Raw genomic sequence first — 144,179 nt, 5'->3', positions numbered from 1 at the left:
TCCCTTAGTTTGATCAGTGAAAAACTGGATGAAGAGCTGGTGAAGCTTTGTCGTCATGTGCTGACGTCCACGTACTTTTTATTTAACAGTAACAGTAACATGACGGAGTGGCTATGGGTAGTCCTTTGTCGCCCATAGTCGCCAATTTATTTATGGAGGACTTCGAGGATATGGCACTGAGGACTTCAGCTTTGCAACCAACGTGCTTCTGGAGATACGTGGATGATACCTTTTTTCGTCTGGCCGCATGGACGTGATGCTCTCAACAGATTTTTGGACCACTTCAACTGTCTTCATCCCCGTATCAAATTTACTATGGAGGTTGAAAATGATGGGATGCTTCCATTTTTAGACGTTATGGTTTATAAAAACACCAGATGGTACTTTGGGACACAGTGTTCACCGAAAGCCGACCCTCACGGATTGGTATCTGCATCCTAGGAGTTGTCATCCACCACACCAACACAGTGGCGTCCTTAGGACATTGGTACGGAGAGCATATGTCATTTCCGACGCGGACAGCTTAACCCAAGAACTTGTGCATTTGATGGCTGTTTTTAAGGAAAATGGATATTCCGAGAAGCAGATTCGTCGGGCTATGGAGTTTGGACCATCTCCGGAGGTGTATGAGGAGGAACATAGATCGGTGGCCTTTCTTCCTTATGCTGGAGGCTTATCGTTTAAGACTGGACGAATTTTAATGAATTTTAACATTAAGAGTGTGTTCTGTCCACCTTCTAAGATTAGGGCACTGCTCGGCTCCGTGAAAGATGATTTGGGGCTAAGGAAACCCGGGGTGTTCAAAAATCCGTGTCGATGTGGGAAAGCTTACGTTGGCCGTTCGATTAGCACAGTGCGTGACGGGTGTGTTGGACATCGCCGTCATACGAGGCTACAGCAGTCGGAAAAATCAGCAGTAGCAGAACACTGATTAAATGAGGGACACAGTATGAAATTGGATGAAACTGCGGTAGTAGCCAACATTTCCGGTTTTTGGAACAATGTTTATAAAGAGACGATTGAAATTAGGTTGGCTGATAATTTAATCAACAGAGACAATGGGTTTCCTCTTAGCAAGACGTGGAATCCTGTATTATCTCGCATCAAAATTGGACGTTCTTCGGTGCGGCCCTGAGTGCGATATATCGTTACCAGCAGTGTTTCACTAAGGGCGGCGCCACCTTACAGGGCAGCAACCGTGATGGGCGACGCATGCGCCGTGTACTGAACGGTGGCCTATATAGGACGTCGATTTGCAGCCTGGCGTCAGTTCTCAGCGGGACTCATCAGCAGAGGCAGCATTTTCCTGAAGATGGCGACGAGTTGGATCGCCGAAATATTGAGTCAAGTTGATTTTAGGATCCGGTAGCAAACCCGAAGAGACTTTCAAGGGAATGGAATTATCTGCGTTATAGTAGCCACCGTTTGGGCCCTCCCGCGTGTGTGTCTATCGCAAGGGCGCCGTCATGAAGGTCAAAACAGCCCAGTATCTTAATTACAGATCACGTTACTAAATACCAGAAATCAGGGACCGGATATCTGTCTCCTTTGATTTCGTGGCTCGCAGACAAAGCATATCAATCGCCTTATAAATTTTTATAAAGTGCCCTTAGCTAAAGAGCGTTGTATTACCAGCTGGGGTGACTGCAGTATACAGTTACAGAATGGATACCGTGTTTGACCCTCTGCAGGACAATTAAGGTGTTTTAAACCGTAACAAACAGTATTTACGATGTACTTCTCTGTACTCTCTGCCATTCACAGTTTCTTTATGGCAACATTCTACTGTATGTCTATTGAGGTAATAGTGATACATGAAAGTCGATTGCTGTTTTTGATGCTTTCCTGTAAAAGAGAACCATCTGCCTCTAAACGTACACGGATCTGTATTAAAGGACGACAGGAAGCAGATGTGTGATAGGGAGAGAGGGAGATTTTCCTGCAGGTCATTTATCAAGCATTTAACCATTTTTTCCGATGTTGTCTCGGGGTGCATCAGTTGTGTTGTATAACCAGCGATCGACGCGTATACGTGTGTTCTGTGTGCGATTTAGAGCACTATCTACGTGCGATCGTTAACAGCAAACCTCTCCAAACCAGTCATCAGAGGATTTCTAAAGCATGTGTGATGAAACATTTCTATCGATGGAAGACTTGTTTTGGTACCCTCCTCTAGACGAACGAAGACGTAAGCGAAATAGCCCATTTCTCTGCCACATCTTGGACATAAACCGAATCTCCAGTTTCATATATGTACGAAACGACTGTTACTGTACTTCTGATGTTCGTCCTATCCTAAATGCATGCAAGTGGATCACTGGGGAGAGGCCAAGTCATGCACCTCTGGAAACCTATGTAGCTTTGGTGCTACAAAGAATCAATGTTTTCTTTTGCGTGCAAGGAAGCAGTTTTATCACTCTGCAGTTTGTCGCCATGCGTGGAGAATGTATGTAATGCACTAGGGATATATATATATACAGGGTTATTACAAATGATTGAAGCGATTTCACAGCTCTACAATAACTTTATTATTTGAGATATTTACACAATGCTTTGCACACACATACAAAAACTCAAAAAGTTTATTTAGGCATTCACAAATGTTCGATATGTGCCCCTTTAGTGATTCGGCAGACATCAAGCCGACAATCAAGTTTCTCCCACACTCGGCGCAGCATGTCCCCATCAATGAGTTCGAAAGCATCGTTGATGCGAGCTCGCAGTTCTGGCACGTTTCTTGGTAGAGGAGGTTTAAACACTGAATCTTTCACATAACCCCACAGAAAGAAATCGCATGGGGTTAAGTCGGGAGAGCGTGGAGGCCATGACATGAATTGCTGATCATGATCTCCACCACGACCGATCCATCGGTTTTCCAATCTCCTGTTTAAGAAATGCCGAACATCATGATGGAAGTGCGGTGGAGCACCATCCTGTTGAAAGATGAAGTCAGCGCTGTCGGTCTCCAGTTGTGACATGAGCCAGTTTTCCAGCATGTACAGATACATGTGTCCTGTAACGTTTTTTTCGCAGAAGGAAAAGGGGCCGTAAACTTTAAACCGTGAGATTGCACAAAACACGTTAACTTTTGGTGAACTGCGAATTTGCTGCACGAATGCGTGAGGATTCTCTACCGCCCAGATTCGCACATTGTGTCTGTTCACTTCACCATTAAGAAAAAATGTTGCTTCATCACTGAAAACAGGTTTCGCACTGAACGCATCCTCTTCCATGAGCTGTTGCAACCGCGCCGAAAATTCAAAGCGTTTGACTTTGTCATCAGGTGTCAGGGCTTGTAGCAATTGTAAACGGTAAGGCTTCTGCTTTAGCCTTTTCTGTAAGATTTTCCAAACCGTCGGCTGTGGTACGTTTAGCTCCCTGCTTGCTTTATTCGTCGACTTCCGCGGGCTACGCGTGAAACTTGCCCGCACGTGTTCAACCCTTTTCTTCGCTCACTGCAGGCCGACCCGTTGATTTCCCGGCTCCTGTCGCCATTTTGTCTCACTGCGCTCTCGAGCGCTCTGGCGGCAGAAACCTGAAGTGTGGCTTCAGCCGAACAAAACTTTATGAGTTTTTCTACGTATCTGTAGTGTGTCGTGACCATATGTCAATGAATGGAGCTACAGTGAATTTATGAAATCGCTTCAATCATTTGTAATAGCCCTGTACATTGTGGTATTAACAGCACTAGAATCCGCACGACTAATAGGTGGAAAACTGCAACCATCTATCATTATCCTTAGGAATTCATATGTTTATGTTCTCTCTTACCAATAACTTCTTGGTGCTGACTTCGGACAGTAGAACACTACTTCTGAATTGATAGAGCAGTAGATTTACGCAAAATGCTTCAAAATATGTTGCTCTGGAGCTCCATCACGCAAAAACCACACATTTCTTTTTCATAACCATCTGTTATATCGTCACAACACTTTCATATCTACTACACATCGATAGGGGATGCTAACCTCATCGACAGGCGCGCATCTGGAGAGAAATTATGCTCTTGGTTGGGTGCCATGAGTAAGACTAGTGCGAAACAGCAGTTACGGACTTGACACGCTCTGCTCCTTCGCGAGACTTGGAATGTAGCAATCTGCTTCTGATCAGTTGTAAATTAAATTGGTGATTACCCTAAGAATGCAAGAATGCTCTGTGACTTCTATCCTTAAAAGGAAAGATAGGCAACTGTAATCGTAAATTATGCACTATGATCAAAGTGCTAGAAATATGTAGATCGTTGTCTGGTACACTTTAGTGTACGATCGAAGTGCTAGAAAAATGTAGATCGCTGTCTGGTATGCTTTGGTGAATATGTTCGAGAATTAACATTGAATGGACGTACTACACAGTCATCTATCTACATTCGCAAGACCTAAGTCGAAACAAGGCCCCGGGAGTACACAATATTCCATTAGAACTTCTGACAGCTTTGGGAGAACCAGTCCTGACAAAACTCTACCATCTAGTGAGCAAAACGTATGAGACGGGCGAAATACCACCAGACTTCAAGAAGAATAGAATAATTCCAATCCCAAAGAAAGCAGGTGTTGACAGATGTGAAAATTACCGAACTATCAGTTTAATAAGTCACGGCTGCAAAATACTAACGCGAATTCTTTACAGACGAATTGAAAAACTGATAGAAGCCGACATCGGGAAAGAGTAGTTTGGATTCCGTAGGAATATTGGAACACGTGAGGCAATACTGGCCCTACGGCTTATCTTAGAAGCTAGATTAAGAAAAGGCAAACCTACGTTTCTAGCATTTGTAGACTTAGAGAAAGCTTTCAACATCGTTGACTGGAATACTCTCTTTCAAATTCTGAAGGTGGCAGGGGTAAAATACGGGGAGCGGAAGTCTATTTACAATTTGTACAGAAACCAGATGGCAGTTATAAGAGTCGAGGGACATGAAAGGGAAGCAGTGGTTGGGAAGGTAGTGAGACAGGGTTATAGCTTATCCCCGATGTTATTCAATCTGTATATTGAGCAAGCAGTAAAGGAAACAAAAGTAAAATTCGGAGTAGGTATTAAAATCCATGGAGAAGAAATAAAAACTTTAAGGTTCGCCGATGACATTGTAATTCTGTCAGATACAGCAAAGGACGTGGAAGAGCAGCTGAACGGAATGGACAGTGTCTTGAAAGGAGGATATTAGATGAACATCAACAAAAGCAAAACGGGGATAATGGAATGTAGTCGAGTTAACTCGGGTGATGCTGAGGGAATTAGATTAGGAAATGAGACACTTAAAGTAGTAAAGGAGTTTTGCTATTTGGGGAGCAAAATGACTGATGATGGTCGAAGCAGAGAGGATATAAAATGGCAATGGCAAGGAAAGCGTTTCTGAAGAAGAGAAATTTGTTAACATCGAGTATAGATTTAAGTGTGAGGAAGTCGTTTCTGAAAGTATTTGTATGGAGTGTAGCCATGTATGGAAGTGAACCATGGACGATAAGTAGTCTGGACAAGAAGGGAATAGAAGCTTTCGAAATGTGGTGCTACAGAAGAATGCTGAAGATTAGATGGGTAGATCACATAACTAATGAGGAGGTATTGGATAGAATTGGGGAGAAGAGGAGTCTGTGGCACAAGTTGACTAGAAGAAGGGATCGGTTGGTAGGACATGTTCTGAGGCATCAAGGGATCACCAATTTAGTATTGGAGGGCAGCGTGGAGGGTAAAAATCGTAGAGGGAGACCAAGAGATGAATACACTAAGCAGATTCAGAAGGATGTAGGCTGCAGTACGTACTGGGAGATGAAGCAGCTTGCACAGGATAGATTAGCATGGAGAGCTGCATCAAACCAGTCTCAGGATTGAAGACCACAACAACAACAAAATCGGAAGACAAAGGCGCGGTAAAATCTTTTCGAGTTCTCTGTCGGATGACGTTAGTGGAGATTTTATAGTCCGTAGTTTTCTTTTTCTCTCTGATCGATGTGACACAATAATTATGATAGGATGTTGGGGTGACAGATGTGAATGCACCCTGAGGGACACAAGACCTCCTTCGGTGTGCAGTACTTGTATAGAGTTTGGAGATGCGCTGCAGTGCTGTAGCAAAATACTCGTCCTTTTTCTGCTACTTCATGTTGCAGCAGAAAGCTTCGTTTGGCATTGGCCTTACACATCATACACTGTTGGCAGAGCTACGACAACATGTTCCCATTTCTACCGAATAGTCAAAGCACGGTCCTGTTGCATTCACTCAGCTCAACCTGTCTGTACATGGGATGCAGAAGGTGGTAGATATAGTGCTCTCCGACTTCAGTTCCGGCTTAAATTGGAACGATCACATGCACAAAAGTGCAGGGAGGGTGGGGCAGAGACTGAGGAACAGTTAAAAGATGCATAGGGGCTGCCTTAAAGACCATGTTGGAGTTTTACTGTAGCAGATAGGTTTGAAAAGGGAGACTCATTTCGAAGTATGAGTGCATAGGGGCTGCCTAAAAGACCATGTTGGAGTTTTACTGTAGCAGATAGGTTCGAAAAGGGAGACTCATTTCGAGGTATGAGTGCATAGGGGCTGCCTAAAAGACCACGTTGGAGTTTTACTGTAGCAGATAGGTTCGAAAAGGGAGACTCATTTCGAAGTATGAGTGCATAGGGGCTGCCTAAAAGACCATGTTGGAGTTTTACTGTAGCAGATAGGTTTGAAAAGGGAGACTCATTTCGAAGTATGAGTGCATAGGGGCTGCCTAAAAGACCATGTTGGAGTTTTACTGTAGCAGATAGGTTCGAAAAGGGAGACTCATTTCGAGGTATGAGTGCATAGGGGCTGCCTAAAAGACCATGTTGGAGTTTTACTGTAGCAGATAGGTTCGAAAAGGGATACTCATTTCGTGGTATGAGTGTGGCAGAAATATGATCTACTAGTGGGTGTAGTCATTAAAAGACAGCAAAGGTACGTGGTCGAATGGAGAGACTTGAATTCAAATTGCAGACAGCATTTCTACCAGAAAGCATAAAGCTATCACCAACTCTTGTGTGTGTCTGTTGAACCAAGACGGCTTTTTATGCAGGGTGACGGTAACATAGTAGATGCGATCGTGTTATTAATAGCGCGGTCCTTACGCAAAATGTATGTTGCTGGCAGTAGGTTTCTTTTGTGGTTAGTTTCAAATGTCAGTTCTCAGAAGCGTTCATGAAAAATAACATCGTCTTCCCTTCATGGATTCCCATTTCAAGTACCTGATGAGTGTAATTCAACTCCTGAAAAAGTAAAATTCCCCGCCATGCGATTTGACTCTCATGATCAGTTTAATTACAGGTATGATTCTTGACATGGCGTTTTTTTCGTTGGGGCGATATCTGAACCTCTCGCCTGCACAAGGAGAGACAATCATCGTAATAAAATCAAATCTATTACCAAATTTATAAAGTGATACGTAGAATAAACCTTATACTGTATTTACAACTCCTCTGTATTGTCACCTTAAGAGAGAGTTTGAAAGTGGAGAGCCGTCCTGTGACAGTAGTAGCTCTTAGCATTCCATCGTGAGACAAAAATGGGTTTAACATTCCAATCCGGTGATGCAGGACATGACAGAAAAGAAAAGATATTACTCTATCTGATGAGAGAATACTTAGAGGAAATGTAGGCAATGCCATAGTCCTGTGAAGGATTTTCACAACAAGAAACGGTACTTTAGCGATATGAAAACGCATGTATGATCCGATTATTTCTATTTTGGAAAATAACCCGTATAAATGGGAGAAATCTACATTTCGAGTGAGAAATTCGATGTGTATGGTCAACAACATCGCTGCCTCGGAGTGGGTAAAGTAGGTTTTTTTTTAAGCTGGTGGGCCTATGTCAGGGTGGAATTCTTTAGAACTGCTGTATATGTCCAAGCTGCAGCTTCTTGTTTTGCAGTGCACCGCGGCTGGCTGCAGCGGTAATCACGAGGAGATGGGAACCGATAGTAGCAGATTAGCTCAGCCTGGACCGAGAACAAAGAATGCGCCGACCTGTCTGCTTTTGCCCCGGGCAGCAAGGGCTGGCGAAGTGACCAGTGTGTTGGGTGAGCGCGAAGAGGGGAATGTGTGTGTGTTGCGTGAGAGAAGATTCAAAATGATGAATGTTTGCACTGAACGTATTGATAACATCTGAATTTCTACCACTCCAATCATCCCCATGTCCTCCATGGCCAGGGAGGAGGGGGGGGGGATGCACTCTGGAATAGACGCGCATCCACGACTGCAACTGTGGCTGAGGCTGTAGTTTCCTCTGGTCCTTGAATGTCGGCGCTGGTGGTGTACGGGCGCGCTATTTGTGGACATCTGGGAGGTGAGTGCGTGGAATGTACGAGAGTTTCAGCGATCTCTAACATCTACCCAAGACGGCTACTGCTATGGGTTGGATCGTGGTTTAAGTGTAATTTGTTTAGTGCTTCTCAGTTCATCGCAGTCGACTGTTGTCTCCATCCTATCACGCAGCAGAACCTTCCTCCTTCTCCTTCTTACGAATGTAGCGGAGAGAACCACATTAGGAATCCTATAGTACTTGAAAAATCCAATCGTGACATCAGATTCCCAATTGATGGTGATCTCTGACGTCTAGCCATGATGGCTTACTGCTACGGACTGGTTTATGATTTACGTGTGTTTATGATTTAAGTGTGTCCGTTTAGTGCTTCTCTATACATCGCAGTAGACTCTGTCTTGCCGTAGTATTTGCTGTTACCTCTAGTCTATCACGCAGTATAACCTTCCTCCTCCTTCCGACTGCAGTGAAGAGAACCACTATTACTTTTAAAAACCCAATTGCGACGCCAAATTCCCGACTGAGCAGTTTGCTGTTTCCAATAGTTGTATGGGCAGATGGAGATGTTGGTTCACACAGACAAGCACCTCTTGAGAAAGACAGATACAGGAAGTGACTGGAATTTGCCGATCAACAGAATGCCGCCACTTGATGCTGTTTTTTGAGGGCCACAAGATCAAAGGAGGCCGATATCCTGTCCGTGGTCTGTGGTATTTAGTCACATGCTCTGTAGTTAGGACATTGGGCTGTTTTAACCTTCATAGTGGCGCCCTTACCATAGCCTCCAAATGGTGCTTACTATACTGCACGTGGGGGAGGGGGGGCGGGGGGAGTGCAGTCATGGTGTCTACTGAAGCGAGGGAATGGAATGCTGTCTCCCACAGATTGATTAAATAAAAAATATGAACCATATATTATTGATTCTGATTGGAATTTCGTGTCATGAGATTCTTTCTCTCCAGCATAGAATGAGTCTTTTTCCTACCAATTTTTTTGGGATAGGTGGGGTGAGAGAGGATGAGTGGTAGGAGGTGGGACAGCCTCTGGTGGTGGCACTGTGCAGTAGCTCAGTCGATCCCTGCATGTGAAGGTGAGCGCACACATGATAATCTACCAACAATATGACACCTCCAATCTGCAGGTGTAATTACATAATTAAGACATGCAGTTGCTGGATGTGAGCTTTTCCCACCAAATAAAGGTGAGATCCAGCCCCTACAAATTGAATTTAATAAATAAACCGTACATCCAATGCTATATAATTGAATTTCCTGTTGTGAGATCCTTCCTCTCCAATACAGACAGAGACTTGGAGCCCACAGCAGAATCCATTTTCAGTCAGGCATTTGCTCTGGAAGGAGTACTCACATGTGTTGGTATTCCAGAGTGGTTTGCCAGGTAAACACTGATTTTTTTGAGGTTCTGTCTGACGATGACTGAGGTGAAAGAGAGAGAGAGAGAGAGAGAGAGAGAGAGAGAGAGAGCATGTGTTTATAGGGCTTTCTCAGGTATCAAAAGGTTGCCACCATCTGAAGCTTTTATACATGGATTAGCATGACATCCAGCTTGTCAGTCCCGGGCCTTAGCAGACACCTCTTTGACCCTAGCACGTGGCACTGCCGCTGATGGAGACATCACCTTTGCAGCCCTTCCCTCCCCCCCCCCCCCCCCAGTGCATCCCATCTCCAGGTAGCCTGCATGCGTGGTGCGAGACGGCACTGGGTGCAAGATGGTGGGTGGACAGTGTGTGCTTCACAACCGAAAGATTTTGAACAGTGTAATTACGTGTTATGACTGTTTCATGATGGTATTCCTTGTGCAATCAGGATAAAGAAAAAATGCGATCGATTTAATTACTTCTGTTCAATGTATTTTCAAGAACTGCGTATTCCTAAACAGCAGAGCATGAAGAGCAAGAGAGATCCAACCCCTGCAAACTGAACTTTTTATAAATAAACATTATACTACCTGCTTCATAATTGAATTTCCTGTTTGAGATATTTCCTCTGCTGCAAACTTACATATTGGGGAGGGGGAGAGCAGAGGAGAGGGTTGGGGTTAATAAGAGTGGGTGAGGTTAATTAATTGATCAATGTAATTAAGAAGTCAAACAAACTGATAGAGTGAGGGGGGCTATTCAAATAAGTCAGGCCTGAAATGGTACTTGTATTAGCGAGGGGGTGGGGGGAGGGTTGGAGGTTTCCTGAGTGGTTGAGAGGAGGAGGGGAAGGGGGAGGGGCGGGGAAACAACAGTTTAAGGACCAGTCAATCAAAAGGAAGGATTATCCGCAGGGGGTCATAATCTACTTAGCAGAACAATATATTAAAGACTGGTCAATCGAAAGAGAACAACAGGGTTGCCCCTGACTGTATACTTGCCCCTAAATGTAGGCAACCAGCACTAATAAAATGCCCTTATGCCCCACTACGACCGGCTGCCCCTGTTGCGCCACTACTACTGGTTATTTTGAGCGGTTTTAATACACATTTGTAACTGGAGAAGAAAAGAACCAGTGTAACTGGAATGCCAAATGGATATTATCAACGACGAAAGAAACCCATTTATAAACAAATAACAGCGCAGCTGGAAATGTCACAACATATACACATGCGTTCCTAATCGATGTCAGGTTAATTGTCTGACCTTTTTTGTCAATGATGCACTTTATTTAGATTGTTTAACTATTAGTAAAAACTCTTTCATTGGCTCGAGCAGTAGCTAACAGAGCTACCTAATTGTAGCTTAAGGTTGTTGTCACGGCTGGATGTAGCTTGAGCATTTAATAAGTCACAGTGTATGGTGTGGCAGCGGTTTGGTGGTGTCAAGTGCGGCTCACAACGTGAAAAACTACAAATTTCGAATGTTGTTAAATAAATGTCAAGGACGAAGTCTTCCAAGAACATACGAAGAATTACAAAACAGTGGATTATTGTGTAATAAATTTTGAAGCATACGAAGTTAGTCGGTTAGCGCTAAAGCTGTTATTACACGACACCGATCACATACAAGTTTGCATCCGCACCACAACCGTACAAGCCTGGAATTACCAACTTTGCCAGATCAAATTATGCAGTTAACGTGTGGGTCTGCTGCAGTGCCCCAAATGTAATTTACTTATTCGGAACAGCAGGCTTGTTTACATCGTAGAGTGAGAAAAAAATGGTTCAAATGGCTCTGAGCACTATGGGACTTAACATCTGAGGTCATCAGTCCCCTAGAACTTAGAACTACTTAAACCTAACTAACCTAAGGACATCACACACATCCATGCCCGAGGTAGGATTCGAACCTGCGACCGTAGCGGTCGCGCGGTTCCAGACTGAAGCACCTAGAACCGCTCGGCCACAACGGCCGGCGTTGAGTGAGAAAGATGATGCTTTTGTAGAGCTGCTGTTTACTCATACTGAGACTTCTGAGAGGTCTAGGTTCGTATTTATTAAGCAGTTATTGTTATCTTGTGCAGCTAGAATGAAATTACTTTATGATTATGCAGAACTGTGGACGAAAGTTCATTTTATCTCATGCTGGTATAAGCAAATGATTACCTATATATGTTTACGTTTCATAGCATTTTAGGCATGGATGGTGCAATTATCTATGCAGCGTTTGCCTTGACAGTGTCCGCCTTAGTCTTTAGGAGAAGGGCAGAACGACGACATACTGCCAGGATTAGGTACTGGGTTCGACCTTGGGTGGGAGGACGAGGTGAAGGCAGCGATATTATGTTTCCTGTTAACAATTTACCTGCGGCTGTCGCTTATAAGCGTCACAACAAGCCATGAGCCAGTGCGGTTGACGCTTATAAGCGTCCGCGCTCACTGTCGGATTACTCAGTCTAGCTGCAGCGTCTAAGCTAGCAGCAAAGCGTGTAAACTTTTGTTTCGTGTGGTCAGTTATCGAACGTATATTGTTCGTAATGGCGGCTAATGAACCGACACCTGGATCTTCCAATGTGAGAAGGAGCAGGAAAAGTGTTAAAATTGGCAGAGGAACAGTTACTTAGTGTACTAGACGACAGTGATTTTCTGTGTAGTGAGGATGAGGCATACCACGGAGATTGCCATTTAGAGGCTGCAGAAGAACTGCAGAATGATGATAGTGTGGAAGCACAGCTTTCGAATCTGTTTCGTGACTGTTCCAAATCTGACAATACGGATCACGACGATTGTGTGGAAATCGACGACGACGACCTGTCACACGGAGATAATCCAGGTGAGTCCTGGTATAAAGAACCACATAATATGCAGTATCACCCATTTACGAAAAAAATGGTTCAAATGGCTCTGAGCACTATGGGACTCAACATCTTAGGTCATCAGTCCCCTAGAACTTATAACTACTTACACCTAACTAACCTAAGGATATCACACACACCCATGCCCGAGGCAGGATTCGAACCTGCGACCGTAGCAGTCCCGCGGTTCCGGACTGCAGCGCCAGAACCGCACGGCCACCGCGGCCAGCCCCATTTACGAAGGAAGAAGTTTTGCAAATTCATCCTGCTGTCAATTCTCCTATGGATTTCTTCAGATTATTGGTAACAGACGAATTGTTGCAACTTTTAGTTGACGAAACGAACGATAACGCAGTCAACATATTGCTGAGCGAAACTAGAGAAGAGGGATCTAGGATCCGTAAATGGAAACCTCTAAGTATAGGCAAATTACTAGTTTTCCTGAGTGTTTCGTCACATATGGTCAACGTTAAATATCCGCGATTACCAGACTACTGGAAGAAAGAATCGCTATTTAAGAATAGAAGAATAGCGATGAGTGTAATCACAGACCGGTATTGGGTTATATTACGCTCTCTGCATTTTGCAAAATATCCACTTCCAGGAAACCCGAAACCAGACGATCGTTTATATAAGATACGACGTATATGGGATTATTTTAACACGAGAATGTCTCAAGTGTATTACCCGGGAAGAGATTTATTAATAGATGAATCAGTGATTCTTTGGAGGGGAAGATTGTCATTTAGACAATACATAAAAAGCAAACGTAATAAATATGGCATTAAGATATGCATGCTCAACAACCCAGACAGTTTCATAAATAAGTGCGCTGTGTACACGGGAAGTAGTGGAGATAGGGGGGGAAAAGGTCACGCTGAAAAGGTCGTTTTACATTTGATGGCAGAAAAGGTGCATGTTGGTCATCACATTTACTTGGAAAATTATTATAACGGTTTTCATTTAGCTACTACTCTGTCGAACCTAAAAACACTTTCCACAGGTACTCTGAAATTAAATAGGAAATATACCCCCGAAGACGTTGTATCGGAGAGGAGAGACAATTGCGCGGTATTCTGATGGAGTTATGATTGGAAAATGGAAGTATCGACGAAAGGTTTCCTACATTTCCACAGAACATCTAAATGTTATGGAGCAAGTGACGAAAGCGCGCCAGCAAATAGTCACGAAACCTTTCCCTATTATTAGGTACAATGCGTGTATGTCTGGGACTGATAAACAAAAAATGGCTCTGAGCACTATGGGACTTAACATCTGTGGTCATCAGTCCCCTAGAACTTAGAACTACTGAAACCTAACTAACCTAAGGACATCACACACATCCATGCCCAAGGCAGGATTCGAACCTGCCACCGTAGCAGTCGCGCGGTTCCGGACTGAGCGCCTAGAACCGCGAGACCACCGCGGCCGGCGACTGATAAACAAGATAAGATGTTATAGTGTTATTTATGTGAACGAAAGACTATCCGCTTGCCGAAAAAACTATTCTTTCATGTCACTGACATGCAAGTTTTCAATTCTCTATATCTGTGCAACAAATACTCAGGAAATAAAATGATGTTGTACGATTACAGAATGAACATTATAAAGGGCATTCTTCGACCAATGGACGTCCCACGAAATGTGAGCAAGAAAGATCACAAACAAACACACGTTGTGCAAAAGCGGGAAGCTACTGCAGGGAAGATGCAAGTTATGAGGAAGCGGTGTAAGAAGTGCACGGAACAAGGCGAGCGCACTGATACACCATACGAGTGTACAACCTGCCCAGACAAACCTGGATACTCCTTGAACTGCTGTATAATTTCTTTTATCGTCTTTCATAATCGGAATTTCCCCGATATTATCGCGTTTTTGCTACCTATGGGAAATTTTCTGAGTACTCGTGAAAAAAGTTCTAACCTTTCGCGTCATAAAAAGAAACGACGCGTTTGAGGTTTTCTTTTGTGTTAAGTCGACTTATTTCTTATTGCGCTGTAAAGCGTTCACTTCAGTCTTTTGCGAAATAATTTGTTGTGCTAAATTTGTTTTAATAGCACCACAATTGAAGTGATGGGGGACACGAGAGAAGCCTCCACGTAGGGTGTGTTTCGCTTACTAATACAGGGTGTTTCAAAAATGACCGGTATATTTGAAACGGCAATAAAAACTAAACGAGTAGCGATAGAAATACACCGTTTGTTGCAATATGCTTGGGACAACAGTACATTTTCAGGCGGACAAACTTTCGAAATTACAGTAGTTACAATTTTCAACAACAGATGGCGCTGCGAGTGATGTGAAAGATATAGAAGACAACGCAGTCTGTGGGCGCGCCATTCTGTACGTCGTCTTTCTGCTGTAAGCGTGTGCTGTTCACAACGTGCAAGTGTGCTGTAGACAACATGGTTTATTCCTTAGAACAGAGGATTTTTCTGGTGTTGGAATTCCACCGCCTACAACACAGTGTTGTTGCAACAAGACGAAGTTTTCAACGAAGGTTTAATGTAACCAAAAGACCGAAAAGCGATACAATAAAGGATCTGTTTGAAAAATTTCAACGGACTGGGAACGTGACGGATGAACGTGCTGGAAAGGTAGGGCGACCGCGTACGGCAACTACAGAGGGCAACGCGCAGCTAGTGCAGCAGGTGATCCAACAGCGGCCTCGGGTTTCCGTTCGCCGTGTTGCAGCTGCGGTCCAAATGACGCCAACGTCCACGTATCGTCTCATGCACCAGAGTTTACACCTCTATCCATACAAAATTCAAACGTGGGAACCCCTCAGCGCTGCTACCATTGCTGCACGAGAGACATTCGCTAACGATATAGTGCACAGGATTGATGACGGCGATATGCATGTGGGCAGCATTTGGTTTACTGACGAAGCTTATTTTTACCTGGACGGCTTCGTCAATAAACAGAACTGGCGCATATGGGGAACCGAAAAGCCCCATGTTGCAGTCCCATCGTCCCTGCATCCTCAAAAAGTACTGGTCTGGGCCGCCATTTCTTCCAAAGGAATCATTGGCCCATTTTTCAGATCCGAAACGATTACTGCATCACGCTATCTGGACATTCTTTGTGAATTTGTGGCGGTACAAACTGCCTTAGACGACACTGCGAACACCTCGTGGTTTATGCAAGATGGTGCCCGGCCACATCGCACGGCCGACGTCTTTAATTTCCTGAATGAATATTTCGATGATCGTGTGATTGCTTTGGGCTATCCGAAACATACAGGAGGCGGCGTGGATTGGCCTCCTTATTCGCCAGACATGAACCCCTGTGACTTCTTTCTGTGGGGACACTAGAAAGACCAGGTGTACCGCCAGAATCCAGAAACAATTGAACAGCTGAAGCAGTACATCTCATCTGCATGTGAAGCCATTCCGCCAGACACGTTGTTGAAGGTTTCGGGTAATTTCATTCAGCGACTACGCCATATTATTGCTACGCATGGTGGATATGTGGAAAATATCGTACTATAGAGTTTCCCAGACCGCAGCGCCATCTGTTGTTGAAAATTTTAACTACTGTAATTTCGAAAGTTTGTCTGCCTGAAAATGTACTGTTGTCCCAAGCATATTGCAACAAACGGTGTATTTCTATCGCTGTTCGTTTAGTTTTTATTGCCGTTTCAAATATACCGGTCATTTTTGAAACACCCTGTATCTACACATCCTGGCGTCTCCTGGGCGTCTATGATAAATGTAGACGGCTAATTCTCTCATACCAGGAGCAAACATGCTGCTAAATTGACGACCTCTATGAGAGTTAATCTTAAAAACGCGCATTTGAAGTAAATATAATTTCAAATGAATCCAGTTTCCTTTTTTTTCCTTCTTAAGAATTTGCGTTTTGGAATCCAAAATTTTCCTGAATGCAGTGGATTTGTTGCTTGTTTGAACTGTATTTTTTGTTACATTATCAACAAATCACGAATATTTAAATGACGCCTGTGACACCTATAGGTGTCAGACAGCAAACAGACTCTAAAACATGACCACAATACAGTCGAATCTTATTTGAAGTGATGCATCTAAGGTGTCATCATTAAGTCAGTATAGCACGTGATCCTACAGATCTTACGAGGTCTTGACGTCAGCCTGTAGCTCAGGTGTGCTTAGGAGCGTCGGCTCCGAGCGGTACCTGCCGTTTCAGAGTGTCACCGACCCGCACTGGAGAGTTGCTCGCCTGCACCGATGCCGCAGGGAAAGTGTTAATGAAGCAGTTGAGGCCCGAATGTCCAAGGAATTTAGGAACTTTGTCAGAATGTATGTGGCTTGTTTTGACAAGATGCTGTCGATCGTACAAAATGGGATTCCCGCCAAGTGACAGATAATGAGGGAAGCTGTTTCGCAATAGTGCGACCGCAAAGATGCATAAAGGCTTTTACAATTCTAACATTCTGCGTGGTGTCTGTTTGTTCTAAGTCGTGTCTCCCTACCACTTTCGCGCAACGACGCTCTGAGCATGTTTTTTAGGGAATTGAATAGTTTGAACCTGGGACCTGTTACTGGTAAGGAGACGCCAGACCACACATGACATGCAGAGTTCAGAAGAGTTCAGTGAGACTAGCGATAATATAACCAAATACTTAATGATTTCAGCGTCAGCTCCACTGCACTCCCTGTAAAAGAATCGTAATACTAACTAAATTTAGTGGAAGGGGTTCAAGGCTTTCCAATTTTTAGTTAGCAGGTAAAATAACGTCGAAAAAGCCGTTAAGTTTACCATTGGAAATTTTATATTACTCACAAAACATTGTTTATAAATTGCACTATTGATAAAAGGAAATATTTTAATACAGGATGATAAAAACCAACTGCATTCGACAAAAATGTGAACGAATATTCCCTGAGTGGGTTTCCAGGTTCTACAATGGATCGAAGGGTGACCTATGCCATATCACATCTATAATCTAAGTTTAAATTAAGTTTCACAAAAGAGAAAACTATCAAAATGGTCTACAGTGACCGTCAATTATCTTTAATTACTTATCTAACTTGTCGTAAATTACAGTGGCTGACGTGGCTACTCAATAATTATATAACAGAAAAATCATCGCGTTTCAGATTTTTACTTATGTAGCAAATGTGAATACCATGAGCTTCAATTGACGATCGACACTAGTATTACGTAAAAAGGGGATGTAACAGATGAGACTTCTGAGTGAAGCCTTATGCGCTCAAAAATGCGGCGTCGCGTGCGTTCATTACCTTGTCGGTGTTCGTCAGGGGGCGGCGGACGGTACAGCTCCACGCACCTCGCTGTCTCGGAAGCAACTCCCTCCTAACTTCTCCTTTCTACAATTTACCGAAGTTGGTTTTAAAAAAAACTATCTGGCTGTGTTTTCATCTGACCAATCAGGGTATCAACGTTAACCTATAGCTCCGCCTACAAAAATTCTGTCTATCCAATGAGAAACGTTATACTTTTCGTGGTGGGGCAGTGTTTTTAACGTTTGCAACGTAACAGAGACGCGAAAAAGTCTCACGCTAAAACTTGCAGCTGGTGTGGCCCTTTTAGAGTTATCGTAAGATCTATACTGTTCTTCTGGAGGGCTCTATCTTTTAACATGGGCTGGGCGTGGTCCTGGTGGTTGGCTGGCGACGTAGGTGTCTGTCCCTCATCGTAGGGCCTTCTAGCTTAACACGGTTCTGCTCTCGGCTTCTGTTCTCGTTTTTTCCCTCGGAACTGCGTCTGTTTCACGGTGGGAAGGTATGACATGCATTTAGACGTTCTTGTGTTAGTCTGTGGTATTCCATTTGCTCACTCGTTGATCGTATTAATTTGGTTAATTTAATGTCAGGATTTATTCGGAGCGATGTGACATACTGCCGGATTTGCTTATCATGTCAGGATTTTCATGGAAGGTGTTGGATTTGCCTGACACCTTACACAGTCCTCGCTGATCGTGGTTAGCACATCTGCTCTGACTTTTGTGGCTATTCTCTCAGCCCTATGCTTCCTGGTATGCTGAAATTGAACAAAAGACGCAATCAACGCGTACTGTACTTTAACCAATTAAGGTGATAAGCACGTATATCAAAAGTAAAATTATATGCACATTTATGTAAAAAATATGAACTTAGAATTAAACATTTGTAGAAGTACCTTGTATGCTGCAGCGTATCTAGAGGATTATATAGACACGTTTCCTTGCTGTATGTCTCAATAAACACGCTTACGCCTTCTTTGTTTCGTTCCATTTCTACATAATAGGCCATTATTGAATGTAGAGCTTTGGTCATGGGCAACACAAGAAAGAGAATTGTCGTTTGTTTTATTACAGTATTTATAGAGAAAATAACTCACTGAAAAATGTGTAGATTATACCGTGCAATAGCCATAAGAGTCCTCACAAATACCTCGTTTGCTGACGACAAATGAAAATAACAAGCAGAAAGCCCGCTCGGAATGCTGCGTTCTACACATGCGCATACAGCTCTTGTCTGCTATTGCACCCATTTGTCTTCAACACAGAAGTATTCACCTTTCTTTAGCTTTTTTCATATTTATGAATGCATTCATCTGTAAAGTAACATACACTGAAGTGACGAAAATCATGGGATACCTCCTAATGTTGTATTGGACATACTTCTGTCAGGAATAGTGCAGAAAGTCGAGGAGTCAGGGACTCAAGTCGTTGCGAGTCCCCTGCAGAAATATTGAGCCATTCTGCCTCTATAGCCATCCAGAATTGCGATAGAGTTGACAGTGAAGGATTTTGTGCATGAACTGACCTCTCGATTGCCCGTAAATGCTCGATGGGATTCATGTCGGGCGACCTGGGTGGCCAAATCATTCACTCGAACTGTCCGTGATATTCAAGCAGGGAAAGCATTGCTAATTACGCATATAAAATTTTTTTCGTGATTTTCTTTAGATTTCTATTCTTTTTCTTTTGTTCATATGGGCATTTCTAGCTGTGATTATGTAATATTCTACTGTGGTATTTAAATGTAAAGATGTAATTGCAATTATTTCCTTTGCCAATGGATAAATATGTTTCTTGCTTTGTACCTGTGGTAAAGTTTGTAAAGTTCTCTTTTGGAATATTATTAATTGTGAAAAATGCAGTCAATAACATTTATAAAGGTTTATGTAATTTACGATAACGATATAACATCTATAGACAGGGGACAACGATAGTGATATCGAGAGTCGAAAGGTTGCTGCGCAATAGAGAGGATGGTGGATGCAGTGTCTGTGAAGCGTGCGCGGGAAAAAATAGTACTGTGTTTCGTGAAAAGCATACGTAATTGTATGGACAGTGATACCGAACTATCAGATTGTTAATTCTCTTTACCACTGCGGTATGTAATGCCATCGCCAGCGAACTTTAAGAGCAAATAAACCGGACTGTGAAAGTGCCGCTAACATTACTTTGTTTTGGCCGACACGAACTGTGCCTTTATGCGAATGAACTTTGCTGGTATTGGTTTTGGGTGGTGGAACTGTTGTATATCACATTCTATCAAGCCGTGAAAGTGAAGGCTAATTAACTGTGCAATATAAATGGCTTTCAGTGACGTTGTCGAAGTTTGAAATGCAAGAACAGAGTGGACAGTGTTTACGGTGTGCTTCACACACAAGAACAATTCTATGAACTGTGTATTTGTTGTTAAGACTATATGAATGTGACGAACCGTGTAATTATGGACGATAGCGTTACGGACAGTGCATAAAGTGTAAAAACGGGCGATGTCTACGTCATGTACTTTGAAAGAGAGGACATGTCAACAACGTTCGTATACTGGCGTCTAGTGGTTTGTTCATCACCACGGGGTTAATGATACAGCTGTGCCGGAACTTTATTTGCGTTTCGCCGGAGATTAACCAGCAGAGCTGTGCCGGAACTTTACTTGCGTTTCGCCGGAGAAGATTAACCAGCGGAACTTTCTGTATCCTGCTCTCATCATCGTAACCCGCCGACATCGTGCTGCCTAACGCAACGCTTCGTATGCAACAAAAAGTTAAGGGATTTCGCCGAACGCTATCCCCTGACCTAGAAACTTTCTCTCTCTATTAAAAGTATAAGAATTACAGACTCTATTTAATTAAATTCTTTGTTTAATTTGTTTGCTTCCTGCTAACGAAAATAAAATTACAATCAGTGAATTAAAAGTTGCCTGGTAGTCATTGTTGAAACACCAGTAAATATAAACTTCTTCCTCTCATTAGGACTAATTCTCCTTGCATGTCAAAATTATTGTAGTTATTTTATGTAGTTTTATGTATTGTTATGAGACTAGATATATGACAGTGACTAATAAGAGTATTTTGTCGCAAAATATGGCTTCGCGCGAAAATTACGGCGACCGCCATAATTGCTTGCGTTCTGACCAATAAAGTAAAAACTGCTATTCCCGTATTGGTGCTTTTCCTGCCGTGCGCGGGAATTATAAATGTCAGCTGTCAAACCACGTAGTGACTGTTTACCCAGTAATAAAAGTTTTTGATATTGTATTGCTACGAGTCGTAGTATTAAGAGACACTGGTTATACTCAAAAGTGGGTAGATGTATGGTGAAACCCCTCAGTGTTCATGCGATTGTTAACAGTATTGTGTGTGATTCACGAAATTTTGTCACTTTTTCTAATTCCTTTCGGATATTGTCTTAGATGTCTTTGAAGTTTCAGAGAATATATACACAATTTTGTCGATTCAGGTTAATTTCAGAGCAGTTTCTCGTGAATATTAGAGTTTTCAGCTCATAAACAAAGTGGGATCGTGACCAATTGAGAAGTATAACAAAGAGTGTGGTTTTCCAACTAGAATTTTGGATGACTTCACAGTTCAGATTTTGATAATTATTTTTCCTGTGGTTTGAGGTCATCACAAAGCCCATCGCGAGCAGTTGTGGCTGGGTGCAAGGTGCATAGTCATTCATAATAATTGCATCATTGTTTGCCTACAAATGGCTCCCAGTAGTCGAAAATAACCATTTCCAGTGTATGATCGGTTCAGTTGGACCAGAGGGTTCAGTCCATTCCATGTATACACAGTACTCACCTTTATGGAGCCACTACCAGCTTTGACAGTGTCTTACTGACAACTCGGGTCCATGGGGCCTGTGCCACACTCTTAACCTACCATTGGCTCTTACCAACTGAAATTGGGACTCATGTGACCAGGCAACGGTTTTCCAATCTAGCGTTCAACAAATGTGGTGAGAGGAGCCTTAAATATGGCATTCTCAGTACATTCTTGACACTGGATATCGGAATATTCAGTTCCCTAACGATTTCTGAAATGGAATGTCCCATGGATCTGTCTACAACTACGATTCTGCATTCAAAAACTGTTTATTCCCGTTGTGTGGCCATAATCACGTCTGAAATCTTTCCACATGAATCACCCGAGTATAAATAACAGCCCCACCAATGCACTGCCTTTTTTTACCTTGTGTACGCAATTCATTCGCCATCCGTGTATGTGCCTATCCCTGGCTCATGACTTGTCACCTCAGGTTATGTATCTTGTGCAACTCTTAAGTGTTTTTACGAAACTTCAGTGCTATGTAGAATTCAGTCCCAAGCTTAAAAAGGCAAGGAATATTTTATTGAATTTTTGTGAAGTATTCTCGTTACTACTTCAATGTTGCCACATGAATTCTTCAAAATTAAAGAAAGAAGTTATTAAACTCCTTAGTCGGAAAATGAAACGTTAACAGAAAATAGAGTTGCTGGTTCCAAAATGCCTATTCTGGTGTATCGTGTTATTACTGAGCTATATGTTGTTGTTATTAACCATTTCACACTGACACCCCACGTATGAAGGATCAATGAAAACTAGCCTCTGAGACGAAACAAGTACTTTAACCTGCTTAGTATTGTCAACGTAAGTTACAAAATGTGACCCAGTCACTCGAAGGTTAAATTCCTTCTTTTTTACTTTTGACAATACTTTTTTCTAGTTAAATGATGTTTAAACTCACGTGTATTGAAATGATCAGTTCTGGCCACATTTGTTACTTTTCTTCTGCTTCTGGACTACAGATTGAAATTAGATGAAAATATAGTTACAGCTATTATGCATTGTAAAATAGCGCAACGAGCAGGAAAAGTGACTGAACTACCCACCATATACTGTCGGAAGGCATTTATTGAGTGTACATGGATGTTCCTCTGCAGAATGTCGATGCTGTAGCATGTACTCGCCTTTATTTTGTCAAATTTTTTATTTCGTGCTAAACGATTTAGAAGTTAGTCTGGAACAAAAGAGATGAGTAGGTAATTTATTCGGTCGCTCCTGGTTGATTCCGTACCAAGTGAAGACACACCGTTCCGTTATAGCAAACGTCAAAAAGACAGACACCCATTCGTAGGGGGTGGGGAGCAGGAGTGAAATACCCTCTCGGCCATCTACAGTTAAGATTCCAATTGGATCTTTCAAAAGGCATAACGCAAAAGGATATTGTCCCTTAGAAAGCGTCGTGTCCGATTGTTCTCCAGTTTGACCTATTACTTCGTCTACTGTCTTGTATCGTTAATCAGCACTTAAACTTTTTTAAATAAAAAATTTTTCTTTCCACAAATTTGTAATTATGTTATAGACCGCTTTAAATGTCTAAATTCTGATGAAGGCACTCTTAGAAGTGTTGAAAGCTGGTTAATAAAACAAAAAATTGTGACCAAGGGGTCATTTCTTTCAATTTTAACTATGAATACACTTTGCACAAATTCATGAAGCCATGAAGTCGAAACGCCCAGGAATGCTGTCTGATGGACTAATCCTGTTGCACAATAACGTCCATCACCCGCAATGCCAATCAGACAAAGGATACACTACAACAATTTGGTTGGGATACGTTAACATCCTCCACACAGACAGGATCTTTCACCGTCTGATTTTCACGCCTTTGGCATTCTGAAGAAAGGCATCTGTGGATGTGAATTTCAGTAACATGAACTGCAAGAGTGGGCGCAGTTTTTGAGTCATCATCAGCCAACTGAGCTCTACAGAACAGGAATTTATCATCTCATCTCCTATGGAAAAAATGTCATAAGCAAATTATCTCAATTTATAACATATTAGAAAACTAAAAACCCCGCCTCGATCGTGAAAAAAGCACCTGGAGTTGAGTGTTAACCCATGTTTCGGCGTAGATAACTACACCTTCTTCAGAACAACAATAAAACCCACACGTGCCTAAGAAGACCTTTGTCAATGATTGAAAGAACACCATAGCTATACATTTATAAACGAAAAAGATAAGTAAAACACAAACAGTACATATGTACAAAGTCAAAACCACTACTTAACTTAATGGTGTACGCTCCACCTCACACCTATGTTCGATGGGCCATGTCCCGCCACAAACTGCAGCTACAAACGGTCGCTCACTTACAAGCCTGACTCGCTATCTGTGCACATGCACAAGACAAGGGAAGTTTCTTGAATGTGCATGCGCATGCGCATACGAATACGAGAAAGTTTATACATGGGTTGGGGCTAAATAGCCCATATATTCCTAACTGTGGATCAACGTATATCAAAAAATGAAATGGATAGAACATGAGACGACCTAAATAGGAGATGAAACCTAAAAATAACCGCACGCGGTTGCTTATGATAGTAAAGAAACTTATATAAGCTACCTATGACAACAAGATGAACTCTCAAAAACTATACCTGAAGGGGGACCTGGGGGGATGGGGGGCTGAGGGGACGTAATCTATAGACGTCGTGGTAATGAAGATATAGGGGGGATTCCATTGTCATGGGTGGGACAGTTGCACTACGTTTTTCAACAGTCAGATGCTGATATAACAAAGTATAAATAGAAATAAAGTAAAAATTGACTGGTTGCCTTACAAATAATTGTTTTACCTTCCCTTTAAATCTGAATGTCAGAAGTTTACAAACTGAGCTGTTATTCATCTTTAAAACTTTGTCACGGGTGGGACAGCAAATAGACATAGCATTGAATAACCACCAACATTTTAGAAGAATTCTGTGATTTATGCACTTATTTTCTTTTTAAAATATTGAATTCACATTAATAAAACAATTCTCTACATAACATAATATCAATAAATATTAGATTAGTAATACTTACTTACAATAATTGCAATCAAAGACTGTCATGGGTGGGACAAGGAATTGTCACGGGTGGGACTCATGTGAAGTACAATCTTTTTCTTAATTTAAACTGATTTTATTATGTCAGTTAGCTATGAATCGGTAGGTAACATATACTTAGAGGGAACTTTAAGTTTTAATAACTTTGTAGAACATTTTTGTTGCTTATAAATAATATAAATTTTGGTATAGTATTGGTTTACAGTTCTGAGTACTTAATTATTTCACTTGAAGAATGTACCACTTTGAAAAAATACACTTGACCTCTCACCCACTTTCGAAAATGTCTAAATTGCCGGGAAACTCATAATATAAGGTGTCCCTAACATGTTTGACATTTGGATTCGGGAGAATAGCAAGAACTTGTTTAAACTCTACGTAGGATACATTCTGCTTGTCAGCTTTAAATACCTTTGCTGGGTCCCCAACAAATCGCATACACATAATCTGTATTTCCCCATTGTCTTCTACACTTCTCTGTGCAATTGCATCATATCTGTATGTAGTGGATTTCTTTCTTGCAGTTTGGAACTCAACTAAAATAAATGTTCCTGGCATGATTTGTTCCACAGCTGGTTCTGAACCTGTAACTTCTTGGGAATTGGGTGTCAACAGGACATCAGGATATGATTCCTCATCACTCGTCTCAGAATCTGTGTAGATTAGTGAATGTATGTTGGGCGAAAGTGGGAAAACCTCCACTTTCTCTAAATCTGATTTTAGGAAAGTTCTACCACATACTAGGTTACAGGTATTGTAACCGTTGAAGTAATGCTTGCTGCAAATATCTTTTATTTTTTTAACAGCTTTCCAGCGACCATCCAGAAGGTCTCTGTTTTCATCAATATGATCTTTTCTCAGAAGAAGAAAGTTTATTCCAGAAACAGATGATTTATCACAGTCTAAAAAGTCCTGTGCATTGCTGATGACTTTTCTTTGCTTAACTTTATTCCAAACAGCCCTTTTTGTTACAGCTCCAATGCCATTCACTGCCTTTTGGGAAGCTCTTGTTTCAGCTTACTTATTATACTCTTCAAACATGCATAAAGTGAGTACTTATCGTGGCACAGTTCATCGCTCACAATTGCAAATGACTGTAGCCCTGTTTTCTTCCAAACACAAATAGTGACCACTGTAATCTGTGTATGACTCCAGTGGGCACTTTGTATCTCATCTTGTGCCAGTGCTACATAGTTTTCTGCAAAATCTATTTGCAATATCACTTCATCATCACTAACTGATGCTTTCACAGTCTTGAAAGCTCCACATTGCATACTTTTGACAAAGAAGTGCTCCTTGAATGTTTTTAGTTGAGACTGAAGTTCAGAGAGAGCTTCACAGTGTTCCACTGGTAGTAGTCTGCTTAGGGTGACACTCATGTTTGGTCCATTTTCTCCAAGATATTATGTCACACAAATCAAACTTTCCATCTATTAATGTGTGTAAATTCATGATGCATTTCTTGCATTGACTTGTCATGCATATTTCACTTTCTACATCACAGCAAACAAGATTCATAAGGTGAGTGAGTAGCAGGGAAACTAGCTATTTCCTTGTGAATGGCTTCAATGATGAAGTTGAAGCTAGCATGATATCTGCACACACATACATTGTGAGACGTTAGAACAACATTTTTAGGCCACAACTCGTAGAATTTTGAAATCTTGATATCAATATCTGGATTGTCTTGCTTAAAAAGAAAAAAATGCTTCCTTAGCTGTCATATTCATGTGACTTTTCTGCAAGCTAACTCTTTTCCCAGTTTCATGGTCTACAATAGACTTTACATCCTTTATACCAGGTGTCTGCCTGCTGATTTCATCATTCGTGAAAACATTTTGTATTTTGAGCAGATTATCACCTGTAAGTTTACGAGATGTTTTCTTCACTACTGGGAAAATCTGCTTTACTACCTTTTTAGGTAAGCTTTCACTTACAAGCTTTTTTACTACTGCTGATTTTTTTGAGGGGCTTCAAGGAAGCACCTTCTTTACCCGAGAAACAGCTTTGCCAAAAAACTGAGGACATTTATATGATCCTAACTGGGAAATACAGGTCTCAGACTGATCTTTAATTAATACGGATTTTAGTTTAAGTCTGTACTTCCTTTTTCTTTCAGCTTCCTTCTTTCGATATTCCAATAAAGATTTTTCACCGGAGGATACCTTCATCTTCATATTTTCCCTTTTATCCCGCTCTTTCTTTTTCTTTATGGACATTGTACTTGCTGGTATCTTTCTTCAGTTTTTCGCGAAGTTTTCTCATACACTCTGCTGATGTTTTCCCCATTTTCTGAATAAACAGTAAGTTTTTATTTAGTGTAAACCATCAAAGCACTTGTTATATCAACCAATTTAACTTAACAATAACAAGAAGTGTCAAATGGTTTAGATTTGAGTATCAAAAGCCTGTCACAGGTGGGACACAATTTCTTTTAACATTTATAAATGATCATTTACAACTTAGAAGGTGCCTTATGGTTCATTGGATGTTTTTATTTGTTTTTCTTACTTCTAACCTAAAATACATAGAATTACCATAATTGCTGAGTTAGAAGGTAAACTTTTTCATGTTTTTTGTCACAGATGGGACACTAAATACATAGTAACTTTTGTGAATTAGCTGCATACTTAATAACTTACCTTTCTTTAAAAACTGAAGTTTGTCAGAAAGATAAGATTCTGATCTTGAAATTTAACAATTAAGACATCAACAATCACTGCAACCCAAATTTAAACAGCTGCCAACACAAAAAGCAAACCTTTTCTTTTCCATCCTCATCTGTAGAATCGCCAACTTTGTTTAACTATATTTCCTCAGCTAATTATGTAATTTTTATAATTTTTTCAGGACAGTAAAATTCAACTTCTGTAGATTCAAAAACTATAACATTGTTAAATTTGGCATTTTTTCAACAAATAAGCCTCAGGTTCAGTTTGGCATGGAATGACCCATAGGGACAAAACGTCAGGTGCTCAATAGGCTAAAATCACCATCGTAAAAGGAAAATGAGGATAAAAAGAAAGAAGATGAACAGCTTGACCAACCGCACTCACCAATCAGCGCGCGCTTGTGATGATCGCCTGATCATCAGATTTACAAGTATGAAGAACAAAGTAAACGCACGAAACCTTCAAAAAATTTTCTATTTCTTAGTAGGAGTTGGTCATTGAGGATATTGTCTTTAACATGTTGCAGATGCTTAAAGTGCATTTCTTCCAAAACATCCAGTTTTAAGCCCTTAACCTCGGCTAACTACTGGCTTTAGGTATAGTTTTTAAGAGTTCCTCTTGTTATGGGTAGCTTCATACGGAAGTTTCCTTACTATCATAAGCAACCGTGAGCAGTCATTTTTAGGTTTCATCTCCTATTGAGTTCGTCTCTTGTGCTATCCATTTCATTTTTTCATATACATTGATCCACAGTTGGGAATATATGGGCTATTTAGCTCCAACCCATGTATAAACTTTCTCGTATTCGTATGCGCATGCACATTCAAGTAACTTCCCTTGTCTTGCGCATGTGCATAGATAGCAGGTCAGGTCTGTAAGTGAGCGACCGTTTGTAGCTGCAGTCATGGCCCATCGAACATAGGCTGGTGTGAGGTGGAGTGTACACCATTAAGTTAAGTAGTGGTTTTGACTTTGTACATATGTACTGTTTGTGTTTTCCTTTTCTTTTTCGTTTGTAAATGTATAGCTATGGTGTTCTTTTAATCATTGACAAAGGTCTTCTTAGGCACTTTTAGGTTTTATTGTTGTTCTGAAGGTGGTGTAGTTATCTATGCCGAAACCTGGGTTAACACTTAACACTAGGTGCTTTTTTCGCAATTAAGGTGGGGCTTTTAGTTTAATATATTAACCAACGATTGCTGACGTGCTGCGATGTTGAAGGTTCTTTATTCAATTTATAATGCTTTGTTGTAAGTATGTTCCTATGCTCCAAGAATGTGTGTACAAAATGTTTCTTTCTGATGCACTAGGCATTCCACCTGTGTAGGATATTTTTTCTCTCACAACTTAATTCTTTGCTTACCTTTTGTTATCCCTGTTCAACAATATCCCCCTCCTCAAGACTTGAAATAAAAATTGCCTGTAAATTATATAATTTTTTTTATGATACAAAAGAGAGAAAGATACATTACTGTCATTAGTTTCTACTGTATCATACACTCCTGGAAATTGAAATAAGAACACCGTGAATTGATTGTCCCAGGAAGGGGAAACTTTATTGACACTTTCCTGGGGTCAGATACATCACATGATCACACTGACAGAACCACAGGCACATAGACACAGGCAACAGAGCATGCACGATGTCGGCACTAGTACAGTGTATATTCACCTTTCGCGGCAATGCAGGCTGCTATTCTCCCATGGAGACGATCGTAGAGATGCTGGATGTAGTCCTGTGGAACGGCTTGCCATGCCACTTCCACCTGGCGCCTCAGTTGGACCAGCGTTTTGTGCTGGACGTGCAGACCGCGTGAGACGACGCTTCATCCAGTCCCAAACATGCTCAATGGGGGACAGATCCGGAGATCTTGCTGGCCAGGGTGGTTGACTTACACCTTCTAGAGCACGTTGGGTGGCACGGGATACATGCGGACGTGCATTGTCCTGTTGGAAGAGCAAGTTCCCTTGCCGGTCTAGGAATGGTAGAACGATGGGTTCGATGACGGTTTGGATGTACCGTGCACTATTCAGTGTCCCCTCGACGATCACCAGTGGTGTACGGCCAGTGTAGGAGATCGCTCCCCACACCATGATGCCGGGTGTTGGCCCTGTGTGCCTCGGTCGTATGCAGTCCTGATTGTGGCGCTCACCTGCACGGCGCCAAACACGCATACGACCATCATTGGCACCAAGGCAGAAGCGACTCTCATCGCTGAAGACGACACGTCTCCATTCGTCCCTCCATTCACGCCTGTCGCGACACCACTGGAGGCGGGCTGCACGATGTTGGGGCGTGAGCGGAAGACGGCCTAACGGTGTGCGGGACCGTAGCCCAGCTTCATGGAGACGGTTGCGAATGGTCCTCGCCGATACCCCAGGAGCAACAGTGTCCCTAATTTGCTGGGAAGTGGCGGTGCGGTCCCCTACGGCACTGCGTAGGATCCTACGGTCTTGGCGTGCATCCGTGCGTCGCTGCTGTCCGGTTCCAGGTCGACGGGCACGTGCAACTTCCACCGACCACTGGCGACAACATCGATGTACTGTGGAGACCTCACGCCCCACGTGTTGAGCAATACGGCGGTACGTCCACCCGGCTTTCCGCATGCCCACTATACGCCCTCGCTCAAAGTCCGTCAACTGCACATACGGTTCACGTCCACGCTGTCGCGGCATGCTACCAGTGTTAAAGACTGCGATGGAGCTCCGTATGCCACGGCAAACTGGCTGACACTGACGGCGGCGGTGCACAAATGCTGCGCAGCTAGCGCCATTCGACGGCCAACACTGCGGTTCCTGGTGTGTCCGCTGTGTTGTGCGTGTGATCATTGCTTGTACAGCCCTCTCGCAGTGTCCGGAGCAAGTATGGTGGGTCTGACACACCGGTGTCAATGTGTTCTTTTTTCCATTTCCAGGAGTGTAGTTCAAAGTATCTGTATTTGCTCTTTCCTGCCACTTCTTTTTAAGAAACTCTTGATTTTTAGACTATTTTTAACAATTTTCTGTTGTTGCATAAATTTGTGTCCACACAAATTTCATGCTTCTTGTGTTTGGCTTCTCCCACGCTCAGAAATAATATTGTGGCAAGAATTAACAGTGTGTAAAAATGATTAACAGCAGAAAACAATGTTACATAACCAGTAAAAGTTTCTTGGGTACAAACAATAAAATGACAATTCTTTCAATTAAATAATTTTATTAAGAAAGGACACATGTAGAGCTAACACTTTAACACAACCACGAGTAAACAATTTCAGTGTGGAGGATTGAGTGCACACATCGTCTGGGAAGTGCCACTCATGAAGTGATCCTGGCAGGAACCTCGAAGCACTTGAGTGTCTTCTCATTCTGGTCCTGCAGCTCCCAGTGCACAAGCACACGGATCTGAAACCAAAAGGTTTCCTCTTAGCTCATCCCAAAACACCATTAGAATAAAGCAATCCTACTGTAGAAGTAATTTAAGTGGTTTATGCATACTACAGGTGACAGACCCAACAATAAAAAGTTTTATTACAGTGGTTTTTCTTGCAGTTTAGTGCACTGAAATTAATGTGATAAAGCCATGGCACCACCCACTTTTCACATTTAAACCAGAATACTGAAAAGTTTGGTTTTTAGAGACTTTAATGACATAGTTCACGTTATTTTAGTTAATAATCTGGAATTCCAGTAGCAGTGGTTGCACTGGTTACAATATTTCCTGCTTAGTACACAAGATGTTTGTTTTAACTTGGGACAGCTGAATATCCCAAAAATGACACATTGTATGAAAAAAGGTTCTAGTTGAAGAGGTTAATACTAGTAAAGGGGCATCTGTCTCAGCTATGAACGGCCACCTCCTAATCACACCACCTGCATGGGTGGGGTCAACTTTGTATTTTTCAGATGTGAACCCCTACTTTGATGGCATATTCGGATTCAACACACAAAAAAAACCTACATTTTACTAAAACCATTGTTTCTGTATTCGTGATAGATGGCGCTGTAATCAACGAATATCAAGTGTGTGTTTTTTTGCAATAAAGAACCAATGCATTTGATTCATCATACCATTTATGATGTAAATGTTAACCTTTCTTTTCTGTCATTTGATATTTATGCTCAAATATTACTTGAATGTTGCCCGTGTAATTTTGGGCCCTATAGTACAGATAATATGGGTAGACAATGCTGGCAAATAAGCTACTTGTATGATAACTTAGTTTTCTGTTCCCTACACAGTTGACTGTAGCGAGTCCTCAAACCATATGAATGCTCGATTTCAGTGTGCGTTTCCATCCAACTGCCGGAACTCTCACACTGGCTGCTATATGGCTACCAGCGGAATACAAACCACAACAGTGATAAGAAGGTAAAATGTTCATGGAGTGATAGTGACATACGCAACTGCCATGGATACTCAACAAAATCAAGTGCCTCAATTGTTAGTGGTAAGGGACTCACCAATATCAAGCATACCAACTGGAACAGAGTACTATTACATTCACGTCATTGTTCCTGGATCTCACTAAATTTCTAAGCAGACACTGAACCAGCTAACTGTATTGTTCTGCACAATCAAATTTGCAACACTAATTTCGAACATAGAAATGAACCCTTAGAACGCAAAGGTTTACATCTACATCATAAATGAAATGCAGAATCAGATGTGTCAGTTCTTAAATGAAAATACAGTCTCACTTGATATTTGTCTGTTACAGTGCCACAAATGGAAAATGATGCTTTGAGTATACTATACGTATTTCTAGGTGCAAAATTCGAATATGCAAGAAAAATTGATGAGTGGGTGGGGGCATTTGAAAATACAAAGGTGACCTCACCCACGCAGGAGGGGTGGCTAGGAAGTAACCAGTTGTAGAACAAACATGTCCCCTTAACTAATATTAACTTTTCACCCAGAACGTTTTTTTTGTACAATGCATTGTTTTCAAGATAATTAGTTGTCTCAAGTTAAAACAACATTCTGTATATCTGAGCTTATACAGTAAGTGCTTTGGATTCTCTTTTTTTTTGCACAAGAACCTCTACAAATCTGAGCCTAATGGAACATTAACACATAATAGGTACAAGAACAAAGGGGGGACAAATTAAGTAGGAAAATCAAGAACGAAGTGCTTGGACTAAAGATAGTGTAAGACTGGGATGCAGTGTTTCACCCTTACTGTTCAGCAACCTACACACTGAAGTATGACTGAATGGAAATTAAATGTTTCAAGAGTGGACTTCAAATTGAGGATGGAAGGATATGAATGATGAGATTTACTGATAACATTGCCATCCTCAATAAAACTGAAGACTTATAGGACTTCTTGAATGGAATGAGTAGTTTAACGAGTACGAAATACAGATTGAGAGTAACCCAAAGAAAGAGTAAAGTAACGAAGAATACCAGAAATAATATTAGCTACAAACTTTTCAAAATTAGGGACCACAAAACAGGGAAAGTTAAGGAATTCTGATACCTTGGAAACAGAATGCCACACAATGGATGAAGTAAGGACGACAGAGACAAGCTAACGCAAATAAGGCATTCCTGGCCAGAAGTAGTCAGCTTTTATCAAACATAGGCCTTTATCCAAGGAAGACATTTCTGAGAATCTACGTTTGAAGCACGCCATTGTATGGTAGTTTATCATGGACTGCATGAAAACAGTAAAGGAAGAGAAGTAAAGGATTTTGAAATGTGGTGCAACAGAAAGATGTTGGAAAATAGGTAGATTAATAAGATAAGGAATAGGGTGGTTATTCGCCAAACTGATAAACGAACATGGGAAACATTGACAAAAAGAAAGGACTGGGTGATAGGACAAGCGTTAAGACATCTGGTAATAACTTACATGGTAGTAAAGAGAACTGTAGAGGGTAACAACAGTAGAGAAAGACAGTTTGGAACACATCCAAGAAAAAACTGAGTACGCTGAATGCAAGTACCACTACGAAATTAAAGTGGCATAGGAGAGGAATTTGCTACCCTTCTCTCACTTTTCTGAATATCTGCCATTTCAGTGTTCGTGCAACGATTACGAGGGGACCGAGCAACTCCGATGGTCGCTAAGGAAGGGAGCTGCATGAGCTGTCTTACCTTGGGGTAGATGTCGAGCACCTTGAGCTTGTTCTTGTAGACGTACTCCTGGCCGGCCTTCAGCGGGCAGCCCGCCTTCTGGCCGCTAGCGTCGAACACCTGGTCGCATGCGCTGGTGCCGTCCACGCCGGCGAACGGGAAGGGCAGAGTCAGCAGCTCGGCGTACACCCTGTTCTTCAGCTGCTTGATGTCCTCACCTGCGGGCACACCACCAATACCTCTGATCACGTGTGGGCAACAACGCAACTATCAGACATGAGCTTTCGGTCAGTCTGTGTAAATGACCTGCAATTGTCACAGATGTTCACTTTCCGCATATTGCTGTGGGAGCAGTCTGAGATAAGCAGGAGTATTTCCCCAATGAAAAGTATTTATTTAAGAATAAATATTGTTCATTTTGTTTTGAGCAATGTGTTCTTGTCACACAAGTGAATATTTAGCTTTCCAGTTGTACTTTCTCTTAAAAAGTCTCGTTATTTGGAATCCTTACGGGCGCTTTATTAGACGGAAATTTTTCTTGACAAACAGTAAAAACCGTATTTACGTTTTTTAATGGCAATAAATTTCGTTAAAACAAAGCAGCTATTAGATTCAGTAGTGTATTGTTGCCATGAAAGTATTGATTAATTATTTCTAAACTAGTTTCGTATTATTTACTCGTTATTTAGACGCGATCTAGATGTAGTTTTTCCGACTTATAAACGTTGAAAAACCTAACCATACAATTTTGATCACGCAGATTCTCTAAAAATGCACTTACTAATTCATTCTTGTCAGTAGAAAAATAGCGCCAACAGTAAAACAACTTTTTGTTTACATATAGCCAATCTAGCGTCCTTGACATATTTGACGCGTTATTTAAATTAATTCTATCGAAACTGACCATGAGCGAGAAATGCTGGAGCTGTTTTAGGAAATCAGAACAGGGATTTTTACGAACGTTTCATCAAATATGTTCACAAGGAGAGGGGAGGGGATGCAGTGGGGAGAACGTTGGCAAAACGGAAGACACACTCTCCTTCAAAAGCAGAGAATGCAGTAGGAACTTTTTCACTGACGAACAGGAAAGGGGGACAGGAAACTCTGACACAGTTGGAGGAAGAAAGTAAGGAAATGATCAGGGTACAGGGAGAGACAGGGGAGGATTGTGGCCAGAATGAATTTTAACTCTGCAGCGGAGTGTGGGGTGCTATCAAACTTCCTGGCAGATTAAAACTGCGTGCTGGACCGAGACTCGTACTTGGACCTTTTCCTATTGCGGGCAAGTGCTCTACCAATTGAGCTATGCAAGCACGAAACGCGACCCCTCCCTTCACAGGTTGCAAGGTTCGCAGGAGAGCTTCTGTCAAATTTGGAAGGTAGGAGATGAGGTACTGGTGGATGTGAAGCTGTGAGGACGGGTCGTGAGTGTCCTTGGGTAGCTCAGTTGGTAAGAGTACTTGCCCGCGAAAGGCAAAGATCCCGAGTTCGAGTCTCCGTTCCGCACACGGTTTTAATCTGCCAGGAAGTGTCGGAGAAGTGTGGGTTGAAAGTGGCAGCTGATAAGAAGATAGAAAGAACGCGATCAGATAGTTTAATTTCCAACACTAAGAACAGGTATCCGCGACTGCCCGAGTTAAGTGGCGAAGAGCCTGAGATACGACTAGAAGGAAATGGTCAGCATATTTCAGCTGATATGAAGGCCAGTAATGTCAGGCCCTCTGTTAGGAAGAAAAGAGGTGGTGGTGGTGGTGGTGATGATGGTGATGATGGTGATGATGGTGATGATGGTGATGATGGTGATGATGGTGATGATGGTGATGATGGTGATGATGGTGATGATGGTGATGATGGTGATGATGGTGATGATGGTGATGATGGTGATGATGGTGATGATGGTGATGATGGTGATGATGGTGATGATGGTGATGATGGTGGTGGTGGTGGTGATGATGGTGGTGATGGTGATGGTGCTGCTGCTTTTAGGTAGTAGCTACAGGCAAGGTTCAGGCCCTGTTACAGGAAAGCTTACGGGCAGTGTACCCAGCCAGCTTCAAACCACAAGCAGAGCTAAGTCAAGTGATAGGGACATACGATCTTTACGCATGGACTTTTCAGACGACGACGACGACCATATAATGATAGTTGGGTTTGGTGGGAAACAGTTTGGACAGGAATAGGGCATACGACGTAGGTTGTGACAGTTGCAAGTCGGCTTCCATGACTGATGGCACCAATGTACACTTTGTTGAGCCATTACAGCATCATGACTGATCACACCTTAATGGAGGTGTGAGGCGGATTAATTTGGGGTTTGAGACATTTATTTGCTCGAGAAAATATGTACTTGCGAACACATCGAACAAAATCTAGAACGCAGGAAATAGGTAATTTTTGTTTTATTCTTTCATCTTTTACTTGCTGAATGCCAAACATCAGAAATTATTGTTCTCGTCAAATAATTGATTTTTTCGCTGTTGAAATAACTTTCATTAAAGTACGTTTATCTATTTACGTTCGTATTTATGCATAGTGTAGGCATTTTCCCTGTAGAACGTAAATACCGTTCCCCTTTCAGATAGTTCGACTCCCTTGCAGCAGAACAATAGCAGGAAAAATACCAGAACCTCATGCAACCTTATCAGTGTCATGGAAACAAAGGAAGAATGAACAGTAACATAAGAGTGTACGAAAGCACAAAATCTGTTTCCAGAGCAGGAATGAGTTCGGTCGAAATAGGCTTACTTCTGATCCTAGCATCGCCACCGCAGTCCTGTTTATGCGCAGTGTATAGAATACTCACAATTTTGTAACTCGAAAAAATTTTTACGACACACACACACACACACACACACACACACACACACACACACACACACACACACACTTGATGTGACTGATTGCTGATTTACACACTGGGGCGAAAAGCGTACGCACTTCGAATAATCAATTTTCAACAGAAAATAGCTTGCTTAAAACGAACTCAGCTCGCGAAGCTAACAGCGCTGCACATTACGCTATTCAAGATTGTCTGTTGCTACCAAACATACATCAATATTTCCATACCTCTGGTGTGTGTTGATCAAAATTTTATGCTTCCACTATTTTCGGCATTTCCAAAGAAAAAAGTCCGACCTGTGACTGATTTCAATCCGGCCCTTGAGACTCTTGAATCAAAATGAAATGAATGTACGAGTATTTTGAGGCATAATTTGTGACCGTGGTGAGTCGGCAAAGGCGTGCCATTCATATCGGAGCGTTACGCCATAATCATTCATGTCGCAGGTGCTGGAGTATCAATATGCGCTAGGAGCGCTGCTGTCGCGTCACGTGATGAGGCGACCCACGAGCTAAGTATGTGAATCAGGCCCACGAGTCACCAAAGGTTGCATATGCCCGCTGTGGAGGAAGAATAATATGAATGAATGATGACTATTAGGTGCGTCTAGCAGGGAACTACTCAGGTGGAGACCGCAACAAAACATGTCGAAAAGATGCGCACGTTCAGCTTATCACTATCTTCCCAACCCTGATGGTCTAGTTATTGGCATGAGGGACATGGCACCACCACACAGATCGTATAGACTAATGGCTGTAGTGCAACGGGTGCAGAGCGATTGGTGACAAATGGACTCAAAACTGGTAAGTCATCCAGAAGGACTACATGAGAAGACCGTAGAATTGTTCGACTGACTCTTCCAGGCGAATGGCTGGAAGACTGGATTCAATCAGGATGTTACAGCCACTGAGTAACTACAAACGGTTGGGAACAGATTACTGGAAACAAAATTGAGATCTCCAATTGTGGTACGCCATTTACTGCTGCCATCACACCACATACAACAAAGAAATATCGTATGGTACCAGTGTAAAGTGGGACGTGAGAGGCATTCTGTTGTGTTTAGCGATGAGTCTCATCTGTTTGTGGTGGTGGCCACATCGATTCCAACACCACCGTAGACTACGTGGTGAAAAGGCAAAGGAAGGTGCTATTCTGACACACGCACACCACAACTGGAATCGTAGAACCGGCAGGTACTGATTTAGTAATTCTTTAAGAAAGACTGAATGTTCGCCATTATGCAACAAGAATGGGAAATCCTGTGAGCCCCACACTGCGGTTCATATCATAAAGCGCCGGCCTGAGTGGCCGTGCGGTTCTAGGCGCTACAGTCTGACCGCTACGGTAGCAGGTTCGAATCCTGCCTCAGGCATGGATGTATGTGATGTCTTTAAGTTAGTTAGGTTTAAGTAGTTCTACGTTCTAGGTGACTGATGACCACAACAGTTAAGTCCCATAGTGCCTAGAGCCATTTTAACCACACCATAAACGCCTTGAATGTATGGATTATTGACTGGCTTACCTGCTCCCCTGATCTGTCGCCCATTGAGTTTGTCTAGGATGCAATGAGAAGACGTATTCTTTGATACCGGTGTCCCAAAAGGAATGTGTATGAAGTGACGATGTGTTTCAGGTACAGCTATAAATTCATCAAGATAAGGCTGTTTCCCATGGCACCACGTATACGAGAGTATTGGTGCTCAAGAGGGATCACACTTCATACTTGTGAAGGACATCGGTTCCCAATATAAGGAAAGTTTACTTCTAATACTTGTTATGGGGTGAAGATCTTCACCACTACGTTTGGTGAAGTAATGAATGGTGCAATTTTCCATTTTGATCTGCACAGTTCATCAGAAATGTAGGCAGTCTTCACAGAGCCTCCAGCTAATGGGTACAATGAGTCCACAAATTTCAGGAGAGTTTACCTAAGATCGAGGAGTAGGGCAGGAGTGAGGAAGATATGTCAGGTTTGAACTTTGTCATGAGATAGTGGACCAAGCCCAATGGCTGCTCCTCCTCCATCACTCTAAGTAGAGCCATTTCTCGGCGACACCTATGATCATAGCCCTCCAGCTCTGCCGTGGACAGACAGTTGACAGATGTGTTTTGTACGGCGTCAGTTTACGACACAGCCATCACCAGAATGCATTATTTACATTAAAATCCACGCACAATCAATACCTGTATCACGTAAGAATTTTTAACCTTGGACTACTTTTCCGACTTCAGTGTATCTGCCTCCGCTGCCCACCGTGTCTACACTTTGTTTCGGCTCACCCGTCAGTATAAAGAAGAAGCTTGTGTGAGAGTTTGGACCTCTCAAAGATAATTTTGTGTGTGTCCTAGCACCATCCACCACATGTGTTTATCGTTTCACAGCTAATAAGATATATTACCTAGAATTGTGTGGAACATTAAAATCTGGGTAGAATGACTAATTGCTGCAAGAATTACTTTTCGGTAACTTTTTTTTAATTATTTAAGTCTTTGGCAATGTGCATGTGTGTGTATATATGAGCTTCCTCCATCATCCAGTATATTTGCCCTTTGCTTAGCTTGCTTTTAGCAGTCAGCACTTAATTTTGCTGCCTGCTGTTTGTCTCCCCCCCCCCCCCCCCCCTCTCTCTCTCATTAGCAATTCCCATTCTTCGCCACACCTTGTGTACGTAGATAATTCTATGAAGTCTATTTCAGTCTTATTTAAACCATGTGTTTGCATCTAATGTATTACGTGTTTTCCTGATCGTTGCTGCCAATTCTTGGGCTTTAAGTGAATATATATCTATCATTATCGCGAAAGGAATCTTTTTAGTTGGTAAAAGATTTACAGTTACTCAAGTCATCGCCCACTGTATCGCAATCCTTTTACCTCAAGCGCTACATATGTTTGTAATGGCGAAAAAGAGAAAAACATCAAATCGCTTTATCTGTTGTGCTGAGGACTACTGTACTAATGTAATTTCGTTATGCGCCAGATTAATCTTTAGATCAAAACAACTTACAGTCAGGGAATGTTAAATGTTCAGAAGTGCACTTGCAGTCTTTACAAAAGACATTAAACACACTTGTTTAGAATCTGTACTCAGGAGCTTTGTGAGCTATACAAGAACAGGAAGAAACAAGCACTTTTTCTACACCCCCTTTCATACTTACGATTTTTTTCAGTATAAACATTAAGACGTAGGAAACTGGATAAGAAAAAATTAAAAAGGCAGCTCAGAAGATAATCTGTGTACTCACTGGGAGTGAACTTGAACTCGAGGCCCACTTCGGTCTTCTTCTTGAGTTTGCAGGTCCCCTGCTGGCATCCAGATATCAAAACTTCGTTGACATCTTCGTACGGCGAATCTGCAACAGAGTTGAATTCAGTCTTTAAAGAATGCGACTACTACATATATTCTAAGAATTTATATGTATGCTTTAAGGTAATGATAGACGAAATAAGGTAATTAAACATTTATCTTTTGCAATTGTACATAACTAAGTGCTAGTACCGAACTTTGACACAATTAGGCCGCTTCGGGTGTCCGCGTGGTCTAAGGCGCTTTGCCACGGTCCGTGCGGCTCCCCACGTCGGAGGTTCGAGTCCTCCCTCTGGCATGGGCGTGTGTGTTGTCCACAGCGTAAGTTAGTTAGGTTAAGTAGTGTGTAGACTTCGGGGCCGATGACCTCAGCAGTCCCATAAGACGTTACCACAAATTTCCAATTTGACACCGTTACATCGTTTAACTACGTAGAGGAAAATCTGAAGAGATTTGAAATGGGGCGAAAAAGTAAAATCAATTTTTAGGGATCAATGACACACTTTTGAATTTAAGAGTATGGAATGGTTCTGGAAAAGCACCGCACATCTAAAGCAAATCTCATTTAGTCTTTCACGAGTATGCAAAACAGCGCACGGAATAAATTTAAGAAACGCACTGTTGGGGTCGCAGCAGATCTGTTTGCCTTATGTAGCAGAGATGCTCAGAGAAAGAGACGAGCTATGAGAGAAGTCGCGATATTTCATAAAATCGGTATTTCACACACACACACACACACACACACACACACACACACACACACACACACACACACAGTTTCTTCCCTCGTTTATTATGCACCTGGAGGACAGAAAATAGCTAAAACGGACGCGAAGTATCCTCCAAACATAGTGCAGTGTTTTCTATAAAATGAGATTGCTTACATAATACTCGTGCGACCCATTCTAGAATACTGGTGGGGTGTGAGAAATACCGAATAGGAAAAACGGGGGGTATAGAACGTATAATGGGGCTGCAAGATTAGCCATAGGTTTGTCTGAGCCAAGGGAGAGTGCCACTGAAATGATAAAAAAACCTGGACTCTCATTCTTGACGACAGATGTCAGCTATCCAACGAAAACCTATGTAAAATGTTTCTAGGTCCAGTATCAAGCCTGGAATCTTGTTTAATCTTAGACTTATAGGTTTGGCCACATGCGCTCAATTCTGTAGTAAGTTTTTTCTAGAGAGATTTACGGTTTTCACGTGGTCACTCATACATTTATTCCTTACACATTTCCGAGAACAATTCACAAAATGTATCCTAGTAAGGAGCGAGAGAAATACATCACGCACAAATTTCAAGACTGTGAATTTAGGGTCAGTACTAAGAAACTATACACGTTTCGAAAACGCAAATTAACTCAATAATTCGGAATAGTACTGATATAATTGATGGAATTGAAATGGTAGCGTGTAAGACTGACAAAAGTTCAGTTGCTTCCTTTTTGTTTCTTACAGACGCCAGCTCCTAAGTTTTGACACCAGGATCGTACTTTATGCTCAACTAATGGCAGGTGAATAGATGTAGACTGGTGGGACAAGAAATACTAGGTGCAGGGACAGGAATTACCTGCTAACGAGTAGTGTGTGTGTGTGTGTGTGTGTGTGTGTGTGTGTGTGTGGCAGAGGGGCAAGCAAAGAGAAAAGAACGGAGCGCTAATTATGACGTCAGATCCGCGCAGTTACGTAAAGAGGCCAGCAAAGGAAGCTGAAATTACATTCGTCGGGTCGGAGCGAAGGTGACTTCTACAGCGCTCTGACTGTATAACAGGTTCCGAAAGCCAGCTGAGAGTCGTGGTAAGACAGAAGGTAACATTCTGCAGATAAAATAGAAAAAGTCAAGCCGTTGGCATGCGGTAGCTCTGTTTTAACGTGGTCATTTCTATTCGCAGCTTTCTCTAACATTTGTTACACAACTGAAATTTATTACTTTCCGCGTGTTTTTCTCGTTATCCCTAGTCACGCTCTCTACCTCACCAAGGCGATTGCCCCTATTCCTCAACACCGATTACTTGCAAATTTCTAATATATGCATAGCTTGGCCAGGAATAGAAGTGGCAGCTCCAGATGGCCAAACGCCGTTTAGAAAAAAATACTTTTGGCGCGGGTGCAGTGTGGCTTGAGCCGCTAACGTTAGCGTAGTTTCCAGGCAGCGGTTGGCGCAGTGACAACATTACAGAACGATAATTCGCGGATAGTGGGATTCATTTGCTGTGTGAAAACTTTACTTTCAATTTTTACGTTACTTACACTGAAAATACACCTAAATCATTCTCAATAAATTGTACTTATATTTTCATCACACTCATGAAAACGTGAAATAATTTGGGATGGAAAATACATTTCCAATAAAGAATACGGCGTCCACGAGGACTACACAATTTTCCAAGAAAGCATTGTAACAGAAGCGTACAGGACTTCGCATCAGTTTCATTTCGACCTAGCAGCTAATGGCATCTCTAGAAGGCTACATCAAAATACATTAAACTGTGCATCACCAGCTATGCACGCCAGGATTTGGCGAAATGATACGTTACGCATGGGTTGCTCCCAAACTGTACGATGAATGTAAACGTTCTTTCTAGAGAAACTATAAAACAACCATGTAGTTTTAAAATGCGACGTTGATTATGTGTACAAGACGCCGTGACAATTACTACTACCCGTTTTTACTATGAATATCACAACACACAAATAATCAAGTGTAAAGCAATAAAAGTACGTAATTTGATAAACAACGTTCCCCTGTAGACCTTGCAATCCCTTTGTGGCAGTTTTCATGTCTTTTACGTAAATATTAATAAATACAATATAGTTGGCACTATTTCCGCAAATTTGCAGTGTAAGAAACGTAAAAAGTTTCCGTATGGAGACTCGATCCACCTTTGGTTTTCCGTTCTGTCTCCGTGGCGCCAACGGCTGCCTGGGATGTACGCCAGCTAATGGTTGATGCCTAAAATACATCTTTTGCCCTGAACGTTTGTCCGTCTGAAGCTCCCACTTCTATCACTTTCATTTCTGGCCAGACTTGCATATACCATAAATCTGGACGTAATCTGTATTGACTGGTAGGCGCGGTCCCCTATTAGATATGCTACATACAATTTCTAATATTCTAATCTTCCGAGGAGAACACGGTATGTGTCATAGCCGGATTCCCCAGAAATTCGCTTAGTGGAAGGGTGCCCAAAGTAAGAGAACGTGCGCCTCGGCTTCTCCGTAGATGTTCGACCGTTTGAGAAAACGACGGTCAAAGTTTTCAACGTAGTTTGCGTGTCTTTTGAGCGAGTAAGCAGTTCAACGTAACTAACGTCGCAGCATCTCACTTTTGCGCTCCATGTCTGAAACCCAATTATTATTTTCATTTTTGTTTATTTATGAATGTCAGTAGAAGATTATTAGACGAATGTTTGATGTTGAAATAACGTTGGCTTTATGCGTGTACTAATTATATGTCTGTTAAATGAATTGAAGAAATGAATGTAAAAAAATTTGAAACTTTTCGGTGAAATTCCTGGAGTTCATTCAGTCAGCAGTATTAACGGCGTTTATTCCCAGAGATTCATACGAAAAAATGTCGCTGTTGCAAACTTGCCTTCGCGCGAGGTTTGTGGTTTCCGAAATTTCTACGTTTCGAATGTTTCTAAGATTGGTAACATCCAAGAGAATGCACCAAATTTTCCTGAAGAATAAACAAAATATAAGAATTAAGAACTGATATAGGAATGAAATGTAAGAATGAGAATTTGAAAGGACTGTAACCGTTCAAAATACTATACATGGATATTTAATAGATGTACATTTATTGTGAAACTCAGTTGGAATTTTACAATTAATAGAACGTGCAATAACATTCCACGGACATGGGTAGATAAACAAAAAAAATCAGTCAGACAAAATACAAACAGTAATCGGGTTTCGAACATGGGACGCAAAGAGGAGGCCTCGACGCTAGTCCCTACGCCACCAGTCGGGGTGAGCTTATTCAGCGCTAAAAGGCATTTCAATTATGTCGAAAACTTTGGCGATCGTTTTCTCACAAACGGTCGACAAACAGAGACACGTGTTTGCTTACTTTGGCTCCTGTTCCACTGAGCCAAATTTCTGGGAAATCGCATTGTGCCACTTGCAGTTTTCTCCTCGTTAGTGATTTTTTGTTTAGCTGATTAGTCTCGTTATAATAGTTTCGCATTATCTTCTCTTATATTTTCTTCATTCTGGACCTAAGTTCACCTGTTGAGACCCTTAATGATTTTTTTCCCCGAAAGCTCCTAGACTTCACCCAGTGAGCAACTCCATTTGCTAGCCTTACTTATCTATCCAGCATTTACGTTCAATATTTATAGCTACGAGTACCCCCTTGCCCTAAAGCTCAGTTTCCCCGAAACGAACGACCTCCGTGAAATAAAGGGACAAAGTTAATTTCATGCCTACTTAGGATAATTATCCACTTTTCCCTAACGCCCCTGGAGACTTACCGCTTCAAATTGCCAAAGGGGTAAACGCTACATCATTCCTTTATTTTCTTTTAACACCATACATTTTAGTGCTGTCTGTTACTCTACTATTCCTACCCTTGCAGGGATCACATTCTGAAGTTGAAGTCGAAACCAGTAATAGTAAACATCATTACGATCTAGCAATATTTTAATCCAATTGCTACAAGCCCTGACTGCCAGTGTTTAAATCAGACGCTTTGAAATTTCGGCATAGTTGCAATTGCTTATGGAAGAAAACGGGTTTTGTGAGAAACTCGTTTTCGGTGATGTCGCGAGGTTTTTTATTAATGGCATTGTGAATAAGCATTATCTGTGCAGTCTCACGGTTTTAAGTTTATGGTTCATTTTTCTTCTGCGAAAACGCCGTTACAGGACTTTTGTATGTGATCATGCTGGAAAATTGGTTCAAGCCACAACCCGCAGACTGACAGTGTGGACTTCACATACCAACAGGATGGTTCAAATGGTTCTGAGCACTATGGGACTTAACATCTGTGGTCATCAGTCCCCTAGAACTACTTAAACCTAACTAACCTAAGGACATCACACACATACATGCCCGAGGCATGCGGTTCCAGACGGTAGCGCCTTTAACCGCTCGGCCACTCCGGCCGGCACTGAAAGTGGAAATCGGGAAGCTGTCACATGAAGTACCCTCCACCACACACCTTTCATTCCGAAGATTCGTCACCGCCTCCTACACAGTGAGAACATGACCAGTGAGGCACAAGATAAATCAGAGATCGCACGTAAATATTTAGGGGTTTGTTTAGGCACGAGTGTACATAGACAGTGGAGCGATAGAGGAATAGAGTGGTTCCATTCAGCATCTGCCGAACACTTTGTAAATTACAGAGTAATCGTGTGGGGGTCACTGTTAGCAATGAAAACTAAGAATGGTCGTAGATTTGCTTGTATACGCAGTAATTCAGGATAAAAATAGAACAATATTTTGTCCACAGCGTCTCAGCGTTGCGGTTACGTGCTTGCGTCACTAGCAGCCGAGGCTCAAAGCGAAATCACTGACCGACACTTCCGAGTTGTACGCCTAGCAGGCTTTTGTGCTGCGGCGGAAATGCATCGACACCCCACCCAGTGTTACAACAACGCGTGGCATTCCTCTGCCACCTGCCACACATTACGTGCACCGCCTCCCGGATATCCGCCGCTTTGTGTTCCCTTTCACTCCAGCCGTCGGCATTCCTAGTTGAAGCTGCACCGTCGGTGCAGTTTCTGATCACGTAGTCCGATGATATGCGTTACCTCCACTCCGAAGACAAACATTCCTCAGCTGCTGCACACGTAACCGCTCAAAAGGCCTTCACCACTCACCTGGAATCATTGCGTCACAATCAGCGGCTCGACTTTGAAAGCTTCTAGGAAGTTTGGGCCACACCAGCTCTTTACGTTTCCGCTAAATGTTAGCATCACTTCTCGTCAACACGGACCAGAACGCAATTTTTTTAAAAAAGTTTGTTGAAATATTATCCTGAAACGTCTTTGTTATTATTGTTGCTTACACTCTGAAGATTCATTTGATGCAGGTCTCCAAGCCAGTTTATCCTGTAGAAGCCTCATCTCTACACAACTACTACAGTCTACATCCATTTGAACTTTATTTTAAGTATTTACAACATTTACGGCCATTACCAAGTTTACGATTCCACGATTCTTCAATACATCATCAGGATGTGTACTACCCGCCGATAATTTTGCCCATAAATTTCTTTTTCCTCAGTTCTCTTCAGTAGGTTACCTCCGTTATTTACCCACGTACGCCTTATCTTCAGCATTGTCCTGTAGCACCACATTTCAAAATCTTCCATTTTCTTCTCGTCTGAACTCTTTACTACATTTCAGTACAACGCCCCCCCCCCCCCCCCCCACACACACACACACACACACACACACACACACACACACACACACACACACACACACACACACACACACACACTCACTTTCAACTTTCAGAAAAGACGTCCCAACACTTAAAATTAGTCTTCTACAGAAATGATTTTCTTGCTGCTAAACAGCGTATATTTCTTCACTAATTCGGCCATCAGTTATTTTTCCGCGCAAACAACAAAACTCCTTTTTGTCTCATTTTCTAATCGAATTCCCTCTGCATCGCCTAATTTAATTTGACTACATTCCGTTATCCCTGGTTTACTTGTGTGTTTTCAAGACAGTATATATTCCATTCAATTGCTCGTCGTCGTCCAGTTACTTTGCCTGATTATGTCATCGACAAATCTCAAAGTTTCTTTCTTCTTCCTCTCTCTTTCCCTTTCCAAATTTCTGTTTGGTTTCACTGAAGGCTTACCCTATGCACAAATGGTATAACAGCGGGATAGGCTTGTTTTTCTGACAAATTACAGGAATACTGTTTTTAATTTTGTGTAACGTCGTTCTCATAATTAGATAATCAGTGCCAATTTTATTCAGAGAGAGTGAAAAGAGAAAGAAAGAGAGAGAGAACTTTGTATTTTACAGTCTTAGTGACACTGTGTTCCTTAAACCCCATCAATTTCTAATTCTAACTCATTTGTTCATATGAATTAGATTAGTGTGGCTAAGTTCGGAATGGACGTTCCATACATGGGTTTCTCTTGGAAGAATACTGTCCCCAAACAGAAATCTTCAACCAGTGCGGCACTAAACACTGAACTGTGTCTTGTCTGCGAAGGCTGTCCAGACATGCACGCATTGCTTTTCGACGTAACACGCCAATCTTCTCGAAATTGATGGCATACTTAGAACTTCTATGTAAAAAGGACGTTACTAATGTGTCAGATACATCAACTACTTGCATGGAGTTTGCCATACTGGCCTCTGTTGTCGTAAGTTACCATAAACATGTGTAAATAAACTGGTCATCTTGCAATACACATCCAGTGCATGTTCTGAATGCCACTGAAAATTGATGCTACTGACGTATTAATCATTTCAACTGTTACTGTGGCGCAAACACCACAATTAGGCATGCTAAAGGATTGCAAGTCTTAAGTGTTTTTGCTAATTGCTGTGCTAAATATAAATAACGGAATTCTTGTTTCTAATCTCACTGGACAAGCTTTTCCTGTTTCGTCAGTCGTGTCCATGTAAGCTATACTGGCGTGCGTTGTAAAATTGTTTGGAAACGGTTAAAGCAGCCACAAATATGCGTTTAACGTTCTGGCTAAGCTTTTAGAGAAGAATCTGTTGCTACTGAAACGGTAGGAGACACAAATAACATCCCACTGTACTGCGTGCTTGAGTGTTCAGTGCATTAGGTCAGCAGGAAGAAAGTATTGTTCGACCGTTAAAGAATGCGCGTAAAATATCGTGACCGGTAAACGCGTGGGGAGACCGTTAGTTGAGGGGTTACGGGCAGGTGCTGTACGGGAAACGCCCGAGCGCTGGAGGGCAAACGCCGAACTAAACCGTAGCCTACGCTCGCATTTTATGTAAATATTAAGGGAATCCCTCCACGCCCATACTTTGCATGATAATCATTTAAATATGATCTGTCACCTCTACTTTGATTAGTATCTAAACAAAATTCCGCTAAAAAGGGAGCTTTTTATCTTCGCTTGGCTTGTTAATCATTTGTAACTTTCAGCCGGCCAGCGTGGCCGAGCGGTTCTAGGAACCGCGGGACCGCTACGGGACGCAGGTTCGAAACCTGCCTCGGGCATGGATGTGTGTGATGTCCTTAGGTTGGTTAGGTTTAACTAGTAGTAGGTTCTAGGGGACTAATGAGCTCAGATGTCAAGTCCCATAGTGCTCTGAGCCATTTGAACCATTTGTAACTTTCAGAGAAGCGCTATGAATGGCTAATTTTCAGTAAAACCTACATATTTCTCTTGATGCTATGTTAAAATTTACTTCTTTCGCCAGAACATAGCGGAGTTTACACAGCGTCACCTCTAACATGTTGTGCAGGCGCAATTGTGAGACTTCAAAACGGTAGTTTATCAAGTTTATTGGATGAGGAACTGAAAAAAGGTAAGGTCAGTAGCTTATTAAAGATGAATCAAAATAAAAGTGTAATGTCTTATGTTGTTCCGAGACTCATAGCATTTCTCATTTCATCAGCCATCGATGGCTCCTAAAAATTACATTTCATAGGAAAAGTGTGTAGTTAGTGGAATAACACGGTGGGTAATGAAGTTTTGCATAATACCCGTATGGCAAAATAACTCTCCGCTTTGTATGCTATCGTATGCCAAAATTTCGTTTCGATATCTCGAAACGTTTATAAGATATAAGGAATGTTGAGAATATTTCATTCCGGCTTTATCACTGGCGCGGTGCGACCAAGGATTAGTGCGCTACATCAGACCAATTTTCCGAGACTGGTGACTTACATACATACATCCAAGTCTAAAGAAAAATTCGATATGTCAGCTAAATTTCATATGCAGAAACGTATCATCTAATTTGCACCAAACGCAAAAATCACAGCAACTCCCATTTTTCATTGCAAACGTTTTCGAATTTCGCGCATTGTGTTACTTCCATGTAAATATCACAATAGCAATGACCATTTCCGAAATGAAAAGCACATTATGAACCCGGCATATAAAGCTATAAGAAATGAAACATTTTTTTTTTTGTTTTTTTGTTTTTTGTTTTGCCGAGTAGTTTCCGTAAAATCGTTTGAGATAGATTGCAGGGCGTGCGCCTCGACTCTTATCGCCGACGGGCTGAAACGCGGCAAAAACTGTCGGCATCTCCTGAATATACGAATGAACGTGCCCAGCAGTTTGGAAGAAAATTGGTCTCTCCGCGTCAGTCACGTTATCCTGTGCGGACACACTGTAGCTGCAGATCCCTGCTGCATGTAAGGAAGGGAGCGAAGCTGCATGCCAAATGCGCCAACTGGGCTAGGTGCAGAAATGGAGAAATGACCTGTCACGTTTGCCCCCGTTGTTTCCCCCCAAACATACTGAAGACTGCCGGCCGGGGTGGCCGAGCGGCTCTAGGCGCTACAGTCTGGAACCGCACGACCGCTACGGTCGCAGGTTCGAATCCTGCTTCCGGCATGGATGTGTGTGATGTCCTTAGGTTAGTTAGGTTTAAGTAGTTCTAGGTTCTAGGGGGCTGATGACCTCAGCAGTTGAGTCCCATAGAGCTCAGAGCCATTTGAACCATACTGAAGACTCTACAAGCCCTAAACTTGCATTTCTTGCTCTGCTGGCAGATCAAGGCAGAAGCTAGCGCTAGATATGTGCAGAAAGTTTTTCAGATTCTTTGGAAATCTAGTTCAATTCGTGCTAACTTGTTCCCCCTATGCCTAGTGTAACCTAGTGGTTAGCACTGAGATGGACGAATAGACGGTTGTGTGTTCTCATCAGAGGAGAAGCAAAGTTGGACTTCAGAGTGTCATTGGCACTAGTGTTATTACAGGTAGAGGGCGAGATCATTTGGATCTATATGAGAAAGGACTCCATTCGAGGCATTGTTAAAGATTCTTTCGTCGGAAGCGCTGTAAAGATGTCACGCAAATCCGAGATTTAGTAGGCCTTGAGAGGTTTGAAGCAGTGCTGTTGATTATATATATGCGCGATATTTTCCCCCGATATATAGGTATCAGAATGGAACTATCTACTGCCGATATTTTTATTATATATTTTTTCGCAAATTTCGGTAAATGTATGTTCTGAAATTGTAGTGGAACATACCTTTACTTTTTTGAGCTTTCATGACGTCCAGTCTCTCTCTTTCACTGTGTGAAGCAAGTATAGGTGGCACAAGGAAGTCCGATTGCGCTGGGAGTATGGCAGTGTGAATGGAATAACAAGATTTTCGATGTGATGAAATAGCACACCACACAATTTTTAACGCAACTAGTGTGCAATTTCTGCACATCGGTTTTTTTCATAGACTGCTGCTATTAAAAAATATCAGCGTCCTAGTTTTAAGCCCTTCCGAACACGAGACGTCAGTTGTCAGAGGGCGAATGGCGCGAAATCAAGAAAGTGACGAAAGGCACGAGGAGGGGGCAAACAGCGGAAAAACGCTTCTACCGCAGCACAAAAAAGACGACTTACGTTTTATTTAAAAGAGACTGAAAAGTGGGATATCAGCTTCGTCATTCCGTCTTCCTCACCACATTTAAAAGTTTTTCCAAACATTTTGGCATGCGCACATATTTGTTTGCGTTTTTTGTTTACATGCACCTTACTTCAAACTCCCACAAGCTCCTATGGGGCCTGTAGCGGCCGTCCCCATACAGTTGCGTAATTTTAATTATCCCTTTATAACGAGCAATCCAGTTATTAGCTGGCGCTTTTCTTGTTGCTGCACTACTCTGCGTCGGCTGTAAAAATAAGAAAATGAGCGCAACGTTTTTTTGCAGCCTTGAAGCAGTCTCCTAGCTGTCTTTTTAACTGAAGTTACCGAGGTCCTTAAAGACGTGTTCCGCTGGTGCTGCCAACTCATCATTTTTGATGCCACATGAGGCGGGCAGCGAGCGTTTTTCGTTCGCGGCAAGGGCGGCAGTTTACGTCAATAATATCACTTCCGCGCTTAACATATCCGCGAATTTGCCTCTGTTTGATAGAACTTGTATAGGATGCGCTATTTCCGCTACTAGTAATGGCACGAGTCTACAGTTCGACTGTGCGAAGACAAGGGAAACAAAATGTTAACGCCCATTGTCAGACAGAGCTCATACTCGCCAAAACAGTCGGGGAGTGGGAGGTGGGGGTGCAGCTATACTTCTATTAACGTGGCCAGGCAGCATGCGCATGCACACGCGCGTGAATTCTCTAGAATTATCTGGCATGATAATCTAGAACAGTTGTGGATGACACGTAGCCATAAACTAAAAAACTAAACTCCGCACGAACAGGCCATGAAGGCCCATAGGCGTCACTGGATGCGGATATGGAGGGGCATGTGGTCAGCACACCGCTCTCCCGACCATGTCAGTTTACGAGATCAAAGCCGCTACTTCTCAATTAAGTTGCTTCTGAGTTTACTTCACAAGGGCTGAGTGCACCCCGCCTACCAACAGCGCTAGGTAGACCGGATAGTCGTCCATCTAAGTGCTAGCCCAGCCCGACAGCGCTTAACTTCCGTGATCTGACGGGAAGCGTGTTACCATTACGGCAAGGCCGTTGGCAGCCGTAAACTATTTCGACTGTTTTAATTCGGGATCTGAACTTTGTCGCAAGTTTCCCTCATAGATCTATGATATGCTTTGATTCTAAGATAGCGTCATACTAAAGGGTTTTGCATCAAAATTTGTATACAAAATTACGTGTTCCTTGTCACGATGTCAAATAACTGACAGCATCCTCAGAAACTCAAAAAGGGCTATTCTGAAGTGCAAGAACAAAAACGCTTTGCAGTATATTTATCAGGTGGACTTTGTAGATTCCTTCTCTGGATATCGATCCTAATTCATAAGTAATTTATCTTGTTTCCTGCGCAGAGTGCGAAGAGCACTATGCTTATTTCCTTATCATATGCTCACTACAATATTTTTCCCTAAAGGAAATTAACATCCTTTTTTATCTCAACCGATTCCTAAACTCTCGCCGAAGTTGGATTGGTTGTGTTGTTTGGGGAAGGAGACCAGACAGCGAGGTCATCTGTCTCATCGGATTAGGGAAGGATGGGGAAGGAAGTCGGCCGTGCCCTTTCAAAGGAACCATTCCAGCATTTGCCTGGAGCGATTTAGGGAAATCATGGAAAACCTAAATCGAATGGCCGGACGCGGGATTGAACCGTCGTCCTCCCGAATCTCGCAGAAGTGTACAATTTTCCACAACAGGATAATTTTCACTACAAAGATGGAAATATTTCCAATTACAGAGTCCTGTCATTTTATTCCGTTTTTAAGCATTCTATTTCACTTTATTCTGTGGCGATAAGTTAACTGCTTAACATCGTTGTCTCTCTTCATTTAGCTACTCTTGCGAGGGCGCCAGCGATAACAGCCTAGTGCTTTGTAAGCCCAAGATTCAAAACAACGCACGTATTTTCAGTCTTCCACGGGCTGGTCTCCTCCTTAGCATCTCATACTGTTGGGACAATATGTCTAACATCGAGGCTCTTAGTATTACACCCTCGAAACACATTGCTGTTTAGGTAAATACGACACTCACTGTAGAAGCAAACCTTGTGCAATCAGGTATTCCAAACATCACTCTCTCCGTCTCGCATACATTTTATTTCCTTCTAAGACCGCGACCATGAATTGCTATTCATGTATCAGAAACTAATTCTTCCTACAGTTTATACATTTCAAACCTGAGCTCTTCCAGACATCCGACATCAGCAATTGCTCTTACGACCGGTTTCACAACCAGCTTGTAAACTTGTCTCCGTCTCATCACCTTTTTTGTAACGTAAAGCCTTTTTAAGAACGCCCTCAGCGTTCTGTCCTTCACGTTACATTCACGTTGCAACAACTGTAACGTCATCAGCGGAATTTCCTTTCCCTTGCAGTAATTGGATATGTACACTAGCTAAAAATTTGAACATAGATATGTGTGTGTGTGTGTGTGTGTGTGTGTGTGTGTGTGTGTGTGTGTGTGTGTGTGTGTGTGTGTGTGTAGGTATAAACAGTTTCTCCTGTGCGTAAGGAGTTACCTGTTAGTATTTCTGATCAGTTTTCCAACATAAACAGAACTATGCTACATTTATGGATCTCTTCCCGAATTGAAACCAGCAATTGTTGGAAAGGAATTTAAATTTTGACACTGAATCATGGCTTTTTTCCATATTCTATCATAGAAACAGCTGTTTTAACTGAAAACATTGCACTAGAAGGAGAAAGAAGGAGCAGAGTACACCGAACTGCCTAATTTTCGGAGTAAAATCAAACATTAGCAGATTTCAATAATTACGATTTTGTGTGCACATCAGTGCAGTTATTTTGAAGCACTGGAAATAATGGAGCATTGACATAAAACTGTGTCTCTTCGAAAATCTGAAGAATACATTAGTCACATTTTTGTTTAATTAAACAACATTTTACGTAGTAGAAACGGACAAGAGCTTTATTTAAATAGTTTATTGCGTTATGTCCTAGCACCAACCGACGGTGGCCGCTTCGTGAAACAAAGGGACGGACAGCGTACTCCTGAAGTCTGGCAGCTACTTGTTAGAATTAAGGTTGGTGGTGATATAGCTCGGAAAATGCTGTTTTTGGTAGCTTGGTTTATATTCTTTTCACTGGTTTTGAGTTCAGGTAGAGTGGTTTTACTGTATGCTTCTTTACCACTGATCTCGATAAAGTTCTTACAATGTTTTAATATTTAGGCCATTTAGATACGGCAGAGTTCTCTATCTCTCACGCTGAACGTTTTAGTCCTAAGCTTCCAGTTTCCACCACCAAGCACAACGTAAATTCCGTTTTCCCAACGGGTATGTCACCTGTAAATATGGAATTGGTGCGAATTTTTTTCTATCCAGAGATCAGAAAGTCTACGATCTTATGAATTTTACTTTTTAACGTAAGCTGTAATAATTTGGTAACTATTTTCTGAATAGTCCGGCCAAGAAGTGTGGTGCATCGGTGGGCACCTGTCGCTTGTTCTTGTCGGTAATTCGAGAGATGATTAAAACCTGGTGGTTACCTCACTGTTCCTTGTTACTAGAAAAAGACCAAGACCAGCCTGGTCACTCTTTTCCAATGCAAATATCACTCCTGTAGGCTGATGACAAAAATTTTGTTTCACGTTTATGATTGAGACACTTTTACTCGCAAGTAGTGAGTTTTCCTATGTGAACGTAACTGATGAATTTTGGTCTTAAGCAATGATAATTATGCTGCTCAAATGATCGAAAATCAAAGTTCATAGCATCTGTTAGTGCCGTTAACACTTAAAATTTTATTAGGCGTTACCTCTAAATATATGAAACTAAAACGTATTAAAAAATGAGTAATTTACAAACAGAGATATTGCTCGCATAGTATTACAGAGGAAGGAGATAGAACGATAGTGTGCGCACACTCAGCAATGGATAGACGGAAGTAATACACACATTGTTCACGCCGATCAATCTACGATTATGGATTTCGAAACCTTTTCAAAAGTAAAAGAACGTGAGTCACTGTCTAAACATGAGAAGTGGGGTTTCACATCATACAAAACAGTTCAGTATCGCAGCAATGACATGACTTAGCACATCAGCCAGTGGGCTACTGACACACATTTCAGTTTGAAGAAAAATGTCTTTCGAATACGCCAGCCGACAGAATGTCTTTCGAATACGCCAGCCGACAGAATGTCTTTCGAATACGCCAGCCGACAGAATGTCTTTCGAATACGCCAGCCGACAGAATGTCTTTCGAATACGCCAGCCGACAGAATGTCTTTCGAATACGCCAGCCGACAGAATGTCTTTCGAATACGCCAGCCGACAGAATGTCTTTCGAATACGCCAGCCGACAGAATGTCTTTCGAATACGCCAGCCGACAGAATGTCTTTCGAATACGCCAGCCGACAGAATGTCTTTCGAATACGCCAGCCGACAGAATGTCTTTCGAATACGCCAGCCGACAGAATGTCTTTCGAATACGCCAGCCGACAGAATGTCTTTCGAATACGCCAGCCGACAGAATGTCTTTCGAATACGCCAGCCGACAGAATGTCTTTCGAATACGGCAGTTGACAGAATGATAAAATTCCAAATATCTTGCTGGGCCACAAGTTTAAAGATGGTGCACACTGTCTCAGGTGCAGATGCAGACCATGGGATGCTCCATTTTCTTGTGGCTCCTCTAGCGACGTGCTATGGTACTTTGGCGCCAAGATTTCAATGTGAGCTAAGACTGCAGACATGCACCGCCAAACAATAATTACCCTATATTTTGCGCGGCTGCAATTAAAAAAATATGAATACCCTTGTACTAAAGACGAGAAAAGCTCGTGTACATTAACTGCTCAGTTGTTCCCAGGGTCACCCTCCTATGGAACATCTGCTGTGCTCTCGTTTTCGTAACGCCACCTATGTAGCTGTGTTAACTGCCCTGCTACAACACGTTCCTTTTACTTTTTCGTCTATAACATGCCATACGAAGGTGCCAGACTTTCCTTATTTTTCAGAATGCACTGCCGGCTGAAACGAAATTGTGGTTTCCAGTTTCACGCCATAATGAGACAGGCCGCACGTTGTCCCTGACACCGAAAACCTGTTTTTGTTGCTACGGGAGGCTGACAGCGGTCTGGGTGGAGAGAGAGACGTGGGACTTTACCTTGGCTCTTCCCGGATGGCGCCGGCCACAAAAACGGGCGATTTATTTCCCAGTTGACGGGCAGTCCGCGCTTGCAGGCGGTCACGTCACACTGGGAGAACAGCCGAGCTGGAGTGCTCGAGGCCAAAGTGTTCCGCTTCGCAAGTTGCTCTGCGGCCGCTGACGCCTGTGGCTGTTTCCCCGCACGTGTCCTCGCTTACTTCGAGTGGAGTACAAAGTAATTTTTCAGATTACCCCAAAACACTCTACGTCGTCCTCGCATACAATGCCACCTTTCGAGAGTGGGGCACATCCCGCATTATTTCTTGGCAATATTCCAGTGAAGTTTGTTAGCTCCCTCCTTTATCCTAGTAATGCAGCTTGCAAATTTGAAGTCTGGATGTGACTACTGGAGCGCCACTTACAACGTCTAACGCCGTCACTTAGAGAAACTGCAGATTTGCTTTAACTCTGCACACAACGCTGGTGCAAAATCCGATGTTCATAAACTATGTTTTTATACACCTTTCGTCGGTCAATTTGACTGTTTCTGACACAAAGTACACTACTTGCCATTAAAAATGCTACACCAAGAAGAAATGCAGATGATAAACGGGTATTCATTGGACAAATATATTATACTAGAACTGACATGTGATTACATTTTCTAGCAATATGGGTGCATAGATCCTGAGAAATCAGTACCCAGAACAACCACCTCTGGCAGTAATAACGGCCTTGATACGCCTGGGCATTGAGTCAAACAGAGCTTGGATGGCGTGTACAAGTACAGCTGTCCATGCAGCTTCAACACGATACCACAGTTCATCAAGAGTAGTGACTGGCGCATTGTGACGAGCCAGTTGCTCGGCCACCATTGACCAGACGTTTTCAATTGCTGAAGAATGTGCTGGCCAGGGCAGCAGTCGAACATTTCCTGTATCCAGAAAGGCCCGTACAGGACCTGCAACATGCGGTCGTGCATTATCCTGCTGAAATGTAGGTTTTCGCAGGGATTTAATGATGGGTAGAGCCACGGGTCGTAACATCTGAAATGTAACGTCCACTGTTCAAAGTGTCGTCAATGCGAACAAGAGGTGACCGAGACGTGTAACCAATGGCACCCCATACGGACATACCATCACGCCGGGTGATATGCCAGTATGGCGATGACGATTACACGCTTCCAATGCGGGTTCACCGTGATGTCGTCAAACACGGATGCGACCAGCATGATGCTGTAAACAGAACCTGGATTCATACGAAAAATGACGTTTTGGCATTCGTGCACCCAGGTTCGTCGTTGATTACACCATTGCAGGCGCTCCTGTCTGTGATGCAGCGTCAAGGATAACCGCAGCCATGGTCTCCGAGCTGATAGTCCATGCTGCTGCAAACGTCGAACTGTTCGTGCAGATGGTTGTTGCTTTGCAAACGCCCCCATCTGTTGACTCAGGGATCGAGACGTGGCTACACGATCCATAACAGCCATGCGGATAAGATGCCTTTCATCTCGACTGCTAGTGATACGAGGCCGTTGGGATCCAGCACGGCGATCCGTATTACCTTCCTGCACCCACCGATTTCCATATTCTGCTAACAGCCATTGGATCACGACCAACGCGTGCAGCAATTTCGCGCTACGATAAACCGCAATCGCTACAGGCTACAACCCGATCTTTATCAAAGTCGGAAACGTGATGGTACGCACTTCTCCTTACACGAGGCATCATAACGTTTCACAAGGCAACGCCGGACAGCTGCTGTTTGTGTATGAGAAATCGGTTGGAAACTTTCCGCATGTCAGCACGTTGTGGGTGTCGACATCGGCACCAACCTTGTGTGAATGGTCTGAAAAGCTAATCATTTGCATGTCACAGCATCTTCTTCCTGTCGGTTAAATTTCGCCTCTGTAGCACGTCATCTTCGTGGTGTAGCAATTTTAATGGGCAGTAGTGTACGTTCTAACTGGTTAGCTTTTGCTTTAACACTACCACATGTTAAAATTAAACTTTCTCTACTTGAGCAAGTGTAGACGGAAAACTATTTACCCAACTTTATAGGGATGATAAGGTTCCGCTGCAGGACTTGTTTTGTTAGTAGCATTAGTGTCTATGACTTGCCATTAGGCGCCGGTACTGATACGGCGACATAGGTTTGAAACATTAGTTGCAGACACTCAACATGGGCTAGAATAAGGCGAACACGGCTTTCATTACTCGTAAAGCCGCTGCAATACGCTGCTGATCTTCTTGAGTATCGATGCATTAAAGGAAATATGTAGAGGCTCTCTTCCTGCACCGGGGCTGAAAAACATGGTTCGGAAGTTCGAATTAACTGGCGATTTGGGAATTGCTCCTGGGTGAAGCCGACGGCGAATTGAACCACAAATTGTTGAAGTTCCTGCTGTCGTAGCTGAGAATGCTGAACGCTATGTGCGATCTTCAAACAGCGCGCGAAGTGACACGATAGCTGACCATTCCATGGTCCACAGCTGGAAAAGTACGGCGAACAAATTTGAAATGCTACCTCTAGGGCGGAAGGGGACGGTTCCAGGCTATCGTGGATGCAGATGGTGTCACAGTGAGCAACGTTTGTAACCTGGAACGTAAACACGGCACGTAATTGACAAATGTTAATCAAAGGTTTGTTATCTCTCTTCCGCACGTCCTTACAAATGTTTCTACGGAGTTTCATTGTCCTACGACCACTCTTTCATGGGGAGCCATCCAGTAGTGAAAGTTTAAATATAACCACCCTGTACATAAGCTCTTCCCTCGCCAGAAACATGGTAAAGAGTACCATTCTACTGGCTACCAGGGGATGTTGCTCTACTGAAACGAGGCACGGAAGGCTCAGTTCTGCGAAGGAAGTAATGCAATTTGTTATACCTCTTAAGGGGATACGGAATCACCTATCCCCGCAATGTTAATATATGCCTACTATAGGGAACATTTTCTCACAAACTACTGGAGACAGAGAGGTAAAAATTTTACTGTATGTGCATTCATATGTTACAACAATACTGAAACAACAGTTTATTGTCAAAGTATTTTCTTACAGAGATATTGTACATTTATTTTTAAGTAAATTTTTTCCATCGCTTTTTACTAGACTATTACCCCTAAGTCTTTTGTAAATCAAGTAATTAAAAAATCGTTGTTTCAGTATGTAATAGGGACCTATGTCACTACGTCATAAAAATTTCAGACTTCTAGGTTGACCAGTACCTGAGATAATGTTCCTAGATGAAGTAAAAAGTAAACTTACGGGAAACGGAGAAAGAAGATTAAAACATTCCTGATCCGTAGCTAATACCCCCTTCACAGTCTTCATAATCATCTTCAAGTCTTCTTTTGGCACCCCTCTGCACCTGTCTTGCTTTTTTCACTAATGTCTTGATTATATTATCAGCATGCCTTAGTCTGTGCTGATCTAAAAAGAACATAGCACGTACCGTACGGGAACCAACACACATACCCAACTTTTGAAGGACCTGGCATTTAGTTATATTTCCAAGATTGAAGGTTGCCACAGCATCATACACACCAAAATGTAGTGTATTAATTCCGACAAACACTGTTTTTGGGAGACGATGCCATATCACACTATTCAAGCACTCGTTGGGGTTCTGCGTTTTTCCGTGAAGACATTTCATCAGAAGACTTCTGTCAGCCAGATCTCTGAAAATGGGCTTTATTTCTGCCATGATGGCTGATGGTAGACTGTGGTGGTGAATGTATTTCTCTCCTGTTGTTAGTCCCCTATTGTATTTACACCAGCTGTTTTCACCTTTGGGGCAAAAACCATGTTGTGGATGCTCATCCGTGGATGCGGTGTGGAAACATAAAGCCCATATAGCTCTCCTCATTTCTTCAAGATTGCCTGTATTTTGCCTGATTGCAAGGCCATAGCAGTTCTGAATGTGGTCTATTATGGAATCAGTCAATCTTCCTCTGCCATCCAAGGTTTTCCATCATCTAGTTTTTTCCCTTTCATAACTGATTTAAACCTTCTCAGCTTGGCACCCATTCTCTTCTGCACATGTCCTATACATTCAAGTTTGCTTATATTTACACTGTTCCCATATGGTTTGCTTTCCAAAACTTCTTTGAATGCTTTAGAGTCACCATCTCCCTGATATTTGACACAGCGAACATTATACCACTGTGAAGAGCGATGAAAAATTTTCTTCACCCCAGCAACCTCCATGCCACCACTACTACCATAATAATTAGCAATACAGTCATCACTGTGTTCATTTTTCAGCCTGCCTGTGCACCTACAGTATTTAGACATTATTGCAACATCAATAACCTTGCCAGTATCAACACTAGTTGCTGTTACAACACCATTGTTGGAGGTGTGGCCCCTTTTCTGCCACGTGCCATCAAACGCCACTGTGAGGTCACGACTGCCGTCATTTTCTTCCACTGCTTCTTCCACAGCAACCTGCATTGACTTCTGTGCTACATCTTCAACTGCAGATCCTAGTACCTAATTGTAAGCTTCAAACTTTGAAGGTGCACTTGGAAGATTTAGAACACCACATAGCATATCACCAGCTGCTTTGCCCTTACCAATTGCTCGCAATCCATATACTAACCTAATATTTACACTATAAAGTTCAGTTTTCTTGTATCCATTATTTACAGTTACTGAAACCGAACTTGGAAACTTACAGCTGTATTTACAAACACTGCATATTAAATTAAACTGGGCAGCCAGGCCAACATGGGATTCTACTTTCAGAGAAACGTTTCCATGACATTTTTTGCAGCACAAACTGTTTTCAAGAGCTTCACACAATATATTCGTATCAATGAGTTCAAAAACTTCATTCCCTCTATCAAGTAAATTATATTTCTCTTCCAAATCTCTTAGTTTTTTATGAGAAGCACTGTTTTCATTTGGTGTAAGTTCGTTCGGCAAATCAGTAATAAGTGGATTCACATTTTCCAACAGTGATGATGATGAACTGCTTTGCTTTGCTAATGAATCATTATTTCTTTTCTTTTGCCAGTTCACACGCTTTTTAAATACTTTTGCTTTAGCTCTAGGCATTTTCACTGCGAAAAATGAAGCACTAAATACGAAATAACTCAACAACAACTACTTTCTTATATCACACTGTTTACAAAACAGTCCCGCCACAAAGTCAAAGAGTAACTTGAGGAAACCAGAGAGAAACATTTTCGGGCAACTAGTGTATAAATAGTCGCTGGAAACCGGGATATTTGAATTCATGTCACTTTAAAGGTACTGCCAAAAAGTTCATGGTCAGCCACGAGAGACGTGTATAACTAAAGCGCAATACCCGATCTCACAAATATATAAAAATAAAATAGTTATAATTGTAGTAGAGCTATGTATGATACGTCATTTTAAAGAGGAAACATGGCAGAATATAATACGCCAATAAAAAAAAATTCGATTTTTTAACCCAAAATCCGATTCCGTATCCCCTTAAGTGTCCAGTGAAGAATTTTTGGAAAACGGTCATGGGAAAGTGTGGGTGGAAATGAATAGTACGTTTGCGTTCGACTATCCGACTCTGACTTACCACTTCCTAGCAAACAGTACTCCTTTCGCAGGAAGTGCGACCGCAATACTAATGCACAATCCTAACATTGACAGGTGGATGCCGCGCCGCGCCACCCCACGCCACGACGATATCCATACGCTCAACTGAATATATAACAACGTTCAATGGTTCGAATGGCTCTGAGCACTATGGGACTTAACATCTGAGGTCATCAGTCCCCTAGAACTTAACTAATTAAACCTAACTAACCGAAGGGTATCACACACATCCATGCCCGAGGCAGGATTCGAACCTGCGACCGTAGCGGTCGCGCGGTTCCAGACTGTAGCGCCTAGAACCGCTCGGCCACACAGGCCGGCAACAACTTACGTCTTTGTATGGGGTAAGTAGTGTCATTCTGACGTCTGAATTGCCTAAGTGTCTAATATTTTGGACATCTGTAGGGTATTAAAAAGTATTTCATATTTTGAGAGGTGGTATTACGGACCAAAGCAAGGCAAAAAGTCTAGTAAACATGGGCTCTGAAATGCAAGATGATGTGTGAGCGTTTGTTTATCTTCGCTACACCAAACCTTTTCTATTGCAAACCCTTTGGTATTACGAAAGCATTGCAGAACGCTATATGCCGATGAAGACAGTCTTCTGTTATTCTGTATGGATATAGCGTGCGCTGTATTTCAGTTACTACTGTCACTGTAAAGCGATCCACAATTCTCGGTAAGTGCTCGTAGCTCATAAGCCTATAAGGTATGCCTTTTGAGTCCATGATTGCTGGACTTCCTTATTCCTGTAATCCTTTTCGCATGTTTTGTTCTTTAAAGCTTTAATCGTATGAAGTTTCTGCGATTCAGTAATAGTTTTGAGTTACCTGACTGGAAAATTATTAGAGACTATCGGGAAGGTGCTAAGGACTGTGCCATCAGAATCTTCTTGTGAATTCCACGCTCAAATATAAATTACGTCTAATTTTCGGGTGTCCAAACGTTTTGACGGATTCTCTTCGCCACCAACTTGTTGCACTGCTTATAAAAATAAATCTATGAAGACACTTCGTTACGTATTTGCCGACGTGTATGGAATTCGACTGACTGTACAGCACAAAGACTTGCACGTAATACATTTTCCACTAAGCGACTGTTAACTTCGTAGGACTTGAACGTGAGATTTATGGTACGGTGACTGTTGGAAATATTGTAGGAAAATCAGCGCCATTACTCTCCCGGCGTAATACAGTCTTTACGAACCCAAGGCCTACGAATTTCTGAGGTCTCTAGACGCACATACGAGTATATTACGTGATTAAATATTCATGTAGTTGAGTCAACATTTTATTTCGACTATCAGAACTTCATATCTGTGACTATATAGTCACCGTAGTTTCGTAAACAAAGTAGTTTCCTGTATCTGCGGCGTATTGGACTGAACCGCCTAGATCTACAAACGTTTATTTCTCGAAAATAATGAACGTAAGCTTATTTTCTGGATTCCACATCAATTCAGTAGTTTTTGTGAATATAAAGGGTTTCGATAGCTGGCAAGCAACATCCTTCCCTTATCAAATAAACACAATCAGATGCGTTGAACTTAACGCTGATACTGCCTCAATGCGGTTTTTGAATTCTTTGGGCACTATAACGAAATACTTTCTTTGCGATCTACACCGCGATGGGGCGTAGTTACATAAGAGACGGTGAAGAGGGTGTTTTCCAACACAGAAACAGCTTGTGGAATGACGTTGATATCACTTAGTCTTTGCGGCAATCTTAGTACACGAATGTTCATCTGTAACGTAGTAAATCCTTGGACGATCTCAAATCGAATTAACGTTGTACTTTCATTCTTCTACTCTTAAAGCTGTACCAGAAGACTTTTCCCTGTAACAGAAACTGCTACATACGCTTTAAAAATAGTGGACGACAATTTTTCTCTAAGAACACAATGAGCAGAGTATCTAGAGACATATCAAGACGGGGATGTTCCACACTACTCAGCTGAAGTGGTATCTGACGACCCCATGTCGAGTGAACTCCACAGAAATGCATTGTTCGCCTGCAATGACAAACACATGTACCACTGATCCCGGTTCCTTCCCTCGCAGGCATTCCCCAACAAGGACACCACTTCGGCCGGCTGCAGTTGACAGCCGAAGTGGCCGAGCAGTTCTAGGCACTTCAGTCTGGAAACGCGCGACCGCTACAGTCGCAGGTTCGAATCCTGCCTCGGGTATGGATGTGTGTGATGTCCTTAGGTTAGTTAGGTTTAAGTAGCTCTAAGTTCTGGGGGACTGGTTACCTCAGATGTTAAGTCTCATAGTGCTCAGAGTCATTTGACCATTTTTTGTGAACTGCACTCAGCTTTTCCGCGCACTTATAACCTGGCATCCCTATGTTCCACATGTATTTGTGCTCCTCAGATCTGGCCACTTATTGTTGCGAACATCAAGTGCTTGTGTTCCAGCACTGACAATGTATATTACATGTACCTACCCACCCTCACTGCAGAACATTAAAAATTTCATGGTAGGGGTACTTAGTACCATACTATGTATTACGAGTGAGTTTCTTCCAGTCCCAATCGTGTATGGAATGCAGGAAGAATGACTTAATTCCACTGGTTAGCCTAAACTTGTCTTCGCGATCCTCACGGAAACGATACGCGCGGTCATGACGCACGAGGGTGTGCTGGAAAGTAATGCCTCCAATTTTTTTTTACGTGAAAACGAAAGCTTTTTAAGTAAAACCAATATTTGTTGCACACACTATTCTTTATATCTACATATTTGCAGCCTTCTGCCTCTAGAGAGCTCCTTGTAGCGATTTTCATCGATTTTCAGCTGTTTCCGAAACTTTATCCTAGATTACTAAACCCTCGTAAAATTTATGATAGCAGTTGGTAACAGTTCACGGTTTCCACCAATCTGGCGTTATCAGTATCTATTGGAGATCTTATAATTGAAATGAACTAGTGCATAAACTATAAATGACTTCCTTTGAATAAAATATCAAATACTGAAATTTACGATGGTTTAGTAAAAATGTAACATTTTCACCGCTTTAGTGTTCTCGGGTTAAAGAACACCTTCGAAGACTCCGCTTTAATAGTGATGAAGCGATCCAAGCATAGGAGAGGTTGTGGCTCCGCCAAAAAATTCAACGTTCTACAGCGACGGTATCAAACTCTCTCGGAAAAATGCTATCACCACCAGGGGGGGTTACATTGAGAAATACAGTAATTCTCTAGACAAAGATGAATGTTTGTCTTATTTTTAAAAATTAATAATTTTTTTACATAAAATTCTCAGACATTACATTTGAACACTGCCTTGTATACTTCTAGTCTATACTTAAGCCTGCCTTCTTGAAACTTTAAATATTCACATAATAATTAGCGTCCGCCTTCCAGCGTCTGTTAGTGGAACCGTTAAGCATGGAGGTGGAAGTGTGATGGTGTGGGCAGCAATAAATGGTTCAAATGGCTCTGAGCACTATGGGACTTAACACCTGTGGTCATCAGTCCCCTAGAACTTAGAACTACTTAAACCTAACTGACCTAAGGACATCACACAACACCCAGTCATCACGAAGCAGAGAAAATCCCTGACCCCGCCGGGAATCGAACCCGGGAACCCGGGCGTGGGAAGCGAGAACGCTACCGCACGACCACGAGCTGCGGGCGGGCAGCAATAGCATGGTATTCTGCTGGTCCCATCATTTCTCACAAAGGCCGTGCTACACCCAACGACTGTGTGAACATTTTAGGTGATCAGGTGCATCCCGTGATTCAAATGTTGTTCCCCAAAAATGATGCCATATTTCAGTACGATATTATACCCATTCACACAGCCAGGACTACATTCGTGGTAATATGAGCATGCAACTGAACTGCAGCGCCGAACTCTTTGTGTGTGTGTGTGTGTGTGGGTGTGTGTGTGTGTGGGTGTGTGTGTGTGTGGGTGTGTGTGTGTGTGTGGGTGTGTGTGTGTGTGGGTGTGTGTGTGTGGGTGTGTGTGTGTGGGTGTGTGTGTGTGGGTGTGTGTGTGTGGGTGTGTGTGTGTGTGTGTGTGTGTGGGTGTGTGTGTGTGGGTGTGTGTGTGTGGGTGGGGGGGGGGTGTAGACTCCGGAGCAGATTTCCGCCTCCCTCGTCAGTACATGAGTTAGAAGAGGTTCTGATCTAGTATGGCATAACATTCCACTGGACACTACACAATCATTACACGCCAGTATTCCAAGAAGAATCGCAGCTGCATTACGGGCAAATGGGGGTCCAACACCTTAAACGAGAGTCAAGTACGTACAGGTGTTTGCATTATATTGCCTACCCCTGTAGATCGCGCGCCTTCCCAATTCTACACCCAGACAGCGCGCTCAGCGATACTACATGCATCGTGTGTGTGTGTGTGTGTGTGTGTGTGTGTGTGTGTGTGTGTGTAGCAGTCATTCCTCGTCAGTTGACATGCTATCGCTTGGGCGGGTTTATATCGATATTAGGTCGGTAGTCAGTGTTCTGGCTGATAGTGTATGTAACGGTTCTGGATTCTACGGCTTTCCACATGGCGCTGTCGAGCACAGACACTGGGAGCGGCCACCTTCGCCGAGGCCCACGCAATCTGAGCCCGCCATCTGCTCCGCCGGCAGCCTCCTCTGCATGTTTAGTTGGCCTCCCCACTTGACCCTGGCTGCGGCGGTTTGACAGAAACAAATGCCCGCGGGTGTTCGACCCGTGTGCGGGCATGGGACAGTAGACTGATTTCAACACCTCGTTGGCCAATCGATTGCTTTTCGTTCAGTCGAGTTTTTCAGCCGAATGAAAAACCGAAAGAAACTTGTCTCTGCGACCGCATCAGCTATACCAATGTCATCCACTCATTTTCTGATTAGCTGGTTTTTCACTTGTTCAGGTTTTTAGCTTACACAAGAGCAGTTACTATGGTCGCCAACCTGTTTAGAGAATTCAGGTCTTATTCCCGGGACAGGTAAATAAAAGGTGTAAAAAATAGAGTATTTTCAAAATTTCTATATTTACTCATACGAATTTTTCGTACTTCTGGCATTAAATACCGACTATTGGTAGGTTTCTGAAGTTAAATGATTTATCCAACACTATAATGTCATGTTTAAATAAATGAATTTTTTTTCCAATTCAAATTTATTGAAGCTTTGTCTCCCCATCGGTTCGCATCTATCATGAAAGTCTTTCGGTAGCTGCTGAGGTGACGAACATATGATACTATTTTCTTTCTTAATTCTTTGGTGACAATCATTTGCTTTTTGTGAAGAGATTGACTTGTCTGCCTTTTAATCCAGATGCAAAGTTCAGTGTTAAGTAAATGCAACAATTATCTTCACGGACGGAAACTGAAGTAAGAGCTGCGTATCGGCACTAAATGAAAACTAAAATATCGGAAAGGCAGTAACTGTGGACTTGCCAATGTGGGGCAGTAATTCATGGACTAGATTCAAATGATTTTTAATATATGGATTCCATTATCTTTTCTGTAAAGCTGTATGCAAACTAGCTGTTTCTCCTACAAGTATCCTTAAGGGAACTATCATACCAAACTCTATATCTCCTCATTCTATTAGTTCCTCTTTAACTGCATTTCAACCAACTGAGTCTACAGCGATATATTAATCAGTTTTAAAATATGAAACAGGATTCATTATAGGTATAATGGGTACTTTAACTTTGGCGTACCGTCGGGGAGTCCTTCACGTATCCCCTCTGGTAGGTACGCATGCCCCAGTTGTACACCAATACTTTAATCCAGCTTATGAAAGAACTACAGATGTTTCACCCAGAAAAATGAATGGATAGCTCATCCACTAAAAAAATTAGAGTGGCTCCAGTTGAAATACGATTTAACCTATAGAAAAGCTACAGGCTGGTTTCACTTGAAAGAGTGAATAATTCAGCCAGTATGCTAAACCGCAACAACTGGTCCCACTCTAAAGAAATAAACGAATACTGAATTACAACCGATTGTAACAGTTTTCTTTCAAAATAAAATGGTTCCAATGGCTCTGATCACTATGGGACTTAACTTCTGAGGTGTAGCGGTCGCGCGGTTCCAGGCTCGAGCGCCTAGAACCGCTCGGCCACTCCGGCCGGCTGTTTTTTCCTTTGCTCCAATCATCATTGTGAGTGCACTATGCTCTCGGCGACAAAACACGCTGAGGTCTCACTTCGCTTATACCTGTAGCAAATATGTCTCACAAGGACATCAAAAGGTGTCAATCCCAGATACTTGCCATGCTGGAATATTCTGTTCGCTGAAGGAATGTTGTACCGCCAAGTATTCCATGTGCTAATTAGCGCTGTAGTTTAGATAAAACATAGCGTACATAATCTGCAATTAATGGAATTCGTTTTATATTGGCTCAAAGGTCTGTCCACACGATAGTGATATGCCAAACTGCATTTTAGGAAACTGACGTTTCCCTTGCACAAGCGCCTGTCTCTAAGTTAGTCTGGGGTGACCTTCCAAATACTATAAATAACCTACAGCATAATGGCTTCACCAAAATGCATAAACGTTTCACCAGTTGGGAGAGTATCTCAGTGTTAAGAAAGCATCTGACACAAATGACCTTATTTTTCGGAATTGAAGTAAGTGAGCTCTAACTTGCAGCTTCATATTTACGGCCCGCTTTATTGCAACTTCTATATTTTTTTTTGCAATGTTTTAATCTCGTTCTTTGAAGTTTGTGGCAGCTGCTAGTTTGGAAATACGATTTCCTGGCTGCTTTACTCCACAGTATTTGATGCTAAAATACTTAAGAAAAAGCGGCACGTGCTATCAGTGAGCTCACATAAGGTGACTTCCAATTCAGTCTCCACCAATTGAAAATTCGCATGGAGCGTTGTGGGGATAGAGGCGGGGAGTATATTGAGGGCGACAACAACTAAATATTTATATCTTTGAAATGTGTTACAGCAATATTCCCGTTATTTTGTAGCCACAGCTCGTATGACATTCACATAAAAATGTTATATAAAGAGAAACACCCACTCTTGATTTCGCAATTGTCTGTGCAAAAGATATTTACGTGTATCCAAAAAACAGCCTGTTAATTACATTCTTTAAAGACTTTCTGCATGGGGGTCAATAGCTGCCTCTGCCCACTGCACTAGCCGTAGCTATTATCAGCACGGATGAGAAGAGTGGAACTGCAAATTGGAGTATTCCGGCCCGGCACTCAAGTCATTTGTGAAAACTGGCGTGCAGCGGGGCTCTTATGCGATAAGTGTGGGGTCGTCGGATGTACGAGTCACGTAACCACACGAGATGCTACGGATAACCATTTTCACGGACGCTGAGCACACGGATGGTGGCGTTAGGCGAGTCTGCACTCCGCATTCTGGTTGCCTGATGTCCGATGTGAAATAAACCAGCGTGAACCTTTCAGTAAAATACTTCTTACAATTCGGTTACACCTAGTTACACGTCTTCCTTGCAGATGTATGATCAGCCAGTGGTCTTCCTGGAAACTTCTTATCGCAACCCCCTCAGATTTGGTGGTAAGATGGTCCAGTGGATACCGCGTCAAAAACTAAATATAAATCAAGCATGAAAACAGGAAGGTGTCCTGAACTGTGGGAAAAAAAGAAGGGAAACAACGAAGGGTCCAACAAAAATGAATAGCCGTCGTTTTTTTTTTTTTGTGGTTTTAGGGCGCACAACTTCAATGGTCATTAGCGCCCTGACTACTCTAAGAATGCACCGCGAGGCACAAGTTGACCACAACAACTAAAAGGGAAAACACGATAAAAGACAGACTGACAGGCATAGGATTAAAAAACAGCATCATCAAATGTCCTTAGCGAGGTTTGTCAAATTGATAAAACGAAGAACACGAGCAGCTGCTCGTGGGTCATCCGCTAAAATGGCATCGAAAGTATTTGGCAGGTTAAGATCGAGGCGCAGTGTGTTAAGATCTGGACAGGACATTAAAATGTGTCTAACCGTCAGCAAGTGCCCACATGGGCAGAACGGCGCCGGCGCAGCCGTCAGCAGATGGCGATGGCTGAACCGGCAGTGTCCAATTCTTAACCGGGCTAAAACGACCTCCTCCCGCCGAGAAGGGCGTGAGGAGGACGTCCAAGCCACGGGAAGAGGTTTTAAGGCCCGAAGCTTGTTGTCGGTAAGTGCAGCCCAATCGGCATGCCACAGAGATAAGATGCGCCGACAAATCACCCTGCTAAAATCGGACGAAGGGACACAACAAGAAGCTGTCCGAGGCTGGAGGACCGCAGCCTTGGCCGCGGCATCTGCAGCTTCGTTCCCAGGGATACCGACATGGCCAGGAACCCACATAAAGCTAACTGGAGAACCGACGTCCACCAGCTGCTGAAGAGAGCGTTGGATCCGGTGTACGAAAGGGTGAACCGGGTACGGATCACTGAGGCTCTGGATGGCGCTCAGGGAATCTGAGCAGATGACATAAGCAGAATGTCGGTGGCGGCAGATGTAAAGAACAGCCTGGTAGAGGGCAAAGAGCTCAGCTGTGAAGACCGAACAATGGCCATGGAGCCGGTATTTGAAACTTTGTGCCTCGACAATAAAGGAACACCCGACCCCGTCATTGGTCTTAGAGCCATCTGTATAAATGAAAGTCATGTCGATGAACTTCGAACGAAGTTCCAAAAAACGGGAGTGGTAGACCGAACCGGGAGTGACCTCTTTTGGGAGCGAGCTGAGGTCAAGGTGAACGCGGACCTGAGCCTGGAGCCAAGGTGGCGTGCGGCTCTCGCCCACTCAAAAGGTTGCAGGGAGGGAAAAAGTAAGGTGTTGAAGGAGGCGACGAAAGCGAACGCCAGGGGGTAGCAGGGCAGAGACATACAACCCGTATTGACGGTCAAGAGAGTCGTCAAAAAAGGAACGATAAGACGGATGGTCGGGCATTGACAGTAGCCGACAGGCATACCGACAAAGCAGTATATCGCGCCGGTAGGTGAGTGGCAATTCGCCAGCGTCAGCATGAAGACTCTCTACGGGACTGGTATAAAATGCTCCGATCGCAAGTCGTAAACCCCGATATTGTATGGAGTTGAGGCGGCGTAAGATGGATGGCCGTGCAGAGGAGTATACGAAGCTCCCATAATCCAGCTTGGAGCGGACGATCGACCGATATAGACGAAGTAGGACGGTTCGATCCGCTCCCCACGACAGACCACTGAGAACACGGAGGACATTTAAAGAACGGGTACAACGGGCGGCCAAATATGACACATGTGGAGACCAGCTAAGTTTCCTGTCAAATGTAAGGCCTAAAAATTTGGTTGTCTCCACGATTGGGAGAGCAACGGGACCGAGTCTTAAGGACGGTGGGAGAAACTCTTTGTATCGCCAGAAGTTAATACAGACCGTCTTCTCGGCAGAAAAACGGAAGCCATTGGCGACACTCCAGGAGTAAAGACGGTCAAGAGAACGCTGAAGACAGCGCTCCAGGACACGTGTACACTGCGCGCTGCAATAGATGGTAAAATCGTCCACGAAAAGGGAGCCTGATACATCAGCTGGGAGGCAATCCATTATTGGATTGATCGCGATGGCGAAGAGAGCGACGCTCAAAACTGAGCCCTGTGGCACCCCATTCTCCTGGCGAAAGGTGTCGGACAGGACAGAACCCACACGTACCCTGAACTGTCGATCCATTAAAAAGGAACGAATAAAAAGAGGGAGGCGACCGCGAAGGCCCCATGTATGCATGGTGCGGAGGATGCCCGCCTTCCAACAGGTGTCGTAAGCCTTCTCCAAATCAAAGAACACAGCCGCGGTCGGGCGCTTCCGCAAGAAGTTATGCATAATGAAGGTCGACAAGGTAACCAGATGGTCAACAGCAGAGCGGCGCCTACGAAATCCACATTGTACATTGGTAAGTAGGCGTCGAGACTCGAGCAGCCAAACCAATCGAGAGTTAACCATTCGCTCCATCACTTTACAGACACAGCTGGTAAGCGAGATAGGTCGATAACTGGAAGGCAAGTGCTTGTCCTTCCCCGGAATAGCCGTCGTGTCTTGGGTAAGTGGTTATGGTGTTGTACTGCCGGGTTCAAAACGTCTTCTTGCGATTTACTTTTTCTTTTTTCATAAATTATGAACTGTCTGTCGGGTCATTGAAATGTTTGTTCTTTCTGTAGTTTTGGCAGTTGTTATACTAGGTCTACAACGTTGCTTCCGCCGTTTTTGCTCGAAGTTCGGGGCTTTATTGTGAAAAAGAAATCACGATTCATAGCATTGCCCATCGCTGGCCACTACATTCTCCCATATTTCGGATAGCATACGAATCCAGTGGCGGAAGAACTAGGCATCTTTTGTGGGAACCCATGAATCGATTCAGTTTTGCACTTGTTCATATGATCGGAAGCGCTGGTCAGCCAGACTGTATGCCACTGATCGAAAAAGGTGGTAGTCAGAGACAGCAACGTATGGAGAATACGGCGGGAGGCATAGGACTTCTCATTTCAACGTTTCCATGTATATTTTGACGTGGTCGAGCACTGACCTGCTGCGTAATTACCGTTACGTGCCTATCGCTATATTGTGGCCCTTGTGTTTCAGTGCTGGGATCGAACGCATTAATTTCTTTCGATAATAATGTCCTGTGACTCTTCGTCTGCTTCAGTTGCTACGAAAACGTTCTGTCTTTCACTGCCATTCCGGTCTTCAACATCAAAGTCACCGTTCTTAAGGCGTAAAAAACATTCTCTGCACGTTCTTCCACTGATACTTCCCTCACCATTGGTCTTACCCAGCATTTTAAGAGCCACAGCCGCAGATTTATTCGTGTTAAAGCACAAAATTAAAACTTCCCGCAAATGGCGAGAAATGGGTACGTAAGTTGATGCACTTAATCGAGAATAACCTTATGATACAATCACAAAGCGACTAAAATTTAATGGCATTATGTTTACAGATGCCAAAGCTTATTGTATTATACCTATGTCCAACCACCTGAACCCATTTGGCGGTACTGCCGCCTATTGCAAAACGGCGGAAGCAAAGATACAGATCTAATACTATACACTGATTATAGTATATGAGTCATTTGATTATCGAATATGAGTCGTGTGGTAAGAACACGTTACCGTCGCAAGTAAGTATGATGAATAGTGAGAGTAGGAGAGACACCACATAGACGTCTCACAGAAATGGAAACAAAAGATTTTGAACTATATTACAACAAACTAATTCAAGAGTCCAAACCTCCAAAACGGAGCGCAACTTCAAAAACATATCTTTCGACGCAGCAGAAATACTGTCATTGTGAAATTACAATGAAATGAACACCCTTAGCTGCTTACAGGCGTTGACATCGTCAACGGGGACAGATGAAAATGTGTGCCCCGACCGGGACTCTAACCCGGGATCTCCTGTTTACATGGAAGACGCTCTATCCATCTGAGCCACCGAGGACACATAGGATATCGCGACTGCAGGGATTTATCTCTGGCACGCCTCCCGCGAAACCCACATTCTCAACGTATTGTCCCGCACTACATTCGTAGTGCCCCCGCCCATTATACTCATTACTCGCGGCGCGTTGCCGATTCCCATAATAGTTCGGGCATTCGCACAGAAGATAGTCAAGTGGCCGGTGAGCCTTAACTATATATATACTAAGATGGTATCTGTTCTTTCGGACATAAGCTTGTAGTTAATCGTTAGGCATTAACAGGCTTATAATCATTCTGGTCACTTTGGTATGTTTTAGTTTTGTCTTTCTAGATATGGATTTCTTGTAGAACCATATTCTCTTTCCATTTTGTTAACTCTCTGCTTCAAATTTTTGTAGTCTATTCTGTTGGGTAGTTTCTTCAAGATATTTATAGTTACTTACTCGCTCTATTTTACCTATGTGTGTGTGCATAAATTTTGGTGCATTTTTTTATGTCATGAACTTTGTTTCTTTGTTTGACATTGTGAGATCAATTCTATTTGGATTTTTTCCGGAAGATTTATTTGAATAACTGCTTCTATCACACTTTCTAAAGGTATTGCAAAATCGTCTGCAAAAGCCAGGTAGTGTACCTTAACTCCATTTTTTCTTCCTTCCCAGGATTATTGGTTCAATTTTGTGACTTTTTAGTTCCAAACTCCGATATCCTTACAGTTTTTCCTAGATGGCAGTTAAGTAGCAAAGGTGATAAACCATCGCCTTGTCCACCACCAGTTTTTATTTCAAATGGCTGAGCTACCGTTTATGTTCGAGTTTAACGAATTATGTTGCTTAATTTTGCTTCAACACCAAAGTCATTAATGCTTTTATCTATTGTTTGCATGTACCGTACCCAATGATTTCTTAAAAGCAATGAATGATACTACCATACATTTGCTGGTGGTGGATTTTTGTTTTTAAGTTAAAAGCTGTTCTGTGCGGGATGTTCCCTTTCGGAAACAACCTAATACTCTCCCGGATGTGTCTAAATTTCCTGCAACTCTGTTCAGGATAATTTTTCATAACATTCTGTATGCCACTGGCAGAAGTGACACTTCTCTAGTATGACATTTTGTTTGTGTTCCTTTTTATGTAATGGGTAGATTAATTTATTGAATGTAACTTTCCATCAGGCGTTTGGGAGAGCTACACCACATTAGGTTAGTTAATTTACTTAAATCCACGAGATATAGGTGTAAGTCTCTAAAACGAATACCGGCAAGAACAGATGTAATTGGTTACAGTAATTTGTGGTTTCAGTTGACTTCATTTTCATAAATAACCTTCCTTCGTAGCATCAAAGCACGTTAAACTTAACGAAATGGGCAACTTTTTTTAAGCCTTAGTGTTTACACCCGTGCTTGCTTGCTGCAGGATAACATCTACGTTCCCACCTTGACTAAAACAGTTCGATGGTTGTTTTTACTTCAGCTCAAACACGTTTCGGCACTGTTGCCCTATCTTTCTTAATTCTGCCTGAATTACGTATGTCAAGGATTAACCTGCTGTGTATCTTGGATGGTGAAGCACATTTTGCTATTAGTTTATTATTTCGCAGACAGTCTGCCGCTAATCTGTTGCTGTCTGTTTCAAATTGTGTGTCCCTAAAATAATTTGTTCTCAATGTCCTCGCATACCTCTTACTGCTTCATACGTTAATGCTCCTATTCGCTGTGGAAATACAATCTTATCTGTATCTATTACAACACTCTGTGACTACCTCCAGTGCATATCGAAGCAACATGCGCTGTTTTCTTATACGATTCACCACCGGCATCTACAGGTACGTCTTCAGTCACGAATCAACGAATGCCAGCTTGATTTGTTGAAATTTCTGCTGCGTTACAGCGAACGCTGAATCTACAGTCTGCGTTTCGAAAGCGATTAAGTCGTTACGCACAGGAAATGATTCACCGAGGGCAGAACGCCAGAGGAACGAGTGACAGCATAGGAAGTGTTGAGGTGATGACACAGAGCATCGACAGCTGCGTGGGTGGATAGGTAGGTAAGAGCCAGTCGCGTCCCCGTTACAGCTGTACCGTTGGCCGCCGTCTTTGTGCCCCAGACGCGTCTGGGCGCCAACGTTCGCTTTACCGTTCACCTCTGTCCTACGCAACTCTTCCTGTTTGAGCCCCCAACAATAGCTCAATCGGATATTTGTTTCCTGGAAACTTTCTTAAAGGATTACGTCGTTTTACGCTCCTAACATGCTTTTTTTCCTCTTGAATTTCAGTATTCTTTTATAAGAACGGAAATGAAATTCAAATTTGAAAGCCCTCTAAAACGCTCCATTCGAGTCATGTGATGCCTGTGACGTCACTGGCTAGCTCACTGCTCCTACTGTTACAATGCTGTTTTGCAATCTGCATTTCGGAAAGTAAGTTAGAAATGGTGCGTAGTACCATACTGTACAGATATCTATAAAAACTCCTGAAAAGTTGTTATTGAGTATTCCAGAGAATGAGAAGATGCGTGAAACGTGGTTGCACTGTACCGGCAAATTGCCACGTCGATGCACAAGTTTACTAAATTAAAAACGTGTTACACTGTGAAGTTTACGTTAATTTACCTCCGACATACACTGTTACAATGAAGGATAGAGCCACTGAACGAAATTAAATTCTTAGTGTAAATTGTCATTTCCTGTGTCATTCGGCTAATATGTTGTTAGGGCGATAGAGCGCCGAATTTTGTAAGTTGTTGTCCATAGTTCGCTGGTTCGAGTGTAACACGAGAGAATATTTCAACTTTTTTTGTAAAACGACTCTACAGTCTAATATGAAAACCAATTCACAGTTACGGAACTTCACCGCACCGGCCAGAAACAGAAGACTTGTCCTTGCTGTTTACATGGGCTTATATTTACAATCGCTGTTCATACACGTCACGTTCAAAATATTTTCCAGTTACGTGACCACACACTTTTTACATAGTTCCTAACAATGTTTTTATCTTCATACTGTCCAGATAGGATTCTCATTTTTTAAAATTTTGCGGTTTTATCATCTTACATAAAGATGAAGTAAGTCTGCTCCAGACATTCACGTTAGTTTACACTCTCATACAGCTCTCCGATTATGTCGCCTGCATGTTGTACACGCTTTATATCTCTCCATATAACCTCATCGTCCTCCACTTCGTATTGCGGGCGTACGTTGACACCTTCACTACTAGCAATGCTTTTCAAAAATGTAAATTGTTTGTTCGCAAAGTAAATGGGTTTATCTTCTGTTGTCCATTTCTCAGACTAATATTAATGTGAAGCTGTGTGTGATATATCCCACAATCGAAACAACTGCTAGAATCAGTTCTTGCTAACGTAATTTTCGTGTTTAGTGTAAAACTTTTAAAGATATACGACCCTTCCAGGATTCGAACATGTGACTATTAGTAGTAGGATACACTAACTGTTGCGCCGTTGAACACCGCTGTCTGCAGTATCCCTGGTGAGTCTTCTACAGACGAAACCAGTACTAGGTTTTGTCAAGAATAATTATATTGTGCTTTGGATCGTAGCTCATGACTGATAATCCACACTCTAGTTATATTATAAGGACCCATATGCGAAAGTTCTACAATTCCCTGGTTTTCAGCCAGTTTAATGATGTTGCAGGGAGCATGGAAAATGATGTCCATCGTTGGTCATATCGCCGCTCTAAATTGGGGGAGCATAAACGCATCAACTTTCGCAAGACTACCACTATTAGCGTTCACAAAATTGCTTTCTATTGTTACTTAAAAGTTGTAATTGCGCTTTCCATTACTAAATATCTGAACTGTTTGCAGAAAAAGTACGTAAACAGCGCATAAGCTAAGCCGGCCGGTGTGGCCTTGCGGTTCTAGGCGCTTCAGTCTGGAACCGCGTGACCGCTACGGTCGCAGGTTCGAATCCTGCCTCGGGCATGGATGTGTGTGGTGTCCTTAGGTTGGTTAGGTTTAAGTAGTTCTAGGTTCTAGGGGACTGATGGCCACAGACGTTACGTCCCATAGTGCTCAGAGCCATTTGAACCATTTTTGAACTTAAGCTAACGCTCCCTTATAACACGTATAGCTTCGTCTTACTCCTAGTATGTGGAGTCACCAGAGCATCAGCGAATAACAGCGTTTACGATCATGTGACCAAATCCTGATATTTAATAACTTCTCACCTGTAATTACATAAAAATATCTTTCTAATTCTTATTCAACTATAGGCTAAGGAAACTGGCTTGTTAAGACATTTTATTTGGGTGACGTTACACACACAGCGATTTTTCACGCCGACGCGGCGAATAAGCTGTTTTCCTGTGTTAAAACTATGGTGCGGATTCATTAACTGAAACTTCTGGGCTAAGCGCCCGTGTTCGAACAGTAGAAATTCGACCACTGCCTCCTTAGCCCGGAAGTTTGAATTAATGAAGACGCCGGCTGTGATAGCCTACATTTCATGATGGTTCGGATTGTCATTCTCATCGATTATAACATTTAAACAGCATTTACGGTCAACATCTCAAAATACGTAGTTTTTACCGCCCCAATAATACATTGGTCTACGTTTGTATATCTAGAGGCGCTCTTTTTCTTGCTGTAGTAAAACCGTATGCTCTACTCATATATTGTTATTTTTAACAGTAAATTTTAATGTATATTTTAGATCTTTCATATCCATTCTGCTACATGGTCTCTGCAAGATGTGCATTTATTAACCGTTCCTATTTCACCTATTCGTTTTTTTATACATTTTGCTTTGTGTATCACGAATTTAATTTTAAACAGAAATTCTGAAACCATTGTTTTTTGTAGACGTTTCTTAATTCCTTTTTTGCATTTTATAAGAGATATCGTAATAACAATGTAAGAGAAAAATTGTATAGGATATATTGTTAAACATGGCACATATCCAGGAATCAGACGACAAAGTGAATGCCAATGGAAGAAGAATCCTAAAGCATTCTACATATCTTTGGCAGTTTCTTCGTAGTTGTGAAATGAATATCCGTTTTTGCAAATGGAGCAGAAGTGATTGAAACAAAGAAGCTAGCAGGATGGCAATAAAATGAACTTGTGATTGCGTGTATAACTGGGAAGATGACGGCGTCACGCTGTTCTTGTTGGTGTTCGCAACCCATCTATACATAGTGGAGGAATATAGTGAGCCGTGTGGTTCAGACACTGTCCTATCAATGGTGGCGAGTTTCATCCAGCTCCCGACAGCCTGCATGAACAACCTGACTACGTAGTACGGTTTTGTAGCATTTGGGAATTTCCTTCGGTTCATGGTCAAAGCGCGGAAATTTGTTGTATCTGATCGTGGGTTTTGTAGCCCTTTCCCGACACTCACAAGCGGACCAAGCCTAATCCTCATCACCAATTTCGTTCAAATTTATGGTATATGAAGGACTTTGCCAGAATGGAATGTGGACGAGGCGCGAGCTCCAAATGGGAAAAGTGTGTAGAAAAAATAGCATTTTGGGGGACGGTCGGGTGCGGTTTGAGCCATTTCATTTGTGTTAGCGAAGGTTCCAGGCAGCGGTTGTTGCGGAAAAAGAAATGCCTAGACCCTACATCTAGACCCTATGAGGAAATTAATTTCACTTTTTACGTGAAACTAGAAACGCACCAAAATAATGCTCAGTATATTGTATTTACTAATGGTTTTACAAGAGCCACGAAAAGGAATATATACGTTGAGTAGGCATCTAGAAACTGTGGATGACTGCAGAGGAAATGGGAACGTCATCACATCAAAATCTGTTAAACCTGCAGCAACCAAAAATCTTTTTGGCTGATGTGATGAGATCCTACGTGAAGGAGAACAAACTTATTGTTACTTGTCTCGCAGCGAGGACAAACAAATCCACAAAAATAAGAGATTTTTCAAGATGAAGGATTGCCGTCTTGGAGGATTTCTTCCCCAAATGCGTTCCCCTAGCGCAACCCTGCGCTTATTTCTTCTTATCGTCGGGTAAAGAATACGACCATAAAGCTTCAAGACTGTTCTTATGGAGAGAGGAAAAAGGTAAACAGATCCCGGGAAGACCGCTTCAGAATAAACTCCATTGTAAATTACTTGCTACCCTAGCCAGTAACTGGCTAAACGATGCTTTGCTCTATAACTGTGCGATGATAAATAGAGCCTTTCATCAATGTAAACCAAGCTAATTTTTTTATAGAAGCTTTCAGTCAACCATATAATTGCAAAAATCCGGCGTTTTTAACGTGTGCAAGATGCTGAAAAAATTAACTACTTCGTATTTTAACTGAAAAATAATAAAAGTGTGCGGTTTTATACATTAAGTTGTTTCCACCTTATAATTCCTTCCTGGAAATTCATTTGTAATTCTCAAGTTTCTTTTGGCTTTTCTAATCGTGCTTTTCATGCACATATAATAAAGATAATATATTGAGCATTATTTCGGCTTATCTGCAGTGTAACGTAAAGACTGAAAAAAAAAAAAAAAAAAAAACACGCCGGCCGGTGTGGCCGAGCGGTTCTAGGCGCTTCAGTCTGGAACCGTGCGCCGCGCGACCTCTACGGTCGCAGGTTCGAATCCTGCCTCGGGTACGGATGCGTGTGATGTACTTAGGTTAGTTAAACCTAGTAGTCCTAAGTTCTAGGGGACTAATGACCGTAGATGTTAAGTCCCATAGTGCTCAGAGCCACTTTAACTGAAAAAATGTTTCCGCATAGGGACTCTACCGAACGATCCTGATTACCTACTTTCCGCTGCGCCAACTGCTACCTGGAATCTACTGCCACAAGCAGCTCATGCCCTCATTTTTTTCTAAACGCTTGGCCATCTGGAGTTCCCTCTTCCGTCACGCAATCCTGGCCAAGCAGCCCTGGTGTTGGTTGCATTGACTAGTGCGGCAGCACAGTTTCACAGGGCGGCCTCGCTTCCCTGCATCTCCTAGCGTGATGCCTGTTCGTCAAACTGCGCAATCGCTTCCGTACTTGTCCGTGCGGTCACACGAGACTTTCGAAATAACGCCCGACAGGTAAGGCGGTGAGCTGCCTCGCTGTAAATGTTGAGTGTACCAAAACTTGTGTATTCACAACAACTTTCACAAAATTTCCACACGGGTTACAGAACAAAAAAAAAACAACAAGAAAACAGTATGAGAATATACCTGCTCGATAGCCTAAGTACACAAATGGCGAACCGGCAAGTGTCATTTTCTTTCGCATTTAGCCACTAATTTGGATTCCGAATTATAGTGAAGTAGTTGTTTTGTAAAGTGTCTGATTAATCTACGTTCACTGGTGATCTACGTTCACTTGTGACATAATTCAAGACCATCAGTAGCTTTGGTAGGAGCGTTATATTCGTTCATCGTTCACTGCTCATTGCCCCTTGTAAGATTTTTTCAAAATTTTAGCTCTCATAAATATATTTTTCTTGTGCATTTTTAATACCCCTCACCCTAAACACAAACGTTGAAGGATAAGACTTCAGAATGACTCCAACCAGGGTCACAGGCAAGGAACTGATTTTTCTTACAGGTCTGGCTTGAATAAGCGGCTTTCCCTCCTAAGCATTCAAACCGTTATTAACAGGAGCTGCTCCGAGTGAACTATCTTGCTGCAACGATCTAGAACTTCCTTACCGTAAGAATCCATCACTTCACTTCATAGGAGTTCGCAGTGTTGGATAACTTGATAGAAATTTCTCAGAAGCAGAGAGGAAGGAGCAATCTGTATTTGCTTTGAAAAACTTTTGATGACAGATTGCGTTCAATATTGACTGCCATCTTTGACATTAAAACCACCTTCAAAACTATCACTGTTATATTTCCTAAGAGGAAGTTATGTGCAGGGAATTTGTTTATATATACCATGGGAGCTGATAGCCAGGCCGTCAATGGTCTTTAAACTTTCAGTGGAAGAACGGGGTAGCATCCCAACTTTTCCGATCCTGAAAATAAGTGAACTAGGTCATCGATAAACGTACGTACAACATACAATGATAAGCCAAAACATTATGACCGCTGCAGACACGTGACGCAACAACCAAAGTATGTAGCAGACACGGACCAGGGATCACCTAGGGAGTATATGGGCTGGAGGGAAATTCTTTGAGATAAGCGACTTTGACAAACGGCTGATTATTATTACGCAGAGCCGGTGAACCAGTATCTCTAAAACACGAAGCTGGTCGAATGTTCATGTCTTTAACATCTACGGAAAGAGGTAGGACAGTGAAACTACTACTAGGCGCTAAATGGTTGGTCGTCCACGAATCTTCACAGAACGCAAAGTTCTGAGGTTCGTCTGCTCTGTGGAGTAGGAAAGACGGTGATCTGTAGCATTTCTGCCGAAAGAGCACAATGCTTGAGCACACGGTTCACCGTACATTGCTGAACATGGAGCTCCGCACGAGACGCCGCCTACGTCTTCACATGTTGACCTAACGACACCGTCAATTACGATTGCAACGTGCACGGGACCATCGGGATTCGAGCGTCGGTCAATGAAACATGTGAGCTCTTCGGGTGAATCACATTTTTGCTACACTAGCTCGATGGTCGTCTCTCCAAACGCAGTCATCGAGAACGGCGGCTCGAAAGTGCAGCGTTCCACGGATGCATACTGGTGGGAGCAGTATTTTTTTATGAGAGCATTCTCCTGTGCTTGCATGGGATCTGTGGTAATAATCTGAGACACACTAATAGCTGTGAGTCACCTGAATACCTTCCTGCTTGATGTCTTCCCCGACAGCGATGCCATCTTTCAGCAGGGAAATTGTTCGTGTCTCGCAGACAGAAACGTGCGACAGTGATTTGACGAGCATCATGGTGAACTCACGATGTCTCGCCGACCAAATTCGCCTCATGTAAATCCTATGGAACCAACTGGGTCGCTATCAAATGCCATCATCGCGTACCCAAAACAGCGGCCGTTATTTACGCGAATTACATGACGTGTGCGTAGACACCTAATGCCACATACCTCCGCAACTCTTATCAGAAAACTGTCGGATAATATGCAGAATCAGTGATGTATTTCGTTCCAAAGACGGACAAACAAGCTATTAGGCAGGCGGCCATAACGTTTAGGTGCACCAATGTAAACTGAACAACTTAAGTCTATAGAATAAAAACCTATACGACTATTCTGGATGTAACGTAAATACAGTGAGGTAAATACCCAATAAAACTATACCAACACCTCTTTAATGTGCTAGTTAGATGCAAAAAGTAATACTGTTGGTACTAACTTACGACGTCACAGGTCACATGTGGGAGACAGAACTCTGGAGCATCTTACGGAAGAAACGCCAGGAATTCTGAGACTACTAAAAACGCTACTGCGAGGAAGAAGGAATACAGATGTGATCTGCGCAAAAAAACTTTTTTGTGGAGTAAATGTGACCTTCAGCACTATAGAAGTAGTGCTAACTAACCAAAAATAGCTTCCTAACATATTCAAACTGCGTACCGGACCGGGATCCTAACTCGGGACCTTTACCTTTCGTTGGTTGGTTGGTTGGTTGGTTGGTTGAGGTTAAAGGGACCAAACAGCTAGGTCATCAGTCCCTTGTTTCAAATAGACTCCATTCTGCTGACGGGACACCTCAGAAAAGTCAGAACAAGAAAACGGAAAAAGGGGAAACGTAAAAGGGCAGTCACGTTGTCAATAGTAAAAACAAATTAGGGAAGTTGGCAAGAGAACGAACCCAACACTATGCTGAAGCAGCATAGGCAAGACCACCTGTGACTTAAAAGGTACAACTGCTATAATGCAGAAAGTACGTATGGGAATAGAAAAACTAACCAAGCCTTAAAAAGAAGGGGTAAAAACAGAGTAAAAGGGAAAGAAAAGAGGATTCCGGTCAGGGAGGTGAATCGGGAATCTCTGAACACTGCCTACAGTGGGAGACACCCAAACACTCACCGCCCTGCCCCAACACCAGAGGGAGATGAAAAACTTTAAAACTGAGAATAAAAACCACTCTCCCGGAGGAAACCTAGAACCAGAGAGACCATCCGGGAATCGTCAGCCAACATCAAAGGTAAAGTGTGGGGGAGTCTGTACTTAGCACGCAGAGCCAAAAGAAGGGGGCATTCAACCAAAATGTGGGCCACTGACTGGAAGGCTCCACAACCACATAGCGGGGGTGGCTCATCACGCAAAAGGAAACCATGGGTCAGCCTGGTATGGCCAATGCGGAGACGACACAGTGTGGTCGAATCCTTGCGGGAGAGGCGAAAGGAAGAACGCCATGGGCCTGGATTCACTTTAATGGCACGAAGTTTATTAGACAGTGGAGTAGTCTCCCAAGAATTGGCCCATGACTGTGCAAAGTGGGATTTGATGTGAAGCCGTAAATCCGCTGCAGGAGGGGTTACAGGAAACGGGGGGTAAGTAACTGCTCCCCCAGCCAAACGATCAGCGAGCTCATTACCCGGGATACCCAAATGGCCCGGGACCCATAGGAAGTCAATGGAACAAGCAGCACGGTGAAGATCAGCGAGATGGTCATGGATGGCAGAGACCAAGGGATGGCGCGAAAAACACCGGTCAATAGCAAGAAGGCCACTCATCGAGTCCGTACATAACAAAACGCGGTTGTGTTGGGATTGTTTAATAAAGGTAAGGGCCCGGGAAATTGCCATCAATTCCGCAGTAAACACCCCACATGTAGGTGGCAGCAGATGACTTTCCGTTCCAACAGAGGACGTGAAGGCATACCCAACACGATCAGCAGATTTAGAGCCATCAGTGTAAAAAACAACAGCATCCCGAAACTCCCATAAAATTTGGCGGAAAAAGGAACGGAACACCACCGGGGGGATGGAATCTTTCGGACCGCGGCGGAGATCCATCCGAATTCGAGGCCGAGGAACTAACCAAGGAGGGGTGGAGGGGAGGGAGCGAGGAAGACAGGACAAAGAAGGAAGCCGAAAATCACGGTTAAGAGACGCAAGGCGCAGTCCAACCGGTAAACCCGCCCGAGGGCGGGAGTCAGGCGGGCGACGTCCATGGTCTGGGAAGAGGATAGAATAGGAAGGATGAGCGGGAGAAGAACGGATAGTAAGGGCATAAGACACCAGAAGCTGGGACCGCCGAACAGAAAGGGGGGGGGGGATCCCAGCTTCAACCAGGAGACTATCAACAGGGCTAGTAGGGAAGGCACCGGTGGCCAAACGGATACCACGATGGTGGACCGGATCCAGCACGTGCAGCGTGGAAGGAGCAGCTGAACCATAAACTTGACAACCATAGTCCAAACGTGACAGAACTAGAGCACGATAAAGACGGAGGAGGAGGGAACGGTCCGCACCCCAAGAGGAGTGGGCAAGGAAGCGAAGGACATTGAGTTTACGGAAACATCCTACCTTCAGGAGGCTGATATGGGGCAGCCAAGTGAGCTTGTTGTCGAAAAGAAGACCTAGGAAACGAAACTGTGGAACCACAGGCAATCTTTGTGCAGCGAGATAGAGCTCTGGATCAGGGTGGACCGTAGTACGGCGACAGAAGTGGACCACCCGCGATTTTAAAGGAGATAATTGAAACCCGTGTGAGAGGGTCCATGCAGAGGCACGCCGTATAGCCACCTGGAGCTGCCGTTCTGCAGATGGCATCGAGGAGGAACTAACCCAAATGCAGAAATCCACATACAGGGCAGGGGCGACCAAGGGACCGACAGAGGCCACAAGTCCATCGATAGCAATGAGGAAAAGAAGGACACTCAAGACAGAACCCTGTGGGATGCCCGTCTCCTGGGTCCGTGGAGAACTAAAAGCAGTACCAACTCGAACTCTGAATGACCGATGGATCAGGAACTGGCGGATAAAAATCGGGAGTGGGCCCCGAAGGCCCCACTGATGAAGGGTTAGTAAGATGTGATGGCGCCAGGCCGTGTCATAGGCCTTGCGAAGGTCAAAAAACACTGCAACCAAATGGCGGCGCTGGGAAAAAGCCTGCCGAACTGCGGATTCCAAGCGAAGTAAATGATCGATTGGAGATCGTCCCTCTCGAAAGCCACACTGGTAAGGGGACAATAGATCCCGAGATTCGAGGACCCAAGTGAGCCGACGGGCTACCAGCCGTTCAAGTAACTTACAACCAACATTGGTCAAACTAATGGGCCGATAGCTGTCAACAGATAGGGGATTCTGACCAGGCTTAAGGACAGGAACCACAATGCTATCCCTCCACTGAGAAGGGAAGTCACCCTGGAGCCAGATACGGTTAAACACCCGAAGAAGATGGTGCCGTTGTGGAGCACTGAGATGTTGAAGCAGCTGGTTATGAATGGAATCTGGGCCAGGGGCCGTATCGTGAGAAGAAGATAGAGCAGAAAGAAATTCCCATTCAGTGAAAGGTTCGTTGTAAGATTCTGACTCACAAGTGGCGAAACATAAGGTGACAGCTTCAGCCTGCTGTTTTTGATGAAGGAAAGCAGCTGGATAGGAGGCCGACGCTGATGCCACTGCAAAATGGGTCGCAAGATGTTCTGCGAGAACTAATGGGTCCGTACAAATGCCATCTGGGAGGTGAAGGCCTGGGAGGGTGGAGTGCCGATGGCAACCTTGGAGAGAGCGAAGTGTAGCCCATACCCGTGACAGAGGGACAGTGGAACCAAGGGAAGAAACGAATCGTTGCCAACATATCCGCTTGCTCTGTTTGATTAAATAACGGGCTTTAGCGCGAAGGCGCTTAAAGGTAGAAAGGCTGGCTACAGATGGGTGCCTCTTAAAGTGTTGCAAAGCTCGACGGCGATCACGGATGGCAATGGCAATGGCCGTACTCCACCACGGGACTTACCGACGACGAAATTGTCCAGATGAGCGCGGGACAGCAAGGTTAGCAGCGCGAACAATCGCGTCAGACACGTCACGTAGGACGTCATCAATACAACCCGACAAAGAGGGAGAAAACTCGATCTGTGCAGTATATAGAGGCCAATCGGCGCGGTGGAAAGACCAACGAGGTAACCTCTCCATCGGGGAGCGGGAAGGGAGCGTGATAATCAACGGGAAATGGTCACTGTCACAAAGGTCGTCGTGTGGCGACCAGTGTAGTGAAGGGAGGAGAGAGGGAGAAGAAAGAGAAAGATCAATGGCAGAAAAGGTCCCATGACCAGCACTGAAATGAGTAGGGGAGCCATCATTAAGAAGGCACAGGTCGTGGTCTGCAATAAATTGGTCTATAAGAAGACCTCGTCTAGATGGAAAGGCACTGCCCCACAAAGGATGATGAGCATTAAAATCCCCAAGGAGGAGGAAGGGAGGAGGAAGTTGCTGAAGAAGGGTGGTTAAGGCAGCAGGTGTAAGAGTCCTGTCAGGAGGGAGATAAAGATTGCATACTGTGACTGCAGAGTCTAAGTGGACCCTAACAGCAACCGCTTCCAATGTAGTTTGGAGAGGAATCCACGTGCTAGCAATGTCTGTACGGACCAACGTACAAACGCCACCAGAAGCCCGCAAGGGTCCGACCCGATTTCGACAGAAAACACGGAACCCACGGAGGGTCGGTGAGTGAGCATCAGTAAAATGAGATTCCTGTAGAACCACACAAGCTGCTGAGTAGGACGAAAGAAGGGATTTCAATTCCGGAAGGTGACGATAGTAGCCATTACAATTCCATTGGAGAACCACAGAACGATGGTTTAAATGAGGGCTGAACACGCTAAATCCAGTCATACCGCCGGGTCCCCACCCGTCACCGACAAGGAGGGGGCGACATCCATAAACGACAGGTCAGAATCCGGTTGTGAAGTCGGGGAAGGGACCTCCGGTGACACCAGAGGCTCTTTGTCCCGGGACTTATGTTTCTTCTTCTTTTCAGGCTGAGATCGAGGAGGGCTGTGTGGCATAATGGAGCCAGCTGCAGCAAGATCAGGAACAGAAAGAGACCGGGCGACCTGGGGGCCTATAGACCGCGGCTCTCGCGGTCGCCGCGCTGCAGCAGACCTTTGACCTGGAAGGTGCCGGGAAGGGGCATCCCGGGAGAGGCGCCCTTGACCGGCAGACGCCGAAGGAGTGGGACACTTCTCCGGCTGGGGAGGGGGAGCAGCGCCCAGAGGAGAAGGTGTGGGAGCCGCAGGGGAGGGGGGAAGGAGAGGGGTCCGGGATGGGGGTAAGGAAGGGGGAGGAAGGGATGAAGATGTAACCAAGGCGTAACTAGATGTCATGGACACAGGGTGCAATCGTGCATATTTCTTACGGGCCTCTGTGTAGCTTAAACGATCAAGGGACTTATACTCTTGTATCTTTTTTTCTTTCTTATAGACTGGGCAATCTGCTGAACGTGGAGAATGACTACCATGACAATTTACACATACAGGAGGGGGAACACAGGGACTCCCCTCATGGAGTGGACGTCCACAGTCACCACAGAGAGGGTCCTGGGAACAGCGAGAAGACATGTGGCCAAAACGCAAGCACTTAAAACACCGCATAGGAGGTGGGATGTACGGCTTCACATCACAGCGATAGACCATAATCTTCACTTTCTCAGGAAGGGTATCCCCTTCAAAGGCCAGGATAAAGGCACCAGTATCAATACGATTATCTTTAGGACCCTTCTGAACACGCCGAACAAAGTGAACACCCCGCCGTCCGAGATTGTCCCGAAGTTCCTCATCAGTTTGAAGGATGAGGTCTCTGTGAAAAATCACACCTTGTACCATATTTAGAGACTGGTGAGGGGTAATGGACACGGGAATTGTGCCAAGATGGGTACAGGCACGAAGGGCCGCAGATTGGGCAGCCGAAACAGTTTTTATCAGCAACGAACCCGACCGCATCTTGCTCAGGGAGTCCACTTCGCCGAACTTGTCTTCAATGTGTTCCACAAAGAATAAAGGCTTGACACTGGTGAAAGTATCTCCATCAGTCCTGGTGCAAACTAGATAACGGGGGAAAGGTTTTGCCCCTAGACGACGGGCCTGACCCTCTTCCCAGGGGGTAGCCACGGAAGGGAAGGCCGAAGGGGCAAGAGAAGCAGCACTTGAGGAATCAGTACCACGCAGAGAGACGGCCGCAGAAGAGCGGCCAGAGGTTTGGACCCTTATGCGTTTCATCTGCATAGCGTCCGCCCTGATACCACCCACTCCGATCAGGGGCTCTCCTCACGGGCGCCACCCAGCCACAGCAAGGGCCGTCTGGCACGGCGGCCATTGCCGGGAGTTCCGATGCTCCAGGATGACGAGCAACCACTCCAAGGCATGCATGAGGAGGTCACAGCTCAGGTATCAGAAGTGTGATCCCTGTGTGTTCAGGGGGCTCAACCAAAAGGGTACATAGCGACCCCACCACACGGGCTGGCTACCGTGCTGGCTATGCACCCTAGCATCAGACAACGACGTAAAAGAAAAGGTGGAATGTACTAGGAGGGCACACGTCGGAGACACTAGGTAAGGTGCTCTTCCCCAAATGGCTCACACTACGGAAGAGAAATTTTGGAATGGAGGTCAAACCCCAGAGGGGGACCAAGGAATGCCAAAAGGAGGAGATGATTACGCAACAAAGCCGGAGTGTAAAACCAACAGAACCAGGAGGATAGCGGGGGCCAACATAAGCAAGTACACCAATACAGGGAGAGGAGAGGGCGAGGGGAAAGGGGTATGGAAGGGAAAGGAGGGGAAGGGAAAGGAAATGCAGCCCGGGAGAGAGAGAAGGCTGCAATGGCTCGGGGCCCCGTGCTCGCCACGCACGTATCCACAAAAGAGTTGTGGACCCCCTGGGGGGTTTACCTTTCGTGAGCAAATGCTTTACCGACTAGCTACCTTAGCAATATTCACAACCCATCCTCAACTGCGGCAGGACCTCGTCTCCTACCTTCCACACTTCACAGAACGTAGGAGATTAAGTACTGCCAGAGTTGTGAGGACGGCTCATTAGTCCTGCTTAGGTAGCTCAGTCGGTAAAGCACTTGCTCGTAAAGGTCCCGAGTTCGACTCCCGGTCCGGCATACCGTTTTAATCTGGCTGCAAGTTTCATTTCAGCACACACAGCAAAAATTTCATTCTGGGAACAAAAACTATTTGTTTTGGAACTCTTCAGGCTTTCCCGGCGGGATCTTGACATGTGGAATAATCGGGTCTACTGCCGGATGTTTGTGTCGCTGTGACAATATTTCGGCCACGTAACTCGTTGCCTTCTTCAGGTGCTACCTGAGACAGCCGTACTGGAGGATCTCGCCCATACTGGGCATACGAGTTACGTGGCCGAAATATTGTGCCAGAGCGACACAAACATCCGGCAGTAGACCCGATTATTCCACATGTCAATATTTGTTTTATCAGAGACCAGCCTTGTTATGTGTGATCGGCGTAATATTACGCGAAACGGAGTGCCACCGAGAGAAAGTGAGTCTCGGGAGAAAGCGAAATGCATGGTCGTTGAAAGACCGAGCGCCATGAAGGCGGCTGTTTGTGAGCCACGCACGCTCAGGCATCGAGGTGCGTATTCCAGTTGCCCATTCGAACCGAGTGCAGTATTCATTGGCACCCAAGCTTGTGAAATGCCACGGTAGCTCGTTTCGCAACGATCCCACACTCTACAAGTGATCACAACGCACAGAAGCGTTGGTCCACACACGCTGCACTTTGAAATGACATTCGCCAATAAAATGTCTGCGAAATTTCATATTGACTGTTGATAGACTCCACTGCCACAAATGAGAGGACGACGAATTTGTTTCGTAAGAGTGCGAAAAGAACCATATTTTTTGAAGGGACGGACAACTATGGGCAAGAAAACTGGAAATACGAAAAATACTAACTGGGTCCACAGTTACCTGTTAGACGACCATATCGTTTGCTACTTAGTTTTTCTTTTTTTATACTATTGCTCAGTTTTGGCATTAGGCTGTTTTAGGTATCGCGCACCTAAATAAATTATCTCGACTGTATGATCAATATACTGCTCTCTTGCAAGTTTAGGTCATAAATAACGTCTATAAGCCTGTACTTCTGAGTGCCGATCAAATGGCATCTGCAGTAAGAAGTACGAAGTTACAGACACGATTTACACACAAGAGAGAGAGAGAGAGATACTGTCAACAAATTTCTTTAAGCTTTAAGTACCTAAAAGTGGCCGAAGGTACAAATCGCACAACAGGATGAAAACAAAAACTGAAATAGACAGTTGAAACTGGGATGAAATCTAAGAAATATTCTTTTTAATTCGTGGTCCAATGTTTTACAACATTTTCATGTGTTTGTGTGGAATAAGATGAAGTATCTCGATGTAATATTTTCTTAGTCTATGAAGTTTTATTACTACACTGAACGCTACTACATAGTGGTATGTTCCGTTTGTGTTATGGCTGATTTCTGTAGTGAAGCGGTGATCATAGAACGTGGGGTCAAGAGCATCAGGAGGTTCCGAGCTTAATGCACTATCCGACGTACGAATCAAACAAAAATGTACTACCCCATTATTGTTAGACAATACGACAAAAGTTCGGACTGGGCACACACGTTACTCGAACCATTATCTGTGACTTTCTTTTTCAACTTTCTGGCTAAATACTGATAATTTTTCCATCACCCGATTTCGAACCAGCTACTTTCCCAACAAGAGTCACTGCATTGTACCTTATGAACCCCCTGTAACAGACAGGAAAGTCGATTAAGAGATGTGAATGAAAGGAGCAAATGCAAATAGAAAACTAACGCTTGTGATAATTACGGAGGGTGCTGAAAAGTAATGCTTCCGAATTTTGTGAAAACTTAAAACTTCTTAAACGAAACAAACGTCATTACAGTATGACTAGTTTATTCTTGCCTGCATATTCGTAACTCTCTGCAGCAAGAGGGCCCCGAATTGTGGCTGTAACATGGTGGTACATATCTTAACTGAGGGGTACGAGACGAAGAGTGTTACAATCGCTTCGAATTTTTATGAGTTCGTCCACACGCGTGGAGCACCCCCTCTCTCAGAATGAGAATGTCAGAGCACTACACGAGCGCTGCGACATCTGCAACAATCCGACGTCTTAGGTTCACTGTCATCGATTATTCTCCACGCAGTTCCGACTTGGCCCCATCCGGTTTTGTTTCCAAAACTTCAAGAACACCATCCAGGACCTGACCTTGATAGTGATGAAGCGATGCAAGCATAGGTGAGGTTGTGACTGTCAACAAGTCACATTCTAGAGTGGCGGTATCAACAAACCGGCGTCCGCCCACGGTAGTTGAGTGGTCAGCGCGACAAAATGTCAATCCTAAGGGCCCGGGTTCGATTCCCGGCTGGGTCAGAGATTTTCTCCACGCGGGGACTGGGTGTTGTGTTGTCCTACTCATCATTTCATCTCCATCGACGCGCAAGTCGCCGAAGTGGCATAAAAAAAATGGTTCAAATGGCTCTGAGCACTATGGGACTTAACATCTGTGGTCATCAGTCCCCTAGAACTTAGAACTACTTAAACCTAACTAACCTAAGGACATCACACACATCCATGCCCGAGGCAGGATTCGAACCTGCGACCGTAGCAGTCGCGCGGTTCCGGACTGAGCGCCTAGAACCGCTAGACCACCGAGGCCGGCAAGTGGCATCAAATCGGAAGACTTGCACCCGGCGAACGGTCTACCCGACGGGAGGCCCTAGTCACCCAACATTTCATTTCTACAAACCGGTCTCGATGGGAGAAAGAGGTTCGTTGCCTCTGACATGAGAAATAATTTTATACTTTAAAAAGATGTAGAATGTTTATCATGTTGGTTTTATTTTAAAAAGTTTTCACATAAATTTGGAGGTATTACTTTTTAGTACGTTCTCGTATATACAAAGATCTTGGTACGGCTTACAATCCATTTCTTAACATTTATCTGCGGTGTCAGAATTCCCTTTCATGCCTTTTATAATACAGTATACTGATTATTTTTTTCGGTTTATTTGCAGTGTAAGCACCTTCAAAATTAAAATAAACGTTTCCCTTTAGGAAGCCGATCCCACGACCCTCTTATTAAACATCTGTATTCTTTCTACTGCGTCAACTGCTCCTTGGAAACCATGTTAACATAAACAGGTCATGAAACGCCCAACCCGTGCCAGTAACGCCATTTTTCTCTCAAAGCTTGGTAGCGTGGAGCTCACATTCTACCACTTTCAATTTTGGCCAAGCCCTGCATATGTGATAAATCTGAACGAAATCTGTGATGAATAGGTGCGTCCCCTTCGTAGTGTATGTGCTCTCTGTAGCGCTCCATAGCAGGCTCCAAAGACATGGTAGCGCCCAACACGTATTCAGCCATCCTTGTCTGGCAGGTTGAAGCGTGTCCAAGACCACCATATAGCTGATAGCTCAGCACATAGCGACATCTTCACGTGTAATAGAAGTCTTTATGGGTGGAGGAAGCAGACGTAATGGCGTGCATGACAGCATGTAAGTCTAAGGCAAAGTGCGTGGAACCGAAGACACCGACTGGTCCACAGCAACCAATAAGGTGGGCGACGCTGTACAGCGTTCTGCGGGCGTCATTTATTGTTATCACAGCCCTCTTATACGAAAGCCACACGCGCTGCCGTATCTGAACTGCATGTTCTGTGCCAGCCATGACTCACCACGAGGCCCAATTCTGTGACAAGTGTTACGTTCGAACTCGCTCACACGCTGATGTTTCAACCTGTGATGTCGATGAGACGTACTGTAACTTCCTTGCCTGTCTTCGCTTCTATTTATTAGGTGACTCAATTGGTGGAATGTCACCCGAGAGAGCGTGCTGCAGAGCTGAAGTGCTCTCAGCACTATAATCATGTCGCCGATACACCTACATATCGCATTTTTTATACATTCTGCACTGTTCCTTCTGAACTGTACATGTTCCACAAACGAGTACCAATTCTTGCAATTATCTCTTTCAAAGAAGCAAAGCTTTTCACCCACGTGGAAATGAAGTTTGGATTCAGTGTCTAGTCGATATTATTGGCGAACTTTTAGGTAGGATATGTAAGGAAATAGTGCTCTTCTCGAAGTAATTATGTCGGAAATCTAAGCCTCGATCCTCGGGAACGCGAATCATGTCGGCAACCATAAGCGGTTTAGGGAACTGACCCTTGGCAACACAAATCCACTGTGCTAACCAATGCGTCACCTCGCTTGGTCTTTTTACTCGGTGTAAATAGGTTAGGAATAATAAATGCCTTATCAAAGCATTACTAGTCTAACACTTAACTTTCTTTGATCGCCTCTGTCTTCATTAGCAAACCGAGTCATCCCATGAAGCGCATCCAGTGGTAGTGGGCAGGGGGAGGCAGTAAAGCTACAAAATCACAGTACGCAGGACTTTTCTTATATCTACAAATACTGCTCGAAGCGACCGTAGACGCCAATAACCGGAAGGAACGCTAATGATTTATTCAGGAACCCACACACGGACCAAACGAGGATCGACAAATTTAACGTGTGTAGGCGCTTTGGCCAACCGATGACCAGCTTTTTTTTCCCGAGCGGTCGGTTGGGTACGAGTACGAGTGTTGACCGCCCCGCCTCCCCCCGGGAAAAGTTCATCTTTCGTCATAACCGCTGAGTATAGGCGCTCGAGACGTGCCAAGGCTGCACACTAAGTTAACTGGTCGGTTGGCATGCGTGCTACCCAACGAACCGACAAAACCAACAAGATTACACGACAATGTATTTTCATATATATGAAGATAGTAACTGTTCTCGAATGAATAGATACCATTGATGACCGTGCAGCTTCTCTAGAATAAATGATAATTGAAACCATCAGCTGCCGACAGGTGGTGTTGATATACCTCGATGGGGACAGCTGAAAATGTGTGCCCAGACCGGGACTTGAACCCGGGAACTCCTGCTTACATGGTAGACGCTCTATCCATCTGAGCCACCAAGGACGCAGATGAATAGCGCGACTGTAGGGACTTATCCCCTGCACGCTTCCCGTGAGACCCACATTCCCAACTGTCCACAATTCTATATATATCTAATGTACCTAACATATTTGCCCATCCACTCATTGCTCGCGTACACTTTGGCGATTCCCGTAAGTGTTCGGACAACCTGTGCGCATTCGCACAGACGAAAATCAGTGGCTGGGTAGCCTTTAACTATATATATATGAAGATAGTAACTGTTCTGGAAAGAACAAATACCATTGATGGCCTTGGAGCTTCTCTAGAATAAATGATGATTAATTGAAACCCTCAGCTGCCGACAGGTGGTGTTGATATACCTCGATGGGGACAGCTGAAAATGTATGGCCCGACCGGGACTCAAACCCGGGATCTCCTGCTTACATGGCAGACGCTCTATCCATCTGAGCCACCGAGGACACGGCAGCTTAGGGTTTCAATTAATCATCATTTATTCTAGAGAAGCTCCAAGGCCATCAATGGTATTTGTTCTTTCCAGAACAGTTACTATCTTCATATATATAGTTAAAGGCTACCCAGCCACTGACCGTCTGTGCAAATGCGCACAGGTTGCCCGAACTCTTACGGGAATCGCCAAAGTGTGCGCGAGTAATGAGTGGATGGGCAAATATGTTAGGTACATTAGATATATATAGAATTGTGGACAGTTGGGAATGTGGGTCTCACAGGAAGCGTGCAGGGGATAAGTCCCTGCAGTCGCACTATTCATCTGTGTCCTCGGTGGCTCAGATGGATAGAGCGTCTGCCATGTAAGCAGGAGATCCCGTGTTCGAGTCCCGGTCGGGCCACACATTTTCAGCTGTCCCCATCGAGGTATATCGACAACACCTGTCGGCAGCTGATGGTTTCAATTATCATTTAATGATTTTCAATCTGAAAAGCTCGAATTTACTGCAAAAGGCTGCGGCTGAAATCAGATTGCGACTGGTACTCTAGCAAGGACTCTTGTTGGCACGCAGTGTTTTGCATCGCTGAGTTGCCCGAGACGAGGGCGATGCTCGTGCAGTCGGCTGATCCGTGCCGTTAATGCGGACGCAGCCGGAGTTAAAGTCTGCCCGAAACAATGGCCCATTTACACTAAAGGCGGCTCGTTACGGGGCACCCGCGGTCTGGCAGCATCAGCACGGCCGCCGCAAAGGAGGACGGCTAAGCAGCGAAAGGGCGTCACCTTCTGGGTGGGCCTTCACACCGATTATCGACGCCTGATAGGCTGGCACGCTACTGGCTTAAGTCACCTACAGCGGCATTGACTTAATTTACAAAACTAGGTGTTTGGGTTCCCTGTAACTTTAGAACGTATGAGGTCATCTCGACTGTTCATTGGCGTTTTGTAAAAATGGTTCAAATGGCTCTGAGCACTATGGGACTTAACATCTAAGATGATCAGTCCCCTAGAACTTGGAAATACTTAAACCTAACTAACCTAAGGACACACACAGCCATGCCCGAGGCAGGGATTCGAACTTGCGGTCATAGTGGTCACACGGTTCCAGACTGTAGCGCCTAGAACCGCTCGGCCACCCGGGCCGGCGGCGTTTTGTGTATTAAGAGTGAGTCATTCCATTGGCGTTGCCATAAACAACTGTCTTCTAACGCAGACAATTAGTACAACGGATTTGTAGTGGAAGTAAAATTTATTGCTTCCTTGCACTGGCAGAGACGTGGAAATTTAGTAAAAACGAGTGTGAATTTAAGGCACCGATAAGCCAAATTTTAGCCGTATCTAAACTGATCTGATTTAGTCATTCACAAATCATCTCTAAATGCTGTAGCATTTGTCGCAACTCTACTCACGATCCGTGAGAACAGGCAATTGAATAGGTGGGTTACATTTAGACACCACGGAAAAAAGGTTCCTGCTTCGAGACGCAGAATAAACATTCACATAAAATTTAGGGAAATTTTTCGAAATTTAATATCACTACACACAAAAATTACACCTTTTAATAAGATCCACAATTTAATTATGGTTAAGTCAGCGTCAGAGAGGACTATGTTAACGCTATGTAACCAGTTAAGAGTACTTGCCATCTTTTATTGTTTTTTCTATCCGAGAACTTTTTCGAAAACGTGTAAATACGGCAACTGTTTGCATGCAGCTGTTTATAGAAACCAGATGGTGTCCCTGATGAAATCTAGTAATCAGGTTCATAAATATTGAATGACAAAAGTTCTTCTAGTAAGTATTTTATTAGGGACTCCTCGAAGGTAATCACTCCCATTGCATTATAAGTGAGAATTTCACGATGCAATACCTATAACCTCGAAGTAGAATATTTCAGATGCGACAGAACACTGAAGTTCACTTTCATGCTTTTGAATCTTTAAAACTGAACTCTTGTCAATGACTAGAATGTAGTGGAATTTTGAAGATTCTGATGCCTGTCCCACATAACATATGAACTGCATACAGCAACAGCCAGTGTAAATTCAAAACGTACTGATCATTCGGAACAACGATTTTTACATTTATTCTGTAAGGGATGAATCTAAGTGGATCACATGTTACCTTTCGATTAGCCGGATATTCTACCGATATCTGCTACTTAATTGGATTTTGTGGCAAACAGAACGAAGCACATTGTCTTTGAGAACGGTCAGGTGTGCCTCTAACGTATGATAATACCGATATCATTTGTGTTACAGCCTGGACCAGGGAGATGTTCGCAACAAACTTTTCTGCTGAAGCGTTTCTATAGAGTGAATTAGTGGGCACATAAAAACCGCGTGACTACCTCTTACGGCAGCCTAAAGTAAAGACTCGCCTGTTGTACAGGAATTTCAAGTTACGCAATGTAGGGTAACTTCACTGACACACACACACACACACACACACACACACACACACACACACTGAATGCGGTATTTTGCATGTGATTTGACATTCTCTTCGTTTGTCATGCAGTTTCGTATTTTTTAATGCATTATCCAGTATTCTACAGCCACCTGTACTATCCTCAAAGTGTGTATTTTGTTGTGTGTATTTTGGGCTATTTATATATTACCTTCACAATTTCTATATCGTTCTGATATGATCGTTGGATGAATAATTATAACGGAGTTACCGCAAGTAGAAGAACTGAAGAGAATTCAAATTCTGTTTCAGTTCGTTTTGGTTTACAAAAATGTAACTTCTCGATGTGCACCGACTCAATACCACGGTTAACTTTCGTAAAGCGAGACGAGCGGAACAAAATGTGAATTAGCTGCTGTTTTTATACATTCGCCAGCTGTGACTACGTAGTCATTTGATAATGGCTTAAAAAGTGAAAACGGATTGCTAATATACGTACAGACATTTTCTCCGTCCTCTCCGATTTACGTTTTCTGAAACTAGTTCAGGTGAATACTTATCTAGTTATTTCATCACGAGCACGACAGATTCACACCTGCAGTTCTCTCCCACTGAGCTGTATAACACCCTGTCCACATACAGAAGAACAGCGCGAATGATAACTATTACGATCTTAAAGAGGTCTTTGATCAGTATTTAGTACAAATACTAAATACTGATCATAGACCTCTTTAAGACTTAGTGTGACGTAGCTCTTAGACATGCAGGAGAATAAATGCTGAAAAATCTGATGAATCTGCGGGCGCACTATCGAGGTTTAGTATCTCAAATCCTACTACAAAACTTTCAGGTCTAATTATATTCATTATCTTACGTATCTGCTCAGTACACGCGGCGCAAACAGGAACCATACGCTATGTTTCCATCCGCGAATGGATCGGAAACAATGATTCTTGTGTTTATGGATGTTTAGACCCAATTCAGATGTGTAAAGTCTGATAATGTATAGCGTTTGGTTTTCATTCTACTAATTGTAGAAAACGTGGAGCAGCCTGTAGAAGCACGCTTTTGGTGTCTACCATGCTGGTTATTAGCTTCATTCCGTAAACAAGGTGCCGGTATACATCCAAGCGTTGCATTTGCGTGGTATATATTACGAAATTGTCACGGAGCTCGGCTGAGGGGTGCTAGTGTTGACATTGTAAAATGGGAAGTACTGTTTGGTGTCTAAACTGCAAACAAAACTTTGATAGAACGATTATTGATGAAACTACGGTATCTAACAAAATAACGTCTCCGATCGAAATAGAAGTCTTAATTTATTATCCGCAATGTAGGTTGTTTTGACGAGAACCGGGACTGTTCCGAGCATATGTTTTTATTAATGCAGAAAACATCTTTTCTCTGGCTCTTTTGAAGTTTCAAATACGAATAATATAGCTTCGTAACATCCTGTACATTTAAATAGTAAAGGATGTAGGCAGTAGCATATACACGGAGCCACTTTACGTTTCCTTAATCACATGGTTCAAATGGCTCTGAGCCTAGAACTCAGAATTAAACCTAACTAACCTAAGGACATCACATATCCATGCCCGAGTTTCCTTAATCTACGGAATTGGTATACTGTATGTTCGAAGAACAGTGGCTATTTTCATAATCAGTCTTCTGAAGGTAACTTCATCTACGTGGATGCTCTGCAAATCACATTTTAAGTGGCTGGCAGAGGTTTCATCTGAGCATCAGAATTCTCTATTATTCCCATCTCTTATAGCGCGCGGAAGAAAAACTCCAGTATCTTCCCGTGCGAGCTCTGATTTCCCTTATTTTATCATGGTGATCGTTTCTCACTATGTAGGTCGCCGTCAACAAAATATTTTCGCATTCGGAGGAGAAAGTTTGTGATTGGAATTTTTTTTTACAAAAATTCCACCGCAAGGAAAAACGCCTTTGTTTTAATTATGTCCATCCCAAATTCTGTATCATTTCAGTAACGCTCTCCCGTTTCGCGATAATACAAAACGTGGTGCCTTTCTTTGAACTTTTTAGATGTACTCCGTCAAGTCAATGTGCCAAGGCGCGCAGCAGTATTCTAAACGAGAACGGACGAGCGCAGTGCAGGCAGTCTAGTAGATCTGTTAGATTTACGCAGTCCTTTGTTAACCTTCCCCACATTTTCTTTGTGTTCCTTCCAAATTAAATTGTTTGTAATTGTAATTCCTAGGTATTTAGTTGAATTGATCACACTTAGATTTGACAGATTTATCGCGTAATCGAAGTTTAACGGATTCCTTTTAGCACTCATGTGGATGACATACTTTTCGTTATTTAGGGTCAACTGCTAATTTTCGCACCATACAGATGTTTTTTTAAATCTGTTTTGCAATTTAGTTTTGATCTTCTGACGACTTTACTAGTCGATAAACGACAGCGTCATCTGCAAACAACCTAAGACGGCTGTTCAGATTGCCTCCCACATCGTTTGTATAGATAATGAACAGCAAAGGTTCTAACACTGCCTTGGGGAAGCCAGAATTCACTTCAGTTTTACTCTGCGACTTTCCGTCAATTACTACAAACTACCACCTCTCTGACAGGAAATCACAAATCCAGTCGCATAACTGAGACGATATTCCATAAGCACGCAACTTCACTAGAAGCCGCTTGTGTGGTACAATGTCAAAAACTTTGCGGAAATCCAGAAATTCGGAATCAAATTGGAATCCCTTGTCAATAGCACTCAGTACTTCGGGCATACTCTGCAATACGCAAAATACAGTTGCACGAGGAACTGTTTAGGTAATAGCTACCATCTCGCATGTAATTTATCGTACAGCTACATTTTCACACGAATTGGGATAGTACGAAAGCAACTGTCTGGCAGTTGCAGCGACCCACCTGTACCGCAGTGCTTGACTGCTGTGGCTGCCGCCATGGCTGGCAGCAGCGCGGCTAGCATCAAGGCGACGAAGCGGGCCATGCTCCCTGCTGTGTGTTGTGGCTGGCGGCGAGACGTCGACTAACCGCTGCACCGTGCTGTTGCTGCGCTGCGCTCCGCTCCGCTGCCCCACTGGACTGGCTTCGGCCGGCCGCTACCTGCAGACTCACAGACACACACAACGCGCCGCCGGGCCCCGCTTTCACTCGCTCTAGCTGCGGCTATGCTGACCCCTCCAGCGCTACACCGACGCCGGCAGACACGGAAGTCCAGACCCGCGGCTACGGCCGCTACTAGACTTTATAGCCCACCGTACGAGACGAGCGTGCAAACACACGGGCAAGGAGAGACTGACATGTAGTTCATATAGATTATGATCCGCAAGGGCAGGGTTATTCAGAGACGCCAAATAACCCTATCGTTCTCTACATGGCATACGCTGCTGCATAAAGAACTCCAGCCATCTCTGTGTGTTAAGGCCGCTACACACGCACCAATTTATCGACAGACCGACCAATTTCGTGGCAGTCTACACACGTCCCAACCGACAGCACTCAGCGATTACAGCGCCGCCCTATTGTTCTCATTTACTCATCTTCAAATGGTTCAAATGGCTCTGAGCACTGTGGGACTTAACAGCTGAGGTCATCAGTCACCTAGAACGTACAACTACTTAAACCTAACTAACTTAAGGACATCACACACATCCATGCCCGAGGCAGGATTCGAACCTGCGAACGTAGCACTCGCGCGGTTCCGGACTGAAGCACCTAGAACCGCTCGGCCACCACGGCCAGTTGCTCACCTTCAATTCATAGTGTTTAGGCCGATATTGCACTATCATATTTTTTTGTCAAAGTTGATATGTCAAATATTAATGTCAAAGAAATTTGATGGTGTAATAGGGAATTTAAGGAGATGGGACCTGGATAATCTGACTAAACCAGACGTTGTACAGAGTTTCAGGGAGAGAATAAGGGAACAACTGACAGGAGTGGGGGAAAGAAATACAGTAGAAGAAGAATGGGTAGCTCTGAGGGATGAAGTAGTGAAGGCAGCAGAGGATCAAGTAGGTAAAAAGACGAGGGCTGGTAGAAACCCTTGGGTAACAGAAGAAATATTGAATTTAATTGATGAAAGGAGAAAATATAAAAATGCAGTAAATGAAGCAGGCAAAAAGGAATACAAACGTCTCAAAAATGAGATCGACAGGGAGTGCAAAATGGCTAAGCGGGGATGGCTAGAGGATAAATTTAATGATATAGAGCCTTATCTCACTAGGGGTGAGATAGATACTGCCTACAGGATAATTAAAGAGACCTTCGGAGAAATGAGAACCACTTGTATGAATATCAAGAGCTCAGATGCAAACCCAGTTCTAATCAAAGAAGGGAAAGCAGAAAGGTGGAAGGAGTATATAGAGGGTCTATACAAGGGCGATGTACTTGAGGACAATATTATGGAAATGGAAGAGGATGAAGATGAGATGGGAGACATGATACTGCGTGAGGAGTTTGACAGAGCACTGAAGGACCTAAGTCGACAACATTCCATTAGAACTACTGATATCCTTGGGAGAGCCAGCCCTGACAAAACTCTACCATCAGGTGAGAAGATGTATGAGACAGGCGAAATACCCTCATACTTCAAGAAGAATATAATAATTCCAATCTCAAAGAAAGCAGTTGTTGACAGATGTGAAAATTACCGAACTATCAGTTTAATAAGCCACGGCTGCAAAATACTAACACGAATTCTATACAGACGAATGGAAAAACTGGTAGAAGCCGACCTCGGGGAAGATCAGTTTGGATTCCGTAGAAATGTTGGAACAAGTGAGGGAATACGGACCCTACGACTTATCTTAGAAGCTAGATTAAGGAAAGGCAAACCTAAGTTTCTAGCATTTGTAGACTTAGAGAAAGCTTTTGACAATGTTGACTGGAATACTATCTTTCAAATTCTGAAGGTGGGAGGGGCAAAATACAGGGAGCGAAAGGCTATTTACAATTTGTACAGAAACCAGATGGCAGTTACAAGAGTCGAGGGGTATAAAAGGGAAGCAGTGGTTGGGAAGGGAGTGAGACAGGGTTGTAGCCTGTCCCCGGTGTTATTCAATCTGTATATTGAGCAAGCAGTGACGGAAACAAAAGAAAAATTCGGAGTAGGTATTAAAATCTAGGGAGAAGAAATAAAAACTTTGAGGTTCGCCGATGACATTGTAATTCTGTCAGAGACAGCAAAGGACTTGGAAGAGCAGTTGAACGGAATGGATAGTCTCTTGAGAGGCGGATATAAGATGAACATAAACAAAAGCAAAACGAGAATAATGGAGTGTAGTAGAATTAAGTCGGGTGATGCTGAGGGGATTAGATTAGGAAATGAGACACTTAAAGTAATAAAGGAGTTTTGCTATTTGGGTAACAAAATAACTGATGACGGTTGAAGTAGAGAGGATATAAAATGTAGACTGGCAATGGCAAGGAAAGCGTTTCTGAAGAAGAGAAATTTGTTAACATCGAGTATAGATTTAAGTGTCAGGAAGTCGTTTTTGAAAGTATTTGTATGGAGTGTAGCCATTTATGGAGGTGAGGCGTGGATGGTTCAAATGGCTCTGAGCACTATGGGACTTAACATCTGTGGTCATCAGTCCCCTAGAACTTAGAACTACTTAAACCTAACTAACCTAAGGACATCACACACATCCATGCCCGAGGAAGGATTCGAACCTGCGACCGTAGCAGTCGCGCGGTTCCGGACTGAGCGCCTAGAACCGCGAGACCACCGCGGCCGGCAAGGCGTGGACGATAGGTGGTTTGGACAAGAACAGAATAGAAGATTTCGAAATGTGGTGCTACAGAAGAATACTGAAGATTAGATGGGTAGATCACATAACTAATGAGGAGGTACTGAATAGAATTGGGGAGAAGAGTAGTTTGTGGCACAACTTGACTAGGAGAAGGGATCGGTTGGTAGGACGTGTTCTGAGGCTTCAAGGCTCACCAATTTAGTATTGGAGGGCAGTGTGGAGAGTAAAAAACGTAGAGGAAGACCAGGAGATTCTACACTAGGCACATTCAGAAGGATGTAGGTTGCAGTAGGTACTGGGAGATGGAAAAGCTTGCACAGGATAGAGTAGTATGCAGAGCTGCATCAAATCAGTCTCAAGACTGAAGACGACAACAACAACAACAGTTCATAGTGTTTATGCCAATATTACGCTGTCATATTTCTTTGTCAAAGTTGATATGTGAAATATTTATGTCAAAGAAATTTGATGGTGTAATAGGGAATTTTGTCAAATCGCGCCTGTCATCAAATAAATATGATAAAATCTAGGGCCTCGCCATAGATTTGATCATAAAAGTCGTTCGTCTTCTGTTTACTGCAATGTGAGATACAACCGCTTCGAGAGCTGGCGTCGCTACTGCTATTTGACGGCTCTGTAGTGTGTTTGTAAACGTGGCTTCAAAGTTGGTTTGTTTCTTCGACTTTTTTTTTTATTAGTAAACTTAATTCGACTATGGCGTGAGGGGGGGGGGGGGGTGCATGGGGCACAGTAAATACTATTAAGTGTGAGTTGATGGGCAGGTGGAATATGCTGCAGTTGACTTCCTGTCCATGACTGATGACCTCAGCTGTTAAGTCCCATAGTGCTCAGAGCAATTTGAACCACACGTTTCTGGAATTATTTTGCTTAATGTGCAATGTGATATTCGAGTGCTGTGTTGTAAACTAGAGTAGCTCTCTCATGTATCAGGAAATCGCAGTTTCACAGTTTGCCTGTCTTCTCCACATGTAGCATTTCTCAAGAGAGTACTCTGTTTTGTAATATGAGAAGCCACTTTACTGAGAAAATACTGAAATACACTCATCCATTCGGAAGTAATTTATATATTACTACTTGACTTCCTCCACTTGCAGCTCCCGTAACAAATTTTGTTGAATACTTTCATTATCTTGTCGTAATACCTAGGGCTTCATCCAAGTATGTTTCCTTTTTTCCGCCGATTTTCTTCCAAATACACACACAACACAATTGTGGTACTAGCAACTGCAGCCCATAATAACAAGTCGTCGTCCGCCACCTAGAAATTTGACGAAAAATATAGCGACAGTGTAATAATCCTCTTTTGCGCCACGACAAAGATATTTCTCAAAGAAATCTGGCGAATGTTTGATTATATTTCTTATTCAAAGAAATATGATAGTGTAATACCAGTCTTATGTTCTACGAGATTCCACTTGGTTTTACACAGAAACAAAAACTCGGATTCGCCTTGGTTGTTAAAAAGTAAATAAATAAATAAATGAAGCCGAGAGAAAGCTATGGGCAAGGAAGTGGTCTTTGTAAGAAAAGAAATTCACCCACTTTCTGTTTCTTAAGCATCTGCGACTTTTTTATGTTCGTAGTTATTTAAGAATGGGATAATGATGCACTTCTGAGCTACTGAACGTCGTCAAACCATTCTTAAAGAAAAATAATGCTGTGGGAAGAGGTAATCTGCGAGGAGAGGCTGTTAGCTACATTAAGATTTCTAATTAGCGGCAAAGTTAAGAGGCCTTAGATCCAGTGCTGTTGTATCCCCACAGTTATTAACTAAACCGATTTCTGAAACCTGGTACGTGATTTATAATTGACTGAGGAAATACATCATGGCAAACCAAAATAAGTAAAACAATAGACCTTCATGAAAACACTATAAAGACGAACAGCAAGTTTAAGAAACTCATTTCAAATTCGAAGATGAGAGAATGCACGTGGCAGTGGCACACTTGATCTGATTAACATAACAGATACGTAAGAAATGAAGCACTTAGCAGCTGTTAGACCTGCAAGATAAATATCATACTTAGCACTTCATAGTAGAGAGCTTGGACTTTTTTAAAAACACTTATAACAATGATGGAAGTAGATTTCATGAATTAACGTCCATGGAATGTCGATATTTCTGTTTTTAGATTTCAATTTTGGTTTGCCATGATGTATTTCCTCAGTCAACTATAAATCACGTAGCAGGTTCCAGAAATCGGTTTAATTAATAACTGTGGGGATACAACAGCACTGGATCTAAGGCCTCTTAACTTTGCCGCTAGTTAGAAATCTTAATGTAGCTAACAGCCTCTCCTCGCAGATTACCTCTTCCCACAGCATTATTTTTCTTTAAGAATGGTTTGACGACGTTCAGTAGCTCAGAAGTGCATCATTTACCCATTCTTACCCCAAACAGTACCTAAAAACAGAAATACAGATGCTTGATGGACTTCGATTCTCTCGATGTGCCGCACGGAACCATTATGGATTCGTTAAAAAAATGAAACAAGTACTTCCTTTCTTGCATCTCTATTGTTATAGTCCTCGCACGACATGTCCCGCATATATCAACAGTCTATAAATTTCTCTGGAAACTCTGTCCTTAAAGTTTCGTCCGCCTCTTAGACTGCCATGTATACTGGAACAGTGTTTAATGCCGTGCGCAGTGACAATATATGAAACTTTGTTGGGCGGTTGGCATGTAGAGATGAGTCGAACTCGTTCATTCCCGTGAACTACTTCATTCGTTTCACTCTTTGCCGTGAAGCGTTCAAATGAAGTAGTTCATTCATGAAGTACGGAAGCTTAGCGAACTTGCCCAGTTCGCAGCTCAGCCGCGGCTAAGCTCGCTCGTACAATAAAGCTTCGTAATACTTCATAATTTTACCAACAGATGGCCGAGTTATGCAGTAACGTGCACGCAACGTTTTACGCTCTTACAGCGTCTGAGTTAACTTAAATAGAGCATGGTCGAAGGGGACAAAGGAAAGATAAACAGAGAAGCCTGTCACATATAAAGAAGGTGATACATTTAATCTTGCTCGACATTTTTTCATGAAGCGCCCAAAAAAGCCTTTATCTGCCAAGTGAAACATTATTTGTTGAATTCATGGACTGAAAACTAGGGCTACCAACGAAATGCAGTCCAATTTTATGTTCCTTTTGAAATTTAATGCAAAATAGAATGAGTATGTTTACCACTGTCACAAAGTCTATACACCTACGTTAAATAATTATTCAGAAGTTTTCCTGTAGATTTTATTGTAGTTGAGAATAATAACCCTCCACATTCAAAACGTAAACTGTCACCTGTAGTCATTGGTACGATTTCAAATAAAATCCCTCTTTCAGTGTTATTAACAAACCTTTTATTTTCATGTTGGGTGCTCGTGCTCACACAGCCAGCCTCTTCGTTTGGATCTTTAATATTCATTTGTCTGCAAGCGCTGCCAACGGTAGGCTACTCGTAGACGCGCAGTATGACTGCACAAATGGTCACGGGTAATGATGCCAGCACTGCAGGAAGCAGCTGACGATGTCTTCCCCTCGCCCCTCACCGACCCCAACACCTCGTAAACCTATCGTTCCCCACAAACACCGCGCGATTCGTCGACAGGCAGTAGAGGGAGGACTGAAGTGAAGGGAGGATGAGTGAAGTAGCGCTGATGTAGTGGGAGAGGGAGAGGGGAAGAGAGTGAGTGAACTAGGAAAAAGTGTGGAGTATGCTATCTCTGAAGAGTTTGAAGTACCAGTTCATTGAAATTGAGTGGTTAGTTCACACTTCACTGGAGTGAAGCGTTCATTTGAACAACTCATTCACGAGCTCCCCATCACTATTGGCATGACAGCGCTACACTCGACGCAGTTTGTGGAGTCGAATGGTCCAACCCGCTCGACGTCCCGACAACGAAAGTTCGTCGGTCGGCCAAAACGCCTGCACGCGTCCAATTTGTCGGTCAGTCGATCGGTTGGTTGGAGCATGTGTCCCTTTATAGACACTATAGTTGAATTCTTTTATCTTGGCGCTCGCGCATGCCCGCCCAGACGCGGGAGATTGCTGCGTTGCCAGTTGCACACGACGCACGCGCCAATAGAAACAGCGCCATAGTATAGTATAGTTCGCAAGCTTACGTTTAGGGGGGAGCGCGCAGTTTATGAAGTAAAGCCACCACGGCCGCATTAACCCTTTCGCTGCTACAGAGACGTGCTCCCTGCATTCCGCGCTGTGCGCGATTTTGTCACTACTCTGCTCGCCTGTGCTGACACATGGTGTTTCCGACTGCTTTGACACACTTATCATTCGATTCCACAAAAACTATTTGGCCCAAAAATTAGATTTTTACACATCTTCTTGACTGATACCTTCCCCCCACTTCCTTTGACTGACTGAAGTGCTTTAAAATAAAGCCAAATGCGCCCGGTGTAAATAAAACGTTTATTACAGTCGCGAAAGACGGAATATTTCTCAATATTACATACGACACCTATGTGGTACTTAAATTAAATGAGATATTGTTATACAGTAAATTTTATATGAAATTTAGGTACCTTGTCCACATTTCATTCTCAACATTGTGGCAACTAAAATCGACCATATGGAAAGTGTACGCTATAGACTTTTACCTCTGCAAACTCAACAAAATTTCGTGCAATGGTTTACTACATTTAATGCTGCACAATAACTGGGTTAAACATCGAAACAAAATTAAGTCATTTATGGGGGGAAGGTACCAGTCAAGATGTGTCAAAATCTAATTTTTGGGCCAAATAGTTTTTGTGAAATCGAATGATAAGTGTGTCAAAGCAGTGGGAACACCATGTGTCTGCACAGGCGAGCAGTGCAGTGATGACAAAATCGCGCACAGCGCGGAATGCGGGGAGCATGTGACTGCAGCAGCGAAAGGGTTAATGAAGAGACAAAGCACTAGAAATTTCAAAAAATTGCATTCAAACGAATAAAATTCATGAAGACACTTCGATATTGTTTTAAAATAAAAAAAATATTTAGCATCGCACAAGGTTTGAACTCTTTACCTAGCGCTTACTAACCCAACGCCGTAACCGTTACGCTAGCGCAGCACGTCCCCTAACGTTTCTCCATAAGGACTCTAATACGTCACGCAAAACTCTGACAAACACTGTTGGTATGCCTATGAATTACTCGCACTTCGTCGAAGTGCAATAGGAAATAAACAATTACCGCTGTTCTTTATTGCAAAAAAGCGGTTTGTGAAATTGATACAAACACCTTTCCTTGCTATCGCCTGAATTAAGAGTCTTATTGCTTGTTTGGTTTAATTAATTAATAGAAAATGAAGCAATTGGTATAAAGAATGGTTTTTCCAAACTTTCAAAAAACAAAGTCTGCTATCAAGACATTGCTTTTGTTCTATTACTTTGTTTATGACTGAACGTTTCTAAAACTGAAGACACTCGTCCGTGCTCTGCTCTGCAGTCGAGATCTGGCAACGTCATTCTCTGTTCATTGGCTGACTGTATTTTTTGACGTCAGATGCGCAGAACGAACTTAAACTCGGCCGCCAACATAAATGACGCGCACTTTAGTCATGCGTGTCCATGTAGCTGCTCCATGGTTCCCAATGTCATTGCAAAATAGCTAGCATACAGTGTAAACTTCTCATTTGAGAACGGTATATTGCAAAGTAGACCAAAAACTGCTGAGCTAACGATTCTGCCCAAGAACAGTGCCTACGCAAAATGTATAGTTAAAGACCAGTCCCAGTTTTGTCACATTTCAGCAAAACTATTGAGAAAAATGTTCTCTAGAAACTAACGGCCTGCTTAAGTAAAGAAAAGACTGATAGATGACTCATACCACAGGTTCAGAGTTGGAATGTACCCTTAGTCAACAACTTTTGTCTTTTTAAATATAATACTTACCACAGTGGATGACGAACAACTTGAATCTGGTATATTTATTGATCTTAGTGAAGCTTTATATATTACTGATCATGACATTCTCTTGCACAAATTAAGTAACTGTTGAATTAGATGCCAGTATAAAAACTAGATCCAACCAAACATATGTGATCATCAACAGATTACAGAAATAAAATAACAAAGGCAGAATACTGCACAGGAATGTACAAGGTATCAAATTCTGAGTCCCTCACGGATCAGTTCTGAGACCTGTTCTGTTTCTGTTGTAGCTAAAGGTCTTGGTAGAAAAAGAAACTGAGAGAACCATGGTACTTTTTCCAAATGACACTAATATTTCAACTAGATCACACAGGGAGGAAAATCTGCAGGAAGCTGCAACATTTGTAATGCAAAGTTAAAGACAATGGTTTAGAGCTAACGGACTAATCACATATTCTGAAAACAATCGTGCCAGTCAACTTTTACATAAAGTAAAACCTCCATCCAGGAAAACTTTTTGTTGTAACTAAGTGGGAAAGTCTGAAATTGAGTGATACTCAGATTTTTAGGCACACCTGATCAGGAGGACCAGGCGAGAGGTTATTGAAAACCTTGTAAAAGTGATCTACTAATGAATGAAACTAGTAACTTCTTCTTCTTCCTCTTCTTCTTCTGTTACTACTACTACTACTTCTTACAGACGCCATTAGAATTCTCACTCAAAATGAAGCTTCTCATCAGTTGTGACAATCTATTGTGCCATTATATAGTTTGCAGTGATGTACAAATTATTGTTGGCGTAATTCCACAATTTGCAAAAAAATTCAGAATACAGAAAAAGATTATCTGAGTGATAAAGTAATGTAAATGCAAGGAATCTTGTAGACCGAAAATTCTGCCTCTGCCTTGTTTGCCATCAGGCGAATTTTCTCCCTTGTTTCGTCAGGTATTGAAAAATTTTGTAAATGTGTGATTGAAGACAGCCCAGACAAATACTGCTCATCACGTCTTTCTTGCAACGCCCAGTGCTGACCGAGAGCATCGGCAGGAAAAATGTTTTTTTAAAGCGGAATTTTACATGACCATTCGATAAAGCGGCCTCAAATTACTCTAATGCAGTATTTGTTGTATCGATTTGTGGTAACAGTGACAGTAAAACACAGAGTATAACAAGTACTGTAGCAGCGACTGAGTAGCGCTGCTGCCTGCGGCGTGACTGTGGCTGTCGCTGTCGCTACTGAAGCAATGATTTTTCTCCGTGTTTTACTGCCCCTGTTACCACACACTGATACACAAATATTGCGCTAGACTTATTTGGGACCGCTCTATCGACTATTAATGTAGAATTTCACTTTAAAAAATTATTTTGCCTGTAACGAAAACCAAACCAATGCTCTCGGTGAACATTGGGTGTTGCATGAAAGGCGTCATGAGCAGTATTTGTTTGGGCTGATTCAGCTACACATCATAAAAACCTAAATTGTAAATATCTTCCGAAACCTCAGATAAAATGTGCATGATAACTGTTAGGAGCGACCCGTATTCACACGAAATACTTGTATTTACAAATTTGGGCATCTTACAATAAAAATATTTTGAAACATAACAATTATTTTCACTAATCTGCAACCAAACAGAAAATTTGTCTATACATAAACGTAATAAGTACAACTCCTTCAGAAGAGGAGCATGTATTGGAGTTAGTTATATAACCACATGACATTCCACTTAAAATGCTGACTGACATTAAATATATTTAAAATGAGGATGAAACAGTTCTTGTATGATCACTGTTTCTATATTGTTTTTCAATTTCTGGAACATTATAGAAAGTAAATCTGATATACCAAACGTTATTAATAATAAATGTTCTCGTGGCTTTTAAATAAGCTGTACTTAGTTTTGGTTAAAAATATTTTTATTTGTGATTATACATACTCTATGTTGGGAATTTTGTTGTTTCATTTGTGTTTTCTAGATCACGTCGTTGGCCACTTATGTTAACTCCGAGTAGCATCATCTAACACCTGACATGAAATACAAATGATTTACTCCTGCATTGTTGTCTTCAGACCTTGAAGGCAGTGTCCTTTGTTAATATTTACTCGGGACTTCTCACAAAAAGAAATGACATGAGCTTAGATCAGGGAAGCGAGGAGGCCAGTGAAGATTAATGACCCCCTGCCACTGCCTCGGGAAACACTGTTATGAAGTGGGGTACGTGGTCTGCAACCAGTGTACGGTACTCCTTGGCCATCATGGTGCCTTGCACGAGCTCCACTGGAGCCACGGATGCCAACATGAATGATCCCCAGAGCATAATGGAGCCGCTGCTCGCTTGTCTCCGACCCGCAGTACACATGTCAAGGACCTGTTCCACTGGAAGACGACGGATCCGCGCCCTCCCACATCTGCATAATGAAGAAGGTATCGGGATTCACCAGACTATGAAACACTCTGCCACTGCACCAACGTCCAGCGCCGATGATCACGTGTCCATTTCAGTCGTAGTTGCCGATGTCGTGGTGATAACATTAGCACACACGTGGGTCATCGGCTGCAGAGGCCCGTCTTTAGGTGTGTACAGTGCACTGTGTGTTGAGACACACTTGTATTCCAACCAGCATTAAAGTCCCGTCACAGTTTGCCGCCTATCCTCTTTTTATCAGTCTGCCCAGCCTATGACGTCCGACATCAGTAATGACGTATGGCCACCCAACCCCACGACGTCTGGACCTGGTTTCGCATTCGTTTCTCCACATGTTGAAGACACTCACCACAGCTCAAGTCGTGTAGTTTCCGAAGTGCCGAGCCTCCGGGCCATCACAATATGCCCTCGGCCACACTCAGATATATCGCGCACCTTCCCCATTCTACACATGGACAGCATTCTCACTGGTACTACATGCACCGTGCGTGTGTCTGACTAGCAATCATTTCTTGTCAGGTGATTCTGATATCGCCTGGATGGCTTTATGTCGATAGCAGGTCGGTGATCATAATGTTCTGGCTGATTGGGGTATATAGGGTGCATCGTAATTAACAGAGAAAAATTACACAGGTACGATATCAGAAAAAAATAATTCAGTACAAAAAAAAATGGTTCAAATGGCTCTGAGCACTATGGGACTTAACTTCTGAGGTCATCAGTCCCCTAGAACTTAGCACTACTTAAACCTAACTAACCTAAGGACGGCACACACATCCATGCCCGAGACAGGATTCGAACTTGCGACCGTAGCGGTCGCCCGGTTCCAGACTGTAGCGCCTACAATCGCTCGGCCACCCCGGCCGGCAATTCAGTACACATGGATCCGTTTGCCAGGTAACGGCGAACGTGTGCCGCCATTGACTTCAGCATGAAAAGATGCGCTAGTTGATACTAACGTATTTGAATTGTAAGTTTTTCGATTAAGGTGCAAATTTCACCCATGGCGAGCCTTAACGAATTCTGTTTCAGGGCGTTACTTCTTACTGTTGACTTATGACAGAATCAAAAACTTCTCATCATGCGTCTACAAGGTGTTTCACTATGTTTGGACGATTTCAGATGTGAATAACGCGCATTATCTATTAATAGTGTGGAGTGTCAAGCTTCATCCCATATACAGATCAGTAATAATGTTGTAATGGTCGCGGCAACACCGTGCTTTAACGGTGAAGTGCTATTTTCGCTACGGCGAATCTGTCGCGCGCGTGCAACGTGCATTTGGTACGCATACAAGATTTAGCCGGGATACCCTGTCCTGTTCGTGGAACAATATTGGATTGTACAAGGAACTTCCGTGCAACTGCCAGTGCATCGAACCGAAAGTCAACCGTCGTCGGACAACCGTCCGAACTCCCTACATCTAACGTGTGCTAGCAAGCAGTTCACAGCTAAGACCTCGTAGATGCTGTCCGGCCAGCTTGATCCCATCAAGACGGCGCAACATACCGCACATCCAAGAAGACCTTGCAAGTTCTCCGTGAAACAATTGGCAACCGCATGATTTCCCAACGCGCTTGTGGTACGTAGGGTGCATCCTAATTAACAGGGGAAGCCTACACAGGTACGATATAAGAAAAAAACGATTCAGTACACATGAAGGCGAACTCGCCTGATTTAACCGAGACCGCCTTTTACCTGTGGGTGTAAGATGAACATTAAAAAAAGCGAAACAAGAATAATGAAATGTAGTCGAACCAAATCAGGTGATGCTGAGGGAATTAGGTCAGGAAACGAGTCGCTTAAAGTAGTAGATGAGTTTTGCTATTTGGGCAGTAAAATAACTGGCGATGGCCGAAGCAGAGAGGATATAAAATTTAGACTAGCAATGGCAATAAAAGTGTTTCTGAAGAAAAGAAATTTTTTAATATCGGATATATATTTCAGTGTTAGGAAGCCTGTTCTGAATGTATTTGTGGGGAGCGTTGCCAATGTATGGAAACGAAAAGCTGACAATAAGCTGTTTAGAAAAGAAGAGAATAGAAGCGTTTGAAACGTGGTGCTACAGACGGATGCTGGAGATAAGATCACATAACTAATGAGGAGCTTCTGAGTAGGATTGGAGAGAAAAGAAATTTTGTGGCACAGCCTGACTAGAAGAAGGTATCGGTTGATTGGACACATTCTGGGACATCAAGGGATCACCAATTTAGTATCGGAGAGAAGTGTGGTTCGTTAAAATCATAGAGGGAGACCAAGAGATGAGTACAGTAAGCAGATTCAGAAGAAAGTAAGATGCAGCAGTTATTCGGGGATAAAGGGGCTTGCACGGGATAGAGTAGCATGGAGAGCTGTACCAAACCAGCCTTCGAACTGAAGACCACAATAGCAACGGTACTTCATAAACTTGAATAAATGTTCTGCATCGTTTAAAATGTCGTTTCGCGACTAGTTTCTCTATTACTCAAATCTGAAATCGTTAGAACATTGTGAAACACCCTGCATCACATTCCCCAACCATGTCGATGGGTGAAATTTCAACATAAATAGATGGAGAGTTAATCGAAATTTTATTTTTCAGATATTTTTGTACTAACTAGGGCGATGCTTCATACTGAAGTCATTGGAGGCTCCTAACGTAACATCGGGATACATCTCCCAAACGACTTGTTTGCCGACACATGTTCACTGCAAAATTTTTGCTTCTGCTATCGCATAATTTCGCCTATGTTTTCACTGTCGATCATGATGTACGGGGTGATCAAAAAGTTACCCTTATATTCCAGACTCGGAAAGCCAGTCGGGGAAAATCGCTGTGAGCACTGAGCCAATCATCCTACAGCCGCACGAGGTCGAAGATACCGTTTGGTAAAACAATGCGTCCCGTTACGTGAAGCAGTTCGTAACTGCTTGCTGCACATCCTCGTCCGACAGCAAGCGTCGAATGCGTGATAATCGAATGGGATCAGATCAAGACTACAGGGCGGGTGCTCGAGTGTCTTTAATAGGCGAATTTACTGAGTTACGACATTTTCGATTTGGGGACATGCGTTATTATGAATCAGCAGAAGCCTTTGTCGCAATTTTTCACAGTTATTGTTTTTGATAGACGTGCTGTCCCATACACATTCTTCATTTTCCGAGAGATGTTCACCCTTAGACAGCCAAGAACAGAATAACAGCACATTGGTCCTGTTCGGACGCATTTGATAATAACGTGGCCATAGTTCACATTTCCGCATTTAACGCACGCACGTCGGAAAGAACTAAAGTGCGCGTCATTTATGTTGGCGGCCGAGTTTAGGTTCGTTCTGCGCATCTGACGTCACAAAACACAGTCAGCCAATGAACAGAGAACGACGTTGCCACATCTCGACTGCAGTGCAGAGCATGGACGAGTGTCTTCAGTTTTAGAAACGTTCAGTCATAAATAAAGTAATTGAACAAAAGCAATGTCTTGATAGCTGACATTCTTTTATAGAAAGTTTGGAAAAAGCATTCTTTATACCAATTGCTTCATATTCTATTAATTAATTAAACCAAACAAGCAATAAGACTCCTAATTCAGGCGATAGCAAGGAAAGGTGTTTGTATCACTCTCACGAACCGCTTTTTCGCAATAAAGAACAGCAGTAATTGTTTATTTCCTATTGTACTTCGACAAAGCGTGAGTAATTCGTAGTCATACCAACAGTGTTTGTCAATATTCTGTGTGACGTGTTATAGTTCTCATTGCGTTATGTACTTAATCATTGCGATATGTATTGAGACGAGGTGCGTTAGTGTAACGGTTAAGGTGTTGGGCTGCTAATCGAAAGGTTATGAGTTCAAACATTTGCCGGCATGGTAGCTCAGCGTGTTCGGACAGAGGGTTACATACCCTCTGTAATAAAAAAAACTGAGTTAATCGATCATCAACGAACTTAATCGGATGTCTTACTACGTCCGCCCCGAGTAGATACAACGAACAAACGCGGACAAAATGAGAATTAAAAAAAAAGAAAAAGAAACCTTGTGTGGTGCTTAATATTTTCATTATTTAAAAACAATATCGAAGTGCCTTACTTCACGAATTATATTCTTTTGAATGCAATTTTTTGAAATTTCTAGTGCTTTGTCTCTTTATTAACCCTTTCGCTGCTGCAGACACGTGCTCGCCGCATTCCGCGCTGTGCGCGATTTTGTCATCACTGCACTGCTCGCCTGTGCAGACACATGGTGTTCCCACTGCTTTGACACACTTATCATTCGATTTCACAAAAACTATTTGGCCCAAAAATTTGATTTTTACACGTCTTCTTGACTGATACCTTCCCCCCATAAATGATTTAATTTTGTTTCGATGTTCAACGCAGTTATTATGCACCATTAGATAGTAAACCATTGCACGAAATTTTGAAGAGTTTGCAGAGGTAGAAGTCCATAGCGTATACTTTCCGTATGGTCGATTTTAGTTGCCACAATGTTGAGAATGAAATGTGGAGAAGATACCTAAATTTCATATAAAATTTACTGTATACTCTATGGACTTTTACCTCTGCAAACTCTTCAAAATTTCGTGCAATGGTTTACTATATTTAATGCTGCATAATAACTGCGTTGAACATCGAAACAAAATTAAGTCATTTACGGGGGGAAGGTATCAGTCAAGAAGACATGTAAAAATCTAATTTTTGGGCCAAATTGTTTTTGTGGAATCGATTGATAAGAGTGTCAAAGCAGTCGGAACACGATGTGTCTGCACAGGCGAGCAGTGCAGTGACAAAATCGCGCACAGCGCGGAATGCAGGGAGCACGTCTTTGTAGCAGCGAAAGGGTTAATGCGGCCGTGGTAGCTTTACTTCATGAACTGCGCGCTCGCCCCTAAATGTAAGCTTGCGAACTATGCTATACTATGGCGTTGCTTCTATTGGCGCGTGCGTCGTGTGCAACTGGCAATGCAGCAATCTCCCGCGTCTGGGCGGGCATGCGCGAGCCGCCAAGATAAAAGAATTGAACTATAATGCCACATTTATCTCTTGTCTAAATGTCGGTGCATATATACCCGCATCGCAGTCGGGCTACATTGCATACGCACTGCAGCAACCCTCTATAATGGAAAATTTTTAATCGTGCCTTATACACAATGTATATCATTTCGTTACTAGTTTAAACGCCTTTTATGCGTCACAGTTAAAAAGTCTCTGCCAATACTGTGAAGTACAGTTTGTGCTGTGTTGCATAGGGCGCACTAACGAGGTGGATACTTACGAGCAAAAATGCAGGAAACCACATAGATGTGTGGACAGTAGAAAATAACTTTTTAGAGAGCTACTGCTAATGACACGGAACACAGTGCTTTACAAACACGCCTGGCGGCCATTGTGCCAGCGCAAACCCACATCAGTTAACCTAGCCTTCGTTACTGTCAGGAGATTTTCTTGTAGGGAGGACACCCGAGAAGTTTCTTGAAGAAAAAGGAAAGTCTACCTCATTTTTATTATACGAGAGACGAAGAGAACGGAAGGGAACGATTGACGAGAGTTGGAAGCCAAATGGTGTGAGAGTGTTCACAGGAAATTGCAAGTAGAAATTGTTGTATAAGAAATACAAAACTTCGGCAAAGTCTCTTCATCTTTGTTAGTTTTTGGTAGTGTCCTAGAACCATCATCAGGTGGGGCTGGCATGCTTGGCTAGCGAAAGGGTTGCTGGGAATCAATGAAACAAGAGAGCGGCACCCTTCCAGGTTTTGCACCAACGTGGAGCAGCGGAGTGTCATCAGACTTCTGTCAGCTCAAAGGTTGAAACTGATCCAAATTCACCGTCGGATGGCAGAATAGTATGATGAAAGTTGTCTGACTCGATCACAAATGTATGGTGAGCAGGTAAGTTCAGACAGTGTGTAACAAATGTTGAAAATTCGCCATACGCAGGACACACTTTGCAGTCACAGAGAATAGCATTGTGATAGTTGATGAGTTGATATGGGAAAGCAGATATATTGCAGTGAGTGATATTGTTGCAAACGATAATGTTAGTGTTGGAAAAGCCCACCATACTGTTCATGGTGTACTGATGTTTGGGAAAGTGTGTGCGAGATGGGTTCCAAAACATCTGTCAACAGAAGTGAAAGAAAACCTCATGGATGTGTGCAGGGAGACCTGAAGTTCATCTTCTTGCACCATAATCCGTATTCCATGGATCTGGCACCTTCAGGTTACCACATTTTTAACCCACTGAAAGAAGCTCTTCAAGACTCAAGATTCGCTGATGAAGTCCGGGCAGCACTGCGTAAAAGGTTATGCACATGCCACAAGAATTTTTTGTGCGTGGAATTGAGGAGCTCGTCCAGTGCTGGCATAAGTGCATAGAGCTTTAAAAGAAAAACTTCTGGTATTTTGTTGAATGACCCTTGGACTAGACGGCTTATGGAAGTAGTGCCTTGGGACATCTTACACGCTAGCAGACAGTCTTGAACATTCAAAAAATTCGACGAAATCTGAAGGTGACCCAAAGCAATAAAGGGTGTTTATGGTTTTTTAGCCCTCCTGTTTCACGCCCTCCTGTGTCACGATTACGGAGGATTCCTCTAAGACCCCTACCCCCACCCCATTTTTCGGCAATAACCCACCGAAGGGGTGTCGAACGTGTTGCTTACCCAAAGGCGATATAGTAGTAGCGAAGCACCGCTCACCTGAATGAATTCCAAAGTGTCTGACAATATACACTACTGACCATTAAAATTGCTATACCAAGAAGAAATGCAGATGATAAGCGGGTATTCATTGGACAAATATATTATACTAGAACTGACATGTGATTACATTTACACGCAATTTGGGTGCATAGATCCTGAGAAATCAGTACACAGAGCAACCACCTCTGGCCGTAATAACGGCCTTGATACGCCTGGGCATTGAGTCAAACAGAGCTTGGATGGCGTGTACAGGTACAGCTGCCCATGCAGCTTCAACACGATACCACAGTTCATCAAGAGTAGTGACTGGCGTATTGTGCCGAGCCAGTTGCTCGGCCACCATTGACCAGATGTTTTCAGTTGGTGAGAGATCTGGAGAATGTGATGGCCAGGGCAGCAGTCGAACATTTTCTGTATCCAGAAAGGCCAGTACAGGACCTGTAACATGCGCTCGTGCATTATCCTGCTGAAATTTAGAGTTTCGCAGGGATCGAATGGAGGGTAGAGCCACGGGTCGTAACACATCTGAAATGTAACGTCCACTGTTCAAAGTGCCGTCAGTGCGAACAAGAGGTGACCGAGACGTGTATCCAATGGCACCCCATACCATCACGCCGGGTGACAGGCCAGTATGGCGATGACGAATACACGCTTCCAATGTGCGTTCACCGCGATGTCGCCAAACACGGATGCGACCATCATGATGCTGTAAACAGAACCTGGATTCATACGAAAAAATGACGTTTTGCCATTCGTGCACCCATGCGCTCCTGTCTGTGATGTAGCGTCAAGTTGATAGTCCATGCTGCTGCAAACGTCGTCGAACTGTTCGTTCAGATGGTTGTTGTCTTGCAAACGTTCCCATCTGTTGACTCAGGGATCGGGACGTGGCTGCACGATTCGTTACAGCCATGCGGATAAGATGCCTGTCATCTCGACTGCTAGTGATACGAGGCCGTTGGGATCCAGCACGGCGTTCCGTATTACCCTCCTGAACCCACCGATTCCATATTCTGCTAACAGTCATTGGATCTCGACCAACGCGAGCAGCAATGTAGCGATACGATAAACCGCAATCGCGATAGGTTACAATCCGACCTTTATCAAAGTCGGAAACGTGATGGTACGCATTTCTCTCCTTAGACGAGGCATCACAACAACGTTTCACCAGGCAACACCAATCAACTGCTGTTTGTGTATGAGAAATCGGTTGGAAACTCTCCTCATGTCAGCACGTTGTAGGTGTCGCCACCGGCGCCAACCTTGTGTGAATGCTCTCAACAGCTAATCATTTGCATATCACATCATCTTCTTCCTGTCGGTTAAATTTCGCGTCTGTAGCACGTCATCTTCGTGGTGTAGCAATTTTAATGGCCAGTAGTGTAGTTTTAATGTGCTCAACAGAGGTGCATGGGTTGCACAAGAAAAAAAAGAGGGGGTGTTGCCAAACAGGGGGTTCTTAGAGGGACAGTTTGCCGTTTTATTCACGCATATGTCAATGTTGCACCGATCCGTGATCGCGCCGTGCGAGAGCGAGGGCTGAAAAAGCATAAAAACCGTTTACTGCTTCCGACCACGTTCGAATTTCGTCGAATGGTTTTGGACGGAGTCTTGTAGTTCCACCTTGCATAGCAGAGCAAAAATTGTGGTTGCACTACACTCCAAAGGGGACAGATCTCATTCAGTGATGCCTTTAGAGCAAAATTGAATTGTTCTGGTGTGCCAGCGGTGTCGAACGTTGTCAAGACAATCGTCCTGTTGCTCATCAGACTGAGAACTGTCGTTTTCGACAGCGAAATGTGTGGGAATCAACGCCCCAAGAGAAGGCGTTGTTTCATCAACGCCCTTCATGCAATCTCCTGAGGACTTGTGTCGATTCTGAGCGGCAGTGTCTGAAACGTTTTGCTCGACCGCCCACTAAAGAGCTTCGTGATTCCAACGAAGGGTGTCGCGGTCTGGCCTCCATAGCAGAGGCGTCAAAGCAAGAAGTGGAATGAAACTTCTTGGCAGATTAAAACTGTGTGCGAGACCGAGACTCGAAATCGGCACCTTTGCCTTTGACGGGCAAGTGCTCTACCGACTGAGCGACACAAGCGCGTTTCACGCCCCGTCCTCACAGCTTTACTTCTGCCAGTACCTCGTCTCCTACCTTCCAAACTTTACAGAAGCTCTTCTGTGGGTCGTGAATCGTGCTTGGGTAGCTCAGTCAGTAGAGCACTTGTCCACGAAAGGCAAACGTCCCGAGTTTGAGTCTCGGTCCGGCACACAGTTTTAATCTGTCAAGAAGTTTTATATCAGCACACACTCTGTAACACCCCGCACGTCACTTATCTGGTTTTGGTGTGTGTTCACCCCAGGTAATTGACCAACTGATCAACAGAGAGTGCAAAAATGCCGCAATTTCGGATAACGCAAAGAAAGTAATAGGGCCCTGTGACTCCTGATTGAACTGCGGTAGCAGTGTTGACATTGATTGATTCAGAATCGATCCCTTTTAATTAAAAAGGGGTGTACATTGATGTTATATTCAGCTATTGAACACCAGATGCAAATGTGAACATAAAATTAATTAAGAAAGTGACTTGGGATTTCAACTACTTGATTGAAAACAGATGCAGTCGATTAGCACAGATTTATTTTAACTCATGACTTCAATCATCACATTACATGACTCTCCTAACAGGCAGTGGTAATAAATTGCGTTTGCGTGGAGTAAAGCGCGATAAATCAAAAGTAATTCCTATCGACTGACCCAGGCGTAATGGGAAGTGTAAGAAAAATTCTGCAATTCACGGCCCATGAAACCCTCGTGGAAACTTTGCCAACGTGATCCAACAAATTAATCAGTGGCCGGAGCGGGCGCAATATCACCGAATTCAGCGTGGCGGAGCGGTGTCGTTGTGCGGACGTCGGCCGACCTCGTGGTGCTGCAAGGCTGCGCTCGTCTATTCACTCCTAGCTATCTTGCTCAGTACATAGCTGAACGAAAACTTCCTATCTCCAAGCTCAATCGTTCTATTTGCTAAGTCCTAAACTGCAGAGATGCTCACTCTTTCTCAGGCAAGCTGAGTAAAGAACGTCACGTCCACACTCGGTTTCTGCTCCAGCAAAATCACTTACGCCAATTGCAGCGCAAGTCGCGTTAATTATGCGTCGCTTCCCAGCGCCGACCAATGCCTGCTCTGGGAAGTGAACAAATTCCCACAAAATTTCCTTTCCTCTCAACTTCTGCTATTTAGCTCCTCCCAGGCCACCCATCAAGGTTAGCGTCTGCACAAACGCCAAGCTTTCCGGAATTCTGACTCCCAGGAGAGTATTTCAAATTGCTTGGTCCTACGTTCCCATCGGAGGCTGGCGTATTTTATTCTGTCGATCTTCACCTGATTTACTTCAGACTCTGCGGACCGTGAATTCAGCGTGAAGTTGCTATAGTCACGAACACGCAAATTTTGACCTCTGTTGACCGCTCCACCGTAGCTTTGCGCAGCTTTCTCGCATGTTTCACTGAAAACGGGACGACGGATATTTATCAACAGGCGTACAAGTTCTCCGTCTGCTTCCCGGTACACCAGCATGGGGTCAACCACCCCCCATCACTGTCACTCATCTTAAGGCAGCTGGAGGCTGTGCCCCGTTACCGCTTTCTCAAGAGTTTGAGCCTCCCTAAGCTACCTATTGTCGCTTCCCTTCGCCGCTCCTCAGCCGCTCACCGTGGTCAACTCGATTACTTCCCTGGGGTAAACTAGCCTCCAGTAAATCGACGTGCTTCCACAAAGTTTTCATGTCGTGTGAATTACTTTAAAACCATCACCCGACATTAATTATTCCAATACGTCCACACTATAGCCTTTACAAGATGCATTGTGCTTGTCAGTCATTTTTGTTCAGCCCTACTGTTCGCTCAACGTGAGTTAGGTGATCTTTAATGACTTCATGTAAGGGGCATAGTTCTTGCCATCTTACAACTCCACTGAAGAGTGAAAATATCATCGCCCAGGCTGTGACTAAACTATGTCTCCGCAATATCCAAATGGTTCATATGGCTCTGAGCACTATGGGACTTAACATCTGAGGTCATCAGCCCCCTAGGACCTAGAACTACTTAAACCTAACTAACCTAAGGACATCACACACATCCATGCCAGAGGCAGGATTCGAACCTGTGACTGTAGCGCCTAGAACCGCTGGGCCACACCGGCCGGCTCCGCAGTATCCTTTCTTCCAGGAGTGCTCGTTCTGCAAGGTTCGCAAAAGACTTTCTGTGAAGTTTGAAAGGTAGGAGACGAGGTACTGGCAGAATTAAAGCTGTGATGGGTCGTGAGTCGTGGTTGAGTAGCTCAGTCGGTAGAGCACTTGCCCGCGAAACGCAAAGGTCCTGAGTTGGAGTCTGGGTCTGGCACACAGTTTTAATCTGCCAGGAAGTTTCATACTAGCGCACACTGAGCTGGCGAGTGAAAATCTCATTCAAGAGTTGGAATGTGGGCATGAGGCGGCGCAACGTCCAGCCCGCCGCGTGACACGACCATGGTGGCGTTGGGCAGAATTGTGATGAAATTTGGGGCGAATGCGAAACCACTAACCCACCTTACACCTTACATGAGCTTCTGAACTCCGGTATTTTTCCGCGTTTGTCGACACCTTACTGTTTGAAGCGTCGGCGAGCCCGAGAGTGAAGTACAGGGCGCCACGCTTTTGCGCCATTGTAGAGGAATGCAGCAGGCAACTTCGAACATAATTTCAAACTTTTGCGTCACGAAGGGAGAGAATTACGGGGTCTCGAAAAAATGATACTTTTTCCCACAGTGTATTTGCAATTGGTGATGCCTTACCACACTTTCTGTCCCTTATTCTGTTTTCCGCATAGTCTTTTCCTCGTAGATTCTTTGGAAAACTTGCTCATGTCTTACCTTACCACTTCTAACAACCCTACCACAACAAAGGGCAAAATTTTAATAACAATTGTGGTGTTGCTCACGCTACTAAATACTGCATTTTCGGGCAACATCAGTCATATTATGTGGCAGGTGTCATTAGAGCACAGTTAATAGTCATTTCATGTAATAATGAAAAAACTAGGCACTCATCTTTTTGTGTTTCCCACGCTGGTCTCGTATTATCATGGCTCAATCGTTGAAAATCTAGGTGATTATGATTCCAAGCTCGGATGCAAAGAGGCCTAGGGTTTATTCTGCTATATTCAAAAGTTTTGTAGATGCGCTTCTCAAACCATTCTTGGAGATTAAACCTTTCAAAGTTAGTATAACGACTCCATTTCTTACTAGGCTAATTACTGTTTAGCTCTACAGGGCCATTATACTGAAATGTTTCCCCACACCACCTAGTATTGTCTTTCTATTTGTGTGAGTAACTGTATGTTCACTGTTGTGGGTAAATACATACAGCGTACACAGGGCGGTGTGTGAAACTGATGGCGATTACACGCTTCCGCTGTTGTAGAAATCTGCTCCAGATGCTGCAGATACCGTGTTGAGCTGAAAGTGGTAACCAAAATACGGAGAAATATTCTTCGGGGGTCTGTTGCATAGCAATCAGATTGCTTTCAGTTCTGAGAAATGTCCAGGTACTATTGTGGATTTGAATGATCCATGAAGTGACTTCTTTTCCGAAGAAAACATCGAACTATTTCACTAGAACTGAACGCTCCCCTCGGAACTGTTCTCAACTGGTGCTTATTAGTAAATCACAATAGCAGTACATCGCTGGGTGTATAATAAGACGTACCTTCTTGAAATGAACAATATTTTATTGTTCTATTAACTGATTTCCTTCCATATGCACTTATATTTTACAATGTGAATCAAAAACTCGCAATGGCGTCGATTTTTTTACATCACAAGAATGGCTCTCCTCTACTAAAATTACTATTAACCAGAACAAACAAAAACTATATCCTAAGAATAATTATGTGAGCGCTGACCGCCACAGAGTAATAAACAATATCTTTGTCTCTCTCTCGCACTGTCACAGCAAGTTACGCTGCATGATACATCATATATGCCCCTCTTGTGGACGAACGTTTTTGGGCAAAAACAAACACGAGCGTTCACATTAGCACAATGGTGATGTAAAAAAATAATCAGCACTCCGAATTTAAGTTACACTTCCTTTTAACTGCTTTTATTGCAATATCACGTATCACAAAACATCACTTCACAATACAAAATATACTTGAAAACATCTTCCTCACAGTCACTGTTAAAGTTCACATTTTATAAGCGGACTACAATATTCGTCTTTCCAACATGACGCCCACGACTTGACTTTCTCAACGTCCGACTCTCTAACAACTTAACAACCAACTAACTATCGCTTACGCGCCCAAAAATCAGAGTTACAAGTACGTCAAAGATCATAGTAACAAAAGAAGAATACACATAAGAATAATATCATTGCAATATAAACATATCGATGTATCAAAAGTGAAATCAAATCTGAATGTTGTCTCAGAAATATGTTAAGTAATTAACAGAAACACAGTAGAATATTACTGGCATCGAGAGGCTCAGGTGAGCCGCCACAACGGTTGCGCAATTCAAGTACCATTACACACTTCACATTGTTTTCAGCGACCTACTGTAAAACGACATGTGAAGAGCTTCGATTCTCTTGTATTTTTGTTTTCTCGCTGTCCATGAGTCATTTACATACCATGTTATACTCCGAACATACATTCTGAAAAATATCTTCCTCAAATTAAAGTTGTGTCTCACACCAAACAACGTCTTTTTCTACAAAATCTCCCTTAGCCTGCTCTAGTCCGTTTCTAAAAGTCTTTACTTCTTTTTCAGACTCTATTTTGCTTAAAAGATATCAGAATTCCTTCATCTCATCTACTACGTTGTTCCTAATGTTAATGTCAAGTTTGTCGCTAACCTCATTTTTGCTGCTCCTCAACACTTTCGTCTTTCTTTGGTTTACTCTCAATCTAAATTTTGTGCTCTGTAAGCTATTCATTTCATTGAATAGGCCCTCTCATCTTTCCTCACACGTACAGACAATCTTATCATTGATATCCTTTCACCCGAATTTTAATCCCATTATTGAATTTTTATTTCATTTCCTTGATCATTTCTTCGTTATATAAGTTGAACAATACAGGAGGAATTTCAGATATCTTGCACCGCTTTACACTGTCGAGTAAATTTTCTAGGTCGGCAAGTTCTGTGAAACTGTCTTGATTTTTCTTAAGGCTTGCTTCCACTGCATCCTGTGTAGCATCAGAAATGCCTGTCTAGCGCCTTTTCCTTTGTTGTTGTTGTTGTGGTCTTCAGTCCTGAGACTGGTTTGATGCAGCTCTCCATGCTCTTTTCCTTTAATAAAGCCAAATTGATGGACATCTAAGAGATACTAGATTATCTTTCCCATGTTATATATATTATTCCGATCGGCAAATTGAATGCGCGACCTACAAAGCTGATTGTAAGATAATTCTCGCATTCATATATCGCAATCGTAACCGCGGCCAAAAACATTGTTCCTTCAATTGTATAATGGTTCTGTGCCATTAAACGGCATGTCGAAGGCACCTGGGCTCAGTTACAAGTAAAATGATCAGCTAGATCATCCTATCATTAAGGTAGCCCCTAAGCTACCAGATCCTTCTGCTAGGACAGATGACTTTCGGAGATTTGCTAATGGTACGAGGAGGACTTCAAAAAGTAAGTTACACATTGTTATGGGAGGCCATGTGACTTTTATCGAAACGTCGCGCTACACTCTGTACCGGTCTGTCTATCGGAAGGTGATTTATTGAATGTTTTATACAGTCTGTCTACTTTCACACATTTCCGATCGTGGAAGCGCAAATAATATTAAGTCCGGTAGAGGCAATAGGGGCTTAAGATAAAACCCCAGTGAATGCGCAGTGGTTCATTGAAATGATGGCTCCGACTGTAATGTTCAGTATTTGACAGGGCGTATTCGCCTAATGTAGAAGTTGCAATTCTGTAAGGAGTTCTGTAAAATACGAAGAATAACTGACTCAATTCTTTTCGTAATTACTTTAACTGAAATAACACTGTTCAGTCTAGAACATTTCAAAATCAGAAATCATTCTCAAATATATACTCTAAGAAAAAAAATCGGCGCACCACCAATGAATTATCTAAGCGACACGGAAATCTACAAATGTGATGTATATGTACAGACAAATAAATGGCTACAATTCCAGAAAAACTGAATGATTTATTCACGAAAAAAACCTCCACCAACTGAACAAGTCAATAACGCGTTGGTCCAACTCTGGCCCTCATGCGAGCATTTAATCGGCTCAGCAATGATTGATAGAGTTTTATTTTATTTATTTTGCGTATGGCAACACAGCGACAATATTTTATATAAGCACAAAAATATGTAAACGAAATGTATAATACAAAACAATATGTAAATAGTGCATTTGTAAAAAACAAGCAATAGCAAAAAAGGATAAAGTACAAACACTCAAGACAAAATGACTACGCGTTAAAAGCTTGGCAAGCCTGACTAGAAACTCATTCATATATTTAAAGCTCAATATCTAGATGACACAGCCAATCCAAAGCAGAGGGTTTCACATATATAACCTCAGAGGGAGGTCCGGCGTATCTTCTTAAGGGGCATTCCTCAATAATATGGCGGACGTTCTGTTCTGGTGCTCCACAGTCACAGGCTGGTGAGTCGCACAGACCCCCCTTGTACTTATATGCATTGCATCTTGCATGGCCCGTTATGATACGGTTTAATTTAGTCCAGGTACATCTCTTCAGGTCAAAGCCCGGTAATTCCAGAGTAGGATCTTGGATACCTTGTTTATTAATTCCAGAATCATTCCAAAAGTGCCGCCATTGCTCCTTGATGTCAGGTTGATGTTCTAGTGTATTAACCCATATAGGCTTCCGTGACTTAAAGCGGGTCGATGGTATTTCGTTCAAAACAACATGGATTGGTAGATTCTGTGGGTAATCTGTCATGAATTTTTCACCACTCTCTTGCTGCTGCTTTTTGCCTTTTCAACTGTGGAGGTAGGATATTGCTTAGAGTATGCAGCCAAGGGACTGGGGTGGATTTAATAGTACCCGTTATTATCCTCATACACTCATTCAACTGGACGTCGATTTTCTTAGTGTGAGTACTCGAATGCCAGACAGCAGAGCAATATTCAGCAACAGTATATACCAGGGCTACTGCGGCAGTACATAAGGTGGATGACTGTGCTCCCCACGTCGAGTCAGTCAATTTTCTCAGGATGTTGTTGCGACTCTTTAGCTTTTCGCTTACGTTTTCTAGATGTTTTTTGTAAGTCAGGGAACGGTCTAGTGTTATGCCAAGCTATTTGGGATTGAAGTTGTGTTTAAGGGATATCGTGCGAAAGTCTGTCCAATTGGCGTGTTAGATCGCAAAATCCCGAAATTGTTGGAGAGTGCTGCTCATAATGCTCCAAATATTCTCAGTTGGGTAGAGATCGGACGATCTTGCTGGCCAGAGTAGGGTTTGGCAAGCACAAAGATAAGCAGTAGCCGTGTGCGGGCGGGCTTTGTCTTGCCGAAATGTAAGCCCAGGATGTCTTGTCATGAAGGTCAACAAAACGGGACGTAGAATATCGTCGACGTACCGCTGTGCTGTAAGAGTGCTGCGGATGACGACGAAAGGGGTCCTGCTATGAAATGAAATGGCGCCCCACACCATCATTGCTGGTAGTCGGGCCGTATGGCGGGTTACAGTCAGGCTGGTATCCCATCACTGTCCGAAGCGTCTCCAGACACGTCTTCGGCCTCGAACGTCATTGATTGCAGTAGCATTGTCTTCAGTGATGAGTCGCGCTTCAAACTGAGCCCGATGACCGGCGAAGAGGTGTCTGGAGAGGCCGTGTATAGTGGTGGGGTACCAACGTGGCTGTGGCCCGCCATATGGCCTGACAACCAGGTGCTGGGGTGTATTTTATTTCACAGCAGAACCCCTCTGGTTGTCATCCGCGAAACTTTTGCAGCACAGCGTATGTCGACGATATTCTACGCCCCGTTTTGTTGACCTTCAAATGTTCAAATGTGTGTGAATGCCTAAGGGACCAAACTGCTGAGGTCATCGGTCCCTTAGACTTAGATAGAACCCAGTACGTTGTCCTCGTTGGTGAGTGTTCATCGGAGGTGAGGGTATCATCTGGAGTGCCCCAGGGAAGTGTGGTAGGTCCGCTGTTGTTTTCTATCTATATAAATGATCTTCTGGATAGGGTGGATAGCAATGTGCGGCTGTTTGCTGATGATGCTGTGGTGTACGGGAAGGTGTCGTCGTGGACTGACTGTAGGAGGATACAAGATGACTTGGACAGGATATGTGATTGGTGTAAAGATATACAGGGTGTTACAAAAAGGTATGGCCAAACTTTCAGGAAACATTCCTCACACACAAAGAAAGAAAATATGTTATGTGGACATGTGTCCGGAAACGCTTACTTTTCATGTTAGAGCTCATTTTATTACTTCTCTTCAAATCACATTAAACATGGAACGGACACACACAGCAACAGAACGTACCAGCGTAACTTCAAACACTTTGTTACAGGAAATGTTCAAAATGTCCTCCGTTAGCGAGGATACATGCATCCACCCTCCGTCGCATGGAATCCTTGATGCGCTGATGCAGCCCTGGAGAATGACGTGTTGTATCACAGCCATCCACAATACGACCACGAAGAGTCTCTACATTTGGTACCGGGGTTGCGTAGACAAGAGCTTTCAAATGCCCCCATAAATGAAAGTCAAGAGGGTTGAGGACAGGAGAGCGTGGAGGCCATGGAATTGGTCCGCCTCCAGAAAACCATCGGTCACCGAATCTGTTGTTGAGAAGCGTACGAACACTTCGACTGAAATGTGCAGGAGCTCCATCGTACATGAACCACGTGTTGTGTCGTACTTGTAAAGGCACATGTTCTAGCAGCACAGGTAGAGTATCCCGTATGAAATCATGGCGGTGAATCGAGGACGTACAGTACATACTGTCAAAACTAAAATGAGCTCTAACATGGAAATTAAGCGTTTCCGGACACATGTCCACATAACATCTTTTCTTTATTTGTGTGTGAGAAATGTTTCCTGAAAGTTTGGCCGTACCTTTTTGTAACACCCTGTATATAGATAAATGTAAATTAATTCAGATGAATACGATAAAGAATCCTGTAATGTTTGAATACTTCATTAGTAGTGTAGCGCTTGACAGAGTCACGTCGATTAAATATTTGGGCGTAACATTGCAGAGCGATATGAAGTGGAACAAACAAGCATGTAATGCCAGTTGTGGGGAAGGAGGATAGTCGTCTTCGGTTCATTGGTAGAATTTTGGGAAGATGTGGTTCATCTGTAAAGGAGACCGCTCATAAAATAATACGACCTGTCCTTGAGTACTGCTCGAGCGTTTGGGATTCCTATCAAGTCTGATTGAGGGAGGACATACGTAGAAGCAATTCAGAGGTGGGCTGCTAGATTTGTTACTGGTAAGTTTGATCATCACGCGAGTGTTACGGAAATGCTTCAGGAACTCGGGTGGGAGTCTCTGGAGAAAAGGAGGCGTTTTTTCGTGAATCGCTACTGAGGAAATTTAGAGAACCAGCATTTGAGGCTGACTGCAGTCCAATTTTACTGCCGCCAACTCATATTTCGCGGAAAGACCACAAAGATAAGATAAGAGAGATTAGGGTTCGTACAGAGGCATATAGGCAGTCATTTTTCCCTCGTTCTGTTTGGGAGTGGAACAGGGAGAGAAGATGCTAGTTGTGGTACGAGGTACCCTCCGCCACGCCCCGTATGGTGGATTGCGGACTACGTATGTAGATGTAGACTTACACACTACTTAAACTATCTTATGCTAAGAATAACACACACAACTATGCCCGAGGGAGGAATCGAACCTCCGGCGGGAGGTTGCATAACCCCCAGAAGTCGACCAACGCGTTATTGACTTGCTTAATTAATGAAGGTCTTTCTCTTGAATAAATCATCAAACTTTTCTGAGATTGTAGTAATTTGTTTGTCTGTGCATGTACATCGCATCTATCAATTTTCGTCCCATTCCGATAATTCCTTCATCGTACCTTTTTTCATTTTTTTTTTTTTTTTGTCTTATAGTAGATTATCACTTCAGCAACAGAAAACTATCAATCACAGCTGTATAAATGATGCAACACATTCAAAGACTGTTTAATTCAAAGCAATTTCAGTAAGAATCTTGGTCTTTCGCGTTATAAAAAAACTGCGTCAGTCCATCAAGAACACAATACATCGAATGAACGTATTCATATATTTTTTTATGTTTATCGATCAGCAGTAGTAGCGTCCCGACGTTCTTGGAGCGCTGCTCTGGTTGCTCACACAGCTTGGGGCCTGGTAAACTTATCTTCCCCAGGCCTGGGTACTGCATGGCTCCTTATAATAAAGAGCTTATGCAACATTAGCACAGATAAATAACCCCTCTTGTAGTTTCCCTTGGCAGCTCAACAACACTTATCGATAAAATCTTATATTTTTAGTACGTGCATGAGGATTAAAATTACTTACTGACGGTCGTCATGGGCCAACCGTCACGACTTCAAAGTGACAGAGATACATGTCAGTATTTTTCAACACAGTCTGTAGGAACTGTCTTAACATTCGACCAGTTGTTCAGTTCCTCTACGACAGAAATAAAACCCTTGGTCACGAAGCCGTTAGCACGCCCGGGTTCCCGGATTGGATTCCCGGCGGGGTCAGGGATTTTTTCTGCCTCGTGATGACTGGGTGTTGTGTGATGTCCTTAGGTTAGTTAGGTTTAAGTAGTTCTAAGTTCTAGGGGACTGATGACCATAGATGTTAAGTCCCATAGTGCTCAGAGCCATTTGAACCATGTGAGCGTCTTCATCGTTGGAAAATCTGGCACTGCAGCAAATCGGTTCCTCGACTGTCTGAACATTGTTTGTGGTCTATGTCGATGACCTTTCTTCCCGACCAACATCAACCATAATTGTGCGGCCTTGGTCAAATTAATGGCACCATTTCACAACAGCTGGATGCGAAATTGCATTTCGTCCCTACGCCACCTGAATTACAGGGTGATTCTGTGTGCAATGTAGACTTCTGCCTACAAGAATGGTAATGTCTCATGTACTTAAACATTGGAGTACGTTTGCAGCTGCAGCACCATTTCAGTCACACACTGTGATGCATCTGTTATCTGTAGTGCAGCAAAACTGTGTCTGCATGAATCTTAGAAAATTTAATTACTCTCCTCTGAGAATGCTCCACTCTTGCTACACAATTGTCATAGCGTGGAGCGATGTGTGTAAGGTACTTATTGAATTCCCCGTATATGTGGCAGACAGGAGCGGCTCCTGTAAAGGTTTGCAGGTTTGCGCTACCCCCAAAGAGTAATTATGTTCAACTGTGTTTACCTTCTGAGCGTTCTATACCAGTGGAGTAGTAGTGCGCCGTATCTCTTTTGAAATGCCCGGGCTCCAAACGCCGAACGCAACGGAGTTGGACGGAATGTGCCGACGGCGACAGCAGGTTGCACTGTGGCTGCAAACGCGGACTCAGAGGGGGTGCGGGGTCAAGCTTGACACCACTGTACTAGAGATGGGCCGAACTCGTTCATCCCCGTGAACTTCTTCATTCATTTCACTCTTTGCCATGAAGCTTTCAAATGAAGTAGTTCATTCATGAAGTACGGAAGCCTGGCGAAGTTGCCCAGTTCGCCGCTCAGCCGTGGCTATGCTCGCTTCGCCTCGCTCGTACAATAAAGCTTCGTAATACTTCATAATTTTACCAACAGATGGCCGAACTATGCAGTAACGTGCACGCGTTTTACGCTCTTACAGCGTCTGAGTTAACTTAAATAGAGCACGGTCGAAGGGGACAAAGGAAAGATAAACAGAGAAGCCTGTCACATATAAAGAAGGTATTACATTTAATCTTGCTCGACATTTTCTCATGAAGCGCCCAAAAAAGTCTTTATCTGCCAAATGAAACATTATTTGTTGTATTCATGGACTGAAAACTGGGCTACCACAGAAATGCAGTCCAATTTTATGTTCCTTTTAAAATTTAATCCAAAATAGAATGAGTGTGTTTACGACTGTCACAAAGTCTATATACCTACGTTAAGTAATTATTCAGAAGTTTTCCTGTAGATTTTATTTTTGTTGAGATTCAAAACGTAAACTGTCACCTGTAGTCATTGATACGATTTCCGGTAAAATCCCTCTTTCAGTGTTATTAACAAACCTTTTATTTTCATGTTGGCTGTGCGTGCTCACACAGCCAGCCTCTTCGTTTGTATCTTCAATATTCATTTGTCTGCAACCGATGCCAACGGTAGGCTACCCGTAGATGCGAAGTTTAACTGCACGAATAGTCACGGGTAATGATGTCAGGACTGCAGGAAGCAGCTGACGCTGCCTTCCCCTCGCCCCTCACCTCCACAATCCCTCGTAAACCTGTCGTTCCCCACAAACACCGAGCGATTCGTCGACAGGCAGTAGAGGGAGGACTGAAGTGAAGTGACGTAGTGCCGATGTTGTGGGAGAGGGAGAGGGGAAGAGAGTGAGTGAACTAGAAAAAAGTGCGGAGTGTGCTATCTGTGAAGAGTTTGAAGTACCAGTTCATTGAAATTGAGTGGTTAGTTCACACTTCACTGGAGTGAAGCGTTCATTTGAACGACTCATTCACGAGCTCTCCATCACTACACTGCACTCGTATGCGGGCTTTGTGTGTATAAACATCCCACCCGGGCCACCCTGCCAGCCGCAGGAAGAGGGCCCGAACTCTTCCAAAAGGGAAATGGAACTATCGGATCTTCGAACAAAACGGGATTCTCGCGCCACCTTACCAGTTCAAGTGTAGTTGCGAACGAACTAAGTATTTCCTGTGTGTTGTGTTAGTTATTTTAGCGTGTGCTACAGTGAATTTTGAGGCTCAAGTGACAAGTGAATAAGTGAAATAATGAATCAGGTAATTTCATTGCTCTCTGAACCCTTCAGTTCACGGAAATTTGAAGAAAAATTATAAACCAAGAGGCTAGGTAGGCCGACTCCTGCTTTAACAATTTCGCAGACCGTTAAAACGAAAAGTCGCCAATTCAATAGGAAATTTAATTCAGAATTGTACAACAAGCATGAATGGCTGTGTGGTTGTGACATGAAAAATGCCTTATTTTATTTTCCTTGTTTATTATTTGGAGGAGATCTTTCATGGTCTAAACACGGAGTCTATGACATTCAACACCTCCATGACAAAATTAGAAAACACGAACTTTCTTCAGTCCATGTAAATAACGTTTTGAATATGGCAGGTCTAGGTAATGTAAATATAGCTACCCAATTAGACGATACAGAAGGTCCGTGGCATTACACAACCAAAAAGTTACCGATAATAGGTACATATTGAATCTAATTATTACCTATATTCGTTTCTGTGGCGCGTTGGAACTTGCCCTTAGAGGACATGATGAGACTGAAGCATCTTCCAATCCTGGTATTTTTCGTTCCTTGATTAATTTTAGTGCAGAATTAGACTCTGTATTGAAATCGCGTTTAGAGAAAGCTACAGTTTCAAAGGAACATCAAAAACCATCCAGAATGAATCCTCCAGTGCATGCTTCAAGTCTGCCAAGAAAAAATTAGAAAGGAAATTAAGGGTGCTGAGTTTTCAGCTGTAATAGCTGCCGAAAGCAGTGACGTAGCCTGTGTTTTCCAGATGGTTATAGCATATAGGTACATCATTGATGGAAAACCAGTTGAAACATTTTGGGACTTCATAGCACCAGAAAAGCATGATGCCCAGTCTTTGGCAACGTCCATCATCGAATAGATAAATAATCATTTGCGGAATTGTTCACATAAGCTAATAGCGCAAACATATGGCGGTGCAGCGGACATGAGTGGTTCGGCACGTGGGGTGCAGGCTCCTGTTAAGGAAAAGCTTCCCAACGCTTCATACATTCATTGTTATGCCCACCAGTTGACTCTCATTATGCTCAAAGCCACTTGCATTAATACAAATGTGCGAATATTCTTCACTAAACTTCAGGGACTTTGCAGCTTCTTTTCAGCATCTCCTCAAAGAACAACAGTTCTCGAAGAAATAATACGAAAACGACTACCACGTTCAGTGCCTACTCGTTGGAATTTTTAGTCAAGTAGCGTCAATACTGTTTTCGAATATAGGGAAGATATTATCACGAGCATGAATAATATGAGCCAGGGAGAAAAACTGCGTAATGAGAACACGCTGGCTTAGTAACAATTTTGAAGGATGAAAAGTTCATTTTTTGGCTTTCATTTTTTCATAAAATCATGATCCATGTGGCTATTTTGTATAACCAGCTACAAAAAAGGGGTATTGACCCAACCAGGCACAAAATCAGCTGACAGCTTTTGAATGTAAAATTACGAACATTAGGGAAGAAGTGAGTGAAAATTCAACAGGTTTATAGAAGTACCATAAAAGAGGGAGAACTGAAGATGGCGCAGCGATGTATAATCTACTGTGGGAGGTAAAAGAAGTATGCGATGTCGTAAGTTACGAGGCAAAAGAAAGATTCAAGTTCACTGGACAGCTAGTTGCAGCCTCTCTCTTTCTACTAGAGAAATTCGCTACTTACTTTTCCAGTTTTCCAGAAACTTCTTTCAGAGCTGTTATTGAATGCTTCTCTTTTTTGGAAGCAAAGAAACTTCGAACAAAACTCTCTGTTATTTATGGAAGAGAGTTCAAAAGCATGTGTGGAGCTTTGTGCTTTCTGGATTACATATCAGACAATAATCTTTGTGATACATTGAGCGAATCTGTGAAGTCCCCGAAAGCGATAAATACAATTCCAATGACCACATCAGAAGCAGAACGTTGTTTTTCTTCGCCGAAACGCATCAAACCCTTCTTGCAGAATACTATGGACCAAAAAAAACTATCAGCACTCGCGATGCTCTCTATTGAACGAGACCTCGTTTTAGGAATTGCAGACGTCAGTCAAAGAGTGACTGAAATATTTCGAAATATGAAGGAAAGACGAGTAGAGTTCCTGTACAAGTGATCACCACCACATCCAAATTCAGAGATATAGTCGAACGGTGTTAACATCAGTCCTGCTGGAAAAGGTTAGTAAGGCATGCCTACCAGTCCTGCTGGAAAAGGTTAGTAAGGCATGCCTACCACTTTTTGAGTACATAGAGCTGCAGTTGATTTTAATTCCTTTTATTCTGCAAAAGTAATAATTTCTTCTGTGAATACCTTTTGGTTTTATTATGAGTAGATGCAGGAGTGGCACGAGCCAGCGGTCTGTTTATATCAGGCATTACAAAAATATTGAGCAGTGTACTGATTTTCTCTCTTTTGTTGATGTTTTCCTTCGTGAGTAAAGTGCACCGCCATTTCTTTGGTCACGAGCCGCCACTGGTAGCAGATATCATTTTTTAGCGAGCTATCTAAATCCATATCTTCCTCTGGCTGAAGATGCAACACCAGATGCCGCATGTTAAGTCGCTAACGCATGGCTCTGCAGTTACACTTGACTCAAAGGTAGCCTGTGGAGGAAAGTTTCACTGCCAGTATTTGGTTCACAAGAGGACTGGTGGTAGTGTAGAGTTAGTGATCGCCGGACTTTACGCTACCTTCTCGATTAAATTCCAAGCCTCTCCGCAATTTCTCATGGAGCGAGGACACGTAACACTGTTGATGGTGGTCCATCCATCGGATGGGTGCTTCAAGCTTGGCGACGTCCTCGGTGCTGCTCGAGAGGAGTAACTATGTCATGGCACCGGATTTCATGCTCTCCATTCTCTCATCATCACACAGCACAAAATTAGAGCCACACGATGCACACATTTGTTACAGTACCCTAAACACAACAGATAGGTACACTTTCAGGGTGTATACGACCCGGGACAACCGGGAGATCCGGGAAAAACCCGGGAATTGTTCCATCCGGGAGAAAACCGGGAAAAACCCGGGATTTTTTTTAGAATTCCGGGAATTTTTCATTGTTTTTGTCTTCAGTTAATTTTTTGTAATTTTCACTAGTAAGAACCGATACTCTGACAAAGGAGATTACTGTATCCCGCTACTGCAGAATAATACTGGAGCAATAAAACATGAACGAGAGAAAAAACAAAAATAAAACTTAAACTGCAAAGGAAATGCGCCATATACAACAACAAAACACAGTGCTCCTACAAACGTCTGCCAACAGCAAAATGTGTCAAAGGCTTTAGGAAGACTATGCAATGCTTCGCAACAACAAATTGCCTCCGATGAGCGTGACGTCACAACTGCTTTACATTCATTTGAGCAACTGCGCGCGAGTTCATGCGCATGCGCAGTTGAGTCAGTACCTTCTTCCGCTTCTGGCTACAGAAGTTTGGCAATTAGCTGTATAAGCAATAACAGCAAGTAGCCAGATGCTACCCGGAAAAAAATTTACTTGCGTTCCTAAGATGTCAGATTCACGCATGCGCAACAGGCCTGGATATAGGGGCCGGGGCAAACCGTGGTATCGGCCCCTGGCGGCAATTTCTGGGAGAGGGGGAAAGACTTTGTTTCACAAAGCGCCTAGCATCCAGCGCACGTCGGTCTATCGATTATTCACATGATTTTGGAATAATAATAGGTAAGAAAGATTACGTATTATCTTCTCGGTGTATCCAATAAAATGAAATTTTGGCAGAAATTTTTTTGCCAGAACGCTACACTGGTAAGGGCCAGTTGTACAGTCCTCGGCTAGCAGCCGCTAAAGTTCTATTCTGGGAGTAGCACGGAAAACGAGATGTACGAACACGTAATAACGCCTAACCAGAGAATAAATGCGGGATAACTGAAACGGTGATTGTGGCAGGGTTAGTCAAGCTGAGAGGCACCCGCATGCCTTGCTCATACTGTGGCATCAAGCAGTCAGGCCTGCAAGATGAGTGGTCTGCCAAACGAGTGGATTCATTTTTTATTTATCAAGTAACATGAACTCTAGTACTCACAATTAAGTTAAAAGTTATTCTCCTGCTTGGATATTACGCAACGGAAACGCACATCTGACTATTAAAAATTTACACAACTCTGATTGTTCACTACGCACTGGCAATACCACATTTTCTTTCTTATTCAACGGCTTTGATCAACACGTGGCCATCGCACTGAATATGAATGGCGCACACATTATAGATTCTGGGTATCATGACAACATACTATTCGAAGGAAAAGGCCACCAATCTTTTTCTTTTCACTATCTTATTTATTCCGATAAATTCTGTAACCTAAACACACAAATTCTATAACCTACAACAATAACACACGAGAAACTCCGCCCAGTGGGCATGGCTTTACATTGGTGATTCTCTATCTTATGGTCTCGTAATTATTTAACGCTACAGTGCACTTTCTGGATACGATGGTGGATCTTTTGCTATATCTCACACTTCGACTCTCACACCCATCATCACGAAACTTTTCTCCAGACCGAGCGGTACAAAAAGGAACATGCATAACCCACTGCCTCTGAACCTATCTTGTTACTCTCCCATGCCAACCACACATACTTAAATTTCATGAAATACGTCACACTGGCAACATACAATACGAAACAAGGAATAGTCACAGCGTTTATAATCACATCACTTTCAGCTTTCCCACTTCAATTGAAATTCATCTCAGTTTCACACAACACTGCCCCACTTCGTAACTTTTCTTTCCTACTACGAACTCTGGAGGATATATGCACATCTTCCTGTGCAATGCAAGCCAAGTGGCGTTGCTGTATAGACGGCTGACTCACCTTGCTTCACTCTTAGAGTATTATAGTTTGAATCAAGCGTCACACGGAAACATAACACGCAAAGTAATATTAAGAACATATTCATCACACACGCGAGTCCTCAACTGATACCATGGACGAGTACTTCTCTTTATCCTTTGTCTCATACACAGATTGAGACTCACACAGTACTCACCACGTGGAAGTACTCGTCTCTAATTTCAAGTCCTGCACACGCCATTTCTTAAATATTTCCAACTTATAGTACACACGCTAGTAATTCAGCTTAACTTAAGCACTCAGAAGTATTTCAACTTATTGCTACACGTGGTTTCATTGTGACCGTCGGTCACTTCCGAAGATTTCTATGATCCCCTTAATATTACCTGCCTGACATTTAATTCTCCCCACAAAAGTTCCTGAAATAGAGAATTTATTATTCTAAACTGCTCTTAAGATTTTCACATGCATACCATGTCTCCACTCTTTCGTCCTTACGGAGGACGCCTAAGACAGGTCTTAACAGCACAAGATCCAGCGGTAGAGTGCTGAAACATGGCCATTCTTCAGGTCCTCCCGCACCTCTGCCGAAGTGGGGGAGCACCTTGCTACCGTATTGGTCAGCCACATTTCAGGCGCTCAAAGCTCCAGTAAATTTCATCTCTTTGGTTCTACCAAAGGTGACCAAAGGGTCGTCTCAAAGATGATCATATATTCACATTCACTATCTGCGGTTAGCAGACGACCATACATTCATTCATTTCACAGATCTCACCAAACTGGATGTAGGGATTAATTTTGTTGGAGTGCACATGTGATCAGTTAAATAAATAAGTTGTCATTCTTTCCCACACTGGTATATGGGTTCGCTGTATTAATTGAAATTGAGTTATTATTAGAAAAAATATGTTGTACTGACAAGAATAACAAAGAATTTTGTACCTATTTTCAATGTCGGGCAGTACTGTACCCTTTCAAAGTTAACCGGAGAATATGTTTTAACCCTGGCAGGAATAGTTACAGAATTAGTGATGACAAGATTCTTCGTTAGAACGAGGAAGGAGAAGAAACAGGGACATCACACAAATTATGGAAGATCATGACAGTTCCAAATTTATATAAAAATTTCGTACTACGACTTCTCGATCTCATGCTTCAGAAGCTAGAGCGTATGAATGAAATGTGAAACTATTTCCTAACATGAAACGTTTTGTTTGTAGTAGGCCTAATAAGCATTTGAGATTGCTACTTCGGGATTATATTCTGTCATGTTATAAAAATGACCATTTGTGCCAAAACAATATCGTTTATTCGGTGTGTGTTACAATTGCTGCAATATTAGACAGACCTATTTCGGGTATCTAGCAGACACTGACAAAATACACATAATCAGATAGAGAAACCACACCAGTCTTGGGGTACTATTCGTATTAATAGCTTTTTCAGTATTAGATAGCGACATTTGGTTTTTTCGTGTAGCAAAACGTTTGACGAACTTTGAGCTAACAAATTCTTTCGTGAAAGGAAAGCACGCCATGTAAAGCTGTACTAAAGTTAGTGAGAAAAGCAGTGCAAGGACTTAAGGATAGAAGAAAAGTGCACTGTCTTGCTTGTCTGTTGACTTATCCTGTATTTACTTTTATGTCACACAAAACATCAAGTTATTATCTAACAGGCAATAAAGAGTGCAAATTTTCTGAAGAGTTCCTGTTCTCCCGGTTACAAATCCAGTATTTACTGTGAGTTTTTAAAACAGGGCCAGGTTGTCAAACCGGCCGACTGGGAGCAGGAGAGGTACCACAGGACATTTTAATTTCCACTGTTCTGAATATAGTTTGATGGCGCCCATTACAAACTGTTACACGTTTGAGTTTCGCAGAGCGAAATACAGTGACGTGCGATAGAAGAATGCTGTGTGAAGAGGCGTGGCCAGGCACTTTGGCACCTGTTAGAACAAATAATATGTCTTACATTTCCTCGGGCACATGTGTTTTATGTATCAGACTCTCCAGAAAGATGTGCGCTACAAAATGGACATATTGTTGAAAAGCCGATTTTTAAATTTTTGGCGTCCTACCTCAAACTCTCGAGAGAGGAGGGGCGCCACTATCTAGTATCGCCCCAGTTCGGAAGTATCGTAGATCCGGGGAAGATCTACAGAGCAGCCGTAAGTTGTAATGGGGAGGTGGGTAGTTTCACGTGACCCTTGTTTACGTTTAGTGGTTTTGCTGTTTCCTTTACGTTTATTGCTCTCACGCCAAATGAAAACAAAACGGATTTCTGTGAGCGGGAGCTATCAAGTGAATTAAAATGCATTCACATAATTACGGAAGGCTAAAATGTGTTATTAGTTTCAGATTTTATTTTATTTCCCCTTTCTGACAGTCAAGCATTAATCGCCATTGCAGAACAATGAAGAAGTTATTTTTGTCGATTTGCTAAAGAAATTTTGCCTTTATTAACTTTTCCGCTGAAACGGCCAATTTATTGCCAATTTATTTGAAACGGAATTCCACACTTTTTGCTAGTTTCAACTGTTCGCTGCATTTCAGGTGCACATTTTCATCTTATAGCACCTATGGCATTATGCCATAATAAAGAACCAAACATGAGATAATACAGTACTGGTACTCCAAGAAAATGTACATCCAAATCTGGACATACGAATGTGCACTTTAAGCCGAGTTATGCATTTCAGTATGGTTCACGAAATACCTGTGCTCTTGGAGTATCCTCTAATGTCTTGTTCCTTTTATGACATTATGTAAGATCTTTTAATGTTTTACACGTGCGAACATACGGGCTTCCTGCGTCATCGTACCTGCGCAAGCGCGGTGATGCTTGTTATCTAGCGCGCTCTGGCAACTGCTGAAACGAACCTATTTCTAACAGGTCCCGTGAAAATACTGCGAATGGTGGATTGAAAAGCGTTACTTTCACAGTAAATTTCCTTTTAGGCAAGATGAACTATGTGCGAGAACGTACTATGAATTTCTTAAATTGCAGAGCTTTTGACTCTCATTTAAAAACCAACTCTTTGAGGACGACCATTTAGAGTAATTTCGAGCCAAGAAGATCTGACATTTATGTCGTTCTTAAAAATTTTGCTGGCACATTTGTGTGATGTATCTCAAAGTGTAAAACGCGCAAAAAGGGGCAACATTATATGTGAAAGCTTTTCTTTTCTTGTAGCAACACTATGTATATTAATTTAAACCATTAACTTTTCCTATTTGTTTGTTCGCATTACTTAAGCGTGGTGTTGCTATTGGCTGACTACATCACGTGTCCTGTGTTCTGACTGGCTTACAAAAGCGCATCGCAAACTCGATTTCAGTGCTTCGGAAAGTAACATGCGGTGATTGGTGGGATTCGAATTTTTACTTACGTAATACGAAAATATGCAGTGTACATGATGCTGCATGTCAGACATCTTCTCAAAACGTGTTTTGTTCCCTGAGTTTCGTTTTCTAAGGTGCCGGCAAAGTCTACACCGGTGTGTAAAACCATAACCATTCAAAAGACTGGTAAGTTTTACAGTTCCGAGAAGAGTATTCTCTCACTTAACACGGAAAAAGCTTATTTTCACCCGGAAGGAAGTGTACTTTTAAGCCGGCCGGGATGGCCGAGCTGTTCTAGGCGCTACAGTCTGGAACCGCGCGACAGCTACGGTCGCAGGTTCGAATCTTGCATGGATGTGTGTGATGTCCTTAGGTTAGTTAGGTTTAAGTAGTTCTAAGTTCTATGGGACTGATGACCTCAGAAGTTAAGTCCCATAGTGCTCAGAGCCATTTTTTGAAGTGTACTTTTAACCGGGAATTCCGGGAAAAATCCAGGAATTTTTTTTCCTCGTCCACGTATACACCCTGACTTTACACCCAATTCTCTATCCTTTGGCACTGAGAAGAGCGGCATGGAAGGAGTGATGCCTTGGTAGGTTACTGGAGGGAGTTGGCACCACATCTGCAGAGAAAGTCACCTAATTCCTATAAATACTGGGGATGGGGTCGATGAGCTCTGATGCCACATACAGTCACATCCCAGATGTGTTCGATTGGGTTCAGATTTGGCGAGTTGGGTGGCTAGCACAACAACTGGAACTCGCCACTGTGCTCTTCGAACCACTCCATCACACTCCTAGCGTTCTGACAAGGTGTATTATGTTGCAGAAAAATCCCATTGCCATCAGTAAACATGGTCATCATGAGGGGGTGAGTAGTCGGACAACCTATGTACCACCCCACGTTGCAGTATTGCCAAATTTATTAAAGATGGCGGATCCAAGATGGCGGTGGTAGATATGGAAATGTCGCAATGATGTCAACGTGGGAAGTTCAAATATTGGCGGGATAATAGGTCAACTGGGCTACCTCCATTGACCTAACACCTCTCCTCCCCTCTCCCATCCCACAGAAAATGGTGGGAAATTCAAATCTTGGTGGAAAAATGTCTGTTAGGCTTCCTCCACTAACCTAAGAAAATGGCGGGAAATAAGGTCACTTGGGCACGCTCCACTAACCTAAGTCATCCAACCTCCACCTCTTCCTTGGAATTGGCAGGAAAATGACAGCCTGTGCCAGGCTGCTGCATAGGATGGATGTAAGTCTTTATTTTGCAGGTAGTGTATATTTAAACAATTTGAGTTGTCACAGGCAGTAGCTGCATCCAGTGTGTTCACCATGATGTCCAGAGTCCAACTGACCTAGTACACAGTACTGCCACTAGAGGGCATTATCGTCACATGGCAGTCTGGGGAAAAATGGCGGGAAAAGGGCTCAGCCTGTTCTGGGCTGCTGCATAGGAAGGACTGTATTGATTTTGGAACAATTTATTTAGGGATGGATTTTACATAGTTTATTTATTTCACTGACACGAAACACTCACTCTGGTGTGGTTTGAGGTCACATTATATAGCCTACAGACCTGCAAACTACTCGTAAATCACCGAAATAATGCATAAACTGATGTACAGACACGCAAACAACTCATAAATTGTCAAAATAATGCATGTAAGAGGCTCTGCAAACACGCTCACAACACTTAAACAGCCGAAAATAATGCAGTGCACAAACACTCAGTGTGTGTGAAAAAACGTTTTTGAACTGTCATCAGCCGCGAAGTATCAGCGAACTGTTCCCTACAAAGGTTCCAACGTGTGCACACACTGTCACCACCGGTTCCGGTTCCGGACGTGAGCCACTACCAGAGAGATGAATGCAGGGGTGTGAGCTATTGTTCAAAAAATGGTTCAAATGGCTCTGAGCACTATGGGACTTAACATTTGTGGTCATCAGTCCCCTAGAACTTAGAACTACTTAAACCTAACTAACCTAAGGGCAGCACACAACACCCAGTCATCACGAGCTATTGCTCTCAGGCCACTGCTGCCTACAGCCAGTAGGTGAAAGTTGCATCTCTTTTCGGGTATACAGTTAGAATTCTTTGAGTGTTATACTGACACCACATGTCTGTGTAAATAAGACACCTAACCACCATGGCTGAGGCATACCTGCCAGTCCAGTGCTGAGAGAGATGTTTGTAGAGTGAGTAATTATTGTTTTTGCTCTGACTTAAAGGCATTAACACTTCATCAGGCGACTCCTGCACATTCCCTCAAAGAACTCATCATCATTATCTAATATGGCCAGATCAGAGCGCCTATCCTCCTCTAGTTCAGTAGCTCTTTGTCTGACCCATTCAGGCATGTCATCAGCCTCATCAGAATCGACGTCCAGTAATTGGTCGGCTCGCCTACAACAACAACAGCAAACAACGTACATAAACCGAAAAACAGATATGAAATAAGAAAATTTTGAGTTGCTACTATACAAGAACAAATTACAATGAAAATTAAACTCACACAGCAATTCTAGCTGCAAACTCACCACATGAGGCTGGGCTGCGAGCATCTGCCACAGTCCAGCTTCCTCCTGTCTCTCCTTACACTCCAAGATAAAATCTTTGTGTTGTTCTGTAACAAGGAGACAGAATTAATAAGGTGAACTTAACATACACACGAAAATTTGCACTCAAAATACAAATCATTTACTCAATTGGTAATCCTGTCTCCAGAACTCTATGCCTCTTGCTGCTACACTCTGAAGCATCGCTGCAGCTTCCTCTCTTTATTTTGGGAAGAGAAAAAGCAAGTACACACAGAGATGATGGAATGCACAACAAGGCAGACAGCAGCAGACTGAGGGCAATGGAGGTTGGTTGTGAGTTTATATATAGACCGAGGCCCAGTCAGAGGGCTTCATTTGAATGTACAGCCAATGAGAAGCTTTTACGGAATGTCAAGGAAAAGTGACATTCCATAAAAGCTTCTCATTGGCTGTACAACAGCCAATGAGAAGCTTTTATGGAATGTCCAGGAAAAGTGACATTCCATAAAAGCTTCTCAATGGCTGTACATTCAAATTAATCTCTCTGACTGGGCCTCGGTCTATATACGAGGTGCATTCAAGTTCTAAGGCCTCCGATTTTTTGTCTCCAGACCGGAAAGAGATAGAAACGCGCATTGTTTTAAAATGAGGCCGCATTCATTGTCAACACGTCCCAGAAATGGCAGCACCATATGGCAGATGGAATTTTACCGCCAGCGGCGAGAATGAGAACTGTTTTAAATACTTAAAATGGCGACGTTTTCCTTACTTGAACAGTGTGCAATCATTCGTTTTCTGAATTTGCGTGGTGTGAAACCAATTGAAATTCATCGACAGTTGAAGGAGACATGTGGTGATGGAGTTATGGATGTGTCGAAAGTGCATTCGTGGGTGCGAGGGTGCGACAGTTTAGAACATCGTGTGACAACAAACCGAAACCACCTCGGGCTCGTACCACCCGGTCTGACGACATGATCGAGAAAGCGGAGAGAATTGTTTTGGGGGATCGCCGAATGACTGCTGAACAGATCGCCTCCAGAGTTGGCATTTCTGTGGGTTCTGTGCACACAATCCTGCATGACGACCTGAAAATGCGAGAAGTGTCATCCAGGTGGGTGCCACAAATGCTGACGGACGACCACACGGCTGCCCGTGTGGCATATTGCCAAGCAATGTTGACGCGCAACGACAGCATGAATGGGACTTTCTTTTCGTCGGTTGTGACAATGGATGAGACGTGGATGCCATTTTTCAATCCAGAAACAAAGCGCCAGTCAGCTCAATGGAAGCACACAGATTCCCCGCCACCAAAAAATTTTCGGGTAACCGCCAGTGCTGAAAAAATGATGGTGTCCATGTTCTGGGACAGTGAGGGCGCAACCCTTACCCATTGCGTTCCAAAGGGCACTACGGTAACAGGTGCATCCTACGAAAATGTTTTGAAGAACAAATTCCTTCCTGCACTGCAACAAAAACGTCCGGGAAGGGCTGTGCATGTGCTGTTTCACCAAGACAACGCACCCGCACATCGAGCTAACGTTACACAACAGTTTCTTCGTGATAACAACTTTGAAGTGATTCCTCATGCTCCCTACTCACCTGACCTGGCTCCTAGTGACTTTTGGCTTTTTCCAACAATGAAACTCTCCGTGGCCGCACATTCACCAGCCGTGCTGCTATTGCCTCAGCGATTTTCCAGTGGTCGAAACAGACTCCTAAAGAAGCCTTCGCCGCTGCCATGGAATCATGGCGTCAGCGTTGTGAAAAATGTGTACGTCTGCAGGGCGATTATGTCGAGAAGTAACGCCAGTTTCATCGATTTCGGGTGAGTAGTTAATTAGAAAAAAAATCGGAGGCCTTAGAACTTGAATGCACCTCGTATAAACTCACAACCAATCTCCATTGTCCTCAGTCTGGTGCTGTCTGCCTTGTTGTGCATTCCATCATCTCTGTGTGTACTTGCTTTTTCCCTCCCCAAAATATAGAGAGGAAGCTGCAGTGATGCTCTCTTTCGAAATAACAAGAATGCTT

At 43.1% G+C, this 144,179-nt stretch overlaps 1 protein-coding gene across 1 annotated transcript; it reads right to left on the bottom strand.

The window, feature by feature from the left end:
- Positions 1–30,451: 30,451 nt before the first annotated feature.
- On the bottom strand, positions 30,452–98,877 carry LOC124790865 (NPC intracellular cholesterol transporter 2 homolog a). The gene is made up of 4 exons (XM_047257816.1): positions 98,670–98,877; positions 39,419–39,526; positions 33,355–33,551; positions 30,452–30,656 (listed from the first exon to the last, which is right to left on the bottom strand). Exons 1-4 carry the CDS (start codon positions 98,749–98,751, stop codon positions 30,570–30,572), a joined length of 474 nt encoding a protein of 157 aa, XP_047113772.1. The 5' UTR covers positions 98,752–98,877; the 3' UTR covers positions 30,452–30,569.
- Between the last annotated feature and the right edge of the window lie 45,302 nt (positions 98,878–144,179).

This window comes from Schistocerca piceifrons, chromosome 1 (assembly GCF_021461385.2).
Source record: "Schistocerca piceifrons isolate TAMUIC-IGC-003096 chromosome 1, iqSchPice1.1, whole genome shotgun sequence".
Classification (NCBI taxonomy): Eukaryota; Metazoa; Arthropoda; class Insecta; order Orthoptera; family Acrididae; genus Schistocerca; species Schistocerca piceifrons.
Note: the sequence above shows the minus strand (reverse complement) of the source record. Positions and strands in the feature narration are given on the sequence as shown.

Bases quoted from the DNA above. Each gene is read 5' to 3' on its own strand.
- LOC124790865 (XM_047257816.1), bottom strand. From the start codon at position 98,751: ATGGCCCGCTTCGTCGCCTTGATGCTAGCCGCGCTGCTGCCAGCCATG. The intron at 33,552-39,418 runs GTGAGTACACAG...GTGTGCCCGCAG, and splicing joins CGAGTTCAAGTTCACTCCCA to GTGAGGACATCAAGCAGCTG. The intron at 30,657-33,354 runs GTAAGACAGCTC...TTTTGGTTTCAG, and splicing joins TGCTCGACATCTACCCCAAG to ATCCGTGTGCTTGTGCACTG.